This window comes from Chelonia mydas, chromosome 5 (genome assembly GCF_015237465.2).
Source record: "Chelonia mydas isolate rCheMyd1 chromosome 5, rCheMyd1.pri.v2, whole genome shotgun sequence".
Classification (NCBI taxonomy): domain Eukaryota; kingdom Metazoa; phylum Chordata; order Testudines; family Cheloniidae; genus Chelonia; species Chelonia mydas.
The window spans coordinates 83,308,247-83,452,425 of NC_051245.2; the positions used below are offsets into that span (position 1 = coordinate 83,308,247).

Consider the following 144,179-nt stretch of genomic DNA (forward strand, 5'->3'; position numbering starts at 1 on the left):
CTCCCCATTAAAAAAAAAAACAACAACAAAAAAAACCAATCTGCCAGAGAAATGTTTTCTCTTTCTCCTGGTATACTTTTAAGGTATGTCTACACAATGAAATTAGGTCAATTTTATAGACGTCGATCTTTAGAAATTGATTGTATACAGTCGATTGTGTATGTTCCCACTAAGTGCATTAAGTCCTCAATACCGTGGCTAGCATCGACTCACGGAGCGGTGCACTGTGGGTAGCTATCCCACAGTCTCCGCTACCAATTGGAATTCTGGGTTAAGCTCCCAATGCCTGATGGGCAAAAGCATTGTCGTGGGTGGTTTTGGGTACATGTCGTCAGTCTCCCCTCCCTCCCTCCGTTAAAGCAATGGCAGACAATCGTTTCATGCCTTTTGTCTTAGATTACCTGTGCAGACACAGTAGCATGGCAAGCATGGAGCCCACTCAGCTCACCTCTGCTGTTGTGAGCATTGTAAACACCTTGCGCATTATCCTGCAGCATGTGCAGAACCAGGCTAAGAGAAGCCAATATGAGGACAATTGTGAGGAGGACATGGACACAGATGTTCCTGAAAGCACGGGCTGTGGCAATTAGGACATCATGGTGGCAGTGGGGCTGGCTGATACAGTGGAATGCCGATTCTGGGCCCGGCAAACAAACACAGACTGGTGGGGCCACACAGTGTTGCAAGTATGGGATGATTCACTGTGGCTGCAAAACTTTTGCATGCATAATTTCACTTTCCTTGAATTTTGTGAGTTGCTTTCCCCGCCCTGAAGCACAGGAATACCAAGGTGAGAGCTGCCCTGACAGTTGAGACATGAGTGGCGATAGCCCTGTGGAAGCTTACAACGCCTGACTGCTACCTGTTAGTTTGGAATCAATTTGGAGTGGGCAAATCTACTGTGGGGACTGCTGTGATCCAAGTAGCCAGTGCAATCACTGACATTCTGTTATCAAGGGTAGTGACTCTGGGAAATATGCAGGTCATACTGGATGGCTTTGCTGCAATGGGGTTCCCTAACTGTGATGGGGGGATAGATGGAATGCATATCCCTATCTTGGCACTGGACCACCTTGCCAACCAGTACATAAACGGCGAGGGGTACTTCTCAATGGTGCTGCAAGCACTGGTGCATCAACGTGGGATGGTTGGGAAAGGTGCATGACACTCGCATCTTTAGGAACTCTGGGCTGTTCAAGCAGCTGCAAGAAGGGACTTACTTCCCAGACCAGAAAATTACCATTGGGGATGTTGAAATGCCAATAGTTATCCTTGAGGACCCAGCCTACTCCTTGCTCCCATGGCTCATGAAGCTGTACACAGGCAGCCTGGACAGTAGTAAGGAGCAGCTCAACTGTAGGCTGAGCAATTGTAGAATGGAGGTAGAATGTGCCTTTGGACAGTTAAAAGCTTGCTGGCGCTGTTTGCTGACTAGGTTAGACCTCAGCGCAACCAGTATTCCCATTGTTATTGCTGCTTGCTGTGTGCTCCATAATATCTGTGAGAGTAAGGGGAGATGTTTATGGTGGGGTGGGATGTTGAGGCAAATTGCCTGGCGGACGATTTTGAGCAGTCAGACACCAGGGCAATTAGAAGAGCACAGCTAGGCATGCTGTACATCAGAGAGGCTTTGAAAACCAGTTTCATGACTGGCCAGGCTATGGTATGACAGTTGTGTGTGTTTCTCCTTGCTGCAAACCTACCCCCTTTGTTGATTTTAATTCCCTGTAAGCCAACCTCCCTTCCCCCTTTGATCACAGCTGGAATAGGAAATAAAGTAACCGTTGTTTTGAAAACATGCATTTTTCTCTATTAATTAAAAAAAAAGTGAGATAACTGACAAGGTAGCCCGGGTGGGGTGGGGGAGGAGGGAAGGACAAGGTACATTGCTTATTGTAGCCACACTACAAATCAAAACTGTTTGAATGACAGCTTTCTGTTGCTTGGGCCATCCTCTGGAGTGGAGTGACTGGGTGCCCAGAGCCTCTTCCCTCCCTCGCCCAACGCATTCTTGGGCATCTGGGTGAGGAGGATATGGAACTTGGGGAGGAGAGCAGGAGGTTATACAATGGAAGCAGCAGGGGTCTGTGCTCTTGATGTCTTTCCAGCAGCTCCACCAGATGCCTCATCATGTCAGTTTGCTCCCCCACTAGCCTCAGCATCGCCTCCTGACTCTGCTCATCGCAGTCACTTAATGCTTCCTTGGCCTCTGCCATTGAATGCCTCCATGCATTAAGCTGTGCCCTATCAGTGTGGGAGAACTGCATGAGCTCGGAAAACATGTCATTGCAAGTGCGTTTTTTTTGCCTTCTAATCTGTGATAACCTCAGGGATGGAGATGATAGGGGGAGCATAGAAACATTTGCACCTGGGGGGAGATAAAAAGGGAGAGTAAAATTTAAGATGATACATTTCTGAGAACAAGAGTGATACTCTTTCACAGTGAATCAAGCAATTCAATCAAGTGAATCAAGCAATCACAGCAGACAGCACATGTGCTTTAGGTACAAGGTCACATTTTGCCTTTTATATTGAGTGCCTGCCAGTATGGTGACACATCACACGCAGCTGGGCAACAGAATTCAGTTTCCAGGCAGCCAAATGGTATGTGGGGTTGGCTTCTTACGCCTTCATAACATGTGGGAATGGTTTCAAACTGCAGCACCCTCCTTTCCCATAGCAAGCAATGCCAGTTGGGTTTCACATTTAAAAGGAGGGGCTGCGGTTTTTGGGTGAATATGCAGCACACACCTCCTTCCACCTCACCGTGTGGCTATTCTCTAGGATGATTCCTTTTAGCCAAGTGCAAACAGCCCAGCATGAATGGGGTCCTTTTACTGTTCCCTTACAAAAATTTCCCTATTTCAACCAGGTGACCATGAATGATATCACTCTCCTGAGGCTAACACAGAAAGATATAGACCGAATGTTGCTTGAATGTGACCAAAACCCAGGACCATTCACTGCCATGCTTTGTGCTTCAGTGATTCCAGACAACTTGCTGGCAAGGTAAAGTGTCCTACAGTGGAGGGTGAAATAAGGCAGCCCTCCCCAGAAACCTTCTGCAAAGGCTTTCAGAGCACCTCCAGGAGAGCTTCATGGAGATGTCCCTGGAGGATTCCCGCTCCATCCCCAGACACGTTAACAGACTTTTCCAGTAGCTGTATTGGCCGCGAATGCATCCCAAATCTTCAGGGCAAATCAAACATTAAACACTATTGCTTTTAAACCCTGTACTGTAGTTACAAATGTGCACTCACCAGAGGTGCCTTCTCCAGCTTCAGGGTTGGGGATCTCACCTTGGGAGGGTATTGGCTCAAGGGTGATGAAAAGGTCCTGGCTGCCGGGGAGAACAGATTTACTGCTTGCCTGCTGCACATTCTCCTCCTCCTTCTCCTCCTCTTCCTCATCCACAAAATCGTCCTCCCTGTTGCATGAGACTCCCCCCTTGCAGGTGTCCACGGACAGTGGTGGGGTAGTGGTAGGGTCCCCCCCTAGAATGCCATGCAGTTGATCATAGAAGCGACATGTATGAGGCTCTGACCCGGCGCAACCGTTTGCCTCCTTTGTCTTTTGGTAGGCTTGCCTGAGCTCCTTAACTTTCACACGGCACTGCTGTGTGTCCCTGTTGTAGCCTCTCTCCACCATGCCTTGTGTGATTTGGGCATATATATTAGCATTTCTTCTTTTTGATCGGAGTTCGGCTTGCACAGATTCTTCTCCCCATACAGCAATCAGATCCAGTGTCTCCCTTTTGTTCCATGCTCGAGCTCGTTTGCAATTCTGTGGGGACTGCGTGGTCATCTGTTCTGCTGAGCTCGCCATGCTGACCAAACAGGAAATGAAATTCAAAATTTCCCGGGGTTTTTCCTGTGTACCTGGCTAGTGCATCCGAGTCCAAAGTGCTGTCCAGAGTGGTCACATTGGAGCACTCTGGGATAGCTCCTGGAGGCCAATACAGTCGAATTGCGTCTGGACTACCCCAAATTCAACCCAGCAAGGTTGATTTTAGCCCTACTTCCCTCGCCAGGGAGGATTACAGAAGTTGATTTTAGAGCCCTGTCAAGGTTCCTTCCCCACTCTGAACTCTAGGGTACAGATGTGAGGACCTGCATGAAAGACCCCCTAAGCTTTTTCTTACCAGCTTAGGTTAAAAACTTCCCCAAGGTACAAACTTTGCCTTGTCCTTGGACCCTGTGCTGCCACCACCAAGCATGTTAAACAAAGAACAGGGAAAGAGACCACTTGGAGATGTCTTCCCCCCAAAATATCCCCCCAAGCCCTACACCCCCTTTCCTGGGGAAGGCTTGATAAAAATCCTCACCAATTTGCATAGGTGAACACAGACCCAAACCATTGGATCTTAAGAACAATGAAAAAGCAATCAGGATCTTAAAAGAAGAATTTTAATTAAAGAAAAAGTAAAAGAATCACCTCTGTAAAATCAGGATGGTAAATACCTTACAGGGTAATCAGATTCAAAACACAGAGAATCTCTCTAAGCAAAACCTTAAGTTACAAAAAGAGACAAAACCAGGAATATACATTCCAGCACAGCTTATTTACCAGTCATTTAAACAAAAGGAAATCTAATGCATTTCTAGCTAGATTACTTACTAACAAGTTCTAATACGCGATTCCTGTTCTGTTCCGGGCAAAAGCATCACACAGACAGACAGACCCTTTGTCCCCCCTACCCCTTCCAGCTTTGAAAGTAACTTGTCTCCTCATTGGTCATTTTGGTCAGGTGCCAGCAAGGTTATCCTAGCTTCTTAACACTTTACAGGTGAAAGGGGTTTGCCTCTGGCCAGGAGGGATTTTATAGTTCTGTATACAGAAAGGTGGTTACCCTTCCCTTTATATTTATGACAAGCCCTTTAGGTCAACAGAACAGGGTTGGTTGTGTGGATGCATTCATTTTAAAATCGACGTAACACGGCTAAATTCAACCTAACCCCTGCAGTGTAGACCAGGGCTTAGTCTCACTCCTCAGAATTACACTGGCTTGTTGCCAGTGTAAAACTCTCATTGGCACCAATAGCAGGTTTGCTATATAAGCAGACCACAAATTTAAACTGATCTCAGGACCTTGGAGGATTAGAAACAGGTGCTTTCTCCCATTTAGTGGTCATTCCCAGCTTCCCAATAGGAGCCAGCATTCACTTTTAGATCAGGAAATTCCTGAGATTTTGGACTTTATACTGGGGACATTTGAATATTCAGAAAAGCTATTTCAGGTCATTTTTAGAGGTTTCTGTTGCATTCCCCTGAGCCCTGAACACTCGGACTCATAGTACCGTAGGATCCTGATTTTATATGGAGTGGGATACAAAAATAGTCCCAATGCATTTTTTTAAAACTCTCTAAATCATTCCTTACTTTGTTTTTCCTGTAATATTTATTATATACAATATACATGACGGCAAAACTTCCATTGACTTCAATGGGATGAGTATACAGAGACCGATAAAATGTTCACTGGAGTCAGTGGAACTCCTTGCATTCATTTCAGGTGTCTTTTGGCTACAATTCAGGAAAGCATCTCTGTTCAGCAAAGCACTTAAGCATATGCTTAGATCCCTTTGAAGGAAATGAGACTTCAGCACATGCTTAAACAAGTGCTTACATGCTTTCCTGAATTGGGGCCCTGGTTTGTAGTTAATATGAAATTATCCTCAGATGACATTTATAGTAACATTCTATGATAGATAGAACAGCTCTTGCTGACTAATGATACCAGTTAACCTCCCCACACATTAGTTATGTCTAATGTATCACATATGAGGCTGTCCTCCTTAAATCCATTAACAGCTCCTTCTTTCCACAGTCTGTTTAGGGCATGCTGACATATTTTTCATTTTCTTCTACCAACATTAAAAATTCATACCATCAGCATCTTAATAGCGTCTCAGTTATATTTTCCTCAGACTAACATTATTCAATCAAATGCTTCTAAAGTTTTGACATTGATTCTTTTCATCTATTGATTATATAGGTCTTTGTTCTTGACTGACTTTTCAGTGCACATGAGGTGTTCTCAAAAATTTTAAGTAGGTTAGCCTTGTCTATGACAGGGGACAGGTTGTAGGTGGTCGGACCTACTAGTCAGAGTCCAAATGCCAAAGATCAAGATAGGAATCAGAGCCAAAGGTCAGAACCAGATTACCAGGAGTCAGGGAAGGCTGGAGCAAGGCTGGGGCAGGACTGGAACCCGCTGGGTGCAGGCAGGGTCTAGGCTGGAGCAGTGGAGGAGCAGGGCTTGGTAAGAGAGACAAGCACAGAGAGGTAGAGAATCTTTGGACACATGGATTGAGCAAACTACTGCTGCAGATGGGCTTAAGAACCATCCTGATAGCTTTCCTCAGCCAATCGGGAAGGGCGGTCCGTCAGGCAGCATTAGGCTGTCAGGAAGACTTAACAGGCCCAGCTGCAGGGCTTTACTCCTAACAGTCTAAACCCAAAACAGTAATAATGTCATTTTAAAATTATAATTCAAAATAGAATGAAACTGACCAAACTATATTAAATAATATTTTAGTGCTCTACTACTTTTCATTGCTAATGATTTTATTCTTTTAAATCTTAACTATAAATAATAGGCATTGTTTTGTCTAAATAATGAATTATTGTGGCATATATGCTTTTCTAACATGTCGCCTATACTTATTGTCCGCAGTTTGCTTTTAATGTTACACTGTCTGCAACATGGTTTAATTCAGAAAGCTTCAATGAAGGACTTCTTTTGGATCCTAAAGTGTGACAACCAAAATAAATTTGGTTAATATAGTGAGGCAATGAGGCCCCAAACAACTTTTGTCACAGGTTAGGTTTAAGAAAGGAACGTTTTGCAAATTGCAGAAATGATTAGCCCTTAACATTTGTCATCTGTATCCAATTATTTTGCACTTGCACAATTTTACTGTCTTCTGGCCAGCCTTCATTTGCTGTAAAATTTTGTGTTATTTTTTTCTTTCACAAAGCGATTAATTTTGATAGTTTACTTGCAGGAGCTCCCAAACTCCATTCCTGTATACCCCAAATTCCCATTAAATTCACCTGAGATCTTTTAGTGTGCAAATAATGTAGGATTGCAGCCTAGGTCCACAAAATCCTACATATTTATTTAAAAAAATCCACTTAACGCTAACATTAATAATAGCAGCTCACATTCTGACTATGTATTTTCAATGAATGTATTTATTTAGTGATTTCTAAAGAAATAAATATCTTTGATTTAGAGAACTTTAAAAATATGAATGTTGCTTTAGTGATCTAAGTTTTGATATTACTCTTAGAGCAATCTGTATATAGAGTATTCAATGACAGTTACATCTTTTGCCATTACTGGTGCTTCAGATTGTTATTTAGGATGTTCAAGCCAGGCTGCTATTATCTTAAAAGCTAAATGCAAGATCATGTGACTTTTGTGGCTTCTGTTATCCTTTTTATTATTCTGTGTGAATGTACTGACATTTCAAGGATATGCATAATATGTACTTGTCTACCTCAGTTCCATACTTAGCTATGCCCAAGTATGGCTGCTTCTGCAGAGGTGCATTGGGGAGGGGCATAGGGTGCCGGCGGCCCTTCCCTTCAGTGCTCTTAGAGAAGACAGGCATTTTGTATTTATTATTATTAGTAACACTCACAGAGTCAAATCAGGGTAGAGACCCCATTGTACTATGTACTGTACAAACACATTGTGACATTTTGGGGTTCACCCAGGCCAGTAAGGGGTTTGTTCACTGTTTGCCTTGTAACTCTGGATATCTTGTGGCTGTGCAGTTTTGGTCCAGAGCTCTGACTCCCAAATGACTGCCAGCAGCCCAGAACCCTCACCATGGCTTTGCCCAGGCTAGTTACGCCTTGTAGACTAAACTTAGTACCCTTCCAGCCCCAGATTGTCCCCCAAATCATCCTGCTACAGAGACCAGTTCCTCCCACTGGACCCTCACAGAAATGGTAAAACACTCCAACCTGTAAGCATACTAGAAGTACACACTTTAGTGAATTTACACAGCACTGATGATTCAATGAAAGCAAAACAAGTTTACTGACAAAAGAACATGGATTAAGTGACACCAAGTAAAAGGGATAAAGGTAGAGATGGTTACTAGCAAATGAAAGAGGAAACACACATCTTTTGGACACAGTCTTTGTTCAAGATGTTTTTTCTCACTCACAGCCTCCTTTCCAACTTTTACTGGCCAGCCTGGCCAGGTTCCATAATACGTATACTAAGTGATAGTTGATGTCATGAAGACCTTACAGCAGTCACAGCAGACCTGAGGCAAAAAGTAATGCAACAAACAAAGGGAAGGGAATGGAGAGGGAAAGATGAGGGTACAATGAGACATCACATGGTTATTCAGGTTTCTTGTGTGTGGTTCTGTGGTTGAACAATATAAATACAAATTCTAGAAAGTCTCATCTATTTAATGTTTAGCTTTTCTTTTCCCCTTTCTCTCATTTTCATTTCTCCCACAGCAGCCCATTGTCACTGAATTCTTGTCATATCCCTACATTTTGCCTCTGGGGGTAAAGACTCTGTCCTGTTCCATGTGGCTCTGAGATGGGAAGGGAGCATGGTAAGTGCCTTAGGAGCTCTCACTTTGGAGTCTGTGTGTGAGTGGAGTCCTCTAACATTCAAAGGGATTTGGATTCCAGGATTTGCTTTTGATTCACTTCTCATACTGTATGGATGGGATAGACTCTTGTTATTAATGTGTTTGTTTCTAATATTTTCCCCAAAACCTGATCTCTGGGGAAATCCCACAATATATGTTTATATAAGTCAGTTGCTTTATTTCATCACAATTATAGTTAAGCATGACTTCTTTCCCCAGAATAAAAATAGGACCAGATCCTCACCTGGTGTAAATTGGCATAGCTTCATTGAAGTGTTCATTAACTGAAGCTCCATTGATTTACACCAGGTGATATGGCCCATTTTGTTCAGCTCAGTAGCCTGAAAGTTCAAGTGGTAAGAAGCACTTCTCTATATAAACAACCAGGAACCATATTGGAAAAGCACTCTTTAGTTACAAGCGATTTCTTGAGCCCAGTGTTAGTTGAAGCCCTCATGCTAAAAATGGACAACCTTTAGTGCTAGTGAGGAAGCACAGTGCAAGAAACCAGAGTTTCCTTCCTGTTTTCATACTGACATAACAAATGATTAAAGGTATTGCAATATTTAAACAATGAATGTTTTATTGAAATATTAAACAAGCATGTTTTCCTCATGATGTTTAAACCAGCAAGCACAGTATTAAATTACTGCCATTATACTTTGAAACATTCTGCTGTAACAATGGCATCCTAGGGTCTATGTTTATTGTGTCTCAGTGACTCCATAACAAATTTGTTCAGTTTATAAGTAGCATGTTTTTTTTTCCTAGCTGACATCATTGCAAGCTTACCCTGGGAACTGAAATTTAGGCTGTGCTCTTCAGGGCTTATTAACCGTGATCCAGATAACAGTTACGATAGATGTACAACTCAATTACACCCTGGGTAATCTTCAGCTGGGATAAAGTTACTAGTGATGATCATGAGCCAGAAAGGTCACAGCTTGACTTTCCGATCCTAGGTCAAGATTTTAGTGATAGTTGTCGGAGGGTGGGGGGAGATACCTTTGTTTGTAACTTGAGCAAATATGGGGCTCAATCCTTTGAGGTGCTGAGCATTCTCAGCTCTCATTGAAGTCATTGAGAGTTCAGGGTGCTCAGAACCTTAAATGATTGAGCTCTGGATTTTGAGCCACTGAGACAGTAAATATGGAATTTACTTCAGTTTTTCAGAGTAATTCTTTAGAATTCATTCATTCTTTAGAGCAGAATGATTTACGATCGGGGTTAGACTAGACTGTCAGGCACCCAGAAATTTGCCTTTGAGATGGGTACTAACATGGACTGAAGGACCATATGTTACTGCTGATTCCTCAGCAGCACCAACAGACACATTGTGTGGAGTGGTTCCTATGCCAAATCACAGTGTAAGGAAGAAAAAGTGAGTGAAGGAAGGGAAACAGGAAGGAGAAGGAAAAACAAAATCAAGGAAGACATTTTTTAAGTGTATAGGCCTGATTTTCAGAGCTATTGAGCCTTTCTAATTCTCAGTGAAGTTAATGGGAGTTGTGGGTGCTCAGCGGCTTTGAAAAGTAGGCATCTTTATTGATTTTTAAAATACTGATTCAAAATCATACATGAGTAACACAAAACAAGCACCTGTTGGAGTACAATTAAAAACAACTAAATATCAAGGTCCTAAAACTGAGACACACTCTCAAAATGCATTCACAGGAAAATGTATAATGAAGTTTTTTGTAGTGATTCACAAACAAAACTGGACTTTGAACAAAAAACCCATGTTTACAGAAGCTAAGAAGTGTTGACATTAAAGAATCATCATGGTTTTCATAACTCTCCTTCACTTTCTAACAGATTAAAGAGTAGAAGGGGATAACATATACTGATTTATAGCTCTGAAATATAAAATGAAGAATTGTTAATGGTAAAATTAAGAGATTTGATATCTATATTTTTAATTATGGATAGTGAATGAGTACAGACGAGGTAACACTTAGATCAAGGTCTTGCTGGCATAAGTGTGGTTTTGCCAATTTTTCTTTTATGTAGAATTGCTAATCTGCTTGAAGTGATGTTATTGCAGATAGAACAGAGATAATGGTTTCCTGGAAGTTTAGGGGTGAAAATAAACAAATCTGTAACAAGAATCCTTTTTTACTGAGAAGACCCAGGGCAGGATGACACAAAAAAACAACATGACACCGAAACTGCAAAATCAGCAGACAAAATGCAGAAGTTGGATAACTGAATCTTGCCCATTCCTAATGTATGGGTTACCTAAAACCCAAAGGTTGATGAGTTAAAATCCAGTTGGACAAAAATTAAGTAATCTGCAATGTAGAAATGAATAAAAGATCAAAGTTAATGTGGGCCTAAATTGGAGAAACACCAGACCAGAAACTGAAGGATGGAATTGAAGATCAGACAAAGAGATCAGGGGAGACAACAACCATCAAGAAGTATAGGAGGACTTCCAGATGCCTTGGAATATGGTAACTTGGGCCGTTTACCAATTCTGTCTTGTCTGTTATTATTTGTGTGGCCTAAATGTATGTCCAGACATTATAGCTGACAAATAATACTGTCTGAAATTGTACAAATAAAGGCAAAATTGATAAAGCCTAAATTGGCTGGATTTGTGACTCAGTTTCCCAACTTTTACCCCAACACACTGTACAAAAAACAGCCCCCTGATCTGCTACACAACTTCCTAAGTGAACTCATGTCCAGAGCCCTTGCACATCTGTTTTTCTTTGTATAAGAGAGAAATTCTTCCCATAACACATGACATTCTTTATTGTCATTACACAGAAACAAGATGCTCATGTGAAGCAACTTCTGCCAATTCAGTGCATCAATCTTTTAAAACATCTAAGCACTTAGGCAATGTTTGTTATTTTATAGAAAAATGAATGCCAAAATGTAATGATAAAAAATACATGTAAATAACACACCGCTTATACTGTGGGCCAGGTTCTGATGTCCTTAGTCACATTTAGTAACAATGTACTCCCTAACTAGTGCCATTGAAACCAATGAGAAAACCTGGATTAGTGCTGGAGGTGACCCACCTTGATTATCATGCGCATTATAAAGAGGGGTTTCAAAGGGGGATGGGCTGTTGCCAGCAGGAGAGTGAGTTTGTATGTGTGTTGGGGGGGGGGGGGGGGAAGGGTGAGAAAACCTGGATTTGTGCTGGAAATGGCTCTACTTGATGATCACTTTAGATAAGCTGTTGCCAGCGGGGGAGTGGGGTGGGAGGAAGTTTTGTTTCATGGTCTCTGTGTGTATATAATGTCTTCTGCAGTTTCCACGATATGCTATGCATCCGATGAAGTGAGCTGTAGCTCACGAAAGCTCATGCTCAAATAAACTGGTTAGTCTCTAAGGTGCCACAAGTACTCCTTTTCTTCTTATGGGGTAAGGTACTAATCAAGGAGAGCAAGGGTGTTACAATTTAAAGGTTCAGCCGCCCACTGAACAGCTTGAGTCCTGGCCCCGTACCCACGGGCAGCCTCCCCCCTTACCCTCAGTCTCCACTTGCGGAAAGCAGTAGCCCCTCTCTGCAGTGCCCAGCTGTTGCTCCTGCCTCTCCCTGAGGGGCACAGCTCGCAGTAGAGCTCGCCCAGCCTCCAAGGTCACTTGATTGGCTCATCTCTGCCAGCTGCCGTGTAGGGAGAGGGCCTGGAGACATCATGTGACCGAGCGAGGCCGGCTGTTAGTCAACAGGAAACTCACACGTGGGTGTGGAAAAGCCCCGCCCTGAGCCCCTGGAGGCTGGGTGATTTCTGGCTATGGCTTCGAAGGCCTCCCTGGCTGGGGTCTCCTGCACATTAGCCACCCCATGCCCTGGTTAAATTCCCCCGGGTCTCTGTGCGAGACTCGAACAAACCCTGGGGCAGGTACCTGGCCCCATGGGCCAGTTGTGACCCCACAGCAGGTCCAGCCCTGCAAGCCTCGGGCAGGTGCAGAATTTGCCCTCAACGTGTGGCCCTGTTGGCCTGGCTCAGCGCTTAATATATGCCAGGGCTGAGCCCGGGCACCTCTAGGCGTGGTAGTTCATAGCTCCAGCACCTCTGGGCTTGCTGCATCAGTTATGAGTGTAATATAATTGCTTGAGCCCTGGCACCTAATTGCTTGAGCCCTGGGGTCTCTTTCATTATAAATTAAGCACTGGCCTGCTTGGAGGGTTGTGTGGGTCAGGCATGAAGGGAAAAGTAAGTTGGGGTTAAGTGGGGAAAGAGTAGATTGACAACCTCCGCATGCACTGACCAGTGTGAAGGGTGGTGTTATATGTTGCTGGCATAAACAAATAGCAAGTTATTGCTCCTTACCCCAAGCAAAGGGGAAGAAGGGAGGAAATTGTATGTCTCTGGGCACAATGTCTTTTGGCGTAGTGTAATTTATATCCCACCCCTTGCTCCAGGCTGTGTCTAAAAAGCCCAGTCGAGGCTTAACTGAGCTTAAATGTAGAGATCTGTGGTTTTGGAACAGAAAAACTCTTCAGTTGTCTCTTCACTGATAGTCACGTAGCCCATGTAGCCATAGAACTGGTACAATTACAAGGTGATTTCCTTAGTTTCTTTTCTTGGCCAGAGAGGGCCCTGGAGAGACAGAGAGAGAAAGAGACAGTACAAAGAAAGATATTTTCTATTACAGTTTATCTAAAACAAAATACTGTAAAACATACCAAAAGTATGTTTTAAAATCCAAACATTTTATGTTTATCTCCCAGTCAGCTGTCCATCATATTTAGATTCAGGTGGACCAGGGAAGAAATTAAAAGCCAAAGCAAAGGGTCCCTCACTGAAAATACCTTGCCACCAGCTCTCTCACATTTACATCAGGAAAATATTGCTGGCTGAAGTAGCTCAGATGACCTCAGCTGTTGTAATTACCCATTACTACACACAAACACACACAGAGGCAATCTCTCAAACAGCGGAACCCTAAGCTCCAACTCAGTTAAGTCATGTTTCACTGAATTCTTACATTGGCGCAGGTGACCTCAATAACACATCCCAGGCTTGCTGAAAGGTTCGTAAATCTTGGTGCTTCTGGCTTGAGTTTTAGGTGTGGATTGCAACCCTAACAGTAGTATTTGGTGATCTTGCACATGGCACGTCTTTGTCCAACCAACTCCTACTGAGCATTTGCTTACACCATGGGTGGCAGGAGCAGCAAAAGAACAGAACCACCTTCATAAGAAACAGAAATAGCAATAAAATCAATAATGCACCCCTTTTTTGTATATTCAATCCTTAGTTCATGCACCTATCTACCCTTACTGGTGGGAACTACACATGCACATAGAGGGGGGTAAGTACCCTACCTCTTCAGATGCAAGAAAATGGTTATACCCATTCTTTTGCTTCAGCATGTACATTATTATATCATGTGGATCTCCAGATACAGTTCTCCTTCTCCTGCAAAGGAGCACAAACTTACACTGGAAAACAATTTGCATCAGATCTTTGTATTTGGGTACTTTGGAGATTTGCTTAGATGTATTGGAATGCCAGTTTTGTGCAGTGAAATGTGTATATGGTTTTTGTTTAATTTCCAAATTCTCTTTGTAGAAACAGAACACAATATGTTTTCCTTTTCACCAACCGGTTTGATTATAGTGTACAAATTATAGGTTCACTCTGTTTCGAGACCTGGAAAGGACCAAAATTATAGCCAAGACAGCATTCTTCCCTTTTCCCCCAGCCCAACAAATGCACCTTCATTTCTATTTGGAATCAGGAGACCTGGGTTCTACAGCTAGCTCTGTCGCTGACCTGTGATGTGACCTTAGTTTCTGTGTGCATCAGTTTCTCTACCTGTAAAATGGGGAGAAGAGTTTTCTATAGTAAAATGCTTTGAAAGTTATAGATGAAAAGTTCTATATGGAAGCTAAATGTTAGCATTAGTAGTAGTACTCTGCATATTCAGGACTTCATGGATCTTGGAGGGACAGGCCTGGGGTGGGTAAGCTTGAGGCAGGAGATAAGATACTCTCTGGTGCATGCTCCTTTAAGATCATGTGGATTTCCAAGAAATCTGAGCAGGTGATAATATTGCTAAAATAGCATTTCCACTCACATATAATCTCCTCAGTAGCTTCCACTGTGCATTCATGCATAGGGGGAAATGTTATAAGATCTGTGTTGTTTAGCTCCCTGTTTGGTGTTTCTGATATTTAGTTAAATGGGAATTCTGGCCATAGTTTTACAAATGTCAATGTTATTTTTTTTTAATGAAATACTGCCACTATATTGGTTTTTATTGGTACATCTCTTCTCTGTATCTCCCTTCCTCATACAGTGGTATTCCTACTGGCTAATGGACAGGCCGGCATCAAAATAGTATCGTAGCCTGTTCTCATATTATTCCCAGGAGTGACTGGACCAGGAAGACAAAATGAAAGTGGCCAGGAACTAGTCTATTTTGAAGAGAAGGATATCACATGGGCAGGGATGGAATGAGTCTGATTCAAATTAAAAACATTCTCTCCTCTTTACATTATAGTCCAGACTCCATCAGTGTTCATATTACATATCTGAATTTTCAGGGTTTTGCAGGGTTTTACAATTTGCTATGAGTTGAAACTTGGATTATTATATGGTCTTTTCAGCATAAGTCATAAAAATCAGAGCAAAAGTTGCTTTCTTCACATCAGTGTTAGCTAACAAGCACTATGAACATAACTTTGAGTTTCCTGACTTTGTTGGTTCTTGTCACAACTCTAATGTTATTTCAAAGCAGTTTGACATGGTGCAAAATCTTCCTGTCCACTTCTCCTTTATAATCATTTTCTGAAAGATCTTATAAAAGTAAAGAATTGTTCATGAAAGCTTTCCGCCTAACAAAGAAATTCTGAATGCTACATAATTATTTGGAAGCTAAAATTGATTGAACTACCAGGTATTTAGATTTTCCAAACAAAGAGTGGAGTGCAGCACTAGGAGTTCCTGGCTCCAAGCCCCACTCCTCTAACTGCTCTACTGTTGCCTGACTCAGGCACAGCACTAAAAATGTGAGATCATTGTTTTTATGACACTGTAAAAGCAACCCACTGTCTCAACAGTGCTCTAAGAATTTAGCAGCAGTGCGTGCTCCTGTGAAAGCAAACTAGCATGGTAAAAATATAAGCCTATGTACTTAGGTAGGTCCTTACTCTAGCATCATTCACGTCAATGGATTTACATCAGCTGAAGATTTGTACCATATATTTTATTTAAAAAAAAGAAAAATACACTGTTTTTCTTAGGATCTGTCACCGTCAGCTCTTGTGACCTTTGCCCAGGAAAGTTACAATGGATTCTTTTAGGTCTTACTTGATGGACATACCATATGAGAAGTAGTGGAAAGTGATGCATAATAATGAATGACAGACATATATGAGATGGGGCAACACAATTGCCTAATGTTATCTGCCCCGAAACCCTTCATTATTGTAGTTTAAAAGCTGAGTTGTATGATCACAATTGTTATTCCCCCACTAGCTAATTGTTCACTCAAGCAGCAAAGCTTTCTACATTCCCCCAGTGATAAGAGGTTTGTAAAGGCTCATTTCTTGAACATTCAGGTAAACTTTTGACCTCATCATATCAGTTAAAGCTCTGTAATGTGTAGGCAATGCTTGTTTGGTGTATCTTAAGATGGGTTCTGTTTGAATCAAGTTTCTCATGGTATTTGAATGGAAAACCAAAAATGATCTGCAGTGCTGAAGAAAAGGAAATGATCACTGATTTAAAAGCTCCTGTTTAATGTGGCACCGCTCCAGATAGATCCATTTAGCAGCTGTTTAAAGGAAAATGAGCCTGAACCTTTGTTCAGGTGAATGCTGAACTGTAGATGCTGTGAAGCTGCAGGAGTATGATCACTTTACACTTCAGGTATAAGTATTTTTCCCTCCAGGAGATTTAGGAAAATGTACCTCCCCTACTCAATTTCATTTTACCAAAGCATTCCCTTTCAAAACCATCCTATGCAATGTCTCCGTTCTCCTAATGGGGCTGTTGCGGCATGTAAAATGAGGACAAGAGTGTCCATGGGGAGGACAGAACTATTTGAGGAGGGAGGAGGGAGGACTGAGGCAGTAAGCTGCACAATTGTAGCTGTATCATGAAATAATTACAAGATGCACAAGGGAATATCTGTCAAATGACCATCACTCAAAAGAATGATCTGAGTAACAGGTCCCTCCAGGCTCACGGACATGATACAGTTCTGTGGTGACCTAGAATCCTACTTTCGACGTCTCCGACTCAAAGAATATTTCCAACACACCTCTGAACAACATACTAACCCACAGAATCCTTTCTACCAACACTACAAAAAGAAGGATTCTGGGTGGACTCCTCCTGAAGGTCGAAACAACAGACTGGACTTCTACATAGAGTGCTTCTGCCGATGTGCATGGGCTGAAATTGTGGAAAAGCAGCATCACTTGCCCCATAACCTCAGCCGTGCTGAGCACAATGCCATCAACAGCACCAGGAACAACTCTGACATCATAATCAAAAAGGCTGACAAAGGAGGTGCTGTCGTCATCATGAATAAGTTTGAATATGAACAAGAGGCTGCTAGGCAGCTCTCTAACTCCACATTCTACAGGCCCTTATCCTCTGATCCCACTGAGGATTACCAACAGAGACTACGCCTTCTGCTCAAGAAACTCCCTGAAAAAGCACAGGAACAGATCTGTGCAGACACATGCCTAGAACCCCAACCAGGGGTATTCTATTTGCTACCCAATATCCATAAACCTGGAAATCCTGAATGCCCCATCATCTCAGGCATTGGCACCCTAACAGCAGGATTGTCTGGCTGTGTGGACTCTCTCCTCAGGTCCTACACTACCAGCACTCCTAGCTATCTTCCAGACACCACTGACTTCCTGAGGAAACGACAATCCATCGGTGATCTTCCAGAAAACACCATCCTGGCCACTATGGATGTAGAAGCCCTCTACACCAACATTCCACACAAAGATGGACTACAAGTTATCAGGAACAGTATCCCCGATAATGTCACAGCAAACCTGGTGACTGAACTTTGTGACTTTGTCCTCACCCACAACTGTTTCACATTTGGGGACAATACATACCTTCAAGTCAGCGGCACTGCTATGGGTACCTGCATGGCCCCACAGTATGCCAACATTTTTATGGCTGACTTAGAATAACGCTTCCTTTGCTCTCGTCCCCTAACGCCCCTACTCTACTTGCATTACACTGATGACATCTTCATCATCTGGACCCAAGGGAAGGAGGCCCTTGAGGAATTCCACCTTGATTTCAACAATTTCCATCCCACTATCAACCTCAGCCTGGACCAGTCCACACAAGAGATCCACTTCCTGGACACTACTGTGCTAATAAGCGATGGTCACATAAACACCATCCTATACCGGAAACCTACTGACCGCTATACTTACGTACATGCCTCCAGCTTCCATCCAGGACACACCATTGTCTACAGCCAAGCTCTACGATACAACCGCATTTGCTCCAATCCCTCTGACAGAGACAAACACCTACAAGATCTCTATCAAGCATTCTTAAAACTACAATACCCACCTGCTGAAGTGAAGAAACAGATTGACAGAGCCAGAAGAGTACCCAGAAGTCATCTACTACAGGACAGGCCCAAAAAAGAAAACAACAGAACGCCACTAGCTGTCACCTTCAGCCCCCAACTAAAACATCTCCAGCGCATCATCAAAGATCTGCAACCTATCCTGAAAAATGATCCCTCACTCTCACAGATCTTGGGAGACAGACCAGTCCTCGCTTACAGAAAGCCCCCCAACCTGAAGCAAATACTCTCCAGCAACCACATACCACACAACAAAAACATTAACCCAGGAACCTATCCTTGCAACAAAGCCCGATGACAACTCTGTCCACATATTTATTCAAGTAACACCATCATAGGACCTGATCACATTAGCCACGCCATCAGGGGCTCATTCACCTGCACATCTACCAATGTGATATATGCCATCATGTGCCAGCAATGCCCCTCTGCCATGTACGTTGGCCAAACCAGACAGTCTCTACGCAAAAGAATAAATGGACACAAATCTGACATCAGGAATCATAACATTCAAAAACCGGTAGGAGAACACTTCAACCTCTCTGGCCACTCAGTAAAAGACTTAAGGGTGGCAATTCTGGACCAGAAAAGCTTCAAAAACAGACTCCAAGGAGAAACTGCTGAGCTTGAATTAATATGCAAACTAGATACCATTAACTTGGGTTTGAATAGAGACTGGGAGTGGCTGGGTCATTACACATATTGAATCTATTTCCCCATGTTAAGTATCCTCACACCTTCTTGTCAACTGTCTAAATGGGCCATCTTGATTATCACTACAAAAGTTTTTTTTCTCCTACTGATAATAGTTCATCTTAATTAATTAGCCTCTTACAGTTTGTATGGCAAATTCCACCTTCTCTGTTTGTGTATATATATATCTTCTTACTATGTTCCATTCAGTGCATCCGATGAAGTGGGCTGTAGCCCACAAAAGCTTATGCTCTAATAAATTTGTTAGTCTCTAAGATGCTACAAGTAGTCCTGTTTTTTTTTTTGCGAGTACTACAGATGTGAGGGAACTGGATGGCTTAGGTGGTTGACAATGGGGTGAAAGAGACTGTGCTGCAGAGGGTTACCAGTTGGCATGTACACCTGTCTTTCTCTCTATACGTCTGGTGGACAGTAGAGTGCCTCAAAGCATGGTGCTTGGAGGAGATTCTGTAGCTATCTTTTCCTATGTTTTCTGTCCCTTTCGCACACTCTTTTACAGAAAAAGCTCAGCAGGCTTTGCTGGTGGGAATTGTCTTTTGATTTTCTCTCCCTTCCAGATGGTTCACTATCCTCTGCACCTATTCTGGTTCTGTGGAATTGTGTTGGTTTTCCAGTTCAAACTTTCATTCTTGTTTAGGATCTTCCTTATTCATTAGTACTGTAGCTGAAGCTCTGGAATGCTTCTAACTGAATGCAAAGCCCCTTCATGTTAGACATTCTATATACACATAGTAAGGCAGTTCTTGCCCTGAAGAGTTTGTGGTGCTAATCTAATAGAAAAACTAGTGCTGAATAAAAAATAATATGATAAGTAGGGTATAAATGAGAGAGATAGAGTGTAGTTTCAATTATTATTGTTTATTAGCATGTTTAGCATCTAGACCAGAAAGGACAAGACAAATAGACACCATGAGCCAGATCCTAACAAGTGCAAATCAGTGTAGCTGAATTGATTTCAGGGAAGCTATAGCCATTTACACCAGATGAGGATTTGACTTTATTTCATGAGAGATTTGAAATGCATCTTACACTAAAGTTTCTTCTGGTTAGTGTATGAATACTGGGGGCTGAATTCACCTGTAGTTCCAACGTAATTGTTCATCTGAAAGCCAAAACTGTCTGAAGATTTTATTCCCCTCAGTCTATTTTGTTATTTGTGCTAAACAATTGGAAAGTCACAAAGTGTTTCATTTCCTTTCTGTTGTTTCCTATAGGCCTGTTAGATTTCTACTATGTACTAAAAAAGCCAAAGACAGTTCCGGTGAGAGTTTTCAGGTCTATTTAGAGCAAATGACTTATATACTGGTTTGCAAGTTGGCTGAGGTGATAGAAATTTTCAAGATAATATGACATGAAAAATTAACTTACATTAGTTCTCATAGCATAGATTTTAAAAAGTGATACAAACAAAGTCAAACCATCACAATCAATGATAAACATGTAGGTCTGAATATCTTTCACAATTACAAGAAGCCCCATAAAAATAATTGGAATTAGGCATATTGCAATTCTGGGGCGGGCCTAGTACCCTGTGGTGAGTGCTGCATACTGCCATATGAGAGAGACCTTTGTTCAGTTCTTGGATCTGGTTTACTGGTCCTTAAACTGTTGGGGATGTGAACTTGCCATAAAGGTAACTTGTTCAGCCTTTGCAGAAGAAATGCATGGTGCTACATGCAATGAACAACCTTTCTGGGCAAAATATGAGTGATTTACATTAACGTGGATATCCCTTCCAACCAGCCCTCTTCACTTCCCTGCAGGATCAGATAGGATGAGGAAATGGACTGTGAGGAAGCAAAGCCTTGTTCAAACACAAATATATTCAGAAGTTAGCAAATGTGGCATCATGTGTAAAAGGTGTGAAAGATAAATAAAATTAAGCATGAGTTATTTTAAAGTTCTCCTCAGCATAACAATTGCAACTTCAGTTCTGTGTACTTCATAACCTGCCCTTGGAATAGCAGAGATGACTGAATAGGCACATGGTGGCACCATGTTGTTTATCACAATGATCTGCACAGAGCTCTGGTGCAGGAGAGAGTCTTGCCCTGGGAACTGTAAATTCTGACTTTTTGTTTGTGGAATTGGTGATCATTTTTATACACTTAGATATAAAGAGAAACAACTCCTTAAAATCATGGACCTTTGAACTTGATTTCATTTTAATACAAAAGAAGGGGAGGTTTGAGTCAATAGTAGGTATAGTCTTCATGTCTTAAACTCTGTTATTTGGGCGATAAATTTTGCCCTCTTGCAGGGTGTGTGGAATGTGGTTTGGAAGAATGCCTCTTCTCATCTGAACTCTGGACTCAGGCATTCAAATGTCTACATAAATGCCAATCTACAATAAATTTCAGACAGAATGCAATTACGTCTGAGCCTCTTTCTTCCTGGGAATGTGCTTGTGTTAAATATTTATGGAATTTGATCTCTCAATGAATCACAGATGTTAGAGATTTACCCTTTGCCTTAGATTCAGTGCTGGATGGGAACTAACAGGTTTGAATAACTCTCAAAAGCTGTTTTTATGTATGATGAGGACTATGGAATAAATGGCAAAGAAGAATATAAATCCCTTATGCATTTCAAATACTTACTGCAATGTGCTTCATTATGAGCAAGCAAAAAATTAATGGAAAGCACCAACAGCCCCTTCTAGGGAGTCCTGGCAAGAAGAATTTCCTTCCATGTTTTTGTAAGCTGACCTGGCTCTCATATAATGAAACCACAGCAGGTTTCTTTCCATTTGGGGATTCATTTGGGAAAATTTGGAATTGATTTGATTTGAAACAAATACAGATGGGACTGTTGCCTCTCTGTCTTCAGAGATACACAAAGAAATGATTGTGGTGATCAGTAACATGTAAAAGAATGCAACTGGAAAAGTTTCTTTTATATTTTTAATGTATTATGGATTTTAAAATGTATTATGGATTTAAGCTTGCAAGTATCCACCAGCTTTCAGACATATTTTCAATCATGTTAAACAGCACAGTTCCTAAATAATTCACCTCTTGTTTTACTCACCAGGATCCTACTACAGAAAGGGCATGTCTTGACTAGGAAAATTGGTCGTGTTTAAAAATGTGCTGGTCAACTCATTTTAATTAACATGTTTTCACTACTAGTGAAGAGAACAGCAGTTCTCTTTAACACTTTTAACACATGTTAGCTGGTCATAGTTACCTTAGACTCCCACATTTTTAAGTTGCTGAACCCTGTCTACCAGAAAAGGGGGAGCCACGGCCATGGCCTCATCACTTTTAAAAATGGGTCATGCGGGGGTGGGGGTCACAGTTCAGGTGCTGGTGGCTCCCTCCACTTTTAGGAAGCCTCTGCCACTCCTGCCTGTCTACCCTAGTGTTTAAAAACATATTAATTTAAATGAGTTAGCTAACATGTTTTTAAAGATGACCTATTTTAGACAGGGCCCAACCAAACAACCGCTGTCCTAGTAACCACGCAAACAGTGTATGTTTTAATACAACTAAAAGTAAATGTATTCATCTAGGAATAAAAGAGCATAGGCCATACTTACAGAATGAGGGACTCTATCCTGGGAAGCAGAGACTCTGAAAAAGATTTGGGGAATCATGAGCTCCCAATGCGACACTGTGGCAAAAAGAGCTAATGCAATCCTGGGATGAATAAATAGGGGAACCTTGAGTAGGAGTAGAGAAGTTACTTTACCTCTATATTTGGCACTGATGTGACTGCCCCTGGAATACAATGTCCATTCTGGTGCCCACAATTCAAGAAGGATGTTGATAAATTGGAGAGTGTTCAGAGAAGAGCTAGAAGAATGATTAAAGGATTAGAAAACATGCCTTATAGTGATAGACTCAAAGAGATCAATCAATTTAACTTAACAAAGAGAAGGTTAAGGGGTGACTTGATTACAATCTATAAATATCTACATGGGGAACAAATATTTAATAATGGGTTCTTCAATCTATCAAAGAGAGGTATAACACAATCCAATGGCTGGAAGTTGAAGTTAGACAAATTCAAACTAGAAATAAGGTGTAAAAATTTTGACAGTGAAGGTAATTAACCACTGGAACAATTTACCAAGTGTTGTAGTAAATTCTCCATCAAGCATCAGTCATCAAACATCAATCAAGATTGGATGTTTTTCTAAAAAATGTGCTCTAGGGATAAATTTGGAGAAATACTATGGCCTGTGTTATACAGAAGATCAGGCTAGATAATCACAATGGTCCCTTCTGCCTTGGAATCTATGAATCTATGTGATGCAGTTGCAAAAAAGGGTAATATGATTCTGGGAGGGGGTGTATTAACAATGCTGTCATACGTAAGACACGGGAGGTAATTGTCCCACTCTATTTGGCCTCAATAAGACCTCAGCTGGAGAACTGTGTCCAGTTCTGGGCACCACACTTTCAGAAAGATGTGGACAAATTACAGAGAATCCAGAGGACAGCAACAAAAATGATAAAAGTTTTAGAAAACCTGACTTATGAGGAAAGGTTTTAAAAAACTGGGCATGGTTAGTCTTGAGAAAAGGAGATTGAGGAAGGACCTGATAACAGTCTTCAAATATAGTAAGGGCTGTTATAAAGAGGGTGGTGATCAATTGTTTTCCATGTCCACTGAAGTTAGGATAAGAAGTAATGGGCTTAATCTGCAGAAAAGAGATTTTGGGTATATATTAGGAAAAAAATTCTAATTATAAGGGTAGTTAAGTTGTGGAATAGGCTTCCAAGGGAGGTTGTGGAATCCCCATCATTGGAGGTTTTTAAAAATCAGGTTGGACAAACACCTGTCAGGGATGGTCTAGGTTTGCTTGGTCCTGCCACAGTGCAGGGGGCTGGACGAGATGACCTTTCAAGGTCCCTTCTGGCCCTACACTTCTTTCATGGTACCTAAGAATTATTTATAAAAGTAAAATATTTGACAAATATCAGTCACAAATGAGACCATAAATCCCACACTGTGACCTACAAAATGTCTCAGTTTCTGCATTTTGGATATGGCTAGTTAGTAGTTTGAAATTAGAAGTAGTCACTAAGCCGTGATTTTAAGAGTAATATTATTGCTAAAAATTCTTGGCTACACATCTCTTTGGTCTTTTATAGCTCTCAATCCTTGCCCACCTCTTTCTAACAAGACTGTGTAAGAATGGATTCATATATCTGGCAAATACATCCTCAATGGATATTTTAAAATACATCAGGCCACACTTTCCTCTGTTTCCCCATTAAAGTCAATGGGATTATTTTGGCATTGAGAGGATAATTTGACCCATCCTGATCATGTTAGGTTGGACTGGCAGTTTTCTGTCCTTCTCAGTTGCATTATTTGGATGGCATCTGAACACCATAAATGTGCAGCACAATCCCTCTACCTTAACAGCAGGGGATATGAGGACATGCAGAATGTATTGATACATGAAAATTACTTTGTTTTTCTGCTCTTAGATTCCATTGTATGCATTCTTACCTGTCTGCCTTTTGGTATTCAGTAATTGGCCCCAGCCAAACTACTTTGAAAGGTGAACTTTAATAACATACCACTGCGTATATCTCCCACAATCATCAGAAGCTCACCTGAAGGCAGAATGTGATGCAGTAAGACTACAAATCCAGAATTAATCCACCATCAAACCATCAGCATTGAGTAAGTTTCTAGGTTTCTTACGATTTATATTAACAACTGCCAACAATCTGCCCTCCCTCTATCTCTGCTACACTGACTCTCTTGCCCACCCTTTCACTCTCCTCTATTCTCGCTATGCCTTCCTCCATTACTTTCCCTGTTTGAGATTCATGCCAAAGCACTGTCAGAGGTCTACAAAGGGACTTGTTAATCCTACGCAGGGGAGTGATGTCCACAAGTTCCATGAAGATAGCTGTCTTGATTCTGAACTATCCCTAACTTAATAGAAGGCTGATCTGAACTCTACCATGCTGTTGCTGTCCCTACCACCAGAGTACTGCAGCACAGGATAGCCAGAAAGCAAGATCTGCCTTTTTTGGTTTAATTTGATTTAATACACCTTCAATCAAAAAGAAAAGATATAAAAGTGCCTCACACATCACAAATCCACAGTAGTATCCACTTCTCTCTACATGAGAGCATTTTCTCGCTGCTCGCTCAAGTTCAGAAATATTAAACTGTGTATAGTAATACTTTTGTTTGTTTTTCTTCAAATGAAAATAATTACACAAAAACTGATAATTTTAGGGAACCAGAAAACCCCCCTTTAATTTTGCCAGCAATAATTGCAAATGGAAAATGGGTCCCATGATAGTCTTATGTAATTAATGCAGGTTACATGTCCTATTTGCTTTTCAGATTCATAGGGGGTTTACTGATGCTTCAAATGCTCTGCATACAAAATGTTAAATGAATGGATTTGGCAAAAGAAAGAAATTTTAACTGCATTTTAATTTTGATTCTTGACACAAGATCTCACTCTCACAGCTTTGGGTGTCAGAGGCAAAGGTTAACATTTTCACAACCATCAATACAACATAGGACCTTAAATCCCATTTTCCAAAGTGATTTAGACACTTTGGCCAAGTCCCTCAAAGGGATTTAGGTGCCCTACTGAGTGAAGTGCCTAAATCCCTTTGAGATCTGGGCCTTGGGCCCAGATTTTTAAAGGTATTTAGACATCTAACTCTGATTGTTTTCAATGGGAGTTAGGCGCCTTAATACCTTTAAAATTCTAGGCCTCACAAACCTACATCTCACTGAAGGACAATGAGATTTAGGTTCCTGTGTGCCTAAGGCTCTTTTGAAAATGAACTTAGGTTCCCAAGTCACTGAAGTGCTCTTGAAAATTTTACCCCAAAACCGTATAAGTAACACAGAGCCCCATTCTCCCCACCTGCTTGTTTTATATAAACTATGAGGGATCAGTTCATATGAAATTATAATGTATCATGTATGAGTTGAACAGTTTTACAGTGAGACAGTTTTCTTCTACCTTTCCACAGATGGGTAAGCTATTACTTGTTGGAGGAGGTATCAATACCTTTATATGTCTATGGTAAACCACATAGACAGACTAATTTTAATAATCAGAGTTAGATTATTCTCAAACAGGGACTAAGCCATTATGAGAGGCACCAATTATGGAGCAAGACCCTGGAGGTTGGGGGAAGATACCTGGTCAGTGTCATAGTGACTGCTGGCCAATGGCAGCCCTCCTTTGTTAAAAGGTCTGCTATTGACAAACCCCAGCACTCTTGACATGGCATGATAGGCAGTGCTGTGTGGCCTCTTCCTACTTCACCCTCTATGCTCCTCTGGACATAGTTTGTTTAAATAAAAGCTTTGATAAAGCTGAAGTCATTTGGCCCAAAGTCTGGTCTTCATTCTCACTGGCCCATTGCCATTTGCAGACAGACATCAGGATTATGGGAATTAGCGGTCATAGCTGCTCTCCGTTGCAGAGATGTTTATAAAAAAAACATAATGCTTGAGCCATAGACCTTAAGCCATGACTGAGTTCATCTGGGAACTGCAACAGATACTGAACAGTCAGTATTTCTTTAGTTTTAACAATTGGTTTTAATCATAGAGTGGCAGGAAAGCGATAGATCCAGATAGTGATACTTTTCTCTTCTTTCAGTTTATAAAATCCCCCAAATGCTCATCCCACAAGGCTTTGGTCACCCTGACATCAATTTGACACCCTTCACAGTATAATTCACATGCCATACAAGGAACTCACTCTCCAGCCCCCCAAAAATAACAAACTCCTCCCCACAGAAGTGAAATCCATAGACCCACCAAAAGCCTCCCAAAAGCCACACAGTCCACACGGAGCCATCTGTCCAAAAGTACAGAAAACAAAGATGGGGTTACAAGGTTAATGAATCTTGTCTTGGCAGATAAAAAGAGGAGTTGATCTCAACTGAAGGCCTGGTCTACATTGCCGCTTAAGTTGATGCAACTTACATCGCCCCGGGGTGTGAAAAAGACACCCGCCCGAGAAAGGCAAGTTATAGCGACCTAAGTGCTGTCCGCACCGGCACTATGTTGATGGGAGATGCTCTCCCGCTGAGACAGTTTTTGCCTCTCATGGAGGTGGAGTAATTATGCCAAGGGGAAAGTGCTCTCCCAGATGCGCCATAGTGGCACAGCTGCATCAGTGCAGCTGTGCTGATGTAGTGCTGTAGTCTAGACTTGCTCTGAAGCATTAAGGCATATGAAGATCTCTAAAGCAGCCTGGTTCCAAACCACTTTAAGGCTTGATAGATCACAATCAACACCTTGGATATCATGGGCAGCCAGGGCACTAGAGTTATGTGCTCTTGGCATAAGCAATCACTTAATTGTCAGAGACAAACTGTATTATGATGGAGTTAAAGCTGTGAGTACATATCTCTAATTTAGGGTAACATGCATTACAGGAATGTTGTATTATCCAAAAACAAAGCATCATAAAGCCAGGGAATTCCGAGTTAAGATTAAATTTAAAAGAAATCCAAACATGGAGCAGCCAAACAACCTTAATTCTGCCCTAGAGCAATCCAATACCGTGAACATACAATTATCAGTAATGAATAATAGTGTTTGTAGTCCCAGATTATATGAAACAGATATTTAAAGACACATTTGATTTTTTTCATTTTTCCCCCTCGTGTCATTACAGGGCAGAGTTAAGGCTGCTTGTTTGCTCCAGAAACCTCTGCAGGACTTTGGAGGGCATATCCCATAGTCATTAGTTATTAAGTTTCTCTGCTTGAATCAATATTTCCCAAGCAACTTCACTGGGAGATTATTTTTTCTTCAGAAGGGAATGGAGTGGGTGGAATCCAGTTTATTTAATTATTCTCCATAAGCAATCCTCCACCCCACCCACTCCACCCAAAACAACTAAATAAAACATTCATCTGATATTAAACATGAAGGTTCCTCAATTATTCATTGAAAAGGTTAAGCTTTTGATTAATATGCAGAGTCTGTAATGAAGTGTACTTCCTCTGGCTATGTCTTAAAATGATGCAGACTGAGGGGTGATAACCACATCCTATCTGTAACAGTCTTTAGGTCATTTGAGGTTTGTTTGCGACTCTTCATTGTGAATATATCTTTTCAAAATGAAAGTCTTCTGGCTTCCTTGCTTTGCTTAATGTTTACAAAAGTTGCAATTGTGTGACAGTGAGGGAACTCATTCACAAACAGTGTATCTGCATTGAAACTGAGCCAATATGTTTAATAAAGTTCTTGCAGAAAATGAGTAGAGCCATGTTGGTATGCAGCCCACTCAAATTAGCTACATATAGTTCACCAAGTTTCACATTCTTTCACACCTCTTTCTCATTCTCTTTGTTTTAGATGTCATAATTTCCCTGCTGTATAGGTCTACCTGAGTACTTCGTATGTAGCCATCAATGTACATTATGATATACAGCAATATGTGGTTTGCATTCACTTGTAGTTCACTGTTAGTGGTTTCACATATTTGTTTTCTGGTATTTGGATCATTTCTGGTTTTTATGTTCCAGGATGGGTTCCAGGCCTATTCTGTGAGGACCGCCACTGGGGAAAGACATGCAAATAGATGGGTTTGTAAACTGATGGAATGACTTAGCAAACAAACAAAAACAGAAATAAAAACCAACCAAACAAAAAGGTTTTCAATAGGATCTTTGTCTTCAAGAGTTAATGTTTAGAGCAAGAAAATAAAATAATTTAACATAATCAGAAAGTAAATAGAAAAACACTCAAGTTTATAGCACAAGCCAGTCATCTGACCCTGGGTGTGGACTGTTGTGAAAATTGGGTAGGTCTTTGGGATGTTACTTTTGTACGGTCACAACATTAATAGTATTTTGGGTTAAGGGTTTGGTTGTGACTTGGATATTCTTGTTGTACATCAGCTTACAAAAGCTCTTCAACATTCATTCAACACTCATACAGAGAAAATAAAAAGTAAACACTTAAACCAGTTCAAAATGAAAAAATCAAGTAAATCAGAGTATTAACAATTTCCCTTACTTCCTTTCTCTATACTTCTATAAAAAACAACAAGAAGTCCTTGTGGCACCTTAGAGACTAACAAATTTATTTGGGCATAAGCTTTCATGGGCTATAACCCACTTCATCAGATGCATGGAGAGGAAAATACAGTAGGCTGGTATAATTACCCAGCACATGAAAACTTGGCAGTTGCCTTACTGAGTGTGTGTGTGGGGGATCAGTGCTAACAAGGCCAGTTCAGTTATTGTGGATGTGACCCATTTCCAACAGTTGACAAGAAGGGGTGAATATCAACTGAGGGGAAATTACTTTTTGTAGTGCTAACGAGGCCAATTCAATCATGGTAGATGTGGCCCATTCCCAACAGTTGACAAGAAGGTGTGAGTATCAACAGAGGGAAAATTATTTTTTGTAGTGACCCAGCCACTCCCAGTCTTTATTCAGGCCTAATTTGATGGTGTCAAGTTTGCAAAGTAATTCCAGTTCTGCAGTTTCTCGTTGAAGTCCAAACACCACCCTATACCGGAAACCTACTGACCGCTATACTTACCTACATGCCTCCAGCTTTCATCCAGAACACATCTCATGATCCATTGTCTACTGCCAAGCCCTCAGATACAACTGCATTTGCTCCAATCCCTCAGACAGAGACAAACATCTACAGGATCTCTATTAAGTGTTCTTAAAACTTCAGTACTCACCTGCTGAAGTGAAGAAACAGATTGATAGAGCCAGAAGGGTACCCAGAAGTCACCTGCTACAGGACAGGCCCAACAAAGAAAGTAACAGAACGCCACTAGCCATCACCTACAGCCCACAACTAAAACCTCTCCAGCGCATCATCAAGGATCTACAACGTATCCTGAAAAATGATCCCTCACTCTCACAGATCTTGGGAGACAGGCCAGTCCTCACTTACAGACAGCCCCCCAACCTGAAGCAAATACTCACCAGCAACCACACACCACACAACAGAACCACTAACCCAGGAATCTATCCTTGCAACAAAGCCCGTTGCCAACTGTGCCCACATATCTATTCAAGGGACACCATCATAGGACCTAACCACATCAGAGACACCATCAGGGGCTCATTCACCTGCACATCTACCAGTGTGATATATGCCATCATGTGCCAGCAATGCCCCTCTGCCATATACATTGTCCAAACCGGACAGCCTCTACGCAAAAGAATAAATGGACACAAATCAGACTTCAAGAATTGTAACATTCAAAAACCAGTATGAGAGCACTTTAATCTCCCTGGACACTCAATAACAGACTTAAAAGTGACCATTCTTCAACAAAAAAACCTTCAAAAACAGACTTCAATGAGAAACTGCAGAACTGGAATTAATTTGCAAACTTGACTCCATCAAATTAGGCCTGAATAAAGACTAGGAGTGGCTGGGTCACTACAAAAAATAACTTTCCCTCTGTTGATACTCACACCTTCTTGTTAATTGTTGTGAATGGGCCACATCCACGATAATTGAATTGGCCTCATTAGCACTGACCCCCGACTCGGTAAGGCAACTCCCATGTTTTCATGTGCTGTATATTTATACCTGCCTACTGTATTTTCCACTCCATGCATCTGATGAAGTGGGTTCTAGCCCATGAAAGCTTATGCCCAAATAAATTTGTTAGTCTCTAAGGTGCCACAAGGACGCCTCATTGTTTTTGCTGTTACAAACTAACACAGCTACTCCTCTGAAACCTATACTTCTATAGTCTTTCAGCCAGAAAATCTCCTGCTTGAGAATCTCTCAGAGGATATTAAATCTCCATGTTGGGAAAAAGAGAGGATCCATTTTATGTAGTTGCTTTTGGCTTTCAGATTTTATTATTACTGTTTAATATTTATCTTGTAACAGTGACTAGAGACCCGAAGCAAATTCAGGGGCCTACTGTGCTAGGCACAGAACAAAGACAAACAGTCCCAGCTCCTGGTGATTGAGGCTTTTGTTTGTTCTGTTTCATCTTAAAACAAAACAAGACAAATGCAGACAAAGAGGGAGAGAGAAAAGACTGGAGGAAAATGCAGCTTCTGTCTCTAATGCTTTCAGTTCATTTGCTGGATGAACACAGACCCAGCTTACAGGAAAGGCCAATTAGTCACTTTCAGAATTAGTATGGGGAAATGCTGAGCAAGGTTGCTCTTATTTTCCTGTTGCCAGGTTGTAGGAGGTAATTTTTTTTTTTTAAACACAAGCCTGGCTGCTCAGAATGGCCTTTGATTTGCCAAATGGGCCACAGCAAAGTATGGCAAGTCAAACTCCCTAATGAACAGTTCAGACAACCTCGGCTGATGCTTTTCTTGGACCCCATGCTGGGCTTTCTTTCAACAACAATTTTACATTACTTGCTTATATGATTAAAAGATACGCTGTCATCTTTCACCCAGCTGGGACAATTTAAGATTTTAACTATGGCAGAGTTCAGCACAACAGGAGGCCCTCTTGCCATCCGAAAGGCATTTCTCCTCCTTATCTCCCAAGCAGCCATTCTTATAGCCCTTCCCCTGAACACCATGCAAAGGGAGGGGGAAGCTCATCTTGAATTAACCCTTTGTTCACCAGTGACTCCTTCACCCTGTCATGGGGTCCCGCCTGTAGCTCTGAAGATGGTGAGATTCAGATCATCCCAATATCTGTGAGGAAGGGAATTCCATAGTCAAGCATCTGCTGCTGAGGAAACCCTGCCTTCTCCCTGAGAGCTTCATCATTATCAGTTTCAGAATCCTCAGCAAATTCACCTGTTAAGGTAAGTTGCAGACAGAGAAGTGAACTTTGAGATAGCCAGGGGCCCTTTCCAAAGAGGGCTGCACAGGTTAGAAATCCTTCCCTTTGCTTTCATGATGCTTCTTCCTCCTCTTCCTGCACTGCTCAACCTTGACTGGTGGCCAGTCATCATCTCTAGGACATGACTTTTGGGTCAGCCTCTCTTGATTATGGAAAAGAAATAACTGAAAGAAAACACTGAAGTGCATGATAAAGTTTTGGCTGAACAGACAATAATTTAAAAAGTAGAATTTTCTTTCAAATGATACTGTAGTACAATAGCTCACTCTGTCATCGGGAAAACTGCCTTTAGACTGAAATTGCAGCAGATCAGAAGCAGACTTGAATCATGAAGAAGGCTGTGGGATGACATAAGCTATAGTCAACTAAAATATGTGTGGCTCCTCATTTATGGACTTGTGTGACTCTAAAGTTTTTAGAATGGCTTGAAATATGTCTGCTAATGATTTCTTATATATGCATGTCTAAGAATAGATCTGAGTCCTCAGTGATGAATGTGTTGTATATACTGTGACAAAGTTCCTCCTCTGCCTTGGTGGGTCCTGCGCTTATTGGAGGATTTGCTCACCTCACAGGTTCACGGCAGCCCTCAGTTTGGCCACTTTTGTGGCTCAAATCTGCCATTCACTCAGTTAGCCTCATCACTAGCCAGCATGGGGAAAGGAAGAAAAACAATCCCTGCAGCCTCTGCTGATCCACCTAGTGGATCGGGGAACAGGCCAGAGACCTTCCCCTCTGGTGGAACCCACGGTCCAGGTCAACTCCTCCAGTATCAAGTAGGGAGTTGGGGGAATAGAGGGATGGGGGGAACCTGGGCTCACCCTCTACTCTGGGTTCCAGCCCAGGGCCCTGTGGATTGCAGCTGTCTACAATGGCTCCTGTAACAGCTGCATGACAGCTACAACTCCCTGGGTTACTTCCCCATGACCTCCTCCCAACAGCTTCTTTATTCTCACCACAGGACCTTCCTCCTGATGTCTGATAATGCTTGTATTTCTCAGTCTTCCAGTAGTACGCCTTCTCACTCTCGGCTTCTTGCACCTCTTGCTCCCAGCTCCTCGCATGCACCACAAACTGAAGTGAGCTCCTTTTTAAACCCAGGTGCCCTGATTAGCCTGCCTTAATTGATTCTAGCAGCTTCTTGATTGGCTGCAGGTGTTCTAATCAGCCTGTCTGCCTTAATTGTTTCCAGAAAGGTCCTGATTGTTCTGGAAACTTCCCTGTTACCTTACCCAGGGAAAAGGGACCTACTTAACCTGGGGCTAATATATCTGCCTTCTGTCACTCTCCTGTAGCCATCTGGCCTGACCCTGTCACAATACATACAAATAAATAGCAGGATGGTGGGACTTAAAATTCTCCTCTAGGTTGCACCAATGCAATGCCAATGAAATGGGATTTCCCTTTATATTGATATGGAAGCCAATGGACTTGCATTGGTGTAACCGAGAGCAGAATCTGGTCACCAAAATGGAGAGAAAGATAGAGATAAATATTAATGAAGAAGAATGAGGAAAGGATCTGGATGGATAATGAATCTGAAAGTCAGATAAAATTAAAGTTGATTAAATGGAAATTGCTTCACAGAGCACCTCCAATAATTGTGTGTCTCTATCTAAGGCTTTTTTATAGCCTGTCATAGAATCATAGACTATCAGGGTTGGAAGGGACCTCAGGAGGTCATCTAGTCCAACCCCCTGCTCAAAGCAGGACCAATCCCCAACTAAATCATCCCAGCCAGGGCTTTGTCAAGCCTGACCTTAAAAACCTCTAAGGAAGGAGATTCCACCACCTCCCTATGTAACGCACTCCAGTGCTTCACCACCCTCCTAGTGAAAAAGTTTTTCCTAATATCCAACCTAAACCTCCCCCACTGCAACTTGAGACCATTACTCCTTGTTCTGTCATCTGCTACCACTCAGAAAAGTCTAGATCCATCTTCTTTGAAACTCCCTTTCAGGTAGTTGAAAGCAGGTATCAAATCCCCTCTCATTCTTCTCTTCTGCAGACTAAACAATCCCAGTTCCCTCAGCCTCTCCTCATAAGTCATGTGTTCCATGACTGTCATAAACATACAGCTAAGGGTAGCATAAAATCCCTCCTTTACCTGTAAGGGGTTAAGAAGCTCAAATAACCTGGTTGGCACCTGACCAAAAGGACCAATAAGGAAAGAAGATACTTTCAAATGGGGGGTGGGTGGCATGGAGGTTTTGTTTGTGCTCTCTTTGTTTGTTCTCTCTTGGACAGAGAGGGACCAGGGCAGGAAAAAAAAACATCTCCTAAAACCCTACCTGAAATAAGCATATAAGATTACAAAAATTGTAAGTAAAGGCAAGAAAATGCATTAGATTATCTTTTGTTTTAGCTTGTGAATTTTCCCTGTGCTAAGAGGAAGGTTTATTCCTGTTTTTGTAACTTTGAAGTTGAGCCTAAAGGGGAATCCTCTGTGTTTTAAATCTTTATATTACCCTGTAAAATTACCTTCCTTCCTGATTTTACAGCGGTGCTTCTTTTACTTTTTTCTTTATTATAAAGTTCTTTTAGGAACCTGATTGATTTTAGTGCCCTAAAGAAAGGGTCTGGTCTGTACTTTTATTAAACGCAATTGGTTGGTATATTATTCTCAAGCCTCCCCAGGAAAGGGGGTGAAATGGCTTGGGGGGATATTTTGGGGAAATCGGAACTCCAAGTGGTCCTTTTCCTGAATCTTTGTCTAAATCACTTGGTGGTGGCAGCAATACCATCCAAGGACAAGGAAAGGATTTGTGCCTTGGGGAAGTTTTAACCTAAGCTGGTAAAAATAAGCTTAGGGGGGGTCTTTCAGGCGGGTCCCCACATCTGTACCCCAGAGTTCAGAGTGGGGAGGGAACCCTGACACAGTCCCATTGCCATAAAAGCTGAATGACTAATTCCTAAGGGAATATGTCAGGTGAATGCAGACTTGTTAATGCAAGTGAAAGTATCAAACAAGGGATTGTGTAATAGTACCGGGCTTGTGACTGTGGAAGTTCAAAGCAGCATCAGAACTCATCAAGGAAAAGATGGGACATCATTCTGTGTGGACCAATCCCAAAATACAGGATATTCTCCTAAATGCTAACACTGACTGTAGTAAGATATTACAAAGCCTCTGAAATCCCCACTGTGGGTGACTGCACAAGAATATTGACAGACATATTCAACAAGGAACTTGGGTTACACCACATACAGGAACTAACAAGATGTGAAAAAAGGGAACATGTTATCTATGCTGTGTGAAAGGTTTCTTAAAGTATAACTTCTCTACAAGATAGCTACAAAAAGGATAAAAATGGAAAACAATGTACTATCCAAACAGCATCTTTTTGGCTTAAAATCTGTAATGCTGGAATGTTTTTCTAAATCAATAGAGCTCAGAATGGAGCTTTAAACATTTTCTGAAAAGGAGCTGAATTAGGTGTGACCGATAATTTGGTTTTACTTAGAAAATCACGTGGTCCCTAGTTCAAAGCTGGCAATAAGCAGACCTCAAACAAAACCTCTCTGTATGGCCAAAAGTGGCAGAAAATTCCATTCAGTTGCTTTGCATTATATAAAATCTATACAAAACAAACTTTACTACCATGCACCTAACCACAACTTTATTGCAAACTTTAATACCTACGTATTTCTAGAGTTCTAGTGGAGGAGGATTCAGAGGGATCTTCAGTTGAGATAATCAGGACTAGAGTCTACTAGAGACTACAGAAAAAAGAGGGGAGGGTTGGAAATACAACAGCAGACTTCTACTTTTAAAAGAAAACAGAAAACTCAGACCACCAGGTTTGCTGTTCTCTATGTGCCTGGGAGACTTGGACTTTGTTAAAATATAAAAACATGGGAAATTTAGATGGGAGTTGGATTGCCTGGAGCTGCCAAACCAGACCCCCATTACATTGAACCACAAATGACCAAAATGCCAGTCATTTTATGACTACGCAGGGCACAACAAACCTTATGCCTCATTTCATTGTTACACAATAGTTCAAATGTTATGCGTAGTTTTCTTTGTGTTCAGACTTTATCACTCGGCCAGAAGCATGATAAAATTCCTTGGTTTCAAGCCTTCATAACTTAGCTAACGTTGTTGCTAAAACCCAGAACACAACTTGAGCAAGAGTTAAAAGCATATATAGTTTATTCACATTCCTTAAAATATTAAACAATTACTTTTATTACTAATTATTATTATTATAAACAGCCCAGGCTCATGCTCAATGATATCTCTATGGATATTTGCCTGCACAATGAGATTAGTTCTTCTTTTCTCTGAACCTCCCTTATCATACTCCATATAGGACATAAAGTTGTGGACTTCTTCAGTGTTGCTAGCACTTGCAATTTTAATTGTGAGTCTCACAATATTTGGTGTTTTTTGTAAAGCCTTAGCTCCTGGAGATATGCAATCTCAGCTTTTATTTTTTTAAAAAGGACATTTTAGCCCTCATAGTTGCAGAAGAAAGTTTGAAAACACCACCTAATTGTATGTGAAAGATTCAGAAACCAGAAGGTAAATAACAAGAACTCAAAAGGTATTATATTTTAAAAATCTCATGATTTTTAAGTCAATCTCATGACTATTTAGGGCCTAACTCATGAGTTTTGAATGCTTGGGGTTGGGAATGCTGTTTTTTGATTTACTGCTTTCTCTGAACAGATATGTCTACACTAGACTTTTGTACCATGAGTTAATTGTTAATCATTTCACTTGAAGTACTTAATATGTTTGTGAAAGCTAGTGTGGATTACCTCACTCTCTCGCTCTCGTTTTGTTTTCACTAGAGATTTAACTCATTGTGCACCATGAATTTTCTTTTTAACCTGCTCCACTTTTAGCCACAAATCCACCCCGGGCAAGCTATAGTTGTGCCGCACCACAAGGCAGCTGAGATGGCCTGAGTTGGAAGACAGACCACGAGTTATCTTGTCTCACTTTTTGCTAGATCGAGGTGTCTGAAGGGTTTGGCTAACTCAAGGTGCCTGCAGTGAAAACACCTGGCCACAACCAATCACAACAACTGATGGATTACGGTCCTCCAGTCCCTTCCCACCAGCACCCAAGCACCCAGTTCTGTATCCTATCTTGCCATCTACCTCTGCTCTGTCCCCTAACTGGAAGTTGCTTACCTTCATATGCTTCCTCTCAGAGTCCTTGGTCCCTCACTGCTTGCAGAACCTTCAGTTTTAGTCATCTCTGGTCTCCAATACAGCCATGAGATGTGTGTCTGGCTAGAAGCCCATATGTCAGTATGGAGCAACTGGGCTGGAGGCTGATACCAAAGCCTTGGACAACCTTTTGGGCTGAAGTGAGCTAAACCTATGACTTTGGGACCCAGAGAAGGAATGCCTAGTACTATGATGTTACTGCAGACCGATCCTGGGATCAATCAGACTGTACAACTGTGCAGGTGAAGCTATAAAGGGCCTCAAGGTAACCCCCTGGAGGGCCAAGAATAATAATTCAAAGTCTGATGCTGCTCCAAAAGATCTGTCTGTTTTACAGACAGCTGGACCATATGCTTAACAGTACCCCAAGCCTGGATCCCAGTTTCAGCCTGGAATAATCTATGTTGGCAGGCTGAGGGTGGATTCAGAGCTTTGATGTCTGTGAGGACTTGGAGCCCAACCACTCAGCCGTGGAGAGCTAGGCGGAGAGGACCTTTGCCCCACATCATGGGATCCCTTTGGTGAAATGCTTCCGGGACCCCAGGGTGCACAATGAGGAGCCCCACACAGAAGAATGAGAAGAGGTCACAGCATCTCACCCAGGTAATCTGGGTGCAGCCATTATTGTTATTATTATAAAGGATATTATGAAATGTGTTCCTGGGTTTTAACGTCTAATCTCAGCTCTCACTTAAGTTTTAGGTGGATGCAGCATAATTACAGAATTCCTCCTGACTGACCATGCTATTCAATATGGCAGACAAGCAGGGGAAAAAACTGTAAAAGAGTAACTTACAGCAGATGATGAACGAAGCAGTTGTTGTTAAAAAAGCCCTGCATGGGTGTTAAAAGCTTTGCAGCCATTACCCTGGCAAAATATAGTCTAACCAAATACAGCCCTCAAAGACTCTACCAAGAATATCTCAGGACTGGACAGCATGTTAATGGAACATGTGGAATTGCCCGCTCATTAGTGCTGCAGCTGGTTGATTGCAGATTTCATTTTGCTTCAGTCCTAAGGAGTGATAAATTAAATTTTTCACTCTGTGGAAGTTCCAGAAGTCTATCAGATTTCAGTGCAGTGCAAGTCTCCCTCTGCCTCCCCTGTAACTCAGAACCATCTCCAGTTCATCTGGTACAAGATACAGAAAGATTTCCCTTGCATAACCAGAAGGTCTCCATTCTGAGGTCTGGAATAACTGCTTTCTCTTCTATTCTGGGATCTTCACCCAGGATTACAATCATCGAACGCAACCCACAGCAGTCTGGAATAAGTTTGAAATAGTCACCAATGCTGCCCTAGTTCACCCCCTCCACGCCTTTAAAAAAAGTCTCGCCTGTGAAAATAAATATTTTGGGGCGTGCAAAGGTTCTGGTTACACACCATCCTTTCCCCGGAAATATTCTGCAACTGAGCTTGGAATCCAGGACAAGCTATGGGAATGGTATCTGAAATATAAGATACACTTTTTTCTTTCTGGCCACATGGAGAAAACATAAAACCATATGGGACTAACAGACATTCACAAACTTTTTTCATTTGTTTGGAACCTCTGAGTCAGCCTCAGATTCAGTCAGGGAAGGGAAGACGCCACAGAGACTGCTCTTTGTGACCCAAAGATTGCATGATGTGAGGGCCAAGTGACAGAGGACCGGGAACAATCTGCAGCTGGAGGTGCACAAGGACTGCTCTGGGAAGTCAGACCAGTTCCACAAAATAGAGCTCAGGCAGCAGCTGGAGGATCTCCAGATGGTTGCAAAGTGAAGAAAGGTGGCCCTGGAGCTGGAGGAGAAGTGAACCTGAGATGAAAGGGAGCTTGTCAGAGTAGCTTTGATATGATTGGCAGATGTAGGAATGAGACACGACGTTTCAGAAAGACAAGTTCAGAAGACTTTTTGAGATCTTGAGCCAGTTGGCAAAAAGCTCTTCTACTCAAACCCACCCATGTTCTGCCCACCCATGCCCTGTCCTGGTGCTTCGCCTCCACAGAACCAAGTCCTCCAAGCTGTGGAAAGCTGTTGGAGGGAGCCAGTCAATGAGCCCTGGAACCCTGCACCACCAGCAGTATCTGCTGCATACTATGCCTGCTGTAATGAAGGGGAAAGAAACCAGATACCTAATTATGAGCAGCTCCATTATCTGTAACACCACATGTCATATTTTACTGTAGTTTGCTCTTTAGTGCTTGGAATGTTTTGCACTGTTAGACCTGTTGCTGTTTTGCACTTGTTTGTTTTACACACCTGTTCAACTTTGTAATGGTGACTTGACTGCCCAAATACGTTTATTTTATGTAAACCTTTATTTGGTCTCAGACTGAAGTCTGGGGTTACAATAGATAACTGCAACAAATGGAAAATGACACGTCCACCATGGAGACAAGATGGATGAACCAGAACCTAATGTTAAGCACCTAAATCCATATTCTGAGACACTGAAACAAATGGCCTGATTTTCACAGATACTAAGCATCCACAGCTCCCACTATCGGTGCTTAAATATAGATTTAAATGCCTATATGTAGGCACCCAAGTTTGTAAATGTTGGCCAAAGTTTCCTTTTGATTACTTTTAAACAGCATATGGATAACTCAGCTATTGTAAATCAAGGTTCCTTTGTACTGGAACAAAGTTTGAACATATTCATTGCTTTTTGTCATACCTTCTATGGGCTAAACCATGAAGAATGTACTGAATTATTGTTACTCAGATAGAACTCTCACTTAGGCCAATAAGGACGGCAGGATTTGGCCCTGAGGGTTTATTAAGCTAATATTTAACTTAAGACTATTTTTAACATGTGTGACTTTCACATTTTTTGAGGAAAAATATTTTAGTGATAAAAATAAATTAAAAATCTACGTCCAGTGTCTGTTCCTACATCCTAGAGCTTCTGGGAGCTTTTCACCCAACAAGCCTTCCTTCGTGTTAGTGGTATTGGGGAAAAAATCCTTACACAAGCCTGGTTCTGCAGTGGTAATTCCTGCAGTGCCATACAAATCAACATGCTAGTTCAAAGACAGGTTAGGTGGTCAATATATGCCACCGTCTCACAGATGTCTGTGCTGGGATGAGAGGTATCCATTATTCTGATTTTTCTGATCACCAAACTATAGGCTTCATCAAATTACATTGACATCATTTCCTTTTGAATAACACACTGTGGTAACATGGTATCCAGAGATTTCCACTGGCCACATTTTATTTCGTATCACATATCATCTGCAGAGTCATGCCTTAACAGATAACCCTGGGACCCTACTAAGATTTACTCAGACTAGGGCTGTCGATCAATCGCAGTTAACTCACGCAATTAACTCAAAAAATTAACTGTGATTAAAAAAATTAATTGTGATTAATCGCACTGTTAAACAATAGAATACTAATTGAAATTTATTAAATATTTTTGGAAATTTTTCTACATTTTCAAATATATTTATTTCTATTACAACACAAAATACAAAGTGTACAGTGCTCACTTTATATTATTTTTTATTACAAATATTTGCACTGTAAAAATGATAAACAAAAGAAACAGTATTTTTCAATTCACCTCATACAAGTACTGTAGTGCAATCTCTTTGTCGTGAAAATGTAACTTACAAATGTAGATTTTTTTGTTACATAGCTGCACTCAAAAACAAAACAATATAAAACTTTAGAGCCTACAAGTTCACTCAGTCCTACTTCTTGTTCAGCCAACTGCTAAGACAAACAAGTTTGTTTACATTTATGGGAGATACTGCTGACAGCTTCTTATTTATGTCACCTGAAAGTGAGAACAGGCGTTTGCATGGCACTTTTGTATTTACGTGCCTGATACGCTAAACATTCATATGCCCTGTCATGCTTCGGCCACCATTCCAGAGGACCTGCTTCCATGCTGATGATGCTTGTTAAAAAAAATGCATTAATTAAATTTGTGATTGAACTCCTTAGGGGAGAACTGTAGGTCCCCTGCTCTGTTTTACCCACATTCTGCAATAAATTTCATGTTATGGCAGTCTCGGATGATTACCCAGCACATGTTCATTTTAAGAACACTTTCACAGCAGATTTGATAAAATGCAAAGAAGGTACCAATGTGAGATTTCTAAAAATACCTATAGCACTCGACCCAAGGTTTAAGAATATGAAGTGCCTTCCAAAATCTGAGAGGGATGAGGTGTGGAGCATGCTTTCAGAAGTCTAAAAAGAGCAACACTCTGGTGCGGAAACTACAAAACCTGAACCACCAAACAATAAAATAAACCTTCTGCTGGTGGTGTCTGACTCAGATGATGAAAATGAACATGCGTCAGTCCACTCTGCTTTGGATTGTTATCGAGCAGAACCTGTCATCAGCATGGACATGTCCTCTGGAACAGTAGTTGAAGCGCGAAGGGCCATATGAATCGTTAGCGCATCTGGCACGTAAATATCTTGCGATGCCGGCTACAACAGTGCCATGCAAATGCCTGTTCTCACTTTCAGGTGACATTGTAAATAAGACGTGATTAATTTCAGTTAGAACACAGAGTACAAAGTGTACAGTGCTCATTTTATATTTATTTTTATTACAACCTAATACAAGTACTGTAGTGCAATCTCTTTATAATAAAAGTTGAACTTACAACGTAGAATTATGTAGAAAAAATAACTGCATTCATTCAAAAATAAAACAATGTAAAACTTTAGAACCTGCAAGTCCACTCAGTCTTACTTCAGCCAATCACTCAGACAAACAAGTTTGGTTACAATTTGGAGGAGATAATGTGCCCACGTCTTATTGCGTTTAACAGTGCGATTAATCGAGATTAATTTTTTTAATTGCTTGACAGCCCTAACTCAGACAAATAGTAAACTTTTCAAAACACACAACTACTCTTCTCAGAAGCTGAATCTCAGCTAGATTGACTGTTTAGAAGCAGTTTTGGTTTGATTCTTGAAACACTTACATGCACACACAACTAATTTTATGCAAGTGATTAGACCCAATACATTCAATGGGATTACTCACATATGCACAAGTATTCAGGTGTATAAGTGTTTGCAGGATCATGACCATAGTTTGTACAGTACCATAAGATACTTTTCCATTATAAAGACTACTTTCTTACAAAACGTTTATTTAACAATACGAAATTTATGGTGTCAAGTTTAGGGAAAGTAGCATCTGATGCTGCAAGTCCAGTTTCCATCCATTTTTTTGCAGCACTGAAAACAACAAAATACACTTCAACCATATCCTATAAAACCATAGCCTCTCCCTCTCCCAGAACAGAACAAATCAAATTACAACTACTGGCAACATTTCCTCCCACTGGACCTGAGTAAAGACTCAGGTAAAGCTCTCACTGAAGTGGATGAAAGTTTGACATAAGTATATTCAGTATCATTCCTTGTGCTATTTGAAATGGCTCAGGAATTAAATCTTGCAAAGCAGGTTTAGTAATGAAAGTCAGCTCAACCTTTAACTCTGACCTTTAGTTCTGATGTGTATATGGCGGGGGGAGGGGAGGGGGGGCTAACAGCCAGCTCTTATTCACTCTGGTCCTGGGGACAAGTGGCCTTTGCCACACTCCAGAGTTTTAATGAGACATTAGGTGGCCATTCCTTCTTCCTACCAGGCTAACTGTCAATCAAGCGTGGGCCACTTCTTCTCTTCTGTGAGGGTCTTCTGGAAGCAGGATGTGCCCTCCATCACAGTGCAAGCAAGCAGCAGCAAATAGGCTCCTCTTGTTGTCTCTGCCTCAGGAACTGACTACAGAGAGAGAGATGCCATATTATTTCTAGCTCATTAGCTAGGAAACCTCAGGGGATTCCTTAGCAAACTTCCAGAGGGGATTATGGGCCATCTCTAAGTCCCAGATAGCTCATAATCATACGTGTTATTTTCAGTGAGCATGCAGAGATTCCCTACTTACCATGGTTGTGAAGCTCCATCAAGTGCACAGGGTTGTCAAGCTTTATTAATGGAAGGTTGAGAAAAAAAGCCTCATTGAAACACAGCAAAATCCTTTTTCATAAGAAGGAGACCAACAAATGACTTCATTAAATGACCAACTAACAATTGGTCCTGTGCCCTTTTTGCTTATTTATAGTGTATAAAGAAGGCCAGAAAGGTTCCTTCTTCTCAGTCCTGACAGTAGGTGCTGCTCCTTCTGTACTACGACACTGTAGCTGAGAAAGTGGAGTCCAGTAATCCTTTCTTCTTGCCCCCCCCCCAAATTGTTTTAGGATAGGAGGGGCATGAATTTGTACCAAGTCCACTCCTACAAACAGCATCATAGTAGGAGAGGACAGCCACCTGGAATCCCTGATACATCAAAGATAAGAATGTATGATCTTGGGTCTAGTAGGAGCTGGAGGGAGACCAGCTGTGGGTAGAGGGGTTGTGTGAATTTGAACTTCAGCCCACGTTCATAAACTTTTTGAGAACATGAGGTAAGGTTTGCAAACACAGGAAACCCTGCACTCCAGGCTAAAGTAGAATGGGTCTTGGGATCATTGTGAATGAGTCACACAGTCCTAACTGTAGCAAAAAAGAGAAAAGGCATATGGAGCATGTATGAAAGAGGAAGAGAGTGAAAACAGAGGAACTGCCATACTGGATCAGACCAGTGGTCTATCCAGTGTAGTATCCTGTCTCCAGCATTGGCCAATATGTCAGGTAACTCAAAGTTTCCCAACTGAGTTCAAACTCAGTAAGATTTTCTAATCAAGACAAGCCATGCAATGAGCTGCTCAGCATGCTTTGGAGTGTGGGGTTTGTACAAGCGATTGCCGTCAGCTTGGCTTTGTTTGATGTTGCCATGAAATATAAAGCTGTACACTTCAGCTCACCTTTTACCAGTGTATATAATAGGGTTCTATTCACAGTTAGCTGACTGGATACTGAACGTACCTGACTGCTAAGTAATGCTTGGCACTGCGGCAGCTAACTCAACTGTTCACAACTGTGTTCAAACACTATAGGGTTTTGTAGTGTTCACCAGGCCTCAGTGTCTTCTTGCTGGGTTTTGATCAAGGCTACTGTGTAAGAGTAACAGTTTGAGGGTATTTACTGACCTGCAAGAACGCCACTTCCTTTTAAAGACAAAGGTCTCAAATACCTGTACTTTAAGAACAGGCCTACCTTGGGCCCTGTTAGTGTTTTCAACCCTTCAACTAATTCAGATATAAAACATGATATCTTAAGTCAATCAGTTTTGCTACTTCTGTGTAAAGTAGAATGCAGTATCTTCGCCCCTTCTTAGATGACTGTATGGCTATTCCAGATTTTCTTTCCTATCTTCTACTTTTCTCCCCACTTCCATCCCATTACATAGTTATCCACAATTTCCATCTGTCAGTATTTTAACAGCTTGCAGAGCCTCTCTCTGTGATGCATCCTCACTCACAATATTAAGACCAGTAGCAAGAGGGAAGTAACTACTCCTTGCAAGTGCCATTACGAGCTGTGCTTTCAAACCTAGATTGTTTGAGCAATGACACGAAAAATTGCACCTAGATTTAGTCACAGCACAAGAAGGCGAAAATAACATGAGACCTGACAGTAGTAAAAACACTAAATCATACTAGAAGTCAGATAAGAGATACCATGCATCAAAATGCCAAAAGAATTTCAGAGACAAGGTGTGTGAGGTAATATCTTTCAAGCTCGCAAGCTTGACTCTTTCACCAACAGAGGTTGGTCCAATAAAATATATTACCTTACCCACCTTGTCTCTCTAATATCCTGGAACCGACACGGCTACAACAACACTGCATAAAAGAAGTTGACACTGAGTGCTGTCTACTAATGCTACATTTTCCTCTCCTGTCTCTCTACAGGAAAGATGCAGTCAGGCTGGATGGCTGTAGTTTTATGACTTTAAAACAATGATATCCTGTTCCCATAAAAGATATTGCAACCCTTTCACCCTTAGCAAAATTCATACTGTATTTTTTTTCTTAAGAGAGAAATCAGTGAGAGATTTATTATATCAGGATGACAAATACTGACACCAGCTACTCTAAGCTGGTGTCAGTTTAAAAAAAGGCAAATTTATCTCCTTTTTACTAAAATGGTTTATTTCACTACAATTCTCTGTAGGGTTTTCATCTGCCAAGGGTCTTATTTGAGATCATTATTCATTCATAGCAAGTTGATTGAATGTATAATTCAGGAAATTACTTGCTCATGATATACCCTAGAAAGAATCACATACGAATTTAATGAAGCAAAAAATAATGCTGTTTGAGATATAGGGCCTGACCCACTACAGTTCCTCACATTGTGCAGTCTTTTGCCCCAGTGCAAAGTTGGTGTAACTCATTACCATTCTGATGTAGTAGTATTTTAAACACACTTTGCACTGGTGACTTTGCACATGGCATCCTAAAATAATGCTGGTTGAGAACACAGGTATTCTCCAGCTTGGAAGCAAGGACAATAGTTTAACCTTTACATGGTGTCTAGACAGAAGCAATTAGTAGCAATTAGTGGTTGCATCTACTGTCTGCTGTGTCCATAACAGCTCAATGTCATGGAAATAGGGAAGTTCGCTGGATTTCACTGCTACACAGATACTTTTTACAGTAGACCACTGTCTTGGGTTTCTGTATTATAGGTGCCTGTCTTGCTTTACGGTTCTGTTTTAAAGAAGTCTAAGAGACTCTTGCCTCAGCACTGGAGTCAAGTCAATAAATAAATACAATCAATTAACATTAAACAATTTAATGTGGAAAAAAGCTTTTAGTCACTTTGCTGATTATTCTCACTAACAATGACATTCACGGTAAGCCCCAGTTCAGCTGGATCGCGTTTCACAGAATGTTCTCCAAAAGAACTTCATTATGTATGTGCAACACTACTGCCATTGATGGGGTTGCACTGGTATAATTAACCCCAAAATACAGCTCCATTGAATAGACTCTATAGACTATGGCTCCCATGTGGTTGCATGCTGTATTGTCTGTTTCTCATGGTAGAAAAGAGAGAGGACTCAGTTGTAAGGAATGTAAAAGGGATTCTTTATTGAAATCGCGAATCTTAGGAAAGACCTTGTAATTTTCCCTGTAGCTCTAAGTTCCAAGTTAACTAAAGACAGCCCATGGTTCCAACTGTCACCACATAGGCTCTTCTAAATCCTGGCCTGGACTGTACAGTCATGGAAAGGACTGTTTACTACACTTCATACATGTTTAATTGAAAGCAGAATATAAAAAAAAACCCTTTGAAATCTACTTTCAAATGCCTATAAATATACATACACATTTAGAATCGTGTACCCCATTTGCAGTGGCTTAAGTACATTTAAGAATGTATTTTCAATATATTTTTTCATATTATAACTATTTAGTTACCTGATTAAAGAGACTTGTAATGGATTACAACTCCTGTCACTGGTGTCATTTATAGCTGTCTAGCATCAGAGTCTGGAGCTGGTTATGGCTTCCTGACATGCTGCCCCTAACCCCTCACTCTCTCCTGAGCCAAGCGGAGCTCTAGAGAAGGAGAAAATCTGGCTGACTGCGTTTCTGTGGCATTCAGGAAGATGCATTCCAATGCTCTCACAGCTCATTTAATACCTGCACGTTGTTAGTAATGGAAGACTCTGAAAGATGCTAGGTTCCCATCATACAAAGATATTCTTTAACTAAACGTTCTATTTTTTCCCCCATCAGACTGATTATAGATTTAGGCTCAAAAGCACCAAAGCGATCTCGACGCCTGAGTCCCATTTTGAGACATGACTTAGGCTCAGATCCTTACAAGTATTCATAGATTCATAAATTCCAAGGCCAGAAGAGACCATTGTGATCATGGACTCTGACCTCCTGCATAACACAAGCCATAGAACTTCCTCAAAATAATTCCTAGAGCAGATCTTTTAGCTATGTCCATCTGCCTTTTTTGGTACCTAAATCCCCTATTGAGGTGCCACTGACATTTTCGCAGTCGCTGCTCAGTTGCTACCTAACCCTGAAGGTGCCTAGGTCCTTTAGGTGCCTCAATTTCCATTGGTTGGCATTTGCAAAACTACTTAAGCCCTGACACCAGCCTACACCTAATGGACTTCTTGGAGCCCTTGCTCAAACCAAAGCCCCAGAGGCCCTGAAGTGGGATTCTCAAACTAAGCGTGGGGCTGTCTATCTCACCAGCAGGGCCCGATCACATAAGTGTGCTCTGAGCAGACCTAAGACCTGATACCTGTCAGGCCCCACAGCAAGAGGCCAGACGCAGGCCCTCAACGGTGGAAGGGGACAGGACTGCACCCACACAAAAGACAGCCATGGCCAGAGGTGAACATAAGGCGAGCATGAGACAGAAAGAGATGGTTTTGGCTGCTAGATGACTGGGTTATCTAAGCAGCTGACCTGACTTATGTGCCTAGCTCCAGGAGAGGGTTTGTGGCTGAGCATCCCAAGCAGAGGGAGGCACCTATCCCTGCCTCAGTGCAGCGGGTATGGTACTAGACTCAGTGACCTCTTGAGGTTCCTTCCAGCCTTACGTGTCAATGTTTCTGTGATTAGAATATTCTATAGAGTAAATTAACAAAATTTAATTCACACATTAATTCTGTATTGGACATTAGAAACAATGGTTGAAAGCAGAGCTGGTCAAAAAATGGCAATTGCTGACTGTGGGAAATTTGAAAAAAACCCACCTTTTTCTTCTAAATTTGATGGATAAATATTTTGGTTTTTCAATTTTAAAAAACTTAGTAAAAACAATTTGGTTTTCTAAAACCGAACCATTTTACCAAAAAATTTCATTTGGATTGAAAAGTCATTTGTTCTTGAAAAAATGTTCAAAAAACCCCAAATCAGTCAGCTGTAGTTACAGCCCATGGATTGATTGCTAGTAGTCCAAGAAATCCTTTCAGGGGTCTGCTAAAATTATCATTCTGAGAGCCACGTGTGGAGGGACAGAGCTGATATTGGGAATGGCAGTGGAAATGTGAACCACAAAGGTCCTCAGGTGCCTAAATTCCATTTTTAGGCACCACTGAGATCTACAAAACTCCCACTTGGCTACTGCCTAATGATGTAGGTGCTCAAACTTATACCACGCCTAAGTTTTTGCAGTAAAAATTCACTAGGTGCATATGTTTCTACCTCTGGGCACGCACAATGCTGCCTCCCCCTAGGGGTCTGGATGCATATCTCCCACTAAGCCCCAGAGGGATTCACAAACCAGGGAAAAGAGAAGTGTTCAGCTGCCGAAGTCATGTGTGGGGGCCTGCTATGGTAGGTATGCTCAGAGGCCACCTAACTCCACACAAAACAGTGGGGAAGAGGAGGGCTTCCCATATAACCTTTAGTGAAGTGGTTGAGGTACTCACCCAGGATGTGGGAGTTGCCCACTTCATACCCCCAATGCCTGAGGAGAAGAGATTTGAACAGAGATCTGCTCTCTCTCAGGTGAGTGTCCTAACCACTGCGCTATAGAGTCATTCTTACTATTTCTCTGGCTCAATTAACATTTAATTATTCAATTATTTAATTTAAGGGGAACAATGTCAATAGGAGAGCTTGAGGGAGAATATCAGAATATCGCAAACCTTTTAGTAAGGCAACCCACCAACTGCACATTGTTCTTTTTTATGACTCACCCAGGGTCCAGATTCATAGTTGAGAGAAGAAGGGGGCAAAATTATTAGGGCAGCATCCTTCTCCTCCTTGCCTCACCACGGGAGCACTGACCACCCACAGCAGCACCCGCCACCCTGGCACTGCAAACCCTAATCCCATTCCAGTGCAGAGGGGAGGCCCTGGGGGGAGAGGGTTGGAGAAGGAGCCTGCCCCACACTCACCTCACAGCAGTGGCTCCTGCCCCTGGGAGCTGGACTTGGGTCCCTGCTCTGGGCCCCTCTGTTATGATGGAGGGATGGCTGGGACAAATTTGAGCAAGTGGTGCTGCAAACCTGCATTCCATATTGCCACAACCGGAGTGAGGAGCTAGGCCAAGCCCCACAGGACAGGAGCCATCACTGCAGGATGTGGATGGGGGCTCTCCAACCTCCCCTCTGAGGGTTTCCCCTCTGCACCGGGCCGGTCACCCACTTAGAACGTGCCCAGGACTCACTGGTGGGTTGCAACGCACCATTTGGAACTGGATTAGGGCACTCACCTGAGAGGGTCAGATCCCTGTTCAAATCCCTTCTTCTCATCAGGCAGAAAGAGGACTTGAACTAGGGGTCTCCCACATCCCACGTGCATACTCTAATAACTGGCTAAAGGCTATAAGGGATGACCTTTTCTTCCTCCCCTCACCCCCCGCACCAATTTATGTGGATTTAGGCAGCCTGTGAGCACTCATACTGGATTGGGCCCTGACTGTGATTTAGGCAGATGAACACCTATCTTCCCCAGGTTCATGAATCACAAGCAGAGCTAGGCATCTCCTTATAGCTTGGACTTAGACACCAAACTCTGAAAGAAGGGTGGGGTTTAGCACACATCCCTCTTGTCAATATCACCCATTGGCTAATTTAGGTGGCTCCCTGCCTAGCAGGCTGGCTTTGTAGATCTCATTCTAGGACACCATTCACTCTATAGGAACCTAGGCACCTCACTTAGGCTTTGTGGGTCACAGTATTGTTCCTGTGATTTCCTTGGTGCCTGAAAGTTAGCTGTTGTGCCATGCAGCATTGCAACACCTAAGTCCCTTTGTGGATCTGGGCCTGGGTCCTTAAAAGGAACTTCTACTTACAAGCTTGTCTGCACAGTGAAATTGCTGGAGATGATTGTGCTAGACAAAAAGAAAAGGAGTCCTTGTGGCACCTTAGAGACTAACCAATTTATTTGAGCATAAGCTTTCGTGAGCTACAGCTCACTTCATCGGATGCATACTGTGGAAAATACAGAAGATGTTTGTTTTTATACACACAAATCATGAAAAAATGGGTGTTTATCACTACAAAAGGTTTTCTCTCCCCGCACCCCACTCTCCTGCTGGTAATAGCTTATGTAAAGCGATCACTCTCCTTACAATGTGTATGATAATCAAGGTGGGCCATTTCCAGCACAAATCCAGGTGTTCTCCCCCCCCACACACACCCCCAAACAAACCCACTCTCCTGTTGGTAATAGCTCATCTAAAGTGATCACTCTCCTTACAATGTGTATGGTAATCAAGGTGGGCCATTTCCAGCACAAATCCAGGGTTTAACAAGAATGTCTGGGGGGGGGGGGGGTGGTGTTAGGAAAACAAGGGGAAATAGGTTACCTTGCATAATGACTTAGCCACTCCCAGTTTCGATTCAAGCCTAAGTTAATTGTATCCAATTTGCAAATGAATTCCAATTCAGCAGTCTCTCGCTGGAGTCTGGATTTGAAGTTTTTCTGTTGTAATATCGCAACTTTCATGTCTGTAATCGCGTGACCAGAGAGATTGAAGTGTTCTCCGACTGGTTTATGAATGTTATAATTCTTGACATCTGATTTGTATCCATTTATTCTTTTATGTAGAGACTGTCCAGTTTGCCCAATGTACATGGCAGAGGGGCACTGCTGGCACATGATGGCATATATCACATTGGTAGATGTGCAGGTGAACGAGCCTCTGATAGTGTGGCTGATGTTATTAGGCCCTGTGATGGTGTCCCCTGAATAGATATGTGGGCACAGCTGGCACGGGCTTTGTTGCAAGGATAGGTTCCTGGGGTAGTGGTTCTGTTGTGTGGTATGTGGTTGCTGGTGAGTATTCGCTTCAGGTTGAGGGGCTGTCTGTAGGCAAGGACTGGCCTGTCTCCCAAGATTTGTGAGAGTGTTGGGTCATCCTTCAGGATAGGTTGTAGATCCTTGATAATACGTTGGAGGGGTTTTAGTTGGGGGCTGAAGGTGACGGCTAGTGGCGTTCTGTTATTTTCTTTGTTAGGCCTGTCCTGTAGTAGGTGACTTCTGGGAACTCTTCTGGCTCTATCAGTCTGTTTCTTCACTTCCACAGGTGGGTATTGTAGTTGTAAGAATTTGATAGAGATCTTGTAGGTGTTTGTCTCTGTCTGAGGGGTTGGAGCAAATGCACATTGTAAGGAGAGTGATCACTTTAGACAAGCTATTACCAACAGGAGAGTGGGTTTGTTTGGGGGGAGATGGGGGGGAGGGAGAAAACCTGGATTTGTGCTGGAAATGGCCCACCTTGATTATCATACACATTGTAAGGAGATACAATCTTAAATTATATTTAAGCATAGTTGGCGAGAAAGAAACAGAGAAGACAGGATGAGATTTTTCCAAACATTCAAATATCTGTTTTGGTCAGCAGCTCCAATTGGCCTCAGGGGAATGCATTCATTTGAAGCAGCTGTGGTCAGTTATATAAACATAAGATTTTTAATAGGACAGGATGGTCAAAGTTAATAGATCTGACCCACACTGAATCCATAGGACATTTTAGATACAAACTGTAGTGTAGCATCCAGAGGCTCAAGAAGCAATAATTGAGAATTTGATGAAATCTAGATGGGCAGTGGCTGTTCGCTAATTTGTGGCATATTTGATTCAACTGTGGTTTTTTTGTTCACTTAGGGTGAAATTCACCCTGTCCAGAGAGTCAGGACAGGGCTTATGCATCACTTAACAAGGGAACTGCCTCATTACACATGAACTTCAAGTTCTGAGTTGATTCAATGGGTCATCTCATATAAAACACATTGTGGTAATCTAATCTCAGTGTGATGAGGCTTGGGTCATGTGAAATGGTCACAGATTTCTGGCCAGACAGATGAAAAAAACATTCTGGGCGTTGCTGTTATGTGACTATCTAAACAGCATCAGAGCACCCCAGATGCAACAGTATCCCCAGACTACGAAATATCATAAAAAAAATAAGCACACAACCTCAATTAAAGGGGGCAAATATAATCTTCACTGAATAGTGCTTTCCTCCTTTTATATTAGCCATGTGTTATATGCATAGAGTTCTAAGTGCAAAAAAAATTGCTGAACACTTAAGTTGTTCATAAGCCTTGTGTTGGCCCAGACACTACAATGAATTTCACCCTTTGAACATTGACAAGGATCCATGGAATATATTTACTATACTCAACAAGCCAGGTCAGTATTAACTGTGAGGAAAAGGCTTGTATACAAATATCAGTGATCGGCTCTTCTTGGAAGGTTTAAAGAAAGTAATTCCAGCTGAGTTCCCTTTAATAAATATTCAAGTTCTTTTTTAGGGCACACACACACCATTGGAAAGCACTTGAGCAGAGCCAATCATTTTGGCTTTTCTTTCAATGGTGGATATCTGGTACATCATGTAGAAGCCTTAAAATAAATCAGTTTTGTGCAAAAAGAATTGCCTCTCAAGTGGCAAAGATGAACAAACCCATTAAAATCCGAAGTGGGAGGCAAACATTCATTCATCAACATTTCATCAAACACTTGGATAATATTGGGAACGGAAACTGCCACAAACCGCAAAATGTAAGGAATTGGAGCACTCCTTATGGATATGTGATATATGCTGTACAGGACACAATTGGAGATGGGAAATGTGATTGCAACCCAGGAATCTTATTCCACCCAAAAATAAAATATTTATTATGGGCTCAGTTCTATGAAAACCACGTCCACAACTCCCACTGAAAATAATGGGAGCTGACAGCTCTAAACAACTTGCAAGCTAGGGCCCTATTGGAGGAGTTTCCTCCAAATACAATGTTGGCAGTTTCACCAGCTATCCTTTATACTGTACTTTCCCCCTTCCAATATAGGACACATGTTTCTTTATTTCTAGTTCTTTGTTTTTCTCTTAATGACCCTGCAACCATTCTGTGTATAGCTGCTCAGAACAGTCTTCATTTGCTGAATGTATCCCACCTTATTCCTCTTTCAACAACTAGAACATAGGTTTGGTTCTTGATGTTTGCATCTCTTCAGTCCTACACCTCCTCCTGCACCACCCATCTATTTTTACTCCTCCACAGCAAATCGAAACACTCTGTCTAATTTAATTTTTTTAATGCAATGTAGAGGTAGCATTATGTGGTTCATCTAAGCTGTAAGGTACTGTATAGAGTATAATCTTACCTTGGTCCAAACAAGACACACTAATTTATGGTCCTCATTTTGTCAAGACCTATGAATAGGACCTATGTTTGTAGATAATCAGATGAAGATACAGTTAGAATGGACATAGAACCAGAAATCATTGCTGGTTATTGTGCACCAGTTTCTTAAACCTTAACTTCCTGTGGGAAAAGATCCATGCTTTTTAATAAAAAGACCTATTCCTTCTGTGCAATATTTCTTGAGGTCTTGAACACTATCATTCCATAAAAGAGCAATAACTGTTTTTACAGCCTATAAAAGTTAACATTTCAGTGTGTAGACACATCTGCTGTTTGCAGTCTCTGGCAATTTATATTTCCCATGTGTGTCACATCGTTGCCTGAAGGCAGACAGGAATTATAAGTGGAGGAAGAGTTATAAAGCTGCATTAATTTCTTAATAGGGTCCCACTTACTGGACTGTAAAATATTCATGCAGTAAGTGTTAATCTTTGATTTACAGTGACTCCTGCAATGCTAAGAATATTTACTAAAGACAGTACTAAAGACAAAAAGGAGTTGTTGTTTTTCTGAAAAGCGAGGACAAAAATTCTTATGTGTACATTTCTCTGTGCCCTGACTCTTCCCCTCAAAGTGAGCACGCATACAGGTACAACAAAACACCTGGTCTGGGGATGAGGTTTGCTTGAGGTTTTTTGATTGACATCTGCACATGATATTCCGAGTAAATGTCAGAAAAAGATTTTTTTTAGGGGTGATCTAATTGCTACATTTCAGATTGTCTCAATAAAAAATCCAGATGATGTCAGTTACCTGGAAATTGACTAGTTCATTAGCAAAGACATCTGTGTCTAATGAGGTGACAAGTCAGACTGTTTACCAGCGGCTTGTTGAATGCCAGCTGCATTTTTTGTCTTGTGCCCTGACCTTACAATCGACTCCGCATGTGCAGACTGCTGCATCCCCCTGGAGTGAATTGCAGAATCAGGGCCTTAGTTTGTACCATGGATTCTTAGTTTCATGTTTCAGTAATAAAAAGAGAATAATAAACAGTAAGTGTTTAATACTGATCTAATAAAAAAGAAAAAGCACTCCAAACATTCACACCCTTATTTGGGGCTGCTTTATTTTCTCTCTCTGCCTCCTGTTCACTCACTCACCCCTCCCACCAATTCCTCGAGTTCCATGTGGTATATATGAAATGGGAAACAAGCTTGTGGGATAACATCCTGCTGCTGTTGCACAATCTTGAACACAGCCCCCCTGGAATTGTTACTCTTGTTAGGCCCATAATGCATGTTCTCTGCCACGTAGTTTAGATCGCTTATTGTATGATACATATGCGGAAAGGAGTGACATAAAGGACTATTTTGAATTTGTAACCTTGTCTAGCTTTCTCTTTACAACATTAACAGAAAAGTTAACCGCTTACAAAACAACAGGTTTCAGAGTGGTAGCCGTATTAGTCTGCATCAGCAAAAAGAACGAGGAGTACTTGTGGCACCTTGGAGACTAACAAATTTATTTGAGCATAAGCTTACGTGGGCTACAACCCACTTCATCGGATGCATGCAGTGGCAAATACAGTAGGAAGATAGACATATATATACACAGAGAACATGAAAAAATGCGTGTTGCCATACACACTATAACGAGAGTGATCAATGAAGGTGAGCTATTATCAGCAGGAGAAAAAAACCTTTTGTAGTGATAATCAGGATGGCCTATTTCCAACAGTTGACAAGAAGGTGTGAGTAACAGTGGGGAAGGGGAATAAACATGGGGAAATAGTTTTACTTTGTAATGACCCATCCACTCCCAGTCTTTATTCAAGCCTAATTTAATGGCGTCCAGTTTGCAATTTAATTCCAATTCAGCAGTCTCTCGTTGTAGTCTGTTTTTGAAGTTTTTTTTGTTGTAATATTGTGACTTTTAGGTCTGTAATCTAGTGACCAGGGAGATTGAAGTGTTCTCTGACTGGTTTTTGAATTTATTTCCCCATGCTTATTTCCACTATGTCTTTTGACTTTCTGTGCCTCAGTTTCCCCAAAATGATTACAATCACATTTACTTAAAACAGTACCTCACCTGGGTGTTGTAAGGCTCAATAGACGAAGATTTCTAAAGCACCCTTAGAACTGGTTGAACTTGGATGAAAAGAATAGTAGAAGTGGAAAGCTTTTGAAGTTTTAGCTTCTTAATAAAGTTGCTCAGATGAGTAATTATAGTGACTGAAATGAAGAATGAAATTATGGTAAATGAAAACTGCTGGTGCAATAGGTATTTTAATAAGATCCTAGCATTTTGCAGCTGCACAGTAGAGCTATAAAACTCCAGGTAATTAGTATTATTTTGCAGAAAATGAATGGAAGTTTACGTGACTGTAACATTTTAAATGTGACAAAGCAGAAAGTCAATAGGCAAGTATTTGAAAAAGCACAGCCAGAACACAAAAAAGCAAATGCAGAGGTTACCACAGGATTTTTAGTGGTGACTGAGAGGAAGTTTTCTTCTTTGTTCAGGATGCCGCTACTCCTTCTTTTGCAGCCTCTATTTAGCTATTGTCATGACAGTAACAACTATTTTTGTATTCTAAATACAATCACCCTGATTCTCATCTCAAATACACTCTTGTAAAGGAGGTATAAAGTCACTGCAGCCAACAGTTATATCAGGGTAAAACTTTGGTGAGATCAGACTCGGGCCCAGTATGATACTTTCATAATTCTGTGTGTCACAGTCTGATACTGTAAGGCCAAATTCTGCCAGCTTTACTCATACTGAATAATACCTTACTCCTCCAAGAGTCCCATTGTGGCTCTCCTATGATTAAAAGTCAAATGACTTTGCTCTTGAGAAATGAAGTACTCTGAATAATCCTTCTGACAAGGACAGCATAGATGTGAAAAGCATTGAATGTGGTATAGGTACTTTTCCTCTTCATGCCCACTGTACCTCAAAACAAGCTTGTTCACCAAGGGCTCAATCCTGTAAATGCTGAGCATGCCGACCTTTATCCAGCACATGCTTAACTGTAAGCATGTGAGTTGTCTCATTCCTCTGTGACTAGGCACAGGACTTTGCTGTCCCGAGACATCAAGCCAGCACCTTTCATGAGCACTACACTCTGACGAGCATCTCTGACAATTAGGTTAAAAGAAATATTTAATTTTGCTACTTTAACAGTTCAATCTCGCAAGATGTGGAGTAACATCAACATCCACTGACGGTGCTAGAGATTTAGGGCTGTCTGGTCAGCACCTATCCAGAGCTGCTCAGAACCTCAAATGTCAGGCCCTAAGTGGGAGGAAAGAAAAGAACTAAATGTTCACTGTTGGGTAAAATGTGTTGGCATTAATGAATCTGCTTAGCAATACCACCTCCTCCCTAAGCAAATCAACAGATTCCAAACAGCCAGATCATCATTTACCGGGCCAGCTGGATCTTATCCTGTGTCTGAGAAAAGTTCACTCCAACAAACAGCACAATTTATTTATAGTGAATACAACAATAAGTTTATTATCGAAGATTCAAGAGATAGTAATTAGCGATAATGAAAACAAAAGGAGATGTATGTATGAAACAAAATCATAATATGCTGTCAAGAGACTAAACTTAACTCATCAAGCTAACCTCCTATCTAAAGAAGGATATTTCACCTCAAATGTCCTCTGTAGTGTTTCAACCAAGGCTGGTTGAGATCCCATTTTCATAAGTGTAAAAATACTGCCTGTTTACTTCTAGGTGCAGGATAAAGGGATGTCTTTTTGCCTTCTTAAATCCCCAAAATTCATTGTCTGTCCTCTAAGTCAGGATAACCCTGTCTTATTTTCCTGTGTGCTGCTGCCCTGTTGATTTCACAACCCCCCTTGTGACTTCATATGTAGATGGATAGCCATTGTGTTGCCTTACAATGCTTAATTTGCACACTGACAGTGAGACAGGCGAATAAACATCTTTTGTCTAAAAGAAAACTTGTGTGTTGATGCTGTCTTTACACAGGCTTTAAAACACATTTTAGTATGTATACATAACTCCTTACATAGTATCTGTATGTACATTTCACAACAACATTAATGAACAACATGACCCTGGCTTCCTTTTAAGATGATATTGTTTGATTAACCTGAATGTACATACTAGGACCAGGATATTCTTGTAATCCCCTTGCAGTTGGCACTGAGTGGTTTTTGGGTCACACCTGCACAGTCACATTCCCTCTGCAGTCAATGTATGCAAGTGTCCTCATTGAATTGTCTTGTTTTCATTTGCCAATTATTCAATTGCTTCTGTATTTCCTGAAAAGCTTTTCGCTGCAGGTCAGCAACTATTCTCCTAGGTTATTCACCAAGATTTTTGCTAATTTGAACAGGAGAAAAAAAAAAGATGTTTTTTACAATGGGATTGGAAAATTGCCACCAATTTGTATGAGAAATCATTTAAAACTAAAAGCCTTTAGGAGAGTAGATGGGAGCAGTGGGTAATACATTAAAATATTCAATACAAAACCCAATACATCAATTAACATGTAATAATAACCAAACAACAACAACAAAATGGGTTATGCAATCTGAAAAGGCATGGAACATTATAAATAGACTATTACATGTATTTAGAGTTACTATCCTTAATTAATAACTTACTTCTGTAGTGCAGTCTTGATGATCAAAACTACAATAGTCCACAACTTCCTATTATTGAAAACAGAGTTATGTTTTCCAGTGTTCATTAATTAGATTGAACACGTTGATTATCAGTTATAAAAGCAAATTCAGAGTCCCCCATATTGATAATTAGAGTTTTACTGTGTATAGCAACTTTCATCCTACAAATTTCCAAGGTGCTTCATAGACTTAACAGGTGACAAGAACTGGCTGGAACACAGAAAAGAAAAGTTCACCATGTTGATGTAAAGAGAATAGATGGGAATTTAAAGAATCAGATGATTATAGTGAAAATGATTGCAAAACAGACCAGTATTGGTGGAGTCTGTGTCAAAATATTACAAAGCCCTTCAAACCCGCTTCATAGCTGCGTCCAAGTGTTTCTCACTTGACTGAGATCATATTTAGAGTGTTCTTTTCTCTCTGAGATTCTTTCAAGCATGAGGGAGGAATATAAAGAGAATATGTGGCAAGTAGTCATAGAATTTTAGATGTTAAAAATTAAAATGACCTATTAGGTCATTTTTGGTACACCTCCCAAAGGCCATATTAGAAATGTTCTTTACAGCTTATTCTCCAGTGTGTTTCCATTCCAGGTTTACATGACTCAGACAATGATGCTCCTATTCCTTCCCTTGAGATTGTTTTTCACCATGGTCTAATAGGCTTCACTAACAGGGTTTTCAATGTAATATTTTCCTGTCTTTTTTCATCCCATTTCTTTTAGTAATGCCCCACCCTAAACAATTCCTGCTGGTGTTTACACACTTCAGACACTATTCTTGTATGTAGTTGTCATGTCCCTTTTAGCTGTCATTTAGCCAAGCTATACATATTGAGTTATTTCAATCTTTCCTCACTGATTAGGGCCTAGTTCCTCAAAAAAAGAAAAAAAAGAAAAAAAAGACTGAGTTAAACATCTAAATACCTTTTAGTATCCAGGCTTGGTGTCTCTGCTAACATTAGGTCTGTTCCATGTCTGGCTACCGATGGGCTATCAGAACCGGTGGTGGCTTTTTGACAGGTGAGGCAAAAATCATAAGATAGCTATCCCCACCACAATGTATTAATGTATTTAATAGCTATTAAAAGCTTATCTTATTGATAGTGAAGAAGCGGCGGAGGAATAAGGGAGCTGGAGCCATGGTTGCTACCTGGGCTGGTGCAGAGGGTGGAGCATGAGGCAGGCCTGGGGCTCAGCAATGGCTCCTCACGCACATACACATGGGGCATGCCCCATGGGGGAGGGAACTGGGGAGACACAGGGTGCAAGCCCCATCTGAAAACCCCCTACAGCCACGCTTAACGGCTACAACCTTGCCCTGGCCTCACCAAGCAGGGATTATCATAGTAACACTTTTAAAAAGTGATTCCCGTGCATGGTTAATTGCCACCATCACAAGGCAGCTTCTTGAGGCACTATTAGCTCTACCAACTTTTGAGCCTCACGCAGCACTACATTCTTCAAACTTTCCAGCATTGCCCTTTGCTGTCGGAGAGAGTGAGTTGTGACATTGAAATCAAATCACAATTGGTCTTTAAATATATAATTAATCAACTAAATAAAAAAAAATACTAGGCAACCTGTATATTGTAGCTTCTGGGAAGTCTTGGTTAGGCCATGCCTAACTGGGCCGATGAGCCTTCCATGATGAAACCAGTTATGCTAAATTGGCTCTACGTAGAAGAGAGATGGGCATCATTTTATCTGGGTAAAGAAAACAGGATCTAATGGTTGACAGAAAAAATATTTATCCCGTGAAATGGAATTTGTAGAAAATTACCTAGCATCAGCAATTTATATGGTTCTTTGGCTTATTTTTAAATCGGACCGCACCTACTTGCCCCCATCATTGGGTGACTTTAGTCTGCATTGCTGGTTCAGTTCTCTTAATTTCTAAATGTTTTCTTTATAGAGTCAGAGTCTCAAAATCCTCCCTAGTGTAACTCCAGCATTCCCACGCCTATGAAACTTACTCAGAAGACCAAAACACTTTAGTGGACAGTGAAAAGTTAAAGAACTACTTGTACGTTTACTGTCCTTAGCTATGTCTGTATATATTCCAGCCTCTGTTGTTTAATATACAGTACATATTGCTCAAGCAGTGCATAAAAATAAGTAAGATAAATTAATTCTGTGACCCAAGGGCCATGTGTTTTAGATGCATTTTATAATCCATGGATGTACTTGTTCAACAATAAATCACACTGGGCTGTTATATAAATGCTCCAAAAATTCTTGCAGTGGTTTCCTTATCAGATTTATGAAGATCCTTGGAAAAACAAATTCTGTCTGGCGAAGTAGCTTCTTCAAAGATTCCTCATGATTTATTTAATTTATTTCCCTATTGTTTCAAACCCAGGGGACATTTTTTATTGTCATTATTACCATTGTATGTAGACTGTAATTGCTGGGTGGTGCTAATATGCAAGAAAGTCAAAGACCACATGGTTTGCTTGGTTTTATCCATGTCACAGATGCATTGTTTGGTGTTTGTGATACCTTCATTAACACTGACACAGGGAACAGAAAACCTCATATTCTGGACTTGGCAGCTAGCTGTTTTGAAGTGCACTATGCATTAGTCCTAAACCTAAAATCACTGATGATGCACAAGTTTTTATATTATTGTCCTGTTAAAGGCCCAAATGACGCAAAAGTTCAGCATCACTATGTTCCAGCTGCTGTCAATATTGCTCAATCACCACACAACAAAAACACTAACCCAGGAACCTATCCTTGCAACAAAGTCCAATGACAACTCTGTCCACATATTTATTCAAGTGACACCATCATAGGACCTGATCACATTAGCCGCGCCATCAGGGGCTCGTTCACCTGCACATCTACCAATGTGATATATGCCATCATGTGCCAGCAATGCCCTTCTGCCATGTACATTGGCCAAAGCGGACAGTCTCTACACAAAAGAATAAATGGACACAAATCTGACATTAGGAATCATAACATTCAAAAACCGGTAGGAGAACACTTCAGCTTCTCTGGCCACTCAGTAAAAGATTTAAGGGTGGCAAATTTGCAACAGAAAAGCTTCAAAAACAGACTCCAATGAGAAACTGCTGAGCTTGAATTAATATGCAAACTAGATACCATTAACTTGGGTTTGAATAGAGACTGGGAGTGGCTGGGTCATTACACATACTGAATCTGTTTCCCTTAGTTAAGTATCCTCACACCTTCTTGTCAACTATCTAAATGGGCCATCTTGGTTATCACTACAAAAGTTTTTTTCTCCTGCTGATTAATAGCTCATCTTAATTAATTAGCCTCTTACAGTTTGTATGGCAACTTCCACCTTCTCTGTATGTAAATATCTATCTTCTTACTATGTTCTATTCTATGCATCCAATGGAGTGGGCTGTAGCCCATGAAAGCTTATGCTCTAATAAATTTGTTAGTCTCTAAGGTGACACAAGTATTCCTGTTCTTTTTAAATGTGTTTCTTTTACTTTAGCTTTTAAGACTTTGAATGGATGCACTAAACATGATGCTATTGTCTTCCACCATCATTTTAACTGTATATGTATGTTCTGCTAAGGATTCATGTTGTGTTTCTTATTCAAGCAAAATTCCTGTTGACTTCAATAGGAAATTTATCTGAATAAAGACAACAGGATAGAACCCTTAAGGATTTTTAATCTTATATACCATTTCTTAAAAGCTTTTTCCACTACCTTTGTAGGGCATGACTTTTCAATATAAACCTTTTCCCAGGAGTTCTTTTTAAAACTGGAAAAATATCATCTGTAGCAGAGTATACATTCACTATAGAGCATTAGCCTCATTTTTGCCATCTCACTTATGAGAAATAGTGGGGAAGAGAGGCTACTCGAAAGAAAAAAAATAGAACCACCCAGATAAGACTGAGCCTTGCTGAACCTATTTATGATCATCATTTCTTATGTCATGACAAAGGTAGGCCCCAATTCTGAATTTGGATCTGTATGGGCACATGGATCTGCTTGTATAGATCCATTTGCAGGAATGGGTTCCGTGGCTGTAAGCTCTTTGGGGGGCTCTGTTCAGCAAAACTGTTAAGCATGTGATTAACTTTAAGCACTTGGAAAAGGCTCCACTCATTCCCTGGCTGCCTGCTCTTGGAAGGGATTAAGTGGGTGAGTAGCCCTGCTCATTTCTAGGCACCTGGACCCAAAGACTGAGTAGCTGTGCAGGAGGTTGTAAGGTGGGGTGGTTCTTGCTCTCTCGTATGGGCATATAATCTGAATCACAATCTAGCCAAATATGAAGATTTAAGGCTAAATCAGCCAGAATGAAGGATGTGGTTGTTGTTGGTTTTTTTGTTTATTTGTTTGTTTTACAAAACATTTAACTGAAATTCAGACAGCATTTAATTTGATTTTAGAAAAATGACAGCTTTGGTTTGAAGAAAGAGTCAGTATATAGTTTATCTGGGAAAACAGTGATTTACAAATTTAGAAAACAGGAAAGCAAACATAAGTGTGAGACACTGTATCTTCCCACGCTTTTGGAATTAAAACTGCAAGCAAGCCAAGCAACCTGAGACATATAGTTAGCAATGAGGCAGAACATTGTGAGAAAGATCTTTTTTGTGGGTTGAGGAATAAGCTCACAGAATCTTTAAGGGGTGAATTCTGCAATTTTACACCTAGAGAAGGCACTTAAAAACCAGAAGAGTAGAGAAAAATGAAGGACCAGTATTTGCATGAGTATATATTATTTGTAAATTATAGAAAAGAAATGTTCATCTTGTAGTATCTGTGGCTTTGAGAAAAAGGCAGGTTCTGTTTGGTCTTTTTAAAGAAACAGTTGGAGGTTTTATAGGCAAATTAAGGACCTCACTTAGGGTATGTCTACACTATGAAATTAGGTCGATTTTATAGAAGTCGATTTTTCGGAAGCGGTTTTATACAGTCGATTGCGTGCGTCCCCACTAAGTGCATTAAGTCGGCGCAGTGCGTCCACAGTACCTTGGCTAGTGTAGACTTTCGGAGCAGTGCACTGTGGGTAGCTATTCCACAGTTCCCACAGTCTCCATTGCCCATTGGAATTCTGGGTTGAGCTCCCAATGCGTGATGGGGCAAAAACATTGTCGCGGGTGGTTTTGGGTACATGTTGTCAGTCGCCCCTCCCTCCTTGAAAGCAACGGCAGACAATCGTTTCGCGGCTTTTTTCCTGGGTTAACCACACAGACGCCATAGCACTGCAAGCGGGAGCCCACTCAGCTTACCATCACCACTGCTGTTGTGGGCAAGTCTACTGTGAGGGCTGCTGTGATCCAAGTAGCCAGTGCAATCATTGACATTCTGTTATCAAGGGTAGTGACTCTGGGAAATGTGCAGGCCTTTTTAGATTTTAGGTGCATCATATTCCTGTCCTTTGTCACTGGTGAAGAAGTCTTGCTGGCGCACATTCCACATGAAACAGCTCCAGGGCACCTGCTCTTTTGCCTTGGCCACACAGCAGCAGCTCCTGGGTGCCTTCACATCAATGGTGAACGGCTCCACTGCTTCCGCTGCAACTCTGGAGCAGATGGTGCAGTAGGACTGCTAGCCGTCCTCATCAGTGGTGTTTTGCTCACTCCACCGCTTTCGCTGCAACTCTGCTATCCTGATCTCCTGCGAGCTGGAGGCTTCTGCCTCAGGCTGCTCTCCCAGCCGGCAGCAGTTTCACCTACCCCAGCCTACCCCTTGCTCCCATGGCTCATGAAGCCTGGACAGTAGTAAGGAGCAATTTAACTATAGGCTGAGCAAGTGCAGAATGGTGGTAGAATGTGCCTTTGGACGTTTAAAAGCTCGCTGGCGTTGTTGGTCAGACCCCAGTGCAACCAACATTCCCATTGTTATTGCTGCTTGCTCTGTGCTCCATAATATCTGTGAGAGTAAGGGGCGGGGATGTTTATGGCAGGGTGGGAGGTTGAGGCAAATTGCCTGGCATTCGATTTTGAGCAGCCAGACACTGATTAGAAGAGCACAGCAAGGCACACTGCGTATCACAAGAGACTGTGAAAACTAGTTTCATGACTGGCCAGGCTACGGTGTAACAGTTGTGCGTGTTTCTCCTTGATGCAAACCCGCCCCCTTTGTTGATTTTAATTTCCTGTAAGCCAACCACCCTCCCCCCCTTCAAAATCAAGTAAAGATTGTTTTGAAACCATGCATTCTTTATTAATTAAAAAAATTGAGATAACGGACAAGGAAACTGCTAGTGATTTTGGGTACGTGTCGTCAGTGACCATTCCCTCACTCCCTCCCTCCATGAAAGCAATGGCAGACAATCACTTCTTGCCCTTTTTCCTGGATTGCCCGTGCATACGCCATAGCACTGCAAGCAGGAGCCCGCTCTGCTCACCGCTGCAGTTGTGAGCATTGTAAACACCTCACATTTGCCGTTGGAGATTTTGGCATATTTATTGGCATTACGTCTTTTGGAATGGAGTTCTGATAGCACGGATTCGTCTACCCATACAGCGATCAGATCCAGTTCCCCCCGCTTTCAGGGGACTGCATGGTCACCTGTGCTGATGAGCTCGCCATGCTGACCAAACAGGAAATGAAATTCAAAAGCTCCTGGGGCTTTTCCTGTGTACCTGACTAGTGCATCTGAGTTGAAAGTGCTGTCCAGAGTGATCACAACGGAGCACTCTGGGATAGCTCCCGGAGGCCAATACCGTTGAATTGCATCCACACTACCCCAAATTCGACCCAGTGATGTTGATTTTAGCGCTAATCCCCTTGTTGGGGAGGAGTACCAAAATCGATTTTAAGAGCCCTTTAAGTCAACAAAAATAGCTTTGTCATGTGGATGGGTGCAGGGTTAAATCGACCTAACGCTGCTAAATTCGACCTAAACTCGTAGTGTAGACCAGGGCTTAGTTTTGAGTTGTTAAATAACTTGGAAAAAGTGGAGGACTGAGTATAAGCAGGCATTAGGGGCTTGATCCTGCCCCACTGAAGTCAATGGGGATTTATCCATTTACTTCAATGGGAGCAGGATCAAACCCTAATTCCAATGCAAGGCTCTGCCTATGCATCTCAGTGCTGACATGCAGCTTCCCAGCTATTTTATTCCTGGCCCTCTCCTAAGGGGCAGTTGTCAATCAGGCTGTGTTATATGCTTTGTGATGTGAACAATTTCACAACACTGACTATATTAACAAATAATGGTGAAATCCTTCTGGCCATGGAAAGTTTATAATGCAGCAAAACCATTGCAGAATGCAGATGAGATATACTGAAGGACTGACTCTTCAGTGTCTGCTGCACCACAGAGCTAAGCTCTATGTTGACTCCACAAAGATGGAGGATGGTGTGTGGTAAGGTCAGTGGGTCTGTAAACTGCATGGATCCACTGGCCACAGCACTCACTTGGTGAGGAGCAGTAGTTTGAAGATTCTACAACAGTCCATAAACTGTAGCAGTGGCTGCAGACTGACTGCATGGCTTTTCTTTGGCCTGGTCCTGGCCTTCAGGAGGATTTAATTCTCCTGAATGCCTGCATTGGTCCCCTATGACAAACCCATTCACTCTGGCCTTGTGCAAGGGGGAGCAGGATTTCACCCCATGTCCCAGTACCTTGCTTGTTGGAATACATGTTTAGGCGGACTTTGAAATTTCCTGAAATCTACGAAAAAATCAATCATCTGATAATTTGTGGGATTTAACTGATTTTTTGAAGTCAAGGTGACAATTAATAGTGCAACTTCATGTGACATTTCTATTCAAACATGGAAGTGGAGGAGGGTAAAGGAGAACAGGCATTGCTGTCAATGTTATTATAAAATCAGTCTATTTGTGGTGAATTTAACTTACAGATTCACTGACCTACATTGCTGTAATTCATAGATACTAAGGTCAGAAGGAACCATTATGATCATCTAGTCCGACCTCCTGCACAACGCACGCCACAGAATCTCACCCACCCACTCTGTGAAAAACCTCTCACCTATATCTGAGCTATTGAAGTCCTCAAATCGTGGTTTAAAGACTTCAAGGAACAGAGAATCCTCCAGCAAGTGACCCGTGCCCCATGCTACAGAGAAAGGCGAAAAACCTCCAGGGCCTCTTCCAATCTGCCCTGGAGGAAAATTCCTTCCTGACCCCAAATATGGCTATCAGCTAAACCCTGAGCATATGGGCAAGATTCACCAGCCAGATACTACAGAAAATTCTTTCCTGGGTAACTCAGATCCCACCCCATCTAACATCCCATCACAGGCCATTAGGCCTATTTACCATGAATATTTAAAGATCAATTAATTACCAAAATCATGTTATCCCATCATACCATCTCCTCCATAAACTTATTGAGTTTAATCTTAAAGCCAGATAGATCTTTTGCCCCCACTGCTTCCCTTGGAAGGTTATTCCAAAACTTCACTCCTCTGATGGTTAGAAACCTTCATCTAATTTCAAGTCTAAACTTCCTGATGGCCAGTTTATATCCATTTGTTCTTGTGTCCACATTGGTACGGAGCTTAAATAATTCCTCTCACTGTCCGGTATTTATCCCTCTGATATATTTATAGAGAACAATCATATCTCCCCTCAACCTTCTTTTAGTTAGGCTTGTTTAGTTAGTTAAACAAGCCAAGCTCCTTGAGTCTCCTTTCATAAGGCAAGTTTTCCATTCCTCCGATCATCCTAGTAGCCCTTCTCTGTACCTGTTCCAGTTTAACTTCATCCTTCTTAAACATGGGAGACCAGAACTACACACAGTATTCCAGGTGAGGTCTCACCAGTGCCTTGTATAACGGTACTAACACCTCCTTATCTCTACTGGAAATACCTCACCTGATGCATCCCAAGACCGCATTAGTTTTTTTCACGGCCATATCACATTGGCGGCTCAAAGTCATCCAATACTCCAAGGTCCTTCTCCTCCTCAGTTACTTCTAAATGATGCGTCCCCAGCTTATAACTAAAATTCTTGTTATTAATCCCTAAATGCATGACCCTTGCACTTTTCATGATTAAATGTCATCCTATTACTATTACTCCAGTTTACAAGGTCATCCAGATCCTCCTGTATGATATCCCAGTCCTTCTCTGTATTGGCAATACCTCCCATCTTTGTATCATGCGCAAACTTTCTTAGCACACTCCCACTTTTTGTGCCGAGGTCAGTAATAAAAAGATTGAATAAGATTGGTCCCAAAACTGATCCCTGAGGAACTCCACTGGTAACCTCCCTCCAGCCTGACAGTTCACCTTTCAATATGACCCGCTCTAGTCTCCCTTTTGACCAATTCCTTATCCACCTTTCAATTTTCATGTTGATCCCTATCTTTTCCAATTTAACTAATAATTCCCCATGTGGAACCATATCAAACGCCTTACTGAAATCTAGGTAAATTAGATCCACTCTGTTTCCTTTGTATAAAAAATCTGTTACTTTCTCAAAGAAGGAGATCAGGTTGGTTTGGCATAAGCTACCTTTTGTAAAACCATGTTGTATTTTGTCCCATTTACCATTGACTTCAATGTCCTTAATTACCTTCTCCTTCAAAATTTTTTCCAAGACCTTGCATACTACAGATGTCAAACTAACAGGCCTGTAGTTACCTGGATCACTATTTTTTCCCTTTCCTAAAAATAGGAACTATGTTAGCAATTTTCCAATCATACGGTATAACCCCTGAGTTTACAGATTCATTAAAAATTCTTGCTAATGGGCTTGCAATTTTGGGTGCCAATTCCTTTAATATTCTTGGATGAAGATTATCTGGGCCCCCCGATTTAGTCCCATTAAACTGTTCAAGTTTGGTTTTTACCTCGAATGTAGTAATATCTACCTCCATATCCTCATTCCCATTTGTCATGCTACCATTATCCCTAAGATCCTCTTTAGCCTTATTAAAGACTGAGGCAAAGTATTTTTTTACATATTGGGCCATGCCTAGATTATCCTTGACATCCACTCGATCCTCAGTGTTTAGCGGTCCTACTTCTTCATTCTTTGTTTTCTTCTTATTTATATGGCTATAGAACCTTTTACTATTGGTTTTAATTCCCTTTGCAAGGTCCAACTCTACTTGACTTTTAGCCTGTCTCACTTTATCCCTACATGTTCTGAGCTCAATAAGGTAGCTTTCCTTGCTGATCCCTCCCATCTTCCACTCCCTGTAGGCTTTCTGCTTTTTCTTAATCACCTCTCTGAGATGCTTGCTCATCCAGCTTGGTCTACAACTCCTGCCTATGAATTTTTTGCCCTTTCAGGCTTCTGATAGCTTCTGCAGCTTTGATTTAAAGTAATCCCAGGCCTCCTCTGCCTTTAGATCCATAAATTCTTCAGTCCAATCCACTTCCCTAACTAATTTCCTTAATTTTTGAAAGTCAGCCCTTTTCAAATCAAAAACCCTAGTTGCAGATTTATTTTTGTTAATCCTTCCGTTCAGTTTGAACTGAATTACCTCATGATCACTTGAACCAAGATTATCCCCTACAACCATTTCTTCTATGAGGTCCTCACTACTCACCAAAACCAAATCTAAAATGGCATCCCCTCTAGTCGGTTCAGCAACTTCTTGAGGAAGGAATCTATCAGCTATCGCATCTAGGAAAATCTGAGCCCTATTATTATTATTACTAGCACTTGTCCTCTAGTCTATATCTGGGAAGTTAAAGTCTCCCATGATCATGCAGTTTCCATTAGTATTTACTTTATTAAAAACATTAAAAAGGTCTCTATCCATATCCAAATTAGATCCCGTCGGTCTATAGCACACCCCAAGCACTATCCCAGGGGAGGCTCTAATAGTTTTCTTCCCCAATGTAATTTTTGCCCAGACAGACGCTGTCTTATCCATTCCATTGCTTCTTATTTCTTTACATTATACCTCATCATTGATATACAGTTCTACTCCACCCCCTTTACCTTTATTTCGGTCTTTCCTAAACAGCACATACCCTTCAATACCCATAGTCCAGTCATGACTACTATTCCACCATGTTTCTGCTATCCCCATAATATCTGGTTTCACTTCCTGCACCAGTAGCTCTAGTAACTCCATTTTGTTACCTAGGCTCCTCGCATTGGTGTACAAACATCTTAATTTTTGCTGTTTGGCCTCGCTCACATTCTGTGCCCTATTAGGCACGGTCTTTCTACAGCCAGTATAACCTATTAGACTGGTATCCACACTGCCCTTCCTCCTTATATCCATTCTCCTACCCACAGCTGTATCCTTTCTTACTTAGTTTTATTCCCTCTCAATGCTAAAATCCGGTGTGGAGATTACCTGGACATCTCCCAACCATCTCCCCCAGATTCCTAGTTTAAAGCTCTCTTAATCAGTTGTGCGAGCCTCCATCCTAGAAGTCTATTTCCTTCCCTATTCAGATGAAGTCCACCCCGAGAGAACGTCCTCTGTCCATGAATGCCTCCCAGCGGCCATTCATCCCAAAGCCCTCCTTATAGCACCACTGCCTAAGCCATCTGTTGATATTCATAATCTTGTCACACCTTTGTTGCCCTTCTCTAGGAACAGGCAGAATCCCATAAAGATTACCTGAGCCTCGATTTCCTTAAGCGTCTTCCCCAGCCTAGCATAGTCTCCCTTAATACTTTCCAGCGAGAATCTAGCTGTATCGTTTGTTCCCACATGAAGGATAATTAGGGAATTCTTTCCTGCTCCCTTTAGGATCCTTTTCGACCTCAGGTCTACATCCCGTATCTTAGCACCTGGAAGACAGCATACCCTTCTATTCTCTGGATCAGCTCTGGTTACAGGCCTGTCTATTCTTGTCAGTAAAGAGTCCCTGATCACATAGACCTGCCTTCTCCTGGTGACGGTGCTATTCTCCAGTCTATCCCCTGTTCCCTCTGGCTGCAAGTTCTTTCCATTCCTATTCTCCCTTGTAATCCTCTTCAACCCATCCAGTAACCTCCTGGGGCTCATATTTGGTGTAGTCTCCATTGACTCTTCCCCTTTTCCTATAGGACTAGCCGCTCTTCTCTTCTTCCTTGCCCTTCCACCTTCAGTGACTACCTGCTGAGCCCTTTCTTCATTTTCCAACTCTGCAAACCTGTTCTTGAGCTCTATTTCTCCTTCACTAGCCTGTCTTTTCCACTGCCTGGTTCTTTTAGTCACATGCTTCCACTGACCACTTTCCTCACCCAGTCTCCCCTCAGAATTCCTCAGTCCTGCTTCCATCTGCAAGTCTAAACTTTTCCCTTGAGATACCTCATGTCTTTGCTCCAAAATCTGCTCAAACCCCTTCCTAAACTCAACCAGACTTTCCACCTGCATCTCCAAACCTCGGATCTTTTCCTTCATCAGCTCTATCAGACAGCATTTCATCCAGACAAAACTCTTACCAGGTACCCCCTCCAGGATCATGTACAGATCACAGCTTCCACATCCAGTCATCTTCATTGTGTCTTCCGCTACATGGGTCACTCCCACTGCTGCCTCTGTATCTGTCATAGCCTTCCCACCTAAACCCTGTTGATCTGGAAAACACAAACCACACCAAACCACCACCACCCACAGCAAAAACAAACCCCAAACAAGCACCACAATACAAACTCCCACTCAAACTCCCCTGTTTACAGCTCTGTTGGCTGGCTTCTGTGCTGCTGGCTGGCTGGCTACCTTTATAGGACCCCTAGTCAGAGAAGCCCCGCCCCCTAATCAGGGCTCAGCTTCTCTCCCAGCACAAAGCCCCTACAAGCCTCTACACATACAAATACAAAACCAAATACAAATATCTTCTCCTCCAACAGAACTCCCACTCAAACTCCCCTGTTTACAGCTGTTTGCTGGCTCCTGTGGTACCTCGCTCACTCAAACAAACATTTAACCAAAAGTCAAAGTGACAGGACCAGAGTCTGTTTTGTTGTTTGAAAGGGTTTGGTTTACTCTTTTGCTTGTCTTATGTTTTCATGGGCTTCTGTGAGAGCTGCCATTTTAGCCAACACCAAAGATTGAATCAGGGACCTATAGAGCCAAAACCACAAGATTTCACAGCTTGATCTAATGAGCCAGGCTCCCTAGCCAAGAGCGAAAACAGACTCACATCCTTTGTGAATCAGGCACACATAACACACACACTGAGCAATGGGTTCACTTCCACACTCCCTAGGTTTGGCAGGAATTATAAATACTAAAATTCTGTAACAAGCTATTCCTGGTATACTTGAGACTTGACCAAAACTAGTAAGTACTGAGAGCCAGATCCTCAGTGTTTGTAAATCAGGGTGGCTCCATTGACTTAGCTGAGGATATGGCCCTGCAAGCCTAATGAGGAAGCTTATTCTTGGAAGATTCTGAGACTAACTTCTCAAACAAAGAATTTCAGAAAAGGTCAAGTAAATCTTTGGGTGCTTATTTGAACCCAACTTTGAAACCTTTGGAGTAGAGCTAGGTGCATTATTCACTAGGGCTAATATTTTTTTATGAAGCAACCCCATTTTACGGTTAGTGAATTGTCTGAAAACTATTCCTGATTTTCTTTAAAGGTATTTATTGTTTGTAAGTATTCACTAAATAGTTTGGAGAAATAACTTTCAGACTTACCGGGCTAGGGTGTGGACATCTGAGCTCTGTTCCTGGAGGTACCAAAGACTCACTGGAAGACCTGGGCAAGTTACTTTACCATTCTGTGTTTCAGCTTTCCCCTATGTAAAATAGTGATTAAATTACTTAGACAGATTTGCTATGGCTTAACTAGTTAATGTTTGTGAATTGCGTTGATAGCCCCTGATGAAAGGTATTATCAGTGTGCAAAGAATTATTATATTAGTCATTGCAGTGTACTATTATACTCTCTAAAAGTAAGAAATTACATTTTCTCAATCATGGGTTGCTGAAGTTCCCGAACGGAATGGAAATTGCTTACACACATATTTTGGCAAAGTTTAATTTACATTTCATGTAAATGGTTCTATCTTTGATTCAGTGCTCAGCTCATTTAGAATTTCATTACTAAGTGGCAATATTAATAAAAGTCAATATTTATTTTGTGTTTCAGTTCACTTCCATATAAAGTCTTCTGGGGGAATGAGCCTGAAGCCAAATGATGTTTCGCCAGAAGTATCCTTATGGGTGCCAAAGTCTCAGATCCTTTCAAAGTTCCTTAGATAGAGGAATCCATGAAGAGTAAAAGCTGAATGAAAGGGTGAGCAGCAGACAAGGCCAGGAAAACAGTAGAGAAAACAAAGAGTGAATGGAGAAGGGACAAGAATGGATGGTGGAGAATTGAGAATCGTGAACTAGTGCAGGCACAGAGAAGACTGGGAAATATTAAGAGACCCTGATAAATAGATGAAAGTAGCAACTGGGAATATTGCAGGATTTAATACAATGTCAGAGCACCATGTGGAAGAGCTGGAGTAGTGGCCAACAGGTTCAGGGAAGCTTCAAAGAAGAGTTTTAGAAGGGCTCCAAATTCTGAACTAAGGTCTAGGATCCTCAAAGGTATTTATGATCTTAACTTCCATTGAAGTCAGTAGAAGTTAGGAGCATAATATCTTGGAGGATCTGTGCCTAAATCTCTAAGTATGACTCTCTTTGGTGGGAATTTCTCAACCTGATAAGATCCTATAATTGTTTTAATATTATTTAAATGTAGAATTAGATGTAGGATACAAGCCTTTTAATGTATCTATTATTGGCTTGATGTTGTCTGTTGGAAGCTCTTTAAAAACAACATTCTAGAATCTATGTATATAACAAAGGTGACCCAATAGTATAATCTTCTGTGAGTATATTTATCATAAGCCTGTGGCACCACTGAAAGCACAACTTGGTACATTTACTGTGGATGGTTACATTTTTTGTGGCCTCACCTGTACAATATATATTGTCCATTAATCAGGATGAGCACCCAACAATAGTTGAAAAAATAAATGCCGTTTAAAGGATGCTCTTCTTAACAGGAAATGTATGTAGGTGTGAACCTCTAAAGAGGGAGTGAGGAGAATCTTTCTAAAGGCCAGATTTTGCCTTTTGATTTGTACACAACTCACATCAAAGTCAACAGGAGTCATGGTATATAGTGTGGTGTGTAATCTAATTTCATAGACGCTACGAGCTATAAGCATCTGGCCAGCAGAGTGTTCTGCAGATACACAGCATATGAGCTGGGCATGAAAGCTTTATTAATAGTTTAGTATTATCTTGCAAGGATTGAACAAATGAAAATATTAAAAGTATGCGGAAAAGCTTTCAGAACAAAACAAAAGCTTCAGTACCACCATAATTAGACAAAAAAGAGTACACTTATGCTTTCAGTCAATAATTGAGCCTTTTCCCATAAGCATGGGAAATGCTTAAGAATGGAATCATAATTCCCTTTGATAATGCAATTCAGCGGAAGATGTGGTTGCATTTTAACTTCTTTTCTGGTAAATTATTATACTCAGAGAGCCATTACATTGCTTTGTGTTTACGAAGTGTCAACAGCATGTAAAATTTCAGTGTTTATGTGGATTTCTGAAATAAATCACTTGATTCCTTGATGTGTAAACTTGGAAAGCTTGAAAATTTGCAATAGTTTACGTATGTGTCCGGCTGCTTGCATCACACTAGTGTACTTAGGGAATGAACGAAAACCCATTGAAATGAGTCAGAGTCTTTCCACTGATTTCAATGGGCTTTGGATCAGGCCTTCAGAGATCACAGATCAACAAACAGTGAGGGAGACTAAGGAAATCAATGAATGGAGCGTAGCTAATTATATACAAACATGTCGTTCATCCCAGGCAGAGTTCAAACCCTGATCTTTTAGTTATTATTTTACCTATGAGAGTGTTGTGTTTGAAATGTTTAGTGACTGGCTGTATTTCAATTCTCTTGTGGTAAATGATGAGCTTAAAGTATAGGGATTTTCAAAATCACTCTGTTGCACAACCCTCTCATTCAAGTCAATGAGAGTTTTGTTACTGACTCCACTGAGGCAGAATTGAGTTGCCACTGAGTGCTTTGGAAAATTCCACTCACACAGACTAATGTAGTAGTTCCTCTAAACAAAACCTACAATTCTTTCAGGAAACTATAAACAGAAACCAAGACAAACAGAAACAGTACATATCTTGGATGTTCAGAGGGATTGAGCTCTAAATGAGATAGTCTGAAGCTTCATCATGAGGCCTAGTACTGTATTCTTTGCACATCCATCTCTCCAATTGCACACAACATACCTCTTCTTCTTCCTTGTTTTTTCCTAGTTCTCCTTTTACCTTTCTATTTCCTTAGCATCATTTTGGAGAGGTCTTCTATGGGGTCCTGAGCTTAGGCCTGAGCTCTCTCTGCAACCTCTCTTTGGATGACTTCATCTGCTCACATGGCTGTAACTACACTATCTATGCCAAGAACTCATAAATTTGCGTTTTCACTCCTACTCTGTCTCCCTCCATCTAATCCCACATCTCATCCTCCCTCTGACTTATTCTCCTGGATGTCTTGCCATTAGCTTAAACTTAACATAGCCTAAAAAAACCCCACACTCATCTTTCTTCCCAAGCCCTTCTTATTCCCCCTCACACCCAATTATATATCATGGTTGACATCACAACCATAACCCTGGCCACTTTGTTATATCACCAAATTATTCCACCCCCTCAGAAAGCACAATCTCTCCTAGGTCTGCTTAGTGTGCATGAGGGAGGGAAGGGTGGTCATGGGGTGAGGGGGGAGGTTTTTACTCTGCATCATCCATAAGGATGGCACAAATTGCTCCTTTTAGTCAGGCTTCAGAAGCCAATGCAAAATGGGACAGAAAAACAGCATCACCACCTCCTCAGCCCTTTCTGGGCACTTTGCTCTTATGCTCACATGGTCTGCTATTGTGATCTTTCTTTGCTGAGCAGGCACAAACACGGAAAGGCTTCTTTTGTGCTCACTCTTTTCCTACCTTCCCCTCCATCCTATTACACAGCATGCAAGGGTAGATTACATATGATCTTGAGAAAACTAGAGGGATGCAGAAATAAATTGTTGGAGAGATGATCAGCCTGGAGTTAGGGGCAGGTCTAAAACCTGGTCTAAAAAGGCAGGCCAAATCTGGACCAGCCTCTGATTCAAACTTTTCATAGAATGGTTATTTTCAGGCATTCCAGTCCTGCGCTGGGATATTCGGAGACACAATGCAGTAAGCATAGCTATAGTTTCACTGTTCTCACGTCTCTATCCCCACAGTATGAGAGAAATGTCATAAAAATACATTTGATGGCAACGTAAAAGGACGTGTAATTACTCCATCACCATTCCCACAGAATGAAGGACCAGGGGTGGGCAATGAAGGAGCAGGGGATGAGGTATGCACAGTCATAATCATACATTGCCGTGCTCTGGAATCTGAAAATTACTATTACCCAGAGCATAAGGTGTGAAGGCTTATTCACCACACACAATCCCTTTGTGAAAGTGCAATCTACTTGAAGGTGAGAGTAGAATTAAACTGTTTCACCATTGCCAGCCTAGTGACATTAACGAGCTGCAATGACAGCTGAATTTGGCCATTTAAGAGCAAATTCAGAGATGATATAAGTGGCAGTGTGACAGGTCAAGTGTAAGCTAATCAGAAAATGTATATAAATAGGCCAGATTATCCCCTTCAGATACAACAGTGAAAATCTAGACTCCTCTAATTTCAGTAAAACTACTCTGGATTTACACCTAGGAAGCAGAGAGCAGAATCTGCCCCATCCTTTCACTCTTAGTGGAGTAACTTGCAACTTAGTGTTGTGGGTGTGCAAAATGAGTGTCTCTTACACTATTGCTATTAAATTTAGCCCAGAAATGTCCGTGAGAGTTTTATCTGGTTTGAATTTGTCCCTTTATGATTTGTACATTTAAATCAGTTAAAAAGAAAAAGAAAAAAAGATAATGGAAAGCAATGTCTAACTTAAAAATGACTGACTGAATTCCTTAAAAGTTACACATTAATCATTATAAATAGATAAAATGTATATGAATTAAGGTATATAATACATGCAATGTGTGGATTTATATATCTCTGGGGTGAATATTCTATGACACATTAATTACAACAGTAACGTCTCAGTGCCAACTTTTGAATGTCAAACGTGATTTCTGAGGCATAGTAAGCACTTTACATGCATGTTTCCTTTAATCAGATATCCATAATCTGGAACGTGAAATACAAACAGCTCTTCTTTAATATATTAATTGCCTGGATATTACAAAGGACCTGCTGAGAAGGATGCACTGTGGTAAATGACATGACACCTCTTTATCAATTGTTAATATTATGCTGCATTTAATATTTGATAAGTTCTAGCATTTTTCATCACTTTCTAAACTGTCATAGTAATTGCAAGTGATCGTGAAAGGGGGACACTACTAGGAAATTGTAGACCCAAATGTGCCATATAAAGTTCATTTGTGAAGTTTACACTACTTATCTCACTTTCTTTAGAGGTGTCTTTAACATACCTCAGAATCAACAGACACATAACTAAGAAAACTATTCTCAGCCACCAACACGTTGTCCTAATGGAAAGCTGATGACCATTGTAACACTTGTGGTAGGTGAATATATCAATAGATATGTGCATGTATGTGACCGCTTCTCTCTAACAATACCCATAGTGTACAGCAATTGCTCATATGCTCCCTGAGCTCTTTCATGTGGTGTACTGGAGGGCTCTAATAAGTTGTTTTTCTTGTTTAATTTGTATGTGAGGCTGTGTAGTTGATCAGACAACTGCCATCAGCTCTCCTTCCTTTTCCAGTTATGATAACACATAATAATCTGATGAATATCAAACCCAGCAAGCTCAGATTTTCCAAAATGGCCTCTGAGTTCGGTTACCTCAGTTTTTGGGTGACAAATGTCAATACCAACAGGAGTCATAGATGAAGCCCTGCAAATTAGGGATCACTTTGAAAACTTGGCCACCGTATTTGATGAAAATAATCGCAAATGTGGATTTTTAACAAGATTTAATTTGATGCTGTCAACACTGTGCTCTTCTGATATAAAGAGTAGAGAAAAGGAAACGTTCTTCTCAGCCTGAAATTGACCTCCCTACAGCATCTGCTGTACACTTAATGTGAATTTCACTGAGACATATGGTAAGGAAGTAGCCTTTTATATTTTAAACTGCTTCCACACCAATCTTATATCTTGAAAGGCAAAGAGGGACAACAAGAGAGGGATTAGAGTTTTCCTCTAACCCTTCTGTGATATATGTACTTGGACAATATGGAGTCTATTAAAGACTTTGCATGACAAGCATATTGTATTCTAGCCAATAGAGCTATTTCATTCTTGGATGTAGTGCCAGACAAGCCTACATAAAGTGCTTTTGCAGAAGTTGGAACTTGCTATGGGAATATGATCCCAGTCAATGAAGGATTCAAGACTTCCTCAAAAACATTAATAGAAATAGCTATCCAAAGCTTCCCTGAAGAATTGAGGACATTTCCTCTCCCCACATCCCTCCCATCTAGTAAAATAGCCATTGAAAAATTGCAGACTTTGCAGTGTTTAGGATTAGCAAAATACTCCACAGATGTTTTCACTGTCCCAGAGCGACAAGCATTTGGCTTCTTTTTTTTTTTTGTTTGGCACCACCACTCCTGTGTTGGTGGAGTTCACATAGCATTTCTTACCAGACACTCTGAGATACAGTGGGTTTCACAGGAAGTATGCGTCACAAGAGATGACACATTTGATCTCTGAGAGAGTTGAACTGCCCTGCTGTTCAACATATCCTGCTGGCTGACACATTGAGCACCATTGGGCTGGCTTCATGAAGAAATGCTGACTTGTTTCTCTGAAAGAAATTAACTATCCTAATTGTCAGTCAAAGTTAGAGTGAAGCTTTCTGTAAAGAATGATATTGAACAAGACTGTGGATAATGCTGTACTAAGCTCTCTCTGTTAGTGTCCCCTGGGTATGTCTTACCTGGTGGGGGGGGGGGGGGGGACGGGGGTGAGAGAGAAATTCAAAACCAAAGCTTTTGGCAGGTATCAGGTACTTAGATAAGAAACAATTGGTAATGTTTGTATTCATGGAGTGAAGACTGGGAGCATTGGTTGGATGGCAGAATAATGCAGATTGAAGCCCTCCACACTCATTCAACTCTGCAAATACACCTCTGTTCTGACACACAGTATCCCATTATCTAGGGCTGGTTAAAGTTTTTTTGATGGAACAGTTTCCAGTGGAAAATGCTGTTTTGTCAAAATCTAAATGTTTGGTAAGAACATTAAAGAGACAAGGTGGGTGAGATAATATCTTTTATTGGACTAACTTTTGTTAGTGAGAGAGACAAGCTTCAGAGCTTACAAAGAGCTCTTCTTCAGGTCTGGGAAATGTATGCAGAGTGTGCATGTCTACAAATTTCAAAACAATTCAAAATTGAAGTGAACTTTTTGTTTTGACTTTCTTCTTTAGTTTCATTCCAAGTTTCTCACTTCATTTCAATTTGACTTTGTGGTATAATTTATATTATCATGTTTCATCATTACTGAAACAAAACATTTTGATAAGGTCATTCCGATGTTTCCAAATCAAAAATTTGGAATTTCGATTGCATGAAATATTTTGAGGTCTTGACTTGATTTGGAACAAAAACAAATTTCCAGATGTCAGAGTTCTTCACGGGACAGAAATTCTGTTTTCAAACCAGCTCTCCCATTATCTTTCTGTTGCAGTACATTTTTTAATTTAAAAAAATCATTAATACTGTATGTGACATTGCACTCCATATGATTTATGAAAATATCTTGGAATGTGAATATAATGTAACTGGAATATGCTTTATGCAAAAGGTCTCTTGTAAGATATCATTACAAAGCTTATAATTTACTGTATGTGTTAATCCTATTTGTATGAATGTATCATTCTTGTAACTGAAACTAGAAATATGAAGTATTACTCTGAAGTCCTATTATAATTATGCAAAGTGTGGACCATTAATGGTGGTTTAGAATCTTGATGGCTCCCATTGACCAGGACAATTGGTTGTAAATGGCTCTGTTTACTTGTAAGCCTTCCTGTGTGAGTCAGACCGGAAAGAATGGAGGCTTGGGGTCTCACAGGACATGTGAGTTGCACTCCAAATGACAGATAGGGGGAGGGGGAAGAGACCCAGGGAAACAAAAGATTCCCACCTTATGCCAAAGATATAAAAGGGGGAACAGAACAAAGGGGGTCCCAGTCATGTGAAATCCCCTGCTTTTCACCTAAGTTGCCTGCTGGAACTAACAAGAACTGTGTGACGTTGCACCCTATAATGCTTTATGGAAATATGCTTATGAATGTAAATATGACATAATTGGAATATATTTTATGATACATGGGCCATGTGACATATCTCTGCAAAGGTTATGATCTACTGAATATATTCATCCTATTTGTATGCATGTATCATTTTTGTATTCAAAGTTATGAATATTGGCTGTGTACTTGTTTGATTTTAAGTAGCCTTAGTAAGGCATTTCTAAAATTCTTTAAAAGGAATTTGCAAGTTAAGTGCCCAGTCAAGAAACACTTAATGGACAGAAGTTATTTACTACAGGACAGGCCCAACAAAGAAAATAACAGAACGCCACTAGCCATCACCTTCAACCCCCAACTAAAACCTCTCCAACGCATCATCAAGGATCTACAACCTATCCTGAAGGACAACCCATCACTCTCACTCTCACAGATCTTGGGAGACAGTTGCCAACTGTGTCCACATATCTATTCAGGAGACACCATCATAGGGCCTAATCACATCAGCCACACTATCAGAGGCTCGTTCATCTGCACATCTACCAATGTGATATACGCCATCATGTGCCAGCAATGCCCCTCTGCCATGTACATTGGCCAAACTGGACAGTTTCTGCGTAAAGGAATAAATGGACACAAATCAGATGTCAAGAATTATAACATTCAAAAACCAGTCAGAGAACACTTCAATCTCTTTGGTCACTCGATTACAGACCTAAAAGTGGCAATTCTTCAACAAAAAAACTTCAAAAACAGATTCCAATGAGAGACTGCTGAATTGGAATTAATTTGCAAACTGGATACAATTAACTTAGGCTTGAATAAAGACTGGGAGTAGATGGGTCATTACACAAAGTAAAACTATTTCCCCATGTTTATTCCCCTTCCCCCCCCTCCCCGCTGTTCCTCAGACATTCTTGTCAACTGCTGGAAATGGCCCACCTTGATTATCACTACAAAAGGCTCCCCCCCTCACCCTCACCCCACCCCCCACTCTCCTGCTGGTAATACCTTACCTGATTACTCTCGTTACAGTGTGTATGGTAACACCCATTGTTTCATGTTCTGTGTGTATATAAATCTCCCCACTGTATTTTCCACTGAACTCATCCGATGAAGTGATCTGTAGCTCACGAAAGCTTATGCTCAAATAAATTTGTTAGTCTCTAAGGTGCCACAAGTACTCCTTTTCTTTTTGCGGATACAGACTAACACGGCTGCTACTCTGAAACCTGTCATTAGTGGACAATGGATCTTGAAAGGCTCCAATCCACATAAGAAGTCTACCTGAGGATGGTCAAGGTAGCATGTGAACAATGGCTGCTACTTGTAAGTTCTGAGTCATGCATGGACATGTGACTTGCCCATGTGACTCCAAAACTCCATCTTGTAGATGGGATTCTACACAGGGGGAGGGTGGGGTGTCCATCCACAAGACAAAGTCTATTTAAACCCCTGGGAGACCCCTCCATTTTGTCTTCAGCTGGCTCAAGAGATAGTCTCTCCACCCCCAAAGGATACCCGAAAGAAACTGGAACAAAGGACAGTAACCACCGGGGTGTGAGTGATTGCTGGACCCAGACTAGAAGGAGGCTAGTCTATAAAAGCAGCTTACTGGAACATCTGAGGGTGAGGTTTAATTTGTAATCACTTTTTTACTGTATTAGGCATAGACTTGCATATTTTATTTTGTTTGGTAATTCACTTTGTTCTGTCTGTTACTACTTGGAACCACTTAAATCCTACTTTTTGTATTTAATAAAATCACTTCTTACTTATTAATTAACCCAGGGTATGTATTAATACCTGGGGGGCAAACAGCTGTGCATATCTCTCTATCAGTGTTATAGAGCGCGAACAATTTATGAGTTTACCCTGTATAAGCTTTATACAGGGTAAACCGGATTTATTTGGGGTTTGAACCCCATTGGGAGCTGGGCATCTGAGTGTTGGAGACAGGAACACTTCTCAAGCTGTTTTCAGTTAACCCTGCAGCTGTCGGGGGAGGTGGTTCAGACCTGGGTCTATGTTTGTAGCAGGCTCGCATGTCTGGCTCAAACCAGTTAGGGCACTAAAGTCCCAAGCTGCCAAGTGAAACAGGCTCAGGGATAGTCTCAGCACATCAGTTGGCAGTTCCCAAGGGGGTTTCTGTGATCCACCCATCACAAACTGTACCAGGGGAAAGGATTGGGCCCAGATGAAGAAGGAGTCTAGTCTGTGAAAGAAGCTTATTGGAACATCTCCGAGGGTGAGATTTACCTGTATTCAGTTTCTTAATGTATTAGGCTTTGACTTGCATGTTTTGTTTTATTTTGCTTGGTAACTTACTTTGTTCTGTCTGTTATTGCTTGCAACCACTTAAATCCTATTTTTTATACTTAATAAAATCACTTTTGTTTATTAATTAACCCAGAGTAAGTGATTAATACCTGGGGGAGCAAACAGTTGTGCATATCTCTATCAGTGTTATAGAAGGCAGACAATTTATGAGTTTACCCTATACAAGCTTCATACAGAGTAAAACGGATTTATTTGGGGTTTGGATCCCATTGGGAACTGGGTGTCTGGGGGCTGGAAATAAGTGATTTGCTGAGCAGTTTTTGGTTAAAATCTGCAATTCTGGGGCCGTGGACCAGATCTAGGTCTGTGTGGCAGCAGGCTAGCATGTCTGGCTCAACAAGACAGGGTTCTGGAGTCCCAAACTGGCAGTGGAAAATGGGCTCAGAGGTAATTCCAGCACGTCAGGTGACAGTCCCAAGGGGGTCTCTGTGACCGAACCCATCACACTGTACTTAGGACTTTCACAGTCCAGCATTTTGCATACATGAATCTCAGAGTGCTTAAAAAAAGATATGTTAGTATCCTATTCCCATTAATACAGCTACCAGGAGGGGGAAGAGGAGGTGGGGACTGCAGACAAGTTAAGAGATTTACACAGGGTTAGACAATGGAAGAACCTGTGAATAACCCCAGATCGCCTGTCTCAAGCCTAGTGGCTGATCTGCCACGTCATCATGGAGCTCCTTTTCCATTGGCCCTCCCCATCTGGCAAGCTCATTCTCTTCTGCTCATTCTGTTCTGGGGATTGTTTTAAACTTTGTTTCAAATATGTTTTTGTTTAGGCATATGAGAAGGTTATACTATTTAAGCACTTATGAGACCACTAAAAGCTCTATGCGACATTCTACTTTAGGGATGACTGCCATCATATCTGACCACCAAAGCTAAAAACTGAGTCTCTACTACTTGAGCTAAAAATCCTGACTCTGTAGTGGAGAGCTGTAACAGACTACATGCTCCACAGAAGAGAGAGACATATAATGCCTCTAACCAGTGTGTTAGACTTTCATTTACATTAATGTAAATCCAGACTAATTCCACTAGTGTAAATGAGGGCAGGATTTGTCCCCCTACTTTACTTTTTAATCTTATCCACATCTCAATTTCGGGTATGGAAAGGCCTTTATCAGTTGGCCAGGTTAAAAAAATTTTAAGTTTCTAACAGTTGCTCATGCACAATGGTATTTTATTTTTCAGTTTTCCTTAATAGCATTTTAAAATGAATTCCTATTCTTACAGCTTATCCTGTACTGTGACACAGCATCAGTAGTGGAGGAAGAGTACTGTACTTATTTTGTATGAAACTGTTGTTCAATCCTGAGGGCAAAATTCTGCTCTCATTTACACCTATGGAAATCTAGAGTAACTCCATTGAAGTCAATTTATTTTAGCATAAATGACAGCAGAATCTTGCTCCATTACTCCAGAGGCAGATGGCTAGCAACTAGTGGCACCCAGGCCTCTTCTACTCTCCCCTTTTCTGCCCCCCACCACAGAAATTTTCTATAAGCAAATTTCCAGACACAAATGCCCAGTTGCAAATAGCTGTGCATGCAAACTTGCATGTATAAATTTAAGGTGACTTTTGAAAATCTGGCCTAACATACTGCTTGAAAGAAATATCAAAAATGGTTGCTTTTTATTAGGTAAGTCCCCATTTTATCTTATAAGGAAATAATCCAATTGATGACCCTTGTGAATTCTCCCAGAACAGTAAATAAGTATGTGTTTTTATAATTGCCTTTTTTGTAAAAAGGAAGATATAGTGTAAAAAATAAACTCTTTTGAGCATTCGATAAAATATGAAGTCACACTCTGTCTGTATCGAAGAAAGAAAATGAAAGGAATAATTCAAGGGCTTGGACCTTATTCCCCCTTTGCTTGCACCACCACCAAAACAGCACAAGTGTACACTATAATTCTCAGTATAAGTAGAGAGAAGGGGTTCAGAACTATATCATTTAGTGAGAGGGAAATGGCCAGGCACATAGTGCAATCTGGTATACATTGTCTTTAAAGCTGCTTACAAATCATACATTTTCAAATAGTTATGTGCTGTTTGCTAGTGGTTCATGTGGTCTGGAATAAAACAAAATTGCATACATCTGCATTTTATCACTCTCTTTTGATCTAACATATGGGAACACAAAAATGTTTTTGCTGAACTTTTCAAACCATTAGGGAAGAAACAAAGTTTGCAGAGAGATTTAATTTGGTGCAGTATTGATTTATTAATCTAACTTTCCAGGCACAGTTTCCCCTAGAGCCACAAATAACCAGAGGAAGAAATAGTCTTTGAATTTGATATGGGAATCAATTACAGTACAGAGTAGTCACACACAAAAAGCAGAAATAAAATGCATTTTATTTTTCCCCCCAAATATTTTTGATAGGTGTTACATTTCACATTGATCTTAGGGCATGTCTGCACTGGAACTGGAGGTGTAATTTCCAGCTTGGGTAGACATATGCTTTCTAGCTCTGATCAAATTAACTTGATAAAAATAGAAGTATAGCTGCAGTGGCAGGATGAGTTAGCTATCCAAACAGGTACCACCACCACCACCAGGGCTTCAGACAGAACTTTATTTGGGGTGGCCAGCCTGTCCTGCCACTTGTGGCATTGTGGCTACGCATCTATTTTAGCACCTAGCTCTGCCAGAACTGGAAATTACAACTATCTCCAGTGCAGACATAGCTTTATACACAATATGCAGGGTTTTTCATAACGGACTACACTATTAGAAATGTTAGCAAGTTTGTATTTTGGGTCACTTTGTTTTCTGCATTGCTGACACAGAACTTGACCATGCACTCATTGAACTCACTGAAATTCTTCCGCTTCCCTTCTGTTCTGAAGCTGCAACATCTTGACAAATAGAAAACTTCAAAGGTTTTCTGAATTCCCTAAAACTAAGTAGTACTTTGCTGAAAGTTATGGGCTGTATGTAGATCTTAACCAGCTTTAATTTTGTATTTTCAAGTCACTGCAAAAGACTTCCATTGACTTGAATGGCAGTAGAATTGGGCCCACTGAATTTTTAACGTGGACTATTTCGTCTCTTTCCACTGACTTGGACAAGACAAAGGGACTGCAGAACAGCTGTAAGACCTCAATCAGTGAGCATCCCCAGTGAACATGGCCTCTGTACCCCTCCTGCAAGAGGGATCTAGTGCAGAGGGTGTGCTAGGATATGAGGAAACACATTTGGGGCATTCCTTTGCTTCTGTTATTTCCTGGCAGCCACGGCAGCCAGGACATAAGTTAAAGAAACCCTTAGGGTTCTAAATGTACTTCTTGAATGCCAGTGCAGTGTAACCTTGGTTATCTGGATATCCTGGAGACAAGGAATACTTTTGGATAATTGGGGTTTTAGAAAATTGAATGAATTTCCAGTACATGTATTCATACTTTGGAAAATTGAGGGCATACCATGTATAGGTCATTCAGAAGAGCTATAAACAAAATCATTTCACATAGTACTGCAGAGGTCAGGACACTATAAAGAAATACCTGTGAGAGTTTATACAACTATTCACTCTGGCCATTAGCCAAACTCTCTCAAAACACTGCTGTTACTTTTTTAGATTACACTTCCTCAGATCATCATGTTGCTAAGTTTAACATCCAGTTAAGAAAAAAAAAGCCGAACTCCAATGAAGTGTGTAAATCCATACAGTGATCCCAAGAGGAATATGTTTTTACGTTGTTGTAATTGTTCATATAACAGCAAGTACAGAAACAGACCATTATATTTGTGAAACAAGCACAGGACAGAAGCCAAGATTCTTCTGAAGATTATAGCCCAGATTTTCAAATGTGGGTTGCAATTTAGGATGCCTCTGTTTTCAGAAGCATTGAGTATCCACACCACCACCTGAAGTCAATGAGAGCTGCAAGTGTTCAACACTCCTAGAGTGTCCGGCCCTAGGAGGCATATCCTTTGCCTAGTGGTGCTCAGTGCATCTGGAGGGGAGTGGGTGCAGCATTCCCCTGATGCTAGGACTAACCTGTTGCAGGAACAGTCCCCTAGTGGTAGTTAGAGCAGCTGAAGTCTGCAAGCTGCTCTAACTTAAGTTAGTTGCCTAGGGGCCAGAGAGGTGTTTCCTGCTTTCTCCATGAAAATCTGTTCAGATTTGGCCAAATTATAAACTTCAGAAAAATCATTATTTGCACACTGTTGTATATTTGCTGTTTAGACAACAACCCTATTATGAAGGAACCACCCAGGCCTGACGGGGTCCAAATAACTGTGTTATCTAACTATAGACAACATGCAAGTCTACATATAGATACTACTGCTCTGGCAGGCATCTGGTGACTTCTAAAACATAGAAGACAGGCAGTGAGGGCCACTGGAAGGGTCAAACTATTTAAAGGAATACTACCCAGTTCCTATACACTACATACATGCTCAGTAAAAGCTGTTAGATCCTTGCTCTTAACTTTCTGAGCATTCCAACTGAACTGAGCATGCTCTCAGTACCCACTGATCTTCTTGCACAGTTTCTGAACAACTGCACAGGCCCGCAACTGCAGAGAAGGGCTGCCATTGGAGTAGCAGCAAGTTATCTGTTTGCCTTAGTGAAGGTATAATGGTCTGGAAGCCAGGAGGCCACAGTAAGTAAGAGATCCTAACAGCCTCCCTTACTCTAACCACTAGACAATATTTCCTTCCCAGAGCCAGGAAAAGTGCCTGGGAATCCTAATCCCAGTATTCTACTACAGTCTGGGAAATGGCTGCTTACCTCACTAGCCATTTTGCGTCCCCTTCTAATTGCTATCACATGGTAGATGACAGCTTACTACTGCTATCAGGTAAGCATTACTCCTTTAGCTAAGGTGGCAAAGGTTTGTGGTATGGCTCTGAAGTTTCCAGTTCAAACCCTGATGACAACCCATGCAGAAATCACTACAGTTGTATGTGATGGATGGGTTTTTGGTTTTTTTTCTGTTAAACCAAGGTAATGCTATTTTTAGAAAACTATGCATTCAGAGTTCATTATTAAGGTTGCAAAATCAGGCACTCAGAAGTTATTACATGCCAGAATTGAGGCTGCTTGTGCAACCTTACTTCAGCTCCCTTGTGCATATGCATTATGAGACACTATTTTTCCATGGACATTTTTAACATAGTTTTTTGTATCGAATGTCAATATACAATATTACAAAAAATTCTAAATCTCAGTTTTTAACCTCATCCCTCTTTCTGCTCTGTCTTGTCTCTTGGCCTACCTGTCCCACACATGGGGGAACTGAACAGACGGAGATCAGGAATAGCGGTGCACAGCAGGTGGAATTCATTTCTTGGAGCAGCTCTATAAACTCTCTCTCATGAAGCAGGAGTTTTGTTTCTAGGATGGGCTATACCTTTACACACTAGGCCAACTTGTCCTCTTCTTAGGTTGGTTCAATTCAGAGTCAGCACATCTGGCCTTCACACAGCTCTAAATGGCAGTGTGACATTTCTTCTGAATAGGACCTTAGAGAGTCATAGAGTCATGGACTTTAAGGTCAGAAGGGACCATTATGATCATCTAGTCTAACCTCCTGCACAACGCAGGCCACAGAATCTCACCCACCCACTCCTGTAATAAATCCCTAACCTATGTCTGAGCTATTGAAGTCCTTAAATCATGGTTTAAAGACTTCAAGGTGCAGAGAATCCTCCAGCAAGTGACCTGTGCCCCACGCTGCAGAGGAAGGTGAAACCCCCCCAGGGCCTCTGCCAATCTGCCCTGGAGGAAAATTCCTTCCTGACCCCAAATATGGTGACCAGCTAAACCCTGAGCATGTGGGCAAGACTCAGCAGCCAGCCACCCAGGAAAGAATTCTCTGTAGTATCTCAGATCCCACCCCATCTAACATCCCATCACAGGCCATTGGGCATATTTACCGCTAATAGTCAATGATCAATTAATGCCAAAATTAGGCTATCCCATCATACCATCCCCTCCATAAACTTATCAAGCTTAGTCTTGAAGCCAGATATGTCTTTTGCCCCCACTGCTCCCCTTGGAAGGCTGTTCCAGAATTTTACCCCTCTAATGGTTAGAAACCTTTGTCTAATTTCAAGTCTAAACTTCCTGATGGCCAGTTTATATCCATTTGTTCTGTATCCACATTGGTACTGAGCTTAAATAATTCCTCTCCCTCCCTGGTATTTATCCCTCTGATATATTTATAGAGAGCAATTATATCTCCCCTCAGCCTTCTTTTGGTTAGGCTAATCAAGCCAAGCTCTTTGAGTCTCCTTTCATACGACAGGTTTTCCATTCCTCGGATCATTCTAGTAGCCCTTCTCTGTACCTGTTCCAGTTTGAATTCATCCTTTTAAACATGGGAGACCAGAAATGCACACAGTATTCCAGGTGAGGTCTCACCAGTGCCTTGTATAATGGTACTAACACTTCGTTATTTCTACTGGAAATACCTCGTCTGATGCATCCCAAGACCGCATTAGTTTTCTTCACAGCCATTTCACATTGGCAGCTCATAGTCATGCTGTGATCAACCAATACTCCGAAGTCCTTCTCCTCCTCTGTTACTTCCAAGTGATGTGTCCCCAGCTTATAACAAAAATTCTTGTTATTAATCCCTAAATGCATGACCTTGCACTTTTCATGATTAAATGTCATCCTATTACTATTACTCCAGTTTACAAGGTCATCCAGATCTTCCTGTATGATATCCCGGTCCTTCTCTGTATTGGCAATACCTCCCAGCTTTGTGTCATCCGCAAACTTGATTAGCACACTCCCACTTTTTGTGCCAAGGTCAGTAATAAAAAGATTAAATAAGATTGGTCCCAAAACCAATCCCTGAGGAACTCCACTAGTAACCTCCTTCCAGCCTGACAGTTCACCTTTCAGTATGGCCCATTGTAGTCTCCCCTTTAACCAGTTTCTTATCCACCTTTCAATTTTCATATTGATCCCCATCTTTTCCAATTTAACTAATAATTCCCCATGTGGAACTGTATCAAATGACTTACTAAAATCGAAGTAAATGAGATCCATTGCATTTCCTTTGTCTAAAAAATCTGTTACCTTCTCAAAGAAGAGTTGGTTTGGCATAAGCTACCTTTTGTAAAACCATGTTGTATTTTGTCCCAATTATCCTTTTGACCTCAATGTCCTTAACTATTTTCTCCTTCAAAATTTTTTCCAAGACCTTGCATATTACAGATGTCAAACTAATAGGCCTGTAGTTACCGGGTCACTTTTTTCCCCCTTTCTTAAAAATAGGATCTATGTTAGCAATTCTCCAGTCATACGGTACAACCCCTGAGTTTACAGATTAATTAAAAATTCTTGCTAATGGGCTTGTAATTTCATGTGCCAGTTCCTTTCATATTCTCAGATGAAGATTATCTGGGCCCCCCGATTTAGTCCCATTAAACTGTTCAAGTTTGGTTTCTACCTCGAATGTGGTAATATCTACCTCCATATCCTCATTCCCATTCGTCATCCTGCCATTATCCCTAAGCTCCTCATTAGCCTCATTAAAGACTGAGGCAAAGTATTTGTTCAGATATTGGGCCATGCCTGGATTATCCTTAACCTCCACTCCATTCTCAGTGTTTACCGGTCCCACTTCTTCTTTCTTTGTTTTCTTCTTATTTATATGGCTATAGAACCTTTTACTATTGGTTTTAATTCCCTTTGCAAGGTCCAACTCTACATGGCTTTTGACCTTTCTCACTTTATCCCTACATATTCTGACCTCAATAAGGTAGCTTTCCTGGCTGATCCCTCCCATCTTCCACTCCTTGTAGGCTTTCTGCTTTTTCTTAATCACCTCTATGAAATGCTTATAGAGGAAACCCCCCACAGAACTGAAACAAGATGTTGCTGAGTCCTAATACAGATACTATTATTCAATTATTATTAGTATAATTATTTATTGTGATATAATATTGTCTGTTTTCATATGGTATTTATTTTAGGAGTTTATTTCCTTTGCTGTTATTACTTTCTGTACCAGGAAACCAAGTGCATTCTAAAGATATTAGTAATGGATTTAAAGATACCCATATGTAGTTTGAGAGAATGGTTTAAAAAGTCCATTAAAGGGACAGAGGGCAGTTTTACGCACATTTTTGCTGTTTCCCTAGAAGAAAAGAGCATGAGTGCCTGGCTCTAACTGCCATATATGCTGATGTCTGTTTAAACTGGCTTTTTGCTCAAATTTCCTACATTTCCAGTACCACAAGAATCCTAATGAATCTCTATCGAATGCCCCATCGCATCTCAGTGCTTTTTGGAGGAATTCCAAGAAAATTAATTATTTCTGAAACTTTCAAACTACTTTTACATGGGAAATCACCTCATGAATGGATTCCATAAGAAGCAAGAAGAAGGACTTCTGGAGTCATGAACGTCCATGATTACTCTGCATGAGCAGTTTTGAAAAGACACTATCATTCCTCTCTTATGTTGGTAGTTTGTCTTTTGTTCTTTTAACAATTGTAGATATAAAGAACGTTAATCACAGTTATTCTTTGAATATGTTTCTTGAGTAGTCACCCAAGACTATCAGAGCTGGGGATTAAGACAATATGACTGACAGTATCAACAAAGCCTACCCGCAAGCAAGCAACCATTTGGAGCCCTCAGATTCTGGGATTATGTGGTCCCATGAAAATTCTGCAACTGAAAGGCAAGCCCTCCTCTCTCCTTGTCTCAGACACTATTGCCAGAAGTGGAGGAATTTCTTTGTCACCTGTCTCGGAGAGCAGGAAAGGTCTTAGGTCCCCGCAAATGGTAAGGTGGCCATATGTTCAACTGGAAAAAATGATAAGGGGATGTCCCTATGGCAAAAAGACTAGAAAAAGAAAAATGATCTCCCAACACAGACATTGTGTCTCATAACACTCATACATGTGATGTGATCCTTCATTTATTCACTCTTCCCCCCACAATTCCCTTCCCTTTCACGTTATAGAAGATTCACAGTTGAACCTAAACAGAACCCATGTGTGGTTTCAAATGCAATTCCTCACAAAGCAGCTACACCAACATCACACATTGATTTATCTACTCTAGGAGCAGAGGTCTAGATTTCTTTCCTTTCATGTGTCCAGTTGTCTATACAATTAAGGCCTAGGCAAAAATCAGTAGAGTTAGCAAAGCCCAATATACCACCTGAGTTCTAGCAAAGGGAGTGCAAGAACTTCTGTTTTTACATCATCTTCCTTGTGTTAATCCCATTAAATGGGGTCTGCTCTTTAAGTCCTCTCCCTCCAAAATGCTGTTCAATGCCATATCCTCCATCACACCACATGCTAAAATGTTTTGCTTTATGACATCCCACAACTACTACTTGGGGTGACCTCTCCAACTTTGTCCCTCAATATTGATCTGTTGGAATCTCTTACCCACATAGTTACCAGGACTCTGCCTAACATCGTCAAACTGTCTGAGCCCTCATTCCTTTTTTTGTTTGTTTATGGAAGTTACTTTGAGCATCTCTCTAACATACACATTCCTCACATGATCTTTCTTGCTAACACCACTCATCCACCTCAACATTCACATTTCTCTGGAATAGATCATTTGCTCCTGTTTCTCCTTTGTTGCCCAACGCTCAGCGCCATACATTAAAACTGCACAAGCCACTCTTTTTTAAACTTTCTCTTTTAATCTTACTGATATCTTTCTATCACTTACTAGACCACTTTCTCTCTATTTGAGCCAGATATTTATTACCCTGGCTCTACGCTTGTCCAGGATACTTGAAATTTTGCATTTTCAGTACAGTCTTCCCACCTAATTTCAAGGATAATTTTTTCAGTGTTCACATTATTGCAATTACATATCATATACTCTTCTTTTCCTCTGCTTATTTTTAGCCCATGTCTCTCCAACACTTCTCTCCATTTATCAAGATCCTCTTCTAAACTATATTTCTCCTCACTGCATAGAATGATATCTGCAAACAGCATGTACCAAAGTGCCTCCTTCTGTATGGTCTTTGGGAAGGTATTCAGAACCAGGTTAATCAAGAAAGGGCTGAGTGTTGATCCCTGATGCACTCTCACCTTTACCAATAGTTCATCTATTTCACCACGAGACATTCTGACTATTGCTGGTGCACCTACACACATGGCTTACACAAGCCACACAAAGTTCTGGTACCATTATACATCTCCCTTATACACCATGAGAAGACTTCTCTGAGAACTTGATCAAAGACCTTTTCCAGATCCGTGAACACCATATGAATATTTTTTTCCTTTTCTCTCTAATATTTTTCCATTAGCTGCCTCAGTGCAAAAACAACATCTACTGTCTAACTTCCTGGCATAAAGCCCTATGGATTTGTGTTAATGTCTACATCACTTGGTCTCTTATCAAAATCACTGCAAAATATCTGTGTCTGTATTGAAAACTATGTTCTTAAGGGAAGTAATCAGAAAGTGACATGTCTCAGACAGTTTCCTTTCAAGAAGTTGGTAATCGGTGCTTTTATCTGTGTGCATTGGGTACTCTGTCTAACAATGGATGCCTGTTTGCATAGTAAGCCAAATGTTAATAAAAAGATTGCAAAATCTTCAATAGAGAAATTTACAGGAAGAAATAAACAGGCAGACAGGATCCTGTTTAAGACTAAAGACAATGGATTGTTAGGCTGAGTCTGGGAATGCAGATGTATGCCCTAGATCCTTCATTGAGGAGGAAAGCTAACTGCATGTTTGTCTTATGAATGGAGGATCACAGCCAAACCTGGCTGTAAAATGCTGGAAAGACTTTGGGTGACCACTTGAATCTTAACACTTTGTTAAATCAACTTACTTTGTTTTCACTATAACCATATGTAAGTGATGTGCATTAAGGGGAGTGGTGATCAGAGGTGTAACTGGTAAGCTAAAGGCTGTTATGAAAAAGATGGAGAAAAGTGGTTCTCCTTTTGCCATAGAGGGCAGTACAAGAGGCAATGGGTTCAAACTACAGCAAAGCAGATTTAGATTAAATCTCAGGAAAAACTTCCTAACTGTTAGAACAGTAGGACAATAGACCAGGCTGCCTCGAGAGGTTGTGGAAGCTCCTTCACTGGAGGTTTACAAAAGGAGGCACAATAGCCATCTCCGGTGGTTTAGATACAATAAATCCTGCATCTTGGCAGGGGGTTAGCTTCTAATGCTATGATTCTATGTATTGCTTCTTTGGAAGCAGCAAATCTGTGAACAATGTGAGTGTCCAGTGGACCAGGGGCTAGATACTTCAGGGAGATGTTGGAGGATTTGGGGGTTGAGGTGTGCCTATCACTAACCTGTAGACAGAGAATGGGGCCTGCATAGGCCTAGAGGGAACTGCTTGTATTGCCTGTGGCCAGTGGAACTGGGGAGCTGACCCAGATCAGATACAGGCAAGACTGCCTCACACTAAGGGTAGGTGGTATCTAGGTGCCCCACAAGCATCACACATGCATTTGGTATCTTTTCCTATCTCACTATTGACCTGAATAGGGATGTCAGCAGATGGATGCCTTCCATCCCAAACTTTTTCCATGCCTCAGTGTGGATTCTGTCTGGGTCTAGTGCCTTATTATTTTTCATTTCTTTTACAGCATTTGACATTTCATCTGGTGTAATCGGCGCCACACCAAAGTTCGTCATTTTGAAGTCACATTGCTTTCTTAGGTTTTCTTAATTTAAAAACTGTTCACCATTTATGCCTCTCCCTTCCAACATGTCCATTGAAGCTGGCACTGACAACTGTTTTCTCATGTCCTGGAATTTGCTGAACTGCAGTGTCTAATGTTTCCCGGAAATGTATCTTATCTGTCCCACAACCAGACAAGGGTGCTTATGCACTAACTATGTTTAACGAGCCACATTCAAAAGCCAACTTGACCATCGTTATTCTGTCAATGATTCTATTTATTGTCACCACTCTTTCGTTTATTTTGCCATCAAGAGCTATGCCTACTCAATTTCTTGAGCTGGAGGCCCCACAGTAAGTTATTCCCCAATATTTGGCCTTCTCTCCTTTCTATTTTGGTTCCTGGAAGCATGCTACTGTACCTTCCTCCTCTTCAGTGTCCCTTCCTCTTAGAGTGCCAATATTCCAATTTGCCAGTTGGATCTTACTTTTCTGGGCTAACTTCTTCATCTGCAAGTGTGCAAAGTTGTACTGTAGCCCTCACCTGCTTTCTAGCACACAATTCTTATATCATTCAGAGAAATAATGAGCCAGGTTCTCCAGCTCACTCCATACCCTTTGTCCCTTTCTAGCAGCACAAAGTGAGTGGAAAGCATCTTGATGTCCCCTGCAGGAGATTCTCTTGGTGTAGAAGGCACCAGGTGTGGGAATAGGGGGACTTCAAAAACATGCAACATTTTATCTGTACACAACTGGCTGATGTCCATGTAAAGGCCATACATAGCAGATGTAGATTAGAAGAGCTTTCAGGCTTCTCTAATCTACTCCAGAGCTAGAACTAGTAAAAAATAGGCCCCAGGATTAAGGGAACCATAATCAAATCCCTTTTAGTTCCCTCTCGCAGTTGCAACAGCAGAAGCTGAGTGCCACTGAGAATCTGACCCAATGCCTCGAATAAGGACAAGACGTCTTCATTAAAAGCACCTTTCCTGAATGCAATTATTGCAAGCCTGATATCATTCAGGGAGGTAGTGCCTGCAGATCCATGCCTAGGTACAGTAGTCAAGATATTTAACTTGCTTGCTGGATGGTCTAAAGGTCCTCAAGTTCCGAGAACCTCAATGTGTGCTGCCCAAACTCCAATGTCCATACAGCACTATTGAATTTTGTTTCTATGAATGTGGGTTGAGTAGATACAAAGGGGAGGATATGGCTCAAATGAAATGCAGCCTGCAGTAAAGAGCATAACGAGCTGCAGCTGGCTGCTGGTATGAAGGACTGGCATGTGCGCTAATTACATCATGATGAAGTATTCCTATTGATATGTCACCACTGTGCTTTTAGTACAAATATTGCAAACAACAACGTCTATTAATAGGAAAAAATGAATCTGCTACCTTCCTTATTCTTCAGATTAAAACAAACCTCAGATGAACATGCCAGGGCTGCAGTACACAGAAATGGGTCTAAACTGCAACCTTTACCCAGCCCATGAACTTTGGTGGTTTAGATTGAATGGACCCAGATCCAGACTATTAGGGAAAGGATATGGGATACATGCTACCACCTCAATCTTCTCTGGTGGTGATGTCATCCTCGCTCCCCAACATGCCAAGACAAAGGAGAGGGATGCAACATTCAAAATGATTCTCCTTCTCCTATCCTTCCAACCACTCCCAATCTCCATCACACCACAAGCAGATTTCTGATAAGAGATCCTGCCTCTGCTCCCTGCCTACTTTTCTCAAACTGATGCAATCCTAATATTTGTTCTAGCTGTTAAGAGCTAATGTAAAAAGCGGCCAGTTGCAGTGCATGGCAACAAGTGGTTTTGCTCCTACAAAATCCAGGAACTGTGCTACATGTATTTGAGATCCATTGATTGGCATTTTTTCTATTAAATAACTATTTACATATATACAGATAGAGCACTCCTGTAAACATTAGCAGCAAAATCTAACATTCAAGTCTATCATTTCATGCTTCCCTCCAAAATTTTCTTCCCCAAACTCCTTATCCTCCAGTTATCTCTTCTCATGTTTGACACAATGTGTAGCACCCCACAGTAGCAAATTTGGACAGATGTCTGTCAGCTATCTACTGTACCAGAGCTGGGGATGGGGAGCTGGACACTGCATTCTTTTCTGCCTCACATATCGTCCCCCAGGGGTCTCCAGAGAAGTATGGTCTTGGAGCTAACACCCCATTGTGATGTATGGGGCAGTACACACCACTCTGAGCTACTATTTCAGACCCTCTGCAGACTCAGGCATAAATTGCTGCATCAGTTACACTTGAATCACATTTTCACGCTTTTCTTTGCCACCACGAGTGCTAGAAAATTAGTTTTAAAAATGTGAACTGAGATCCTGATTTACATACTCTAAGGTCTGGGGCATAGGCCTATAATACCCAACACTGAATGACAGATATGGGAATTGAGAAAACAGAAAGATTGGGGTAATGCTAGACATGGAGGAGAGGTGTTAAGACCAGGGGCTAACAGAGAAAAAGAACACAACACTGAAAAAGAAAGAAGTTAAAGGGAAAAATAAGTGAAATAGAGGGCAGTATTATTATATAACATAGAGAAAAAAAAAGAAGATACACCAAGAAGGAAAAGGGAAAGAAAAAAGTAGTAAAAAATGGAAAAGGGGAAAGAAAAGGAAGAACACATTTAAGGGAGACAAAGCAGGTTTACTATACATTACTCAAAAGAGAGCTTAATGGCAAACTGTTTGAATAAGCAATGCAGTGATGGAGGCATATATTAAAATTAATCTATGGCAACAAAATGACTAAAACAAGCTCAGTATCCCACATGTCATGCTCCACCTTACCTTTCTTTTTTGAGCAAAATTCTCATACTTTGTCTCCTTCACCTTTTTAACTGGGTTCCACATAAATAGGAAACATCACTGGTTTGGGTTTTACAATACTATACCATGGCCTCCTTAGTCCATCTCTAAAGATTTTCTGTAAAATCTACCAAAAGGTGAAAGGCCACTGTCAAGGTTTTGAGGCCCTAGGTTTGACTTCCCATTTTTGAAGATCCATGCAATGCATATTGATCTTTCAACACAAATGCTTTAAAGAAAACCATGCATGCCAATCTCCCAGCCTTTCAGAGCAGCTCCGCAGCAATAATCCAGGGTGTAAATGGCTAATGGAAGAATAGCTAAATGTTTGAAATGTACCAAACAATAACCCATTATGATTTTTTTTAATTATGGAAAACACTTGAGTCCCATCAAAGTAATTGACTTGAGTGCAGCTGGATTTCACCCTTGGAGAATTTCCACTGAAATACTTAGGGCTTGGCTACACTTGCGAGTTACAGTTTATTAAAGCAGCCCTGGGTGCCCTAGCTCACTACCCATCCACACAGGCAAGGCACGTAGAGTGCTCTGACTCCATGGCTAGAGAGCTCCTGGTACTCCACCTCGGCGAGAAGATTAAAGCTTGCTGCGCGTTGGCTGAAACGCCCGGGCATCAGTGTGAACGAGGTGTTGCATTACTGCCCTCTGATCAGCCTCCAGAAACATCCCATAATTCCCTTAAGTCAAGTGGCCACTCTTCTCATTGTTTTGAACTCACTGTAGAAATGCGGATATCCCCTTTGAAAGCTCTGTTTCTGACAGCCGGCATGCTTATCTGCTCCAAGACAAAGCAACCATTACTGTGGAATGTAGTGTGTGAGAGAGAATGAGGCGGGGGAGGGGGAAATCTGCTGCTGTCTGAACTTACAAGACAGCATGCTGACACGCTCTCAGCCCCTCCAAAAACCCACTCTCTCCCCCACATACACACAACACTCTCCCTGTCACACTCCACCCCATTTGAAAAGCACGTTGCAGCCACTTGAATGCTGGGATAGCTACCAAAATGCACTGCTCTCTGTGGTCAATGCAAGGGCTGCTAATGTGGCCACGCCAGTGCGCTTGTAGCTGTCAGTGTGGACAGATTGCAGCGCTTTCCCTACTGCGCTCTACGAAGGCTGGTTTAACTCAAAGTGCTCTACATCTGCAAGTGTAGCCATGCCCACAGTGAAGTCAAATATCCCCTGTAGAGATTAATTGAATCAACTGGGAAAACTTCAGGTTTTTCCGAACCAGACAGTGTTTGGAGATTCCTGGAAAAGCTGGATAATTTGCTACTCACACTCTTCCTTACCTGGTCCTACCGCTAGTTTAATGTCATTCTGAAGTCCTTCCTCTGGCATGTGATCAGTAGCATTTTATGATCAGTGGCTTTTAGATGCTATTCAAGAAATTCAGATCAATTTATTTAACAGCACATGGATTTGGTGAGAGAAGATAGCAAGGGGCTTGGAGATCTGAGGTGCTGATGACCAGCACAAGAAGCAAAAGGATAGAATACTGGGGGTCTGCCAGGGATTGTGTGTGTGTGTGTGTGAGATGGGGTGGAGAGACCCCATCCTTCGAGTAGCTGTCTGTCTCTAGGTAGTGAGACCAAAGGGCTAAAGTTGATAGTGTTGCCCTGATCCACAGGGTGTTAAGGCCTAGTGGCCAGAGTCCATATAATATCTCTGATCCGCAGGGCAGTAGGGACTTGTGGCCCAAGTCAATGGGGTAGCCCTTCTCTGCAGGGCAGCATGGCCTACCAGCCAGAGTCAATAAGGCTACTTTGGTTCACTGGGCAGCAAGGCTCAGTGTCCTGCAGAGAGGTAGGCTATTATTGCAAGGGGCGGGGGGGGGGGGGGAGAAAGAGAGGTGGCCAGGGTAGGGGTACTCGGGCCCTCCCGGCTCCACTGGGTCCCAGCCCAGGGCGCAGCAGCAAGTGAGTTCGCCACCAAGTCAGCAGGGATTCAACCGCAACGTGCTGACTATGCTTGGGAATATGGCTAGTCCCTCCCCTGGGCTACTTCCTACTGTGATTGCTGTGTGTCTGGTCTGGGTGACTTCGTGTTTCCTCTGCCTGGACTGGTCCCAGTGGCTCCGAAGTCCCTGGGGTGTTTGCAGGTATCCGGGCATCTGCCGGGGTCTCAGCTCCTCTGGCTTCCATGTTCAGGGGCTGCCACTGCTCTGAAGCAGGAGCCTGCATTAGATGTCCTTCCCCACTGGTGGTCAGCCCAGACTCAGCTGGGCTGCTCCCTTTTATATGTGTGCTGCACTTGGTGCATGCCCAGTAGGGACATGGGGGCATGGCTTTCTCAGCCCACAATGAGGGGTTAACTCCTTCCTATCCAGTTGGGGTGAGTGCACCACATCACAGTGTGAAAGAGAGAGAGAGAACAAACAAGCGAGCACACGTAACTAGAATTCTAAGTGGGAAATCCATCTAGTCTAGAGTCTTGTGATACTGAGGTTGTGGGATTTTTTTTAATTATATATTTTATTTGCTTAGTTTGGAAACAGAGTATTCTGAGTAATCTCCCTTGCAAATGCAATGTTTTTCCATTTTTGCACTTCTTCTGTTCTGTGAAACAGAACTTTTCAAAAAGTCCTAGAGCACTACGAATTTTCTCAGGTTCCCTCCCGGCCTTTTAAAACATGATCATGTTAGGCCTTTTCAAGGAGTACTTGACCTTTTACTCTGTTAAAATGAACCACAGACAGAGGATAAAATGGTTTTAGACTGGATTTCTTTTGGAGCTCCATTTGCTGTAATCAGCAGTAGCATTAAGAACACTGAGTCCCTTTCACTCAAGACAAGGTTATCTGAAGGGCATAGGATTTGAGGGCAAGAATGTTTGTATATCTCTCTCCATTGCTCCTGCACCCAAGCCCTGTGTGCAAAAAAATGTATGGGTTTCTTTAGGTCTGAAACTTATCATCAGTGAAGCAAAATCTAAGGGTTTTTTAAATTAAATTTGTTTTTTAATGCAAACCACATGTTGCCTCAAATCCTCTAGCCTGAGAAGCAGCAGTGAGCTGATACAAGTGTCAGGATGTTGAACTGCAATGAGATAGGTAAGATTAACATATGTGTGGTATTATCTGGACGATGTGTCAAGGTCATAAGTCTGAAAGATGTGATTCACTAAAGTTTACAGGTTTATCACAGATACCGATCAGACAAACAAACATTTGGAAATAACGTACGTTGCCAATTTAGAAACAAAGAAATCTCATTTAAAAACTGAGATGCCCAAGTATTTGATGGTCTGCAGTAGATGAATTTTCCCATTTGCTGTGCTGAGAAGTGTTTTTTTTAGTCCAGGTACAAGGCATGAAGATTGCAGACCATATTACAATGCAAGCAGCATTGTGCTTAGGGCAGAGATCTTTCAAAACCAGCAGCCTGATCTTGCAAGCTTGTACGGATGGGAACATTCACAATGACGACTACAGAGATTAATTGATGAGTGATTTTTCATAATGCATAGCAAATCATCCAAGCATAAATATTAAGCTGTAACACTTACACTAAGATATTTTTCTATGGCCATGTTTTCTGCCACGCTTACTCACACTGAGTAGCATCTGATCTACACTTCGGGGGGGTGGCGAGCTAAGCTGGTCTAAGTTATGCAACTTCAGCTAAGAAAATAGCGTATCTGAAGTTGACGTACTTAGAGCTACTTATTGCGGTGTCTTCACTGTGGTAGGTTGATTGCTGATGCTCCCCCGTTGACTCCGCCTGAGCTTCTCGCTCCGATGGAGTACCAGAGTCGACGGGAGAGCATTCGGCAGTCGATTTATCACGTCTTCACTAGACATGATAAATCGACCCCTGCTGGATCAATCACTCCGGAGGTAAGTGTAGACATGCCCTTCACTCTGTGAAAAGTGCCAAATGAGTTAGACTGCTTGTGGAGTAAGGCACTATTCATTGTGAAGGTGGGAGAATCTGGCCTCGGGTAAACAATTCTAGAACTATTTGCTGAAACCCCAAAGCAGACCAATCAGTACAAATACTGTTGTAAGAGGCAGTGCTTGCTGGTGTAACAGACCATCTGCTAAAATAAAGGAAGAATGTCCTGAAGCAAAGAGACCTGTATGGCTATGAGGTTAGTACTTGCCCCCTCAGAGTCCTGGGGAGATTCCCACTATAGAAGCATGTGGTCCTTTTCTCCAGTCTTCCCTATGGTTTGGTGGGTGGAGGGGAGGGAAAGATGAACATCAGTGTTTCCTTTCCTTTCCCTCTCTCTAAAGCAGCTGGTGGGAATTGCAGAGGCAGCCGATTCAGTGTAGGGATTAGGGAGTTAAGGAGTGTTTGGGCAGCCCATTGGTTTTAGATTTACAAAGCAAGAAAACCATGGAGAACAGCCAGGTTTAACCATAGAGAAGCTGCATGTACAACAGATGATCAAAATAAGCTTAGTCTCAAGAACTCTCAACCAGCTTGGGTACTCCTTCAAACTGTTCTCATGGACAGCTGACAATGGCCTGCCCTACTGATCTTCACATAGGTCATCGTACCATGTCATGAAAAGACAAGCAAAACACACTGTGACAATGATCTTTCAATTACTCCTAGAGAAAATGATGTTTTATCATGTGAGTTTTCCCAACTCTCATAGGAAATTGCTGAGCTTTTTTATGACCACATCTGCTTAGCATCTGAATGTCTAAATAACTTGAAATTAAATAAAGCACAGCATTAACCCATGTGAGACTATAAATCTATGGGTCCTTTGCAATTGAATTTTAAATGCTTCAACTGTTTTGCACTAGATCAGTTACTATTTCCATATCACTTTTCATATATATTCTCAGACCATGTAGACATATGGAACTCAGTTCGACATGAACTGTCACTATATATTCGTATGTATGACACACTTTAAAATAGTTTTAGAGCTAGGATTTATCTTCACCAGTTAGGGGAGGATATAACTGATCATTAAAGATGACTAGCCATCAATGTGTTGCAAGTTATACATTACATAGTGTGTGTATATATATATATATACACACACACACACACACACACAGATGATGTATACATCAAAACAGTTCATAAGTAGGTTTTGTGTGGAAAGCTAAAGTTGTTACTGGAACATGGAAAGTGAATTTTCAAATATGGTTCTTAAATAAAGGTCTGAACAGGCAAGGGAACCATATATTAATCTAAATGACTGAAACCAGTAATTTATTTAGCCTTTTTTGATGCTTAGGATTTGTCTGTTTTTTAATAGTAAGACTGCGGTTATGTCTTTTATACGTTATCTTAATTACTTTGGCGACCTTAATTCTACATTAGCAAAGATTTTTGGTGAGACTATTCAGGGATCCAGATTCTTAGCTGATGTAAACTGGCATAGCTTCATTGACATCAATAGAGCTGGTATGCCAACTTATATCAGCCAGCGCAAGAAATTGAAATGCAGCTTATATAAGGAAAAAACTGACAGTGTACCAAATTTTAAAATGAATGCTCATTTCAGCACTATATCACCAGCTATTAGTATCAACTCTATTGAGATAAGGAATAGGAAATATGATTGCTCAGAAGCTTTTGTGTAATCTATCTGTATTGTGACAAAGTTCCTCCTCTGCCTTGGTGGGTCCTGCTCTTATTGGAGGATTTGCTCACCTCACAGGTTCACGGCAGCCCTCAGTTTGGTCACTTTCTTGGCTCAAATCTGCCTTTCACTCAGTTAGCCTCATCACTGGCCAGCATGGGGAAAAGGAAGAAGAACAATCCCCGCAGACTCTGCTGATCCACCTAGTGGATCGGGGAACAGGCCAGAGACCTTCCCCTCTGGTGGAACCCACAGTCCAGGTCAACTCCTCCGGTATCAAGTAGGGAGTTCGGGGGATGGAGGGATGGGGGGAACCCGGGTCCGCCCTCTACTCCGAGTTCCAGCCCAGGGCCTTGTGGATTGCAGCTTTCTACAATGGCTCCTGTAACAGCTGTGTGACAGTACAACTCCCTGGGCTACTTCCCCATGGCCCCCTCCCAACACCTTCTTTATTCTCACCACAGGACCTTCCTCCTGGTGTCTGATAATGCTTGTACTTCTCAGTCTTCCAGTAGTACGCCTTCTCACTCTCAGCTTCTTGCGCCTCTTGCTCCCAGCTCCTTGCACGCACCCCACAAACTGAAGTGAGCTTCTTTTTAAAACCCAGGTGCCCTGATTAGCCTGCCTCTCTTCACTGATTCTAGCAGCTTCTTGATTGGCTGCAGGTGTTCTAATTAGCGAGCAAATCCACCAATAAGCACAGCCTTAATTGTTTCCAGAAAGTTCCTGATTGTTCTGGAACCTTCCCTGTTACCTTACCCTGGGAAAAGGGACCTACTTAACCTGGGGTTAATATACCTGCCTTCTATCACTCTCCTGTAGCCATCTGGCCTGACCCTGTCACAGTATATACATATTCCATTGTAATAGATGCTAATAAAAATAATATCAGCCTCATGGGTATACTACAAAAAAGCTATAGCAAATGAACTAAGGTCAGCTTCATGACTGGGCTAATCAGCATAAAGTTGACCTTAGTTTATTTGCATACTGCAATGCTATTTATTTTAAAAATGCAACAAATATAGCTACAAGCTATAGCTTTTTGGTTAAAAAAAGCTTTTTGGACTTCAACATCCTTCTTGAATTATGGATACCAAAACTGGACATAGTACGCTTGTGTGCCCGGATCCAAGATCTGGGAAACCCCCAGAGAAGTTTGGAGTGGACCAGGGAGGATGTCTTACCTTGCCTTGGATCTGCATGCAGGCATGTAGTCCAACGAGCAGTCAGGCTCAAGACTTTTGAATTCCATTGCCAATATTTTGTGCAGTTCTATTCAGAATGCTAATTTTAAAGAACAGATTCTGTTACAAACTAACATGATTCTATTATTATCCATGTGACAATCTGTTCTAGAAGCAGGAAGTTATCAGACTCAGAGACAAAGCAACTCTTATTTTGATTGTTCAAGGTTCTATAACAACTTACATCCAGACTAGCTCTGATTTTATCTTGGGGGTCATGGTGATGACGTTAAAAAACCACACTGACTTGACACTCTTGATTTATAACATCACCCGAACATCTCAGTTAAGGCGCCAGCTTTGAGCAGACGCAAGAAGATTGTCAAAGTCTATAGGATTTTTCTTTAAAAGAAGGGGATGAGGCATTATGAGTAATATTTCATAATTTAAAATATGCCGGTCAAAGGTGGCAGAAAAATTTGCAATGTCTGGAAAAAACAAACCCAGTATGTGAAATACACACAGTAAACATGTAATTAAAGTGACATCATCATCTTGAAATTTAGTCACTCTTTATGGAAGAGTCCTAGAGAACTTAATAAAAAATTAGAACTCTTATTTAAAAGATTCAAATCATCCTGTAGAATTTAATAGAAAAAATTATATCTCTGCTAATAGTAGTCTATAGGTTGGCTAAAATGTATCCTATAGAAAGGTTATCAGTCTCTATTAAATTCTATAGGTTCTTAGGATAATTTATAGAAAATATGTTTACTTACCCTACAATAACTGTGGTTCTTTGAGATGTTGTAGTCAGTGTGGATCCTACTGTAAATATGCAAATGCCTTATGGGTAGGCCCTACCAAATTCATGGCCATGAAAAACGCGTAAGGGGCTGTAAAATCATAGAATCATAGAATATCAGGGTTGGAAGGGACCTCAGGAGGTCATCTAGTCCAACCCCCTTGCTCAAAGCAGGACCAATCCCCAATTTTTGCCCCAGATCCCTAAATGACCCCCTCAAGGATTGAACTCACAACCCTGGGTTTAGCAGGCCAATGCTCAAACCACTGAGCTATTCCTCCCCCCAATCTGGTATACCTTGCGAAATCTGGCTATTGTGGGGCGGGGGGGTCATGGTATTGCCACCCTTACTTTTGTGCTACCTTCAGAGCTGGGCAGCTGGAAAATGAAGAGCACTGGTGGTTGGCCAGGTGTCAAGCTCTGAAGGCAGCACCACTGCCAGCAGCAGCGTGGAGGTGAGGATGGCATGGTATGGGGCGGGGTCATCACTTTCTGCAGGGGGCAATGCCGGCCTTATGGGTGGATGACGTAGGCAACTGCCCAGGGTGCCATGGTAGGTGGGGGATGACAACCTTAGGGATGAACTTGGAGTGTGGTCTCACCACCACCTTGTCCCTATGGAAGGATGTTTAAAGAAAACCTGCAATGAGGGCTTGGAATTTGCTGTCTCTTTGTACTGAAATGATGGCCAACGAAAAGACCAGCTTAAGGGTAAAGTGGTATACTGAGCAATCTGGTTCAAAAAGGAGGATTCCTGAGTTTTAGGAAAGCAATGTTGATATCCCATGTGGGAACTGGGCCTCTACCTGGAGGATGCTAGTGCTCAGGCAGAGTGGTACTCTTACTCATCTTAGATTTCTCTTGTACTGCTGACACAACTAAGGAGCCAGGTTGGGGTGCGTGTAGAAATACTCAGACTCCATTGGCAGGAGCTGGTATTGCTTCTCTGCCTGTTTTGAAGTGGGTATTATCACAGCCAGCATCTGCCACAAGGCTTTTACTGGGTCAAGCTAAGGGACTGCAATCCTGGCTGGACCAGAAGCTGACAAGAAGTCAAATAGCTTGTGAGAGTTCTCTGATAAGCCTGAAGTCTCTATTTCCAGAGTCTCAGCAATCCTCACAAGGAGTACCTGGAAGGATCTAGTAGCACCGGAACTAGTGCTGAAGATACAGCTTTGTCAGGGTGACGACAATAGGCCCTTTGATGGTGATATTTGGCACTGCTGTTTCTCTTCTCACAAATCTGGTTCTTCATGGTACTCTGGCACAGGTGGTCTGGCCAGTGATGCCAAGAGGCGGGAGACTGACCTCTTCTTCGAATGTGGTGGAAACCAGTTTCTCAAAACATGGGATGGTGGACCACAGACCTCCAATAAGGGCCATGGTGGCATAATGTAGGAACGTGGCTGGCTCATTTGATATTGCCAGTCCAGTGCTATCCCTGACAAGACAGTGATGGTAGTCTTAGGTGTTCCAAGTCACTAAGGGTAGGTAAAAAATATTTTAGACAAAAGTGGTTAAGCTGACAGTGTCCATTTAAAAAGCACACTTCTGTCTGTAATTTTCTTACCAGCTTTGTCACAAGTAACGCTAAATTACTAGATTAGAGAGGGGAAAAACTCTTCCCTATTATTCAAGTTCATTTACTTGATGCATTTGACTGACAACTGAACCGATTAATCTTGTCCCATACTGCATACTTATTGTCACTGTTACCCTCTAATGACCAGTACTAGCCACACATTTCAAAAGATCAGAAAACAAGGAGAGTTCTTTAATTGGTGAAGAGGTTTATTTAGGGAATTAGCTCTGGTTATCACCATTTTAAACAACTGTCACTCTACAACCCATTTTAGTAATTTGTCTCACTGAACTAGCCAGAATAAGGATTATTTTAGCTTGTATTTCTTTAGTCTTTTTCAGAAATCAGAATTTTTGAGGCAGCAGTTCCTGCTTATGTATCAGGCTGAACAGGGTCACAGGCTGAGTCTGAATATGGTACTCTGCCTCACCAATCACATCTCATAATCTGTTATAATCCTGAATAGCCCCAGAGTGAAACAATCTGGTTTCTTGGCAATCTACTACCATCATGGCATATTGGCCAATGCTCATCAGTGAAATATTAGTTTACAATGGGCTTGTGCATTGTTAGCCCGTAAAACAAGCAATCCATTCAAACTCCCTTCTCTGGTGACAATACTGCATTAGCTAAGATTTCAAATAAAGTAACAACAGAATATTAAAATGGCTTACCATTGTCCTGAGACCCTGTAGCTGCACAGTACTAGCTGTTGAACAGAGAAGGCAGACAGGCAGTGGAATGAATAGCATTTTAAAGAAAAATATGTTAAAATAAAATAGATATTTTCAAAGAGAGCCAAAGTTGGCAGACCTAGCTAGGCTAAAAAAGGCTTTTACATAGTCACCTGATATCTCCAGGTTGTAGTGACAACGTTCTTCACAATGATATTTTTGTATATTTTTCCTTCTGCTCACGGGACGCTAACATGGAAGGCCAGGCTGCCATATCTGATGTTTGCTCCACACTTAACACATCATGGGGACCAACATTTTGATGGTTTCTTTAGGGAAATAGATTCTCAAAGCAGGCCCTGATGAACCATGTGGAAAAAGAAAAAGGAAGTCATTTTTGGATTCAATAGGTCACTTTTGGGTAGCAAAGATTATTGAATACTCTTAGGACAGGGAGGAGGACAGAATGGAAGGAAGAAAGAGAAAGATATGTTACTGTAAAACCACAAAATCTGTTGGGAAAACTCAAGGGGAAGTGTATTACATGGAGCTACTCAACTCATTTTTTTAATGGTTAGATTTCAAATTGGTAGTGTCATGCAGAAAACTGGCACACAGCAAAGGAATGAGGGTAGGGAAATTTTAGCTAGGGACAGTAGGGCAATCTCTGTTTTTCCTAAAACTGTTATGGGATCCTCAATCTCTCAGGGGTTTTTAAGAGCTCAACTGAACTTTCCCCCAATCACGCAGTAAACTAAGAAAGATAAAGGGCAGAATAGACCTTTCTGGGATTCAAACCTATAGTACCAGACAGTCAAGAAATGTCACATGTCATCTCCTACTTAAGTGGCTTGATAGAACTAGTTCAAACCAGTGTAAACCTGTTAAATATCAGAATTTAAAGTGCAGTACATCTGTTGTTTTCAGAGGTCAATTTGCTAAACAGATATAAAATCCATTTGATAGGTTTGAACTTATTACACTGTAATAATAAAAAAATGCACACAGAAAATATGTTCATTTCATAGGTGTAGAGCTTAATTTATCTGGTTTATCATATTTTAGATGGATGGTACAGCTATAGCAGACACACAATACACAATCATTACATTGTAGCCGGGCAGGAGGTGGTAAAGTTACACAAACATCACTCTGTAAAGCTATAGCTACAGAATGAAAAAGACTACATCAAAATGCAGAAAGGCTCTAAAAAGGCAAATGCTGTTTTCTATACCAATGCTAATTTAGTTATGTATTAGAAATGCCTGTTGTCTGCTACTATGAAAAGTTATTATGGATCTTTTTAAAGAGGGTTACAATAATGTTATGGGGACTATTTCTGTATTTCTCCATCTCGAAAGCCAAGAGCCTAACCCTATAGAGCTCAGAGGGAGCCATGAAGTCTCTAAAATTACCAAAAAATAACTTTCTACAAGTGTGAAATTCACAGCTTTGAAGTTCAATATCTCAAATGCTTCCAAGATACTAAACTGCTCAAGATAGTTAAGACCAACGCAGACTGAAGAACTTCAAAAAGATCTCACAAAACTAAGTGATTGGGCAACAAAATGGCAAATGAAATTTAATGTGGATAAATGTAAAGTAATGCACATTGGAAAAAAATAACCCCACCCATACATACAATACGATGGGGGCTAATTTAGCTACAACTAATCAGGAGAAAGATCTGGGAGTCATCTTGGATAGTTCTCTGAAGACGTCCACGCAGTGTGCAGCGGCAGTCAAAAAAGCAAACGGGATGTTAGGAATCATTAAAAAAGGGATAGAGAATAAGACAGAGAATATCTTAGTGCCCTTATATAAACCCGTGGTACGCCCACATCTTGAATACTGTGTACAGGTGTGGTCCCCTCATCTCAAAAAAGATATACTGGCATTAGAAAAGGTTCAGAAAAGGGCAACTAAAATGATTCGGGATTTGGAACGGGTCCCATATGAGGAGAGATTAAAGAGGCTAGGACTTTCCAGCTTGGAAAAGAGGAGACTAAGGGGGGATATGATAGAGGCAGTAGCGTAGCCAGGGGCGGGAGCGGGGGAGCAGCCCCTCCCCCTCTGAGCACAAGTGGTGCCTTTTTCATTTATAGGTGTCTTTTTTAATTTTTACTCACCCTGAGGCGCTCTGGGTCTTTGGCGGTGGGGGCCTTCATGCGCTCCGGCTCAGCGGCACTTCGGTGGCACGGCTTTCACGCGCTCCAGCTCGGCGGGGGCCTTCACTTGCTCCCGGTCCTCCGCGGCATTTCGGTGGCAGGGGCCTTCAGTGCTGCTGAGGACCCGGAGCGCCGCCCAGTGAGTACATGCGGGTGGCACCTTTTTTTACGTCCGCTGCCCCTGTTCGCTCCACCTAGCTATGCCACTGGATAGAAGTGTATAAAATCATGAGTGGTGTGGAGAAAGTGAATAAGGAAAAGTTATTTACTTGTTCCCATAAGAACTAGGGGCCACCAAGTGAAATTAATGGGTAGCAGGTTTAAAAACAAATAAAAGGAAGTTCTTCTTCACTCAGCGCACAGTCAACCTGTGGAACTCCTTGCCTGAGGAGGTTGTGAAGGCTAAGACTATAACAGGGTTTAAAAGAGAACTGGATAAATTCATGGAGGTTAAGTCCATTAATGGCTATTAGCCAGGATGGGTAAGGAATGGTGTCCCTAGCCTCTGTTTGTCAGAGGGCGGAGATGGATGGCAGGAGAGAGATCACTTGATCATTACCTGTTCGGTTCACTCCCTCTGAGGCACCTGGCATTGGCCACTGTCAGTAGACAGGATATTGGGCTGGATGGACCTTTGGTATGACCTAGTATGGCCGTTCTTATGTTAAGACTAGAAGTATGTGCATTGCCCTACTGGGAACCTCTTTAATGGTATAATACTATCATTTCTAACCCTGGATGGCATGAGATATTGGAACTATAGTCTGTCACTCATCTTAAACTGAATATTTCCCCATGTTAGACCAATGTAATATTAGGGAGAATATATACATTTGAGATAAAGGAGGAAAGTTTTCTCTAGAAGATTAGAGCAAAGAAAATCAGTCTTTCTTCCTGTTGAAAATGAAATTTAAGCAGGTCATTTATTAGATGTTAATCATGATATACTATTTAAGAGGAAAACTAAACTCAAAGACAATTTGAAGGGATTTTCAAAGGTTGGCATTTTCGGAGAATCAGGCTCATTTAAGGTGTCTCAAGTTGGGAACTGACAAATGGAGGCACTCAAAAATCACTGAGCATTTCTAAAATTTTTGGCAAAAAGTTCTTAGTGGCATGATTCATTTAAAAGTTTCCATTCATGACACAACATTATATTTTCAAGCTCCCTAAGTAATACAACTAACTGAATAATAAATTGTTGGATTCACTTCCTTGTTGTAGCACCAGAATACAGAAGTCTAAAGAAATACAGAAGTCTAAGGAAGTGGCATACTACTTTCTCTTCAAAGTACTCACTAGTGAAGTGGTTGTTTTTCAGCACTAATAACCCCTTGAGAAGTATGTGATTAAATTCTGCTGACTTGTTGATATTACCAGATGTATTGGGATGGGGGCAGGTTTTGAAGTTAGGGTTATACAAGGGAAATCTAGACTCAACTGTTTGTTTAGTTTCAGCCTGGGGGGTGTGAAGGGAAACAGCTGGGTCACTGACCTTGTCGCTACAGCGATTTCTTGTTTCAGTAATGTTCCAGTTTACTGTTGTGCATGTTAATCTGCTTCTGATCCATTGAGGGATGCCCATTTAGAAGTGTCATTCTGCATCTGGGGCAAGGGTACAACTAGTCTTAGGTAAACAGAAAAGAGGGTAGACAAGAGAAGCAATTCCTTAGTCCACATTTCTTCTATCTTCATCTACTCCTCCTTTCCTTCCCCTCAAAAATCCCCTTGCTTTCCTGGGTTACTGGCAATTAGCAAAGACATGTGGTTACTATTAATGGGATAAATGGATACTGACAATGAAAACTAGGCTAGGTGAATGAAGGAAGTGATTTGATTATGTGATGAATATTATCTCTGTTCTAGGCCTGGAATTTTTTCCTCTCAAGAGCCAAGAATTATTATTTCTCTGCATTGGAAAATATTTTAATTGCATATCAACAAGAACAGCAAAAATAACCTTAAATTGAAGTGATAGTTCTAGAACTAGAACTTAGAACTAGAACCTTAAAAAGAACTAGGTAAACAAAACCAACCCCAAAGGGTTGTTTGTTCTTAGTCCTGTTGAACTTAGCCTTTGGTTTTACTCCCAGGGTTCAGCATTCCTAGTAGTGGTAACCTGCAGTCAATGCTTAATTTGTAATGAAAGAGGGACCAGGGCTCAAGCAATTTTTTTACATTCATAACTGATGCAGCAAGCCCAGAGGTGCCAGGGCTATGAACTACCATGCCTAGAGGTGCCCAGGCTCAGCCCTGGCACAAATTAAGCACTGCTTGCAGTGGTGTGATAGGCACACCATATATAGACTGGATGAGCCTCATTCTCCTCTCATTTGCACGGCTTTTATGCTGGTGCAGGCCTCATTTGTCATTGCCTCGCACCGCGTGTCATCATTTACACCGGTGTTACTAAATCAGCAGGGGTGTATTCCTTTCCCCCCCACCCCCCATTTTGCACAGGTGTAATGGGACACACATGGGGCAAAGCACTGGATAATCAAGCCTTTCTATCTTCATTTAGTGGAGTTACACCTGATTTACACTGGTGCAATTGAGAGGAGAATCAGACCTAACAGCCTTTGTTTCCACTTTGGAGTAATGCAGTGTTACTCAGACTGCTCCTATTGCATATAAGTATCTAATAAAACATGAATTAAGATAGCTGTTCCTGTCAAATTCCCTTCTTCCGTTAGACTCCCTCAGTGTAGCTGCCTCACTACCACAGCCAATATGTTTCACTCTTTCTTAAGGGAAGCCCCCACCAATCATGGCTTCACTGGAATATAGCGCAGAGCATTTTCAGCAATATTCAGCTCCTTAAAACTCACCGATCCATCCCTTCATCTCTCCCAGTCTCCCATTTCTAGTCTCTAAGGAGCTATAAAGACTATCTTAGCACATTGAGAATTACAAACATTGACTCATCATGCTAATCCTTGCCAGCATCTGCTGACTAGCATCCAGTCATGTATAACTCAGTAAAACATACTTGCCATTATGGAAAGAGTAAACATTTTAGGATGTAACAGGCCCAGCCCTTCAGGGGTTTGCAAGGTTGGAGGTGGTGCAAAGAGCCTCTCTACCTTTACACCCTGTGCAGGGGCAAGGCATAATTGCAGTTCTTGCTCAGGGATGGCACAAGTCTACTGTTGCTGCTTCCTAGTGGTACTAGGACCATGGCCTTGATTTCCCACCAGCCAAGGTATCTGATTCTATGCGATGGGAGTACATGCTGGGAGTTGAACCTTAAAGACACATGTCTGTCTTTACATATAGCTCTTTGGTATTTGGTCACATTTTATGTATTTAAAATGCATTGTGACAAGATATTAAATGTATTTAAATTATGACAGAATTAGCCTTTTTCATGATCACATTATGTCACTATATTTTAAATAGCTAGAATGTGGCCAATTTTGGAAAAGACAAATCTAGTTCATAGCTCATCACACAACATATGTGAGGAGCTCGAGCTGTTTTATCTTATCAAAAAGATCAAGAGGTGACTTAATTACAAGCTTTATGTACTTACTTGAGAAGAAAATACCAGGTACTCAATAGGGCTGGCTAGAAAACAAGAATTCCATTCTGTGAAAAACTTCAAGGTTTTGAAATTTGTTTTTGTTCTGATGTGGAACAAAAATGTGGGGTTTTGAACTTTTTTGTGAAAAACAAGAAAAAACCATGAGAGAGAATCTGATACGTACCCCCCAACCCAGAATATACAATAACCCGGTAGTTAGAGCATTCACATGGAATGCTGCCTGATTCAGAGCCATGGCTTGGACCTACATGCCCTAACCACTGGCCTGTTGTGGGGAGGACCTCTCTCTCTCTCTCAACCAGAAATTCCAGACTGGACCTACAAAAGTTTCTGCAAAGTGATACAGTTCCGCAAACAGTTTTGATTTTGAAGAATCTGGATTTTCCCAGCAAAAAACTTGTCATTGAACAATTCCTGACCACTCTGGTAATAAAGGGCTCTCGAACCTAGTGGGAGAAAAAAGGCTTAATATGAACCAATGGCTGGATGCTGAAGGTGGTCAGATTCAAATTAAAAATAAGGCACACATTGGTTAACATAGAGGGAGGTTAACCATTTGAACAAATTGCCATGGGAAGAGATGGATTCTTGAAGTCAAAACTGTATGCCTTTCTGGAAGGTTTGCTTTAGTCAAACAAAAGTTATTGTGTTGAGTAAAGAGTTGAAAGATTGTGACCTGTAATATGCAGGAAGTAAGATTAGATGATGTAATGGTCTCTTCTGGCCTTTAAATCTATGAATCTATCAAAACAGTTGTTATAGCATGTAACTGCAAAATACATAAATCCTACAGAAAATGTCACAATGCCCACTTGAATGTTTTGACAACTAAACAGTCCTCAGGATAATTTATTAAGGACACTGATGTCTCATTTTTGGTGTCAGTCATCCTCTTTCCTGTTTTTCCTTTTTAATCTGCTATATTTTAGTTTTCTTTTGCATTTCTGCCTTTCTTGCAGTTAAATCACTACCTCACTACCCTGCTTACCACTGTTTGGGGATTTTTAGATCCAAAGTTTGTGTCCAGCCTCTTAGAAAGACAGAGGCCAGGTATGAAATTCAGATCCATCCATATCCACATTTGAATTCTGAATCCCCTTCCAAAGTTGGTGGTGTTCAAAATCTGGAATTTTAGGTTTGGGCCCATCCTAATATTAGTCTTTCCTTTCTTATGTGCTTATGGGATTTTGGTAAAAATTATCAAGTTTCTGGGTTGAAGCCTGCAGCCTTTACCCACACTGGAGCAGCACTTCTCCTATTTGCATATTCCTATTAAGTTCAGTGGGGCTACTCACATGAGTAGGCACTCACAAATATTAGGAGAAAAGAAACACTTCACTGGGAATCCCTAGTCATTCAGCTTCCAATTCCTGCTCTGCCTCCACTGCTAAACTCCTGAGTAAACTCTGGCTGACTGTTTCCCAAAATGCTCATATCTCATCTTCTGGGAAAATCATTTGTGGTTTTAAATTTGAGTAAGGATTTTCTATTACTTATTTGCAAGCTGACATTCTTTAATCCACACAAACATATACTGTTTTCAGCTTAACTGGTTTACCCTGACAATCCTAAAACAATCACACTTCAGATGAATAAAGCCAAGGAGAAAACTGCACTGGGAAGAAGGTGAGGCAGATCAGTTAAAAAAGGGGGCAATCCCGTGGGACTGGATGGATGTTCCCAACATTTCCTGTGTTCTCCATTAATATTCTAACTCCCCTCCATCTCACTTTTTCTAAAGAAATTCAGAATTGCTTTATTTTATAGACTCTTTTGTAGACTGTGCAAAGTTTTTGCTATGAAACCTAAAACCACAGGAAATTTTACTTGAGATTGAGTATCATTACAGACTTGTCACTGAATGTAGGTTTGTTGCAAGATTTGCTAATTTCATACACCACTTAAGTATGTGGTTAACAGTTTCTCATCAAACCATGAGAACCTCACAATTTTGCATATCTCTGAAGAGACACAGGGTGCAAAACAATGGTTTTGAGTGATACCAGTAACGGACGAATGAGATAGAAGTATAAAAATGAATGTATGGCATGGAGAAGATACTTCAGAAAGCTCCATTCACACTGTTTTATAACACAAGAACATGGGGATATTCATGGAAATTGCCAGGTGGCAAATTCAAACCTGCTGAAAAGAAATACCTTTGTATACAATGCACTTTTCACCTGTGGAATTCACTGCCACAAGGTATCACTAAAGTCAAGTCTGTAGCGGGATTCAAAAAGGGGATTAAACATTTATATAGATAACAAGAATATTGAGAATTATAATAATAAAGAGTAAAGAAAAGGGATAAAAAGCCTCAAGCTTCTAGGTTTTTGCTATGAAAAAGCAAAAGGCAGGGGTAGGCAACCTATGGCGCACACAAGCAGATTTTCAGTGGCATTCACACTGCCTGGGTCCTGGCCACTGGTACTGGGGACTCCGCTGCTGGCCTGGGGTACTGGCCGCCGGCCCCCTGCCAGCTGGGGTTCTGTCTGCTGGCCCTGCTCAGCCCGCTGCCAGGCCCAGGTCCCGGCCACTGGTCCGGGGGGCTCTGCTGCCAGCCTGGGGTCCCGGCCCCTGACCCGGGGCTCTGCAGCTGCCCCCAGCTGTGGCCCACTGGCCCCAGCCTAGGGCAGTGAGGGGTGCAGGCAGAGGTAAGAGGGAGCGCAGCTCAGCACCCCCACCTTAAAAATTGTTCCAGCACCACTGTACTGGGATATTTTAAATTCCTGATTTGCTGTTTACATCACTATCACGCCACTTGGAACAGCACACTGCATTTGACGTTGAGATTAGAATGTACATGCAAGAACTGGAATCAGAATTTTCTGACAGATTTCAAGATTTCCAGCGATTTGGCCCAATGCTTTCTTTTCTAATTAAACCTGAAAAGTTCAATGAAAGTGACTTGGATTTCTCTATATTTCAGTGGATGTGTGTTGAAGATTTCGAAATGCAGCTCATTCAGTTAAAAAGCTCAGAACTCTGGGCATCAAAGTTTAGAGATCAGCGGAGTGCACTTGAAGCTACCGAGAGAGATCATGGGGCCTCTATTCTGACCTGCTGAACGTCCCTGCCAGTGAAATTTAAGTGTTTGAAGAAAATTGCATTTGCAATGCTTTCAGCATTTGGATCCACATACAGCTATTTTCACACATGAAATCTGTCCTCTGTCCCTCTCGGAGCCAGTTAACAACTGATCACTCAGAAGCCTATGTGCAGCTTAAAGTATCCAGATATATGCCAGACATTGGAAAACTCAGCAAGGAAAAGCAAGGGCAAGGATCACACTAAACTGACAAGATCTGCATTTTAATTTAATTTTAAATGAAGCTTCTTAAACATTTTAAAAACCTTATTTACTTTACATACAACAATAATTTAGTTATATATTATAAACTTATAGAAAGAGACCTTCTAAAAACATTAAAATGTATTACTGGCACGGGAAACCTTAAATTAGAGTGAATAAATGAAGACTTGGCACACCACTTCTGAAAGGTTGCCGACCCCTGATATAAGGTATAAGTCAACCTCTAACTGCTAGGGGTTAGCAGGTAACTTTGCCTGGAGAAAGCTTATACCTCAACTGCCTACTGCAGTATTTCTTCTTCTGAAGCAGTGGGCGAAAGCCACTGTGGAAGACACAATACTGGACCAGTGCTCTGAGTGCAGTTCCTATGAGAGTTAGGATCCCAGGATTTCATTTTGGATTTGACAGCAGGATTCCATGGCATGAGTGAATTAGAAATGCACAGATGGATTCTCCAAACTCTCTCTCATCTCTATGAACCCCAAACTTATTGAGGGGGTGGGCAATGTAATCCCATGCACACCAAGGCCAAGAAGAATATTTGCATGACTCCCTCCAAACAGAAACCACTGTGTTTTGAATAGCACTCTCTCTCTCTCTGATGTATTGGCTAATGGTCTTTTTAGCATAAACATCTAAACAGACAAGGTTTACTCAGGCCAGACAGTGCAAATAAAATAGATGACGTTCCTCAGGTCAGGCATGTCTTGTCTGCTCAATGTCAGTGAACTTTCTTTCTCTGAAGCTGACTTCTTTTTGCCGACTGGGAACAGAAAAGGATCGTTGTACACACAGTTGGAGCTACTTACCTGACAAAACTGTGGTTTCCAGAACAGTTATACACTAGGAGATTGGTATGAGGTCAAAATCAATGTAATTTTACTGACTTCATTGGATTAACTCTTGAATTAGTGAGATCAGGCCCGAGGTGCAAGAACTATGAATGGAAACAGTGACAGGGTGACTGCTGTTAAAATGTCTGTACTAGCATTTCAATTTTAAATAAAATGCTAGTACAGGCTGTAATTTTTGGAGAGGATCTTTCTGGAACAGATATTTCAATCTCTCTATGAAAGAAAGTAAATAGCACCTCAAAATGTAGGAGAATACACATTTTTCATGATCAGTTTCCTCCTTTTTAGTTTGGTAAATTAAGATAGAAGTCCTCCCCCCCCCAACACACACATAAAGGTGATCATCTCTCTCACCGGCTGAATGGTCTGAATCACAGCACAGCATATATGAGGATATACCACTTAAATCAGAATGCCATCTTGTGATCAGTCTAAAATAGATCAAAGAACTGCTAAGTAAAATTGACAGATAGACCAGCTCTGATATGCAAGAGAGATGATACTCTCATCTGAAAAGAAAGAAAAAAACAACCACCATACCCTCTCAACTCCAAACATTTCTATTCATGTGCGATATCATGTGCCAAGTCAGTTACAGATTGGGGTCCATGTCTGTGTATTTAATAATCAAATCTATAATTTCAATGGTGGTCATGACCAACTTTAAAAATAACATTCACAGAGAACAAAAATGAAAGACAGAAAGAGAATCAAGAGCCTTTATGTATCACGGTACATATGATGGGCCACAACAATGCCTAGGTATACATTTCCAGAAGTGTCTTGTTATTTACTTTATACACCAACTACACATTTATAATGCATGAGCTCTAAATTCAAATACATTATGGACAAAATGTTCAAATTTGGAAGTCTTAAGTCAGGCACTTAAACAGGTGGCCAGATTTTCATGGGTGATACCCCTACAGCTCTCATGGAAGTCCATGAAGGTTTGTGTGCTCAGCACCTCCAAAAAGTTGGGCAAAAGGGTTCAGATTCTCTCAAGTATTTAGGCACCTAACTCCTACTGACATCAATGGGTGACAGGCATCTTAAATTCCTTTGCAGATCTGGGCAATGGTGCCTAACTATAGATACAGGTCTTTAACTTTAGACACTCAAGTGTTAAAATGTTGGCTTGTGTGTGAGAGAACATGAGTAAATGATCCGAGTAGAAGAATGAGACTACAACCTTGGGAAACTACAACCTCCAAAGCACAAATGGGAGGTAGGCATCTAACTGACACTATTATGAAATGGTTCCTGTGACCCTGACACCTCACACAGGAGCGCATAGTGACCACAGCATTATTCCAGCCTACAGATTACCTGCAAAACAACATTATGGGACTCTATATTTATTCTCTCCAATGACTTCCATATTAGATTAGCTTCTAACTTCAATTTAAACCTGGCATCTGGGGGGGGGGGGGGGGGAAGGGGGAGGAAGGGTCAAGCTACATTTTTATTTATTTATTGTTTTTTGCCACTCATATCATTGTCACTAACAATAAAGATTCTGTGATCAGAAGTCCTGGAACATTTTTATTGACAGTATATGAGGCAGAATAGAATCCAGCTCACTTTTCCATAACTGCGTTGGCTCTGCAGTGCCCAGAGTACTAATAGCTTATTACAGGAAAGTAAAAATATACGACAGGCTTGCCTAGAGAAGATATATGAAGTGAGAAGTTGTGATTTTTACATAGTTGCTTTTGAGCATGGCAACAGGCTTAATATGGGTAACAGGCCATCCACAAATGCAACGCCATGGATCTGAATGGGGTTTCATAGGAATAATGATGATAGAATTTGGCCCTATTACTTAGTACCCTGCACATGGAGATTTGGAATCGATTGTCAGTGATGTCGTATCCATCTCACCAGAGCACAATTCTGACTGTTCTCCTTATATTTCCTTACTTTTATGTCTAAATGACATTTCGTAATGGCAGTGAGACACTCCAATTGTGTGTGTCTCATTGCAACTATTGCATTTCTTCTATGGTTAAACTCACTCATCATGTGATTTTATATCATGTTTTAAAAGGTGTGCTAAAATCCCCTAGAAATGCACGGCCTGGCTTTTATTGCTTAATTATGACCTCTCTGTTTAACTATATACAGCCTTAATCAACTTGAAGGAAGATATGCACATTTAGGGCACAGTTTCTAGTGAAACAGACTTACATAGCAGTTACATGATCAATAATATCAGGAATGCTTGCTTTGCCAGGAAGATTTTGTTCCTAATTTACCAATTAGTTTGTATTTCACAGATCAATACTTATTGTCCAGACCTCTCATTTGTTTACCTCTAAATTTGATTTTGCATCAGGTTAAACATTTTTTCACATTTATTTCTTTATCTTTATTAAAGAAAGGTGTCTGTTCTGGGCTTCTGGCCTGAATACAATATAAAATATATATATATACACACACACACACACACAATGTGAAGAATCAGCCATGACTTTTGCTTTCCTACAGACACTGTCAGAGTAATTGCTATACCCCCTCCACAGCATGGGACAATATGTAGACATTGCAGTGTGCCCTGAAGAACAGCAGACTTGGGTTCTATCAAGCCAAAGGGGGAAGCCAGTTTCAGAGCCAAGCGCCTTTCTCTGAAAATGCTCTACTTCCCCATTTGAACCAGGAAACCGCTTGCCCAGGCAACTTAATAACGCTAAGAAGAGGCATGTTGGAAAGAGTTGCACATAACCTTGTCTTTGGATACATTTACCAATGCATGGGGTCAGGACAGTGAGAACAAACTTCCAGTGCTTTGAAAATTAAACAAAGACATGAGAGATGATGCTTGGACATTTTCCAGATCTTTACTATCTTTAGTACCCTGAGAAAAAACACCACATTTGCACATAGGAAGTAAAGATTACCCAAACATTTCTGCCACATCCTGTTGGCTTTTTAAGCCAACCCACGACAAATCCACTCACCTGCAAGTGCTATGGTAGAGAGGTCCTTTACAAGCATCGCAGGAGAGGACAGAGCCTATCTCTCCAGCAAAATTCAAGAGATGCTCCAGATACTTCTAAACTTCCCAGCATATATGTGGTGGTGAGACTTTCCTGTGGGACTCCTGAGCTCTGCAGGAATAGGGGCAGGGAGTTTTGCGAAGCTGGAGGGGAGTTTCCTAGAGGAAAAGCAAGCACTCTCCACCAGACCTCAGGAGGAAGGGAAGAGGGAGCCATTCAGTTCTCTCCTTCTCAAACTTGCAGGCACTTGTGACAAGCAGGGGACAGCTTTGACTAGCCACCTTCTGAATAATTTGTTGCAATTGGTTGTTAAAACCATGCTGAAGCAGCCCCAGAGAACAGTTTATGTGCTTCCTCTCTTTCTCAGTCAGATACATCTTTATAAAACGTGTGCCAGAATGTTACTTTGTTGGCTCCTTTTCCAGGAAAGTCAGTAATTTCTGTTTGCAACGACTATATTACAGTGCCTCAGCTTCTTATTGTAACAGCCATTCCAGAGCTCATTTGTTCTGTTCATTAGACGCTGCTGAGAGTTTTTATTGCAGTTAAAATCCTTGCCACTAAAAGGAGCAGCAGCACCAGAGCCCTTGCTTGACCTCACACTCATCACACAATGAGATCTTTGCTTCCCACATCAAGTAAAGTAAAGCCACTTATTGATCAATTGCTTGAGTAATCTTAGTTGATTGTTTGTGTCATGATTGAGTTTTAATCTATTATTTCTCCCATAAAGCCCGTCCCTACTAAATTCCATTGCTACATACCCAGAGTTTAGTTGAAGAAAAACGACTACATTTACAGTAAAAAGCGGAAAAAAAGGAAAAAATAAAACAGGTTGGATTTTTTTTAAATGGCAGAAGCTGTGAAAGATATGTTCAAGCCAAAACTACGAAAGATTTCAATTTTTGTGAAACTGATGGAATCATGACGTCTTTTTGCTAGTTTCATTACCACTGTAAACAGATCCATTTAATGTACACCACAGTCTACCACAGTTTAGCCCAAAATTATAAAAATTCAACTAACGTGTCTCAATCCAGCTCTGAATACAGAATTCTAGAACAAGTATACTCCTTTATAGAGAACCTCTCTCTCTCTCCAGCCAATCTCCAGGTACCTAACTATTCTGATTTTTCCAGGTAAGCATTCACTTGCTGCAGTTGTCTGTCTTAAACCGACAGAAGCATTTTCGTCTAGGTTCAGAGTGAAGTTTTACCTAATGCAAAAGGCCAGCTGTTAGAAATCACAAGCTTTTCCCTATTACAATTGTATTTCGGCAGGAAAAGCACTGACCTATCAAGCATTTACCCCCTAACTTGACTATCATCAAACTTTGTGTGCATACTATTTTGCATGCTCAAAGCATTGTACAGATATAAGCTTCACACCACCCCTTCCTGAGATAGGTGGATATTAGTAGCCTGATGTTAGGGGGCTTATTCCTTCACCCACTTACTTCCCTGGTCCTTCTCGCATGAACAGAGAGCAGCAATACCCGAAGTCCAAAGGTGCAAACAATTCGATGTTTATTGGGGTGAACTTCCAGCAAGCATGATTCCAGTTTCCTTCCTTAGTATCCTCTTTCCCAGCTCTGACACCACAGAGCCTTACACCTGTCTCCCTGTTCCCATTCCTGCCCTTAGCCAAACAGGATTCCAGTTTCCCCACTCCCATTCCCTGTCCCCATCTCCCCCTTTAGCAAAACATGATTCCAATTTCCTTCCCCCATTCCCTGTTCCCATCTCCCCCACACACACACACCCACACACTTCCTGATTGACTGCAGACTATATAGTAAAACTTGAGTTCTGCTTTGCTATACCTTAACCAATCATGTTCCTGAAATTTAACTAACCAATCCTAACATATTGTAACATGATTATGTAACCAATTATATCCCACCCTTAATTAGTTTACACCCAGCAAAATATTAATTATACAGCAGACAGGAACTATCACAGAACCAGACAGAGATTATACAGACAAACAATAGCAAAGTGGGAACTATAATGACAAAACAATACAGAAGTGAGGATTTCACATCTCAGCTAGTGATAAGTGAGTTCTTGCCAGACAAGATGCTATCAAACTAAGTTTCCTTTTACATCTTCTAGGCACTTCCCTTTCTCTGGAGGCGGTAGGCATTATCAGGACAGGATTGTGTTCCTAACAGCCCAATAGCACCTTATTTCAATGTGACTAGTTTGGAATGTGAGGAGGTGACCGGTCGCTTCCCAGCTTATGGCTGCTTCTGCTGCTTAGCCAAAGGCCTTAGCCTAAGAACAGGGCCTCAGACTGTCACAGTAAGAGAAGGCCCTTACACCAGCAGACAGTGATTTTGATTCTTTTATATCTCTATAACTAGCCAAGTGATAAGAATACACCTCAATTCTTAGAGTATAGGCCTTTACAGACAGACCTGAATATCTATATCCTAACACCTGATTTTACAGATGAGGAAACTGAGACATAAAGGTGATGTGTCTAAAGGTACACAGCAAGTCAATGGCAGCGCCAGATTGGAACTCAGGTTCTCCTGTGTTCATTCCTCCAGACCAATCATGCAAAACTTTATGCTGGATGACACTGCAGAAAAAGGAATACTGTATACAATTCAACTCATTTTTATGCATGCCACCTCAGCCACAAGCACTCTTTCTATTCACTGATTATTTCCCTTACTTCTCCTCCTAACTCCATTTATCATCTGTAGCTTTAGTATTATCAGTGAGGAAAGAAATAAAACCATTAGAGGGAGTGCATTTCCTTCCTATTGGGTGCTTAATTTATAAACACATAAATTGCTGTGCATTGCAGTTGGCCTGCTGTACCATAAATAAGTAATTTCTTGCTTTCTTCAGTTTCCTCCTCTTGCACAATTCAGAGCTGTGTTTAGTGTTTGCCTATGAAAGGTTCTCAAGGCACACAGGCAGAATTCATCACTTCGACCAGCTATCATTCCATCTCCCTCCACTGCCACTTTTTCATTTCACAGTTCCCATTAGCCTTGCTAAGAGACTGTCAAAAGTTAGTATTAAACATGCCTGGGGACTGGCATAAAAAGACCCTAGCTCTCAGTTTGATGTTTCACTGTGGTTATCATTCTTAAGCTTCAAGGTATTCCACTTAAAACAAAGAGCAAGATTGAAGAGAAAACTCTGCACAAACATTCCTGGTCTAGCATGACTGGGTTTTGTTGTGATAACACACAAAATTAGAAGTGACTAATGTTCAACTTTAGAAATGCTCAAGCCACCTTTCCTACTCAGAAGGGATTACAGACTTTACAGAACTTGCTCAGGGGAAAAGCTTCCTGTGGTGAAAAAAAAAGAAAAAGAATTACATGAAAGATTAACACAAATAATTTCAGTCGGTAGAATACGATTGCTCAGATGCTACAGTGAGATAGACAAACCACTGATAGCCAGATATACTACAAGCACCGTTTCCACCTACTTCTGTAAAATAGGATTAGATAGTTATGGATAAAGCACTGAAATTTAGGTATGACCTCTTGTTCCACCGTTTTTCCATAACACACTATGAAGCACTACTCTGAAGACTAGAATATTTGTTGAATCAGTGTGAAGCCATGGAAAATGCTCTTTTTGTTTAGAACATCACCAGGTTCGATCGTCACTGGGATTTGTGGCCTGTTATCCAATTTTTAAAGGTCTCACACTTTTTTACTTTATGAGTTTCAGCCTTGCAGCAGCAAAGGCTTTCAACGGCAGTAAGGCGGGTATCTGTGCCATGCCAAGAGTCTTAGATATCAGAGGGGATTCTACCAATCGCCCTTACTCTATAGCGAACTCGCATGCAACAATGTTATTGGTTGTGTGAGGGAGTTCGCACAGATGGAGGATTACTTGGCCCACCTGCCACACCAGAGGTGGGCAAATTACGGCCCGCGGGCCACATCCGGCCCACAGTACTGTCCTGCCTGGCCCCTGAGCTCCCAGCCAGGGAAGCTAGTCCCTGGCCCCTCCCCTGCAGCCATGCTGCTGCATGGCCAAAGCAACTTGCGCCTGCCCACCTCCCAGGCTTTCCAATAAGCCTGACCTGACGCTCTGAGCAGCCTGGTACGGGGGAGGGGGCAGCGGGGTTGGATAAGGGGCAGGAGGTCCTGGGGGACAGTCAGGGGACAGGGGGCGGTTGGATGGGGTGGAGGTTCGGGGGGGGTGGTGGTCAGGAGACAGGGAGTAGGGGGGGTTGGATGGGGGTGGGGTCCCAGAGGGTCGGAGGGTCCCGGGAACAGGGGGGACAGGGAGCAGAGGGGGTTGCATAGGGAGTGAGGTCCTGGGGGGGGGGGGCAGTTAGGGATGGGGGTCCCGGGAGGGGGAGGTCGGGGACAAGAGTGGGAGCGGGGTTGGATGGGGTGAGGGTCCCGGGAGGCCTGTCAGTGGGTGGGGGTGTGGATAGGGGTCAGGGCAGTCAGGAGACAGGAGCATGGGGGGGTTGGATAGGGGGGTGGGGTTCCAGGGGGGAGGTTGGGGTGGGGGGTCCCGGGAGGGGGCAGTCAGGGGACAAGGAGCGGGGGGGCTGGATGGGTCAGGGGTTCTGAGGGGGGCAGTCAGGGGGTGGGAAGTGGGAGGGGGCCAGGCTGTTTGGGGAGGCACAGCCTTCCCTACCTGGCCCTCCATACCATTTCGCAACCCCGATGTGGCCCTCGGGCCAAAAAGTTTGCCCACCCGTGTGCCACATCCATGTGACAGCACAGCCTTTCAAGCTACTAGGTTAATGTAAGAGTATAACTGACTGATGATTCACACAGGGTTTTGACAGAAATAACTGGAATATAACCTCTCAGGGATTTAACCAATAAAATATGTTGTAATTAAATTGACTACCAAAATTCTTACAGCTAAAAATAGCATTTCATAACTAGTACATTTCAAATATTATAGATGGCAGCCTTGATGACGGTTAACGTTGCCTAACATTTCCTATTATGTGACCTAATTTTCAGTTTTTTATGACTTTGTCAAACTTTAAGCATTTGGGCTGAAGTTTCCCATACTGGGTGTCTGCCTCAGGTTGGATTTTTGGGGACATGTCAGCAAAAACAATTGTTTCTGAGAATGGGGGGAGGGAGAACGGACATTTTCCCTGTGTTCAAAAAAGCCTGTTTCATTGAGACTGGCTAGCAGCTCCATGTATTCGAGCAGGGATTTGAAATAACTCCCCAAAATTGGCCAAGTTTTCAGCTTTTGGAAAACTGCTTATCCCCTAAAGAATCAGGCTTTATGGGAGCTGGGTTGGCTCTTTCACACGGAAGCCATGTGCACGCAGAGCAGGGACGCAACACATGTTCAGTCAACACTTTTACGGGCAACCTTATGTTCTCTGTGTATATAAATCTCCCCACTGTATTTTCCACTGAATGCATCCAATGAAGTGAGCTGTAGATCACGAAAGCTTACGTTCAAATAAATTTGTTAGTCTCTGAGGTGCCACAAGTCCCCCTTCTCTTTTTGCGACTACAGACTAACACAGCTGCTACTCTGAAACCTTATTTAGAGTGGTATACAACGGGAACAATGGGATGGAGAAGGACATGAATAGTTTCATGACACTGAGTTTTATCATGGTATGGAGCAGTTTCCCAGAGGAAGTTTTACTTGTGACTTCCCAGGAAAATGTACTGTAAGGAACAATCCTGCATTGATAGGGAAATAAAGGAGCAGATTAGATGAAACCTAATATACTTTTTCCATCTCTAATTTATATTCCCAGACCAAAAAAAAAACAAAAACTATAATAAAATGGAGTTAAGGCTGAGAATATATATCAGAAATTTAGGGTAAAATACATTACAGTCATGGTATAATTATTCCAAAAACAAAGATTATAAACCTGCAAAAATGATAGTTTAACTCTGCCCTGTAGCAATACAATATGACATTAGCCATAAGTTTATGATTAAAGCATTTTAGTGTCATTAGTCCCAAATTAAACTGAACTGATTTTTAAAGATGAAATGCAGATAGGGCAATACTGAAGCAATATTATGTATAATTGTTACACTCCTCTGCTTCACTTTTTGCTTAAGTACGGGTCAAAATTCTGTGTTTTTGGGACCTTTCAGAAAGCATTACACAGAGTTAAACATTGGGTTATTGTATGTAAAACCCTGAAAAACACATGTTAATAGTTCCCAGTCAATTTCAAAGAGAAAGTACCAAACTTTCTTACTAAAACAAACATTTAGTGGACACAGAAAACACTGTAAATAGCATTTGGAATACTTTGAATAACTTTTAAACAAAAGCTATTAGACTATAAATCTAGTGGTGTTCCTTATACAAACTTCCCCACTTTCCTTCTATTACATATATCAAATAGAATGTGTCTACAAAACATTTCCTATACGTTAGCACACATATATCAAAACACATTCCCCTCCGATCTTCTCTCACTTGCCCCACTCCGCCTGCCCACCTGGTGCTCCTGCTGGGAAGCAGGAAGCCCCCACACTCTGACTCTGCTCCCCTGAAGAGGGCCAGGCAGGTGGGGGTGGGGTGGGGCAGGGCAAGACCCCATGCCTCAACCCCATTTACCTGGCAGGACCACTGGTGGGGAAGTGTGAGGGGGAGGGGAACTGCAGGCAGAAGGGATGGGGAGGGGCTCCACTTGTTCTGGCCCAGGGCCCCACAAACTCCTAATCTGCCCCTAGCTGCAATAGCACTCACCTGTATCCAAAGCGAAATGGTGTTAGGACCCAGACCTCACAATAGACACATCTTTTGGTCTTGCATCAGTCAGCCACTGAGTCCACAAGACTGGCTTTAACTCCTACATTTCTAACCTCTCTTTCCAACTCAATGTTCTGATTGGCTCAACTCTTGGAGGTTGATTGGATGTGACCTCCCAGGTGGATTGCCCACAACAAAAACTTCCTATACAGTTTCAGAAACAGCTGCTGAGCATGTTAAGTATTTGCCACACCCTATTCTGGATGTTCTGGCCCCTTGTAGCTGAATTGCCTTGCCCAGCTCTCTGCTTCTCTCCCTTGTCTATGCTATAATATAAAGGATGTGGGTTACTAAGATACATTAGGCTTATTTTTCTATTTTCCTTATAGTATTTTTAGAGCAGAGTAAAGGTAGTTTGGGTGCACTAATTGTACATTTACATACTTTAACGTGTTTGTTAACATGAGTTAAGTTTAAAATTAATTTTGCATTTTCTGGATTTATAGCACTGGGTCTGTCTTGTCTATTTAGACTGTAAATTCTCTTACTATGTGTTTGTACAATGCACAGCACAGTGGGGCCATGAACTCTGGATCACTTGCTAAGCTGGGCAAAATCATAAAATATGAATTTTAAGAGCCAAAAAGTTATACATCTAGGGATAAAGAATGAAGGCCACACTTACAGCATGGAGGGCTCTATCCAGGGAAGTGGTGATTCTGAAAAAGAGTTGGAGGTCAGGGTAATGAAGTAAACATGAGCTCCCAATGTGGCAAAGTGACTAAAAGGAATAATGCAATCCTTAGATGTATAAACCTTGGATATATGAATCTTGAGTAGAAGTAAGGAAGTTATATTACCTCTGTATTTGGCACTGTTGTGACCTCTGGTGGAATACTGTGTCCAACAGTGATATCCACAGTTCAAAGAGGATGTTGGAGGGGGTTCAGAGAAGAGCCATGAGAATGATTAAAGGATTGGAAAACATGCCTTATAGAGACAGATTCCAGGAGCTCAATCTGTTTAGCTTAATAAAGAGAAGGTTAAGTGGTGACTTCATAAAAGGCTATCAGGACCTACATGAGGACCAAAGAAATGTGATAAAGCTCTCTTCATTCTAGCAGATAAAACATAACAAGATCTAGTGGCTACAAGTTGAAGCTAGATAAACTTAGACTGGAAATAAAGCACACATTTATAACTGTAAGAGTAATTAATCATGCAAATAATTTACCAGAATTAATTCATGGAAGTCCTATGGCCCATGTCATACAGGAGGTCAAACTAGATGATCACAATGGTCCCTTCTGGCCTTGGAATCTATGAATCCATGAAATTCAGTTGCAGGTCTTTAGCTATCATGAGGAGAAGAATAAGAAGAAGCAGAAGAAGACGATTTCAATGAGTTTTCACTATAGGAAATTTTGAGGCACTTTGTTACTTAATTACGGAGATCACTCAGGATATAATAGTGTTACATTTTAAAAATGGAAATTTAGCTAACTCATGTGGCTTATATGAACTCATTGTAATAGTGCTTCACAATCTTCAATGTGTATTTATCCTCACAAGACCCCCTGGGAGGTAGGGAAGTAGTATTATCCCCATTTTACAGAGGAAAGAACTGAGACACAGAAAGACTAAGGGCCAGATTTGTAAAGGCATTTAGGCACCTAACTCCCATTACTTTCAAAATTTTGGGCCTAAGCGATTTGCCCAAAGTCACTCAAAAAATCTGGGACATAGCAGGGAATTGAACCTACAGTTGAAGTTATCATCATACCTACTGGGCAATCCTCTCTTTTGGCTTAACTCAACTTTAACTGAATCTAACTAACATGATTTACATGGAAATTCCCAGAAATATAATTAATTAATTCTCTACTCAGAGTTACTGTTGTTAGGAATTTCTACTCCAAATTTCCACTACATGCATCCGATGAAGTGGGACTCTGCCGCTGTTGTTAGGAAGTACAGGCTGCATTTTTCATATAGAACAAAGATATTGAATCCTTCTTCTAAGTGCAAAACTCAAATCAACCTTAGCCCTGGATCCACAATCAGTGCCTCCATAGCAGAGATAGTTAGAAAACAGGAATATTTTTCACAATTATTTTGTGAAAATTGTGTCCCTTGTTGTGGAAAAATTTCAAAATTCAAAAAATGTCGACCAGCTCTCTTCCATATTGATTACAATATCTCTATATAAACTTCGGAAATAACATGAAAGCCCTGGTGAGTGTCATGACATAAATGCAGAGTGAATGAAATGACACAGACGTTCTGATGCAGATATGTTAGCATGCAGATGCTACAGGCTTGAGCACTATAGAAACTCTAAGATTGAGTAGCAGCTGCTGATGGATCCTGAACACTCACACACACACTCTGCCCCTCCCTGCCCGCAACCGAACCCTCCGCTTTCTCATAAAATCCAACTAGGATTTATTTTTAAATTTAAAAATCAGCCAAGAATGTTCCAGAGCTTCTTTATTGCCAATTATTTTACATGAAGGTAAGGGACATGTCCTTCCACAGCTCATAAATTTGACATACTGTAGTTTGAAATCTCATTAGCCTTTTGTGTCTCCAGATATAACTTACAAACATTTAGGAACTTGTGGACACAGTTTTATACTCATAGTTGCTATCAGTGCCATTTTTTGGCAACCATATGTTTTGTATTTGTCCTTTTCATGAACTTTCCATTTTGCTTAGTGACTACATTAAAATATTTAACTACGGTTTTTTCAACTACCTTGGAGCTCTTTGGATGCTTGGTGCATGCTCAGAAAAGTTGCACTTATGTTACCGCTCTGTGGGAATACATCAAATGTCTACATCTTGCATTAAAAGTTTATGGTGGGTGCAGTCACTGTGGGAAGTCTTATTCAGCTTCCTTGTACATTGGTGACATGTGATACTCAAGGAGTTACGTGAAATTAGGATTTTGGCTTAAACTTGGTAAAAACAAACGAACTGACACAAATCATCCTTAACTCAATGGCTGTGTCTACAGTGGCAAAAATGGGATCAGTAATTGACCATCAGTGAACTGAAAGTTCTCTTCTTTTCGAACAGCTGTAGCCAAGACCTAACTGGATGACATTCATTTTACATACATAGAATCCAACTTCCTGGAAATGGGTTCACAACCTTGTATGGGACTGTTTACAAGAGATTTTGTTTTCAATGCCATGAACATACGTGTGTTCCTGTAGTGTTTGTAAATCCTTCTCTTTTTTTTTTTTTTTTTAAACACAATATTTGGATCTATCCTATTTCTCCACATCCATTTTTAATGAAGCTTTCTTCTGTTCCCTAAGCAGTTAAGGCTTGTTTAAATTAGAAAGTTTTGCCAGAGTAGTATGTAAGCTACACTAATGTAGTTAAAGTCGTAAACCCTCCCTGGTATAAAGTTTCTTATTATAGGAGGGACTGATAGCACCACCTATACTGCCCAACACTTCCCATTATAAGACCATGTTTTCAATTGCTTATAATTTTATGAAAATAACTGTTTCAGCTGAAATTTTCCTTGCTGGGTGTCTGTTTCAGGCTGAATATTTCTGGAAAATCTCAGCCAAAATGGTTCAGTTGTTTCTAAGAATGAGGCTAGAGGAAAATACTTTGTTTTGCCCATGTTAAAAATTCTTGAATTTTTTTTCCCTCTGAACAGCTCTAGCACTCTCAGGCTTTGGAGCAGGGATATAAAATTTGTCCGGGGCCTGAGCTTTGTGTTGGTGATGTGTCTTTTGCTGTTCCTGTGAATATCTGCCCAAATTTAGCCCAGTTATAAGCTTTTGAGAAATCTCAGTTAGCATGTACTCAATAGAAACGTCATTAATTTTTAGCAATTAAATCTCCAAAGGTTCCATTCTCACTGAGCATGCCCGAGCCTCTCACAGGTTCCTCAGGCAGGCCAGCCTGTGCATGCGCCATCCCCACAGGGTGATTGAGCATGCTGTAGCCCAGAGACGAGGCTTGACTGTCTCTGTAATTGGTACCCCCAGTTGCTCTGGGCTATGGTAGGAATGGGTAAATGAAATTAGGAGCAGGGAGTATGTCTCTTCTGTGCGCCCAGTAATCCCCTACTGGCACCCAGGAAGTGTGGAGGAGGAAGCCGTCTGATTTGAATATAGGATGGGACAAAAGCCAGACTGGGGGGCAAGGAAAGGGATTGAGACAAGGAGTCTGGTGAGACTGGGATTGGAGGGGAAAAGAAACAGGGAGATGGGGGTTGAGACAGAGACTTGTTGGGCAAGGAGATTGGGACTGGGAGCCAGGGGAGGCTGGAACTGGGCAGGGTTGGAGAAAGAGACTGAGACTACAAACCATTGTAGGAGGAATGGAAGCTGGGAGGAGAAGGAGAGACCGATCTGACAAGGAGCTAGTGTGCTGAGGAAGAACTAGAATTGGTTGGGCAAAAGAGACTGGGACAAAAAGCCAAGGAGAGGATTCAGCTGAGTCTGAGATTGGATAAGAAGCCCAAAGAGGGAGACTGGGAGCCAATGTGGGGATGGGTGCCAGAGAGATTGGATAAGAAGCTGGGAGGAGGGGAGAACTAGGACTGACTGGGCAAGAAGGCTGGGACTGGGTGTGAAGACGGGCAGAGACTGGGATGGGAGGGTAGAAACTAGGACTCAGACAGCAAGCCCAGAGGGAGAGACTAGGACTGGCTGGGCAGTGGAGAGCTCAGAATGCGGGAGAAAATACAGCATGACAGAGATGGGAGCAGGATTCTAGGGGCCCTCCCAATACCAGTTGATAGAAGGATCAGTGAATATGTAATTCTGTGGATTCCCAAATGGAGAAAGCATCATGTGTGGCATCTGCTGTGGTCCCAAGATTGCTGTATAGATCCACGGGGAGAGAGGTAATTCTGCTTCACCGAAGATTTTGCTATTTTGACATTTCATTTTGTTAAGATTTAGAACAAACCCCCAAAATTTTGAAATGCTGCACAAAAGGAGGTGAAGCCCTGGCTACAGGGCAGTCCATATAGTGGCTGTTCTGGAGCTGCAGACATTGGAAAACCTGGAGTCCCCAACTCTGAGGCAGTCCACATGGCAGGCTGCTGAGGAGCCAGACAGGTGAGGTGTCAGGAAGCCAGACAGGTTCTGAAATCTTTTTATTGCGAGGTTCCATCATTCCCAGCCTTGGTTCCATCACAACTTTGTGGAAATCAAACCATCTTCATGGAACATTTTGATTTTGACAAATCAGAAAAATTCAGACAAAACATTTTTTTGCCAGAATTTACTGACCACTTCTGTGGAGCAGATGCACTGGCCTGCTACTCTTCAGCCATGAGGGGAGGATTTCTCTCCTCCCCCAACTCTCACAGACAATCAGTCTTCAAACTTGGGCTTGGTGCAGGGTAAAGGATTTACCCCTTTGGGAACACCATAGAGCAAGATCAATGATTGGGCTCGTGCACACACGAGAAGATAAAGTTAGTTTGCTGAAAGAGTCGTTAGTTTTTCAGAACGTCTTCCATTCTAAACCTCCATACAGGAATCTCTCTGCCTCCTGAATCCAATTCCCTTCCATGGGAAGAGATATATATATCACAAAAACCCATCTGCAGAGCCCTGGGGTTAAAACTTTACCATATGCAGTTTCCTAATACTGCCAATCCCTCAGATTCTCAGAGAAGAAATACATTAGAGAAGCCATCTGTGATCACGTAGCAAATACCTTTGTGAAATCAGAGGGGAAGATTCCACTGTAAAGTGATTCCTGTGAGGAACAAAGGATTTCTTTCCTTTTTAAATAAGCCAGCTAACAAATAAATAGCCACTGGTCACTCCACTCTGCTTCTCAGAAATAAGCCTTGAACAAAAATATGCTGAGCCTAATTCTCCTCTTGCATTGCTTGTACAGTGGTGTGTCTCCTTTTAATTCATTGACATTACTCTTGCATTATTCTAGTGTGACAGAGGAAGCAGGGCTTCCACTCTGTGGATTAAATTGCCCTGGCTTTCGCACCAGATAGCACAGCTGCAATTCATCTAAATGATAACACAGATTAGCATTTGTGGGTTGTTGGTTTTTTTTTTTTAGTCTTTAGCATGTCAGAGAGAAGAAGATTTCATTCGAGATGGACTCTCTGTGGATTGTGTGTTATGATTCCTTTTGCATCATTTCCGAAAGTACCATTCCCAGAAAACCATACTGGGCATGATGATATGAGACAGATTTACTGTACATAGTGGTGTCCAAAATGTTACTGTTTGGCAGGAATGAATAAATACCCATAGGCTTAGGTATCAATGTGATAGGTACTGTAAAATATCTAAAATAGATTAAATAGATGCCTAAAAATTTCTGCTCACCAATCTCCATTATTAACCCTTTAGTCCCAACACACCTATGATGAAATATGTCAGGCAGAGATGAAAGGGTTGCAGCCCTCCTCTTTCACGGTTGCTTTTCACAGGGTCATCTCTCCGCTGTCTGTTCTGCGGTGCATCTCTCAGCTCATGGATTCTCTCACAATGCCCATCTCCTCACTTCCACCTTCTTCAGGAGTGCCAGCTGCTTCCTGCTGGCATACAGATGTGTCTCCTCCCCGTGTTAGTGCATACAGCTCAGACTGTTCAGAGTGTCCTGCTGGCTATCTAGCTGTTCCTCAGCTTACTGCCTTCCTGACTCCCCTTGTTGCTTCTGTTCTCCTACCCATCTTCCTCTCTAAACCTTGATTCCAAAAATCACATCATCTGAGCTCCAGGTCTTTCATTTAGATGAGTTAATATAGGTTTTTTTGGTTGGCACTCTGAGATCAGACTATTTCTAGATGTGCCATTTCAAGCATGAAGGTTCAGTGTACCCCAGGTACACAGGCATTTTCATAGAATCTCAGAATACCAGGGTTGGAAGGGACCTCAGGAGGTCATCTAGTCTAACCCCCTGCTCAAAGCAGGGCCAATCCCCAATTTTTGCCCCAGATCCCTAAATGGCCCACTCAAGGATTGAGCTCACAACCTTGGGTTTAGCAAGCCAATACTCAAACCACTAAGCTATCCCTCCCCCCCATCATGAATTTTGATGGGTATTCATGGAGATTAGAGAGTAGCTGGCAGAGCCAACCTTAGCATTTCTGAGCAGGCCTGCAATACATAGTCCGCCTTCTTTCCAGAAATGTAACTGATTCCTGCCCACTATTTCCATGCTACTGTGCATAGGGCTGACCTCAGAGTTTGGGGACAGAGTAGAAAAAGGACTCTTTTGGACAGTCCCAAAGTTAACAGATACCTTTGATATAAAAAATTATGTGTGTGCACGTCCCTCTCTAGCTCCCACCCCAAATATCCTGCCTCTCCTAGCCTGCTGCTGCTGCCCAAGTGCTTATTCCTGCCAAACTTCACATCCGTTTTCATTTTCTTTGATACATTTGAAAGGAAAAGAGCTAGAAACTTACTTTTAAAAACATAGAATGATCTCTTTTCATTTTTTCCCAAATCACAAGAATCTAAAGCCACAAGTTTCCTGGGACTTAAAGGCTAGCTCTGATAGTTCTCATTTTGAATCGAATCCAACTTTAAATGTATAGTGATTTTTATCCAGATAAGAAGTATTAATAGAGATTGACTTACACAAAAAAGACAAAGTGGCTTTGTGTTATCAAGAGTCAGGACACAGCACATTCACCTTAGGTGGTAATTTCACTGTAGGGGATGTTATCAAAGTATCAGGCCGTTGGCTATGTTTATGTTTCAGAAAGGCAATTTATGCCATATATAAAGCATTCTTGACCCTTAGCCTTGACTCCAAGTCTTCCTATATGTTGCAAACATATCTATAACAGATGTTTCTTTGTTTCACGCCATCCACTGTAGACACAGCTGATACTCTTCAGTGGACATGTTTATTGAATCTTGCAGACAAAATGTCTCTATCACCTGGTAAGCATTTTAATTTGAAATATGTAGCCTGGCCCTTTTTCTCTTCTTCTGTTTTCTGGATGAAGCTTGCCTTTCAGTCTCTCTCCCCTCCAACCAATAAGCAAGAATCCTGTTATACATTGACTCTGAACACACTGACTGCTCTTGTACTCCACAAGATTTTATGAATTAAGAAACTGATAAATAAGGAGATGTAGCGGGGTCGGATTGGAAAACCTGAGAAGTGGGCAGGCGCAAGCCCACCCCACCGCTAAAGGCCCCTTCCCCAGCCTAGCGGGAGGGACCACTGGACCCAGGGACCAACTGATGACGGGGGACAACTTACGAAAAACAGGGACTGGAGTGAGGGTCAGAGGTTCAAAATGAGGATACCGGATGGGGACACCTAGCAGAGAACCCCGGACAGCGCCCACTGCTCCTCAAAGCTGTCGAGGGAGCCAGCGGACACCGCCCAGTGGAACTCTGCCCGGATGCGTGAAACTAGGAAGGAGCGGAAATAGGCCCTGCAGTCGCAGAGCACCCTCTCATCCAACATCCTCCTCCTGGTATTGTAGATGGAGACTTTGGCCAGAGACAGGAGGAGGTTGACGAGGAGGTCTCGCGACTTCGTGGGGCTACGGATAGGGTGTGCAAAGAGGAACAAGTGTGGGGAAAAGTGCAGCCAGAACCTCAACAAGAGGTTCTGGAGGAGCCGGAATAGGGGCTGCAACCTGGCGCATTTGAGATAGGTGTGCACCAGGTTCTCCTTCACGCTGCAAAAGGGGCAGGCCTCAGGTGTAGGGGTGAACCGCGCCAGGTGCTCGCCAGTGCTCATGGCTCCATGAAGGAGCCACCAACTAACGTCCCTGGCAGGCCATGGGACCAAGGTGGAATCAAGGCTGGCCCACCGGGGCTCCTCACCCTCTTTAGGTGGAAGATAGTCCCACCATTTGGTGTCGGAGCGGGACATGAGGGTGAGGAAATGTAACATATGGAGCACGAGTGCGTACAGATGGTTTCTGGGCACGATTAGAAACCGGACCGGCTGCAGGGTATGCAGCCAGCTTGGAGTGTGGTAGCAGGAAGGCCGGGGGGGCTCGTAGAACAGGGGCCCAAGAAAAATGTCCGGAGGGCCAGGGGTGAGTGGGGAATGCCCTCTCGCAGGGCTCGCCGCAAGAAAGCGAGAGAATCGGGTGACAAGGCAGCCTTCACCTCCTGGAGTATGCGCCTAGGGGTCAGAAGGGTGGAAAGCCCCATGCATCATCCTAGCGCGCGGGGCTCCACCCAATCCCCCCCGTTGTAGTCCAGGAGGTCTCCGACTCTGGAGGTTGGTCCTGGCACAAACCACTAACACACCGAGGGAGACTCCGCCACCTGCACGTGGAGATCGAGGTTGTGTAGCAGGGGCTCCGCGAGGAGGTCCGCTTCCTCGATGGCCACAAATGACCTGGTTGCCGAAAAAAGCTTCCAGGTCCGGAGGAGGTCCTGGTAGAAGACCGGCAGCTCAGAGAGGTCTCGCGGAAGGCCTCTCAGATAGAGTAAAAACTGCTGCCGGTCATATCATAGAGCTCTCTGAGGCGGCGGAGGAAGGTGTGCGCCAACGTGCTCCACGCCGGACTACCTGCATCGTAAAGGAGCCTCTGCAGGGCCTGGAGGCAGAAGACATGGACCTGGCTGCGCAAGCAAACCAGGCCCTGCCCTCCCTCCTCCAGGGGAAGACTCAGAGCCCCTGCAGAGACCCAGTGCAGCCCCGGCCAGAAGAACTCCAGGGCCATCTTCTGGAGCCTGGCCAGGATCCTCGCAGCCGGGCTCAGGGTGTTGAGTCGGTGCCAGAGCATGGACAGGACCAGTTGGTTCAGCACCACTGCCCTCCCAAGCAGGGAGAGACACCAGAACAGTCCTGTCCATCTCCGCAGCCGCTCACCCACCCTGGCCTCCAAATCCTGCCAGTTCTCTGGTGGAGAAGGATGCGTGGTGGATAGATAAACACCAAGATACAGCAGCGGACCCGCGCTCCACCGGATGGCTTGAAGGGCGGGTGGGAGGGAGCTCGCCTGCCACCCGTCCCCGACCACCAGGCCAAAGCTCTTGACCCAGTTGACCCGGGTGGAGGAGGCCGCCAAGTAAACGGCCTGGCAGGCCTCCACCCGCACCAGATTGTCCGGGTCCTGGACCACGAGGAGCACATCGTCGGCATACGCTGACAGGACCAGCCGCAGCTCCGGCTCCCAAAGCGCCAACCCCGTCAACCTCTGGCGGGGGAGACGGAGGAAGGGCTCGATCGCTAGAGCATACAGCTGGCCTGAGAAGGGGCACCGCTGCCATACTCCCCGCCCGAAGCTGACTGGCTCAGTCAGGGTCCAGTTGAGCCTGACCAGACACTCCGCATCGACATACGGCACCTGGAGAAAACCCACAAACTGGGGCCCAAAGCTGAACGCCCGCAGGGTGCCCAGGAGATACCCATGGTCCACCCTGTCGAACACCTTCTCCTAGTCCAGGGACAGGAGGGCGAACGACAGACCATCCCTACGCCCCAGCTCCAAGAGGTCCCGGACCAAATACAAGTTGTCAAAGATGGTCCGGCCCAGGACAGTGTAGGTCTGGTAGGATGGACCATGTCCACCGGCACGGACCCCAGCCGCAGCAAGATGGCCTTCGCTACGACCTTGTAGTCCATGCTGTGGAGTGATACGGGATGCCAATTCCCTAAGTCACGGAGGTTCCCCTTCTTCGGCAATAAGGCGAGCACAGCTCGCCTGCATGAGAGAGGGAGGACCCTGCTTTGCAAGGACTCGGCCCAGATGATGACAAGTTCTGGGACGTCCTCAGCCCAGACCACGCAGTAGAACTCCACGGTCAGCCCACCCATGCCCGGAGATTTATTAGTGGGCATGCAATGGAGGGCTTCTGAGAGCTCGGCCAGAGAGAGAGGTAGCTCCAGCCGGTCTCGGTCGCCTGCACTGACTGTCGGGAGTTCGGTCCAGAGCACCCTGCGGGCATCAGTGTCGGTCGGATCCGGGGAGAAAAGGTTAGCGTAGAAGGCCCTGGCCCTTCCACGCATCTCCTCTGGATCCATGAGGGGGGTCCTGTCCTCTGCCAGGAGGCAGGTGACATGCTTTTTGGCTCCCCTCCTTTTCTCCAGGGCATAGAAGAAGCGGGAGCCGCGATCCATCTCCCAAAGGAGGCGGATGCGGGATCAAACAAAAGCGCCCCGGGCTTGATGGTCCTCCAGGGCCCAGAGCTCCTCCCGCTTCTCCCGGTACGCTGCGTGGAGGGGTGGATCCTCAGGGCCAGAGGCAAGACACCTCTCCAGCTCTAAAACCTCCCACTCCAACTGCCCTATTGCCACATCCCTCTGCCGGGTGGCGCCCCAGGTGTAGTCGCGGAAAAAGAGCCATGTACGCACCTTCCCCACATCCCACCACTGCCTTGCCGAGGGAAAGGCACGCCGCTACCCCCGTCAGGCCAGCCAGAACTCTCGGAAGGATGCCACATCCTCCAGCAAGCTGTTATTAAAATGCCAGGAGGCTGGCCCCGGCCTCTCCGAACTGAGAGAGGCTGTCACGGTCACCAAGTGGTGATCCGAGAACGGGGCCGGCCGGATGCTGGAGACGTAGGCTCGTGCCAGATGGAAACGCGAAATATAAATGTGGTCCAACCGGAAGTGGCGTGACCGATTCCCCCTCCACCCGGACATAAGTACAGGTAACATCGTCTTCCAGGTGGTGGTCGCACCAGATGTCCACCAGGGAGTGAAGATCCACGATCTCCTTGAGGATGCCTACGGCTGCCTGGGATGTCTCGACTCCTGAGTGGTCCCAGTTCTCGAGGGTGGTGTTGAAGTCCCCGCCCAGGACCAGGCACTCGTGAGAATCCAGAGAGTTGAGGAAGGCCAACGCCTGCCGATAGAAACGCACTCATTCCAGGCCCGCGTTCGGGGTGTAAACGTTGACCAGGTTTAATATCAGCCCCTCCAAGCAGGCCCGGACGTGCAACAGGCTACCCGGCAGGACCTCGGCTACCCCCAGCACCTCAGGCCATAGCTCAGGGGAGAACAGGGTGGCCACCCCAGCTGAACGGGCGCCGAGGTGGCTAAAGTAAACCTAGTCCCCCCCACTCCAGCCGCCAGCTAACCTCGACGGCTGGAGCTGGGTGGGTCTCCTGCAGGAAGATCACAGAGTACCCCCCCCACCCCCGAAGGAAGGAGAGCACCTGGCTCCTGCAGAGACCCACATTACAGCCCCTGGTGTTCAGCTTAGCAAAAATGGCTTCTTTCATAGGGAGGGCTGGGGCAAATCCTCCTGGGCAGGGGGATCGACGGCCTCAGCGCAACAACCCATATTCGACCCCGAAGGTCATCAGGGAGTCACGGAACTTACGGGCCCACCAGTAGGCAACGAGGCCCTGCCTCCCGGTCCCTCTCCCCTCCCCCAAAAGGCCCTTCAAACATGGAGCGGAACCCCGGCGCGGTTGCGCCAGGCAGCCCGTCCCCATCCATGGCACAGGAGGGGGCAGCGGAGGGAATAGTGCAGCTGCCATGATATTGGGAAGAGGGGACACGAAAACCGCCCCCTGAGAATTGTCCGTAGACAGAGGAAATGAGACAACCTTGGGGGCGGCAATAACATGGGAGGTGGCAGGGAAGGGGGCGAGTGACTCATTGGGAATGGAAATAGGATCGGGGCGGGGACGGGGCCAGTGATGAGGACAGAAGAAGGGGTGGGATCAGGGACAAGGACCAACATTGGGACTGGGGCAGGAGAGGGGCCAGGAGCAGGGGTAGGAACAGGAGCGGGGACACTGATGGGTTCACAGTCCCCGGCAGCCGGGCCATCAGGGTGCGGCTCCTCTCGGCTGGGATTGGGGGACAAAGGGACTGGGGTTAGAGAGGGGCCTTCACTGATGGCGGGCACGGGAGCTGTGAGAAACATGTCACCCGCAGCCACGGCATCAGGCACTATGGAAACTTCAGTGGGGCCCCCCTCTGGAGTGGAAGCCAACCGCTCCGTCCGGGTGGTAGAGGGCATGCCCACAGGCTTGGGACCCAACCACTCGGCATCAGCCGTCACCTCTGGGGGCTCGGCGGCCTCAGGTGAGGTGCCATCCGCGGCCGGGCAAATAGGGAGAGCCAGGGGTACCCCCAGGACCAGAGCGGGGGCTAGAGCTGGGAGTGAGGGGCAGGGAGAAGGAGGAGGGGGTGGTGGAACTAAGCTGCCGCCCAGATTGAGGTCCGCTGGTGGGGCGGGGGGTGGAGTCGTCCTCCCCCTGGGTGATGGGGATCAGACCCAGGGCCTTGATCTCCTCAAATATGGAAGTAAATTCAGTCCCCACGGCCCCAGAGTCCTCCCCGCCAGGAACCGGGGTAGTAACAGCCCTGGTATCGACACTGCCGGAGGGCACAGATGGCAAAGGGGCCGGGGGAACTCCTACAGAGGCCTCCTCAGGAGGGGACTCAACAAAGGGGCGGTGGCATCTCTGTCTGCTGCCATGGCCAGCATCTCCTGCTGGGCTCCATCCGGGGGTGCGGCAGAAGATGTGACAGCATCAGCCCCCCGCAGCATTTTTCGTAGGAGGGGAGGGATCGAGCCCATGATTTACGGGCACTGCACTTCCCCTGGACGAGCACCCAGCCCTCCAAAGTGGAGGTGGAGGGCCGGTCAGCAGGGGCTGGGTCAGGGGGCAAGGGTGATCATTTTGGGGCTCGGGGCAGCAAGGGAGGGGCAACGGGAGGAAGGAAAACCTCCCCCTGGGGCGGGCCTTCTCCCTCAGCCGGCAGAGGTCTTGCCGCCTTCTCCTCCACGGGAGGACGGGCAGCAGCAGTGGCAGCCGGGCTGCCAGGGTCGCCAGCGGTGACAGGGCTGGCACCCTCCCGGGTCTCAGGGGTCCCGGACACTCCTCTGGGCCGGGCCGGGGCAGTCCCTCCGGATGTGCCCTGTTGCCTGGCAGAGAAAGCACCAGACCTCCCCTGTTGAATAATGGACCCAGTAATGGGCCCCCTGATAGGGCACCAAGAAGGACCCCTCGAGTGCCACCCCGCCACGCGTCGCCGGTGGCACTTGAATCTGCACCTGCCGGCGGAAAGACAGAACATGGCGGAGGGCGGGGTCCTTGCAGCCGAGTGGGAGAGGGCTGATGATGGAGATGGGTTTTCCCAGGGTGGAGAGGGCAGGCAACAGGGCAACGTTGGGCAGGAAGGGTGGTATTGACCTCCATCCCACCCTATGCGCAAGTCCTCCAGGGATTCTAGAGGAACGAACATGCCCCCCACCGCCATGCCCTTCTCTACCGCCTCCTGAGCGGCGGCCTCCGACGCTAGGAAGAACACAACCTTACCATACAACTTGGAGGCCACCACGACAGCCGTGGACCCTACCACCCTCGCCAACGCCCGCACGTATGTCTCAACGTGGAGAGAGGCGGACACCAGGAGGCAGCGGACGCCGTGCCTCCTGGTCAGCGAGGGGAAGGGGCCCCAGCCACGAGAAATGGCACCGGAGGTGGCAGTTGGGGCAGATGGCGGGGCGGCATGTGGGGGGGGGGGGCGGCGGCCACCTGGGCGTACGCTCTCGGGGCTAGGAATGGAGCACCCCCAGAGCTGGTGGAGGGACTGGCTGAGGAGGAAGGGGCCGCCGCAGATGTCGGGTCCATGGCAGGAAGGGCAGCCCCGCCAACAGGAGGTTTTGTTTTCCGGGTGGGGCCTTTGTCCTTTTTATTCCCCGGGCCCTTTTTGCTGGTGGAAGGGGCAGCCATGGCAGTGGCGGAGTCTGGGCTAGTGGTGGCCGAGAGGTTAGCCGCTGGGGCGAGCAAGGGAGGTGGCAAGGGGGAAAACTATAGGAGCATTAGGGGCAGGAGCAGGAGCAGGAGCAGGGGCGGGGCCAGGGGCAGGGTCCTCCTCCATAGTGGAAAGAGGCAGGAGGAGGCCCTAAATTGGGGGTGGGATAATGGACAACTGCTCCTCCCCACAAGACGACAGGCAGGGGAGGAGGGTCCAGCAAACAGGGTATTGGGAATAGGGAAGATGGGACAGGACCAACCACTCCTCCTTGCTAGACTATATGCAGGAAGGAGGGTACCAGCATGGGCGGGGGGGGGGGAACCGTAGGGGGGCACCAGGGGAAGGGAAGAAGCAACCACTCCTCCCCGCTAGGCTGCAGGCAGGGGAGGAGGGTGCGAATAGCAGGAGGACACGGGGACAACAAAGGAGAGGGGGACAATCACGGGTGCAGGGCGGGGTGCCGGCTCCTCTGGCTGCACTCGGATGGGGAGGGACTACAATTGCATCAGGAGAGGTGCAGTGATCAGGGTAAAACAACTTAAAAGGGGAAGGGGGGCACAAGCGCTCTGGAATGGGACAGGGGCGCACCAAACTGCGCGTTGGGCAGGACAGGGGCAACGGGAGTCAGGGGGAACTGCAAACAACTGAGGACGGGGCAAGGAGAGCACAAAGGGGGGGGAACTAAACTCCTGGGGAAGGGCAGGGCAGGCAAAGTAACAAACTTGCAAGAGTTGGGGCGGGGCAGGCACACTAACAAACCCAGGAACCTAGGATGGGGCCAGGGTGGGACAGGCAAACAACCAGGGAAAATTCTTCTGGGGAGCTACGGTAGGAAGGGAGGAAAAAACTGGGCTGGGGGATAGCGGGGAGGCCCCCCACCAAAATGCAACTAAGGGAGAGGGGCCAAGTCCAAAAAAAGAGGGGAGGAGTGCACCCACAAGTGCTTGTGAGGCTCACTCCAGTCCTTGCTCGCTGCTGGAAACAGTCCCAGATGGTGGTGGGCAAAGAAGCAAGCAGCCCCTTTGAGGGGCAAGCAGCAGGTGTTGATGGTCAGCTGGGTTGGTGGAGGGGGCGGTGAAGGAAGATGTGGCCGGAGGCAGCAGGACTTGGGGAGGGCTCCATGCCTCTCCCCCGGCCCTCCACAGCAGCAAAAGGCCACCACCCCGCCAAGAGCACAGCTATTAAAGTCACTCAGTCCAATAACCAACCCCCTCCACAATTCCTCGCAGCGGTCTTCTTCTTCCTCCTCCTCAATGAGGCAGCAAGCTTAGGAGCTGCAGCAAGCGGGCGGCAGCCAGCCACGTGAGGACCCAGGCAGAAGAGGTGACAATGGGGGTGGTGGGGTCCTCGCTTCTCTTCCCTCCAGAGGGGTGAGGATGAGGAGGCAAGCCAGCAAGGCCCCCCCTCCCAACAGCAGCAGTGGCTCCCAGAAGGGGTCCTAACCAGCAGTAGCCCTCCAGGGAGGGAGAGAGCTCCAGCCAGCAGCAACAGTCCAAGGAGAGCTCAAGCCAGCAGGGCAAACTGACCTCTCCCTCCTGTAGTGGGGTGGTCACCTGCTCTTGCCCTGAAGGGCTTGAAATCAGCCCTGGGAGAGGGCTGTGGTTGGGGCAAGAAGCCTGGGCTGATTGGGGAAGGTAGGCTCAGCTGTGGCCATGCCCCAATCAGGCCCAGCTGGCCCCTATATGAGGCTGTGAGCCAGGAGCTCTCTTAGTCTTCCTCTGCCTGTAGAGAGAGAAGGGCCTGGCTGTAAGGTGCTAAGTAGGATACCCAGATTGGAGCAGGGCTGGGGAAGGGTCAGAGGAACTAGGAGCTCTGGACTGGAAAGCCTCAGGCTACAGGCCAAATAGGAGCTGGGTTGCAGAGGGGCAGCCCATGGGTAGGGAGAGGCAACAGGTCCAAAACCCCCTTGCCTGTGGTGAGTGGCATATACACTGCAGTCTGCCCCTGATACAAGGGGCTAAGTGGGGACTGCAGTAGCCCAGACTGAGGTGAGGTGGGGTTAGAGGGTGAGGGTTCCCCTGGGTGGGGAGACCCAGAACCTGAGAGTGTGGGAGTACTGCCAGGGGCGCAGCACCCCAGCAAAAGGGGCACTGGGTCTTGGGAGGGACACGGGGGGGCTGGCGGTAAGGCAGATCACCGGCCTGCAGAGGGCATTCTGGTGGCTGGATGAGCTAATTCCCAACTACTACCAGCAGGAGATGCCGCTGGGTGAGTCTGACATGCTTACAGGAGTGGAAGTGTGAGACATCTTTTTCTTAAAGACTAACAGATTTATTTGGGCATAAGCTTTTGTGGGTAAAAAACCATTTCTTCAGATGCAACTGAAGTGCATCTGAAGAAGTGGTTTTTTTAATCCATAAAAGTTTATGCCCAAATAAATCTGTTAGTCTTTAAGGTGCCAAAGGACTCCTCATTGTTTTTGTGGATACAGACTAACATGGCTACCCCTCTGATACTTGACATCTTTTTCTTGCACTTCACCACAAAATGTAGGGATGCTGAGCTGGAAACTTTAAAGATCAGATTTAGAAGCCCTAGGTCCACAGAAAGAGGTGACATCTGCTCAGAGTAGTGACCCCCTCTGCTGCTTGGGTCTCTTTCCCCTACTGTTGTTTCATCTCACTACGGTTGTGAAGCAGCAGTCACAAAGAGTTTATGCTGCTTCAAGTTCTGTAAAAATCTAAAGATGAGCTGTGCCTCATTTACACGAGTGAGAGGAGAAACTGGCCCTATGTCTGTAGAGGTGGGAATAAGCTGTATTCACACAGGTACTGATTCTGAACTCACACCAGTATAAATTAGGAGTAGTTCCTCTAAAGTCAGTATAAACATACAGATGAAAAAATGGGTGTAAGCAAGATCAGAATCAGGCAGTCAGTCCCTAATGTACAGCTGTGTGTGTTTTCTATGATGCAGCAATCATTCCATGGATTTCACCCTAACAATCACAGAAAAGCTTCTCAAATGTGAAGTAAGGAAAATGTTTAATTCCTCTGATTTCTTCAGAGAATTCCTTTCCTTCTACTGGGGTGGAAATAGACATGTGGTTTTCTGCAATGTTTAGACCAGCTGCTAAGTGTGTGCCCCAGTAGAGACATTTTATTGAAAATATTCCTAGGAGGCTAGGTTTGGTGGTTCCTCTCTTAGTTATTTGTTTTCTCATTGAACTTGCTCTCAATGCTGTAATTTTAATTCCATCCCAGTTCTCACAGATATTAAGATTGGATTAAACTCAGATCTTGGAGTCAGGCAGGATCATCCTTCCACTCCACCCGCCGGGTTCTAAGTGAATCTTATTAATGCCTAAACAAACCATAAATGCAAACCAGTTATAACAGGTTTAACAGATTTTTTTTTAAAGTACGTATTCTTAAAATTATTTCATTAGGTGGATGTGCCAGCATTTTCCAATTCATTCATGTTAAGGGCCATGTATTCCTCTTGTTCCATGTATGGAACTCCCATTGACATCTGTGGGCCTCATACTCTTTCCTAGGGGAGAGAAAGCTTTTCCATAAGCCTTATATCATAATAACTAACACAGGCAAAAGAGCTTTCAGCTTTCACAGTTCTGTTGAAAACCTGGATCTTGGTATACTCTACTACAAATACATAGTAATCTTAAAACTAGATGGGACCTAAATAGAATATTTTCCATGCTGGACTGCCTAAGTGAGGGTGATCAACTTTGCATTTGGCTCCTCAAATTCACATTTAAGTGCCAAAATCATAGCAGTTTTTAATGTGGTAAACTTGACACACAATACACACAGTTCTGGGCATGAAACCTTCAGTACTTAGGAAACTCCAACTAGTATAAAACACTGCAGAATCTCTCCTCAGCAACCCAGGTTACTGATAGTATGTCATACCTGTCCTCTGCTCTCTACACTGGCTTCCCATAGAATTTTGAATCAAGTTCAAGGTCTCAGTCCTTATCTTCAAAGCGCTTTGTGGCCTGGGTCCAGGATACCTAAGAAACCATTTAAAGCTCTGAGATGAAGACCATGGTCAACAACTTCACTCCTCTGGCACAATGGAAGGCTCAACAATAAGAATAAAGCTTGTCTGTGGGGGGGGGGACAGAACCTTCTCTGGGGGTGGTCTGAGACTGTGGAATGAACTGTCCCAGAAACTAAGACCTATCACAAACCTCACCAATTTCTGTCAAAGTTCAAGGCACATTTCTTTGACCTTGTTTTCTCTAGTACAAACACAAAGCAACAGGTATAATTAACAAACACAATGACAACAAAAAACCAAAAGCCAGCCAAAACAAGACACTCCACTGCACACCCTTCTTCCTCTAGGGAGAGGAATAGCGAAGACACTTGTGGCAGATGTGTAGTCACATGACCTAAAATTTACTACAGGAAGGCCTTCAGATACTTCAGTGAGGAGCACAGTATAAAAGCCTGAAAAGAACAGAGTTCATAATCTCATACAGAATTCATAAATTGTTCAGATTTCCCAAATCAGGACTATCAGGTACAGGAAAAATTCTAGGCTTATGTCTCCTCACTCTTCAGACTACCTGAGAGAAGGAAGGGAGAGCCATGAGGTTCGTTTCCCAGTTCATTCATGAAGATATCCAGATCACCCAGAAATCTTTTGGATGATCTGGGAG

General features: G+C 42.7%; 1 long non-coding RNA gene across 2 annotated transcripts; it reads right to left on the reverse strand.

The window, feature by feature from the left end:
- Positions 1–11,964: 11,964 nt before the first annotated feature.
- LOC119566667 lies at positions 11,965–42,997 on the reverse strand. 2 transcript variants are annotated; one of them, XR_006290992.1, is made up of 7 exons: positions 42,747–42,997; positions 42,447–42,583; positions 24,357–24,463; positions 22,584–22,687; positions 22,432–22,465; positions 13,581–13,786; positions 11,965–13,192 (listed from the first exon to the last, which is right to left on the reverse strand). It is a non-coding gene; the product is annotated as an uncharacterized LOC119566667 (long non-coding RNA). The 2 variants fall into 2 exon arrangements; XR_006290993.1 differs by lacking the exon at positions 24,357–24,463.
- Between the last annotated feature and the right edge of the window lie 101,182 nt (positions 42,998–144,179).